The sequence below is a fragment of the Dromiciops gliroides genome, chromosome 1 (genome assembly GCF_019393635.1).
Source record: "Dromiciops gliroides isolate mDroGli1 chromosome 1, mDroGli1.pri, whole genome shotgun sequence".
NCBI lineage: Eukaryota > Metazoa > Chordata > Mammalia > Microbiotheria > Microbiotheriidae > Dromiciops > Dromiciops gliroides.
In genome coordinates, this window is record NC_057861.1 from 542,155,711 (window position 1) to 542,279,573 (window position 123,863).

The window sequence follows — 123,863 nt, forward strand, 5'->3', positions numbered from 1 at the left end:
TGTTAGGTGAAAAGTTATTTAATACAACAATAATGTGCTGTTTATTTTAAACATTATGTTTATTTTTTCCCCATTGGTAGTGATGAATTTGCTGAGAAAACAGCACTTTCTCACCTAGTTATCTTTGCAACGAATGGAATTTACATACAAGAAGACCAAAATAAGAGTCAAAGATGGGCCCATTCAAAAACTGAATGAATGCTCTGATGAAACTGATGATTTACTTTATTAGCTAGGCAACCAAAAGCTGATTTGACTTTTTGTACTTTCTTTTATTTTATTATTTTTTTTGTTTTGTTTTTTGGTGAGGCAATCGGGGTTAAGTGACTTGCCCAGGGTCACACAGCTAGTAAGTGCCAAGTGTTTGAGGCTGCATTTGAACTCAGGTCCTCCTGACTCCAGGGCCATTGCTCTATCCACTGTGCCACCTAGCTGCCCTTCTTTTATTATTTTTTTTTTCAGGGCAATGAGGGTTAAGTGACTTGCCCAAGGTCACACAGCTGGATTTGTCCGAGGCTGGATTTGAACTCAGGTCCTCCTGATTCCAGGGCCAGTGCTTTATCTACTGCACCACCTAGCTGCTCCCTTGACTTCTTAAAAAAAAAAACAAAACTGCTCTTCCCTAAATTCTATATTTTCAGGTTTGGTCTCTCACTATTTCTCTACAACCATGGTGGCAATTTGGAACTTAATATATGTCAAAGAAGCAGTGAAATGGGGTGAAAGAATGCCAGACTGGGATTCTAGAGACCTCAGTTCAAGCAAGTTACTAAACCTCCCCAGGACTGTTTTCTCATTTACAAAATGAGGGAACTGATAGTAAGATCATAGTTATAAAGTTGCAACAGACTTTGGAAGTCAGCTAGTACATTGGTTTTCAAAGTGTGATCTGGGAACAGGAGGCCTCAAGACACTTTCAGGGGGTCATTTACTCCAAAACTATTTTCACAAAAATACCAAGATATTTTCATTTTTTAAAATAATAAACATTTTTGTTTATAGTTTTGAGTTCCAATTTTTATCCCTCCTTCCCTCTCTCTCCTCCCCCCCAGGTGGTAAGCAATCAAATATGGGTTATACACATGAGATTATGTAAAACATTACCATATTGGTCATTTTGTATAAAAAAACTTGAATAAAAGAAAAAAAGAAAAGTGAAAAATAGCATGCTTCAGTCTGTTCCATCAGTATCAGTTCTTTCTTTGGAAGTGTATAGTATGTTTCATCACTAGTCCCTTGGGATTGTCTTGAATCATATTGTTGAGAACAGTTAAGTCACTCACAGTTCTTCATCAAATAATATTGCTGCCTCTGTGTACAATGTTCTCTTGATTCTGTGCACTTCACTATATATCAGTTCATGTAAATCTTTCCAGTTTTTTCTGAAATAATCCTGCTTGTCATTTCTTACAGCACAATAGTATTGCATCATCATCATATACCACAGCTTGTTTAGTCATTCCCCAATTGATGGGCATTCCATTGATTTCCAATTCTTGCTCACCACAAAAAGAGCTGCTATAAATATTTTTGTACAAATAGGTCTTTTTTTCTTTCAGGGAGATATTTTCATTTCTAATATCTTAAATATCAAGAGCTGTAACAAGGGGTGTGCTGGAATCAGTTTGAACCAGAGTTGATTGTTAAATTTTCAGTGCTAGCATTTATACTTTGGAAATTGGCAATCACTACAAATTGGGACCTGATTTATTGTTTTGTTGACTGCTTAGATGTAAGAAAGTTATAAAGAAAACTAAGATTAAACTTTAAAGTGTGTTGAACATACATTCTTTTTTTTGTTTGTTAAACATTTATCATTTATTTAATCTGCTGATTAAACTTTAAAGTGTGTTGGTTCTTTTTGGGGGGTATAACAATTGGAATGACGCCACCTGCTGGAGAGCTACTGTAGGAAAACTCCAACATGAGGAGAAGGCGCCTGAGGGCAAGACATGTGACTTTTCTTTGGTGTCAGGAAGTGACATTTGCTTGTGGGAGGAAGAGGGGGCGAGGCTGGCACTCTTGCTGTCTTTCGTCAGGATTTTCACGGAGAGTGGAGCAGGAGAACTGTAGCTCCCTTTAATAGATAGATGAATCTAGGCCTTTCTCTCTCTCTTCATCAAATTCTTATTCTCCTTAATAAATGCTTAAAAGTCTAACTCTTGCTAAAGCTTATAATTTATTGGCAACCACTCATTAGATATTTTAGACAGACTAGCTAGAATTTTAGCCCCTTATAGGGGGGAGTTGGTTGTTAAACATTTATCAGCATACTCAGAGTTATAACTGATGAAAATAAAATCTCTTTGGGGAGGAGGTCCTCATTTATTTTTAAGAGTGTAAAGGAGTAGATGATGTCTATATTTCCATCTCAGTTTGTGATTCCAAGACATAACTATGTTGAAAATCAAACTAAATTCAATTCCTGCCCAATCTAAAAAAATATCATGGACCTTTCCCTGGTGCTACAATTCTTCTACTTTCCTAGGTTCACAATTTTTGGGGGGGTTGGATCAAGTGAGGGTTTTTTCTTTTATTTAAATTTTTTAAAATTTAAAATATTATTTTTTTCCAAATTACATATAAAAACAATTCTCAAAAAAAAAAAAACAAACAAAAAAAACAATTCTCAGCATCAATTTTTAAAACTTTGTGTTCCAAATTCTCTTCCTCCCTTCCTCCTCCCCCTGGTCCCCTTAAGAATGCCAGCAATTCAATATAAGTTATACATGTATAATCATGCAAAACATTTCCATATTGGTCAGGTTGTGAAAGAAAACAGAACAAAAAAATCTTAAGAAAAAGGAACTAAAAAATATTATGCTTCAATTTGTATTCAGATACCATCACTTCTTTCTCTGGAGATGGATCACATTTTTCATTAGTCCTTCAGAGTTGTCTTGGATCATTGTATTGTTGAAAATGCTAAGTCATTCACAGCTGATCATCTTACAATATTGCTATTACTTTGTATACAGTACATTTCAGTTTTCATCAGCTCATGTAAGTCTTTCCAGGTTTTTCTGGTAGCATCCTGAGCATCATTTCTTATAGCACATTAATGTTCCATCATAATCTCATCCCACAATTTGTTTTGCCATTCCCTAATTAATGGGCATCTCCTCAATTTTGAATTCAACTTTTTGTTTTTTATCTCTTTTTGGATACCAACCTAGTAGTGGTATTACTAGGTCAAAGAGCATGCATGGTTTTATAGCCCTTTGGCCAGTTCCAAATTGCTCTAAAGAATGTTTGAATCAGTTTACAACTTCACCAAGAGTGCATTAATGTCTCATTTTTGCCCCATATCCCCTACAACATTTGTCATTTTCCCCTGCTGTCCTATTATCCAATCCAATAGGTATGAGGTAGTACCCCAGAATTGTTTTGACTTGCATTTCTCCAATCAATAGTGAGTTAGAGGGGCAGCTAGGTGGCACAGTGGATAAAGCACTGGCCCTGGATTCAGGAAGACCTGAGTTCAAATCCGACCTCAGACACTTGACACTTGATAGCTGTGTGACCCTGGGCAAATCACTTAACCCCTGTTGCCCCACAAAAACAAAAACAAAAACAACAATAGTGAGTTAGAGCATTTTCCCTCCTATGGCTATAGATAGCTTTGATTATTTCATCTGAAAACTTCATATCTTTTGATCATCGATCATTTGGGGAATGGCTCTTATCTTAACAAATTTGACTCAGTTCTCTGTGTTTGAGAAATGAGACATGTCAGACAAACTTGCTTCAAATTTTTTTCAGATACTATTGCTAACTGTATTTCTCTCCATCTTATTCCCTCCCCATGACATTTATTTTATTTTCTATCTTCTTTCACCCAGTCCCTCCTCAAAAGTGTTTTGCTTCTGACTGCCCCCTCCCCCAATCTACCTTCCCTTCTATCACTCCCCCCACCCTTATCCCCTTCCCCTCCTACTTTCCTGCAGGGTAAAATAGATTACTATACCCAATTGAGTGTGTATGTTATTCCCTCTTTGAGCCAATTCTGATGAAAGTAAGGTTCACTCACTCTCCAGCACCTCCCCTATCTTCCCCTCCAATAAGTTTTTTCTTGTTTCTTTTATGTGGGCTAAAAATTTTTAAGTAATTTAGGGTTTTTAAAATTTTTTAATTCTTTCTTCTCCTCTCTTTGCCCTCCTCTCTTCCAAAACAATACTAGATCCTGTTGCCTCCACAATCTTTTGGATTAATCCCTTTCCTTTCCTTCAATTTATAAAGCCCCTTTCTTTTCTTTCTTTCTTTTTTTTTTTTTTTTGAGGCAGTTGGGGTTAAGTGACTTGCCCAGGGTCACAGAGCTAGTGAGCTTCAAGTGTCTGAGGCCAGATTTGAACTGAGGTACTCCTGAATCCAGGGCTGACGCTCTATCCACTGTGCCACCTAGCTGCCCCCAAGCCCCTTTCTTTTCTTTTCTTTTTTTTTTTTAATGTATAAGGTATTTTATTTTTTCCGTTACATGTAAAGATAGTTCTCAACTTTTGTTTATACAAGCTTTACAATTTCAGATTTTTCTCCCTCCCTCCCCTCCCTCCCCCCTCCTCTAGACAGCAGGTAATCTGATATAGGTTATATCTGTATATCTATATATCTACATACATATACATATAGATATATAGATATACACACACACACATATATATATATATACACATAATAACATTAATCCTATTTCTGCATTAATCCTGTTACAAGAGAAAAAATCAGAGCAGTGATGCAAAACCTCAAAATAGAAAAAAAAAACAACAGCACCCAAAACAAAAGAAATAGTATGGTTCAATCAGCATCTATACTCCACAGTTTTTTGTTTTTTTTTCTTGGATTTGGAGATCCTCTTCTATCATGAGTTCCTTGGAACTCTTCTGTACCATTGCATTGGTGAGAAGAATATAGTCCATCACAGTAGATCAACACATAATGTTGATGATACTGTGTACAATGTTCTTCTGGTTCTGCTCATCTCACTCATCATCAGCTCACGCAAGACCCTCCAGGTTTCTCTGAACTCCTCCTGCTCATCGTTTCTTACAGCACAATAGTATTCCATTGTATTCATATACCACAACTTGTCCAGCCATTCCCCAATTGATGGGCACCCCCTCAACTTCCAATTCCTTGCTACCACGTAAAGAGCAGCTATAAATATTTTTGTACATGTGGGTCCCTTTCCCCCTTCCATGATTTCTTTGGGCAAAAGACCTAAAAGTGGAATTGCTGGGTCAAAGGGTATGCACAGCTTTATCGCCCTTTGGGCATAATTCCAAATTGCTCTCCAGAATGGTTGGATCAGCTCACAGCTCCACCAACAATGCATTAGTGTTCCAATTTTCCCACAGCTTCTCCAACATTTATTATCTTCCTTTTTTGTCATTTTAGCCAATCTGATAGGTGTCAGGTGGTACCTCAGAGTTGTTTTAATTTGCATCTCTCTAATCATTAGAGATTTAGAGCATTTTTTCATATGGGAATAGATAGCTTTGGTTTCTTCATCAGAAAACTGCCTGTTCATATCCTTTGACCATTTCTCAGTTGGGGAATGACTTGGATTCTTATAAATTTGATTTAGTTCCCTATATATTTTAGAGATGAGTCCTTTATCAGGAGTACTGGCCTCAAAAATTGTTTCCCAGCTTTCTGCCTCCCTTCTAATTTTGGATGCATTGCTTCTGTTTGTACAAAATTTTTTTAATTTAATATAATCAAAATCATCCATTTTGCATTTTATAATATACCCTATCTCTTGTTTGGTCAAAAACTGTTTTCCTTTCCAAAGATCTGATAGGTACACTATTCCTTTCTCTCCTAATTTACCTATGGTATCACCTCTTATGTCTAAATCATGTATCCATTTTGACCTTATTTTAGTATAAGGTGTAAGATGTTGGTCTATGCCTAATTTCTGCCATACTATCTTCCAGTTTTCCCAGCAGTTTTCGTCAAATACTGAGTTCCTATCCCAGAAGCTGGAGTCTTTGGGTTTATCAAACACTACATTACTAGTGTCATTTACTACTGCATTTCCTGAGCCTAGCCTATTCCATTGATCTACCACTCTATTTTTTAGCCAGTACCAGATAGTTTTGATGACTGCCGCTTTATAGTAAAGCTCCAGGTTTGGTACCACTAACCCACCTTCCTGTGAATTTTTTTTCATTATTTCCCTGGATATTCTTGATTTTTTGTTTTTCCAGATGAATTTTGTTATTATTTTTTCTAGCTGTATAAAATAATTTTTAGGTAGTCTGATTGGTATGGCACTGAATAAGTAAATTAATTTAGGCAGTATTGTCATTTTTACTATATTAGCTCTGCCTATCCATGAGCAATTGATATCTTTCCAATTATTTAGATCTGATTTGATTTCTGTGAAGAGTGTTTGGTAGTTGTGTTCATAGAGTTCCTGGGTTTGTCTTGGCAAGTAGACTCCCAAGTATTTTATATTATCTACTGTTACTTTAAATGGAATTTCTCTTTCTATCTCTTGCTGCTGGACTTTGTTGGTCATGTATAGAAATGCTGATGATTTATGTGGATTTATTTTATATCCTGCTACTTTGCTAAAGTTGTTAATTGTTTCAAGTAATTTTTGAGTTGATTCTCTAGGATTCTTTAAAGAGCCCCTTTATTTTCAAAGAAGACAGACAACTTCTATATATATGTCTTTTTAAAAATCTCACAACATTAATCAGAGGTCCTTAAGGGGCAGGCATTTTACATTTCCAGAGAGCCCTTTGACTCATGATTCATATTAGCCAATGACAGTTTATGAGATAACAAAAAAGGTTAAAAAGAAATAGACAAAAGTCTATTCCTATTTCAGGAATCTGTGATTCTAACAATAGTCCAAGTTTCTGGGACCCTTTCAAATGATAAAGTGTCTGTGCCTTTAGAAATAAGATCACTGAAAAGCCGAAAGAAAACTTGCCAAAAAAAAATTTAAATAAAAAGATAGATAGCAGATGTGCAGGCCAGCATTCAGCTTTCCTTTCCTTCTCAACTCTGGGGAGAAGGTATATTCTCAAAGAAAAAAAAAGGAGCCAGTTAATCCCAGAGTTCTTAAATCTTCAGAAAAGAAACCTTAGACTCAAAACAAGAGGGTTACAGTGTTCAACAAGACACTACTAAAAATCATGACTCAGTTTCTTTTTTCTACCTTGGCCTGGAGTCAGGAAGACCCAAGTTCAAATCTAGCCTGAGACATATACTAGCAGTGTGACCCTGGGCAAATTACTCTCTCTTCCTCAGTTTCCTCAATTGTAAAAAAGGGGATAATCCTAGCACCCATTTTTCAGGTTTGTTGTGAGGATCACATGAGATATTTGTAAAGTGATTAGTACAGTGCCTGCCGGGCACACAGGTGCTTAATAAATGCTTGTTCCCTTTCTCCCTATAAAATGGGGGGGGGGGAACTCATACCAGTTCAGGGGTTCTTATCCTGGGATATTGTAAGCTTATTTTATTTTATTTTATTTTGGTGAGGCATTTGGGGTTAAGTGACTTGCCCAGGGTCACACAGCTAGTAAGTGTCAATTGTCTGAGGACATATTTGAACTCAGGTCCTCCTGAATCCAGAGCCAGTGCCCTATCCACTGCGCCACCTAGCTGCCCCTGTAAGCTTATTTTTAAAATATTTTGATAACTATATTTCAGTATAATTTTTTGCTCTGCAATCCTACATTGCTTATTTATTTAAAAATATTACTTTGGTAAAGGCTCCACGGGCTTCACCAGATTGCCAAGGGAATCACAAGACAGAAAAGGTTCAGAACGCCTTTCTGGCCTGGATGATCCAGGTCTTTTCCAGTTCAGAAGTCTATGATTCTTTTTTTTTTTTTTTTGGTGGGACAGTGGGGGTTAAGTGACTTGCCCAGGATCACACAGCTAGTAAGTGTTAAGTGTCTGTGGCTAGATTTGAACTCGGGTCCCTCTGAATCCAGGGCCCGTGCTTTATCCACTACGCCATCTAGCTGCCCCCTATGATTCTCTGAAGCTTCAAAGATGGTCATCCTAAGTGCTACATTCAGTAGTTTTAGTTCTCAGTGAGCCATATAAGGTTCTACTGTTTCTGAGTGTGGTTATTGCCCTCCTACCTCCACTCTCTCCTCCCCCCGCCCCCCATGCATTATTCTGAGTGAGGCAGGGCCACCCATCCTCAAAGCAAAGCTCCGGATATGTGATTAGGAAACACTTGTCAGAGGATCGACGTCTCCTGATGCCGAGGGCGTGGATGCAATATACAGAATATGACATACACTTTTTACACTTGGCCAATGTGGGATTTTGTTTTCCTTGGCTATGTATATTTGTTTCATTACAAGGGTTTTGTTTTTCACGGTTATTTTTTTTTTCTTCTCAGTGGAGGGGGTGGGAGGGAGGAATTGGCATGGAGAGAAAAGAAATACTTAATAGGAAAAAAAAATTTTTTAAAAAGAAAGCAGCACAGTAAATGTAATGAAATCCCCCAAAGGAGTGAACATCAGAGAATGCAATGGGATGGCTTCACTTTTTCTTACCCTTTATTGCTAAGTGAGGAAGCAAGTGGCTCGCCTTCCTCTCCCAGCTCCGGCCCCCTCTCTCCTTCTTTCCAAACTCCGGCCTCCGCTCCCCTCTCCCAGTTCTAGCTTCCTTCCCTCTCCTCTTTTCCAAGCTCTAGCTCCCTCCTCCTTCCCTCACCCTCAGCTCTGGCCCCACCCCCTCTCCCAGTTATAGCCCCTCCCTCTCACCTCTCCCGGTTCTGGTCCCTCCCCCTTTCCCAGCAGTCCCCCCCATTCCCGCCTCTCCCAGTTCTGCCCCGCCCTCTTTCCCGGTCTTCCAGATCTGGCCCCTCCCCCTCTCCTTTTCTGCTCCCCTCCCCCTCCGCTGCTCTCTCACCCCATTCCCTCGCCTTTCTGCTGGGCTCCGTCGTCTCCCTCCCCTCCCAGCCCTCTAGGAGGCGAGGCGCTGGCGTTCCAAATGTGCCTCCTTGACGCAGCATCGGGCTGAGCCAATCGCTTTGCACCTGCGGGCTGAGCAGGAGAGGGGGGGAGGCCAATCCGAGGGCCGCTAGGTCTCCCGCAGCTTCCTCTGGGAGAGGGGTCGGGGCTTTGCGTCGGGTCGGTGGCCACGGGAGGGGAGGGTCCGAGGTCTGCGCTTTGGCGGAGAGCGGAGGGAGGGAGGGGGATCTTGACAGTGCCTGGAGCCGCCCCCACCCCGGACCCTCCTTCGCCTACCACCTCTGCATGGGCCCTTGAGTGCTCGCAGACCCTCCTGAGGTAAATCCCGAGGTAGCACATCTGCTGGGGATGCGGGTGGAGGTGGGGAGGGGCGGCGGGGGGTGGGGGCTCATCACATCTGGAGGGAGGCGGAACTCTCTAGCAGCTCCAGAACCAGGTGTGTTGGTGCCGGGGAAGTCCTGGGAGGTGGCCCAGGTCAGCATCCCAAGCACCGCCAGCACGGGTTTAGATGGAAGGGGTGGGGGGTGGGGGGAGTGGAGCAGGAAACTGAAGACATTCCCGTCTCCTTAGCATCTGGATGACTTTGAAGAGGTAGCCCTGGTACTGGGGGTTGGGGGTGGGGGAGGAGAGGGAGCTGGATGCTTGTGCTTTCTCCCATCTGTTTCAGTGAACTGTGGAATTGGAACCGGTGTAAACACTACCGTTGTTTTGTTTTGTTTTTTTTTCAGAGAGGGCTTTGCTGCGGACTCTGAATTGCCTGCTTGGGGCGGGGGCGGGTGGGAGGAATGCAGAACGAAGAGAAAGATCCCCTCTCCTTTTTTCTATACGTTTGGAGTCGGGGAATAGGATTGCTCTCGTTCACCTCACACCTTGGGATAGTCAGCCAGTATTTATTAAATACCCATCATGTGCCAAACACTATGCTAAGCTCTCGGGTGGGCATCCGTAACCGCAAACCCAGCTTATAAGTGACCCACACAAGTATTTGGACTTGGCACTTTGTGTGCCATCTTGAGAGAATCTGACATTTATTAAAGCATTATGACAATTTGAAGAAATCGAACTCTTCGATAACAGCGTGTTTCCTAGTCAGTCATGAGAAGTGGGTGTCAGGCATACCAGAATAAACCTGTTTGCAATGGGATTTACTATGGGCAGATGGTCAGGGGGCTGGGAGCTTTTCACATATGGTGGTACTCTCTCGGAGTGGCTGCAAACACATGTTTCTAAAGGAGAAAGAAACTTAATTAGAAGCTTGGACTAACTTGCCTGTGATTGGAATAAGAGTTTATTTTAATTTGGCTGGCTGGTGCAGTCCTCAGCATGGAGCAATTTTTACAGAAATAAGGTGAATTTTTTAAAAGAAAATTTGATTCAGCCGTCAGGTTTAGCTTTCATTGTTACTATTAACCTAAGGATTCTTAGTACCTAAAATGTAACTAAGTAATTATGCATGGGCCTTGGACATAGTAGAGTGTAAGTGTTGAATTGAATTCCAAGCAATACCAGGAATTGACTGCGTTGTTCTAGAGTTCCCATGTCATTTTCTGTACTTATAAATTAGGCTGAGTGGTAGATAATCTGTTGACATCATGAAGTGTTTTTTCATGCAACACTGTCCTGAGCAGAATTTAGCAGAAATGAATCCTACAAGTTCAATTTAGCTAATCTTCTCTCCCTACTCCTACCCCACACCCCCATTCCATTTCCTGAGTTTGAAAAATCTTTTGGATTCTGAAAAGATTTGTGGTTACAATGGAAGAAGTTGTAATAGTGCTTATGAGTATATGGCTTTCAAGGTGGCAACCGGTGTACTCTTTTTTTTTTTTTTTGGTGGGGCAATGAGGGTTAAGTGACTTGCCCAGGGTCACACAGCCAGTGTCAAGTGTCTGAGGCTAGATTTGAACTCAGTTACTCCTGAATCCATGGCCGGTGCTTTGTCTACTGTGCAACCTAGCTGCCCCCATCAGTGTACTCTTTTTTTTGTTTTTGTTTTTTGGTGAGGCAGTTGGGGTTAAGTGACTTGCCCAGGGTCACACAGCTAGTAAGTGTTAAGTGTCTGAGGCTGGATTTGAACTCAAGTCCTCCTGAATCCAGGGCTGGTGCCTCTATCCACTGCGCCATATAGCTGCCCCATTTTTGGGGGGGGGGGGAGGCAGTGTACTCTTAATGGAATGATAGAAGGACGAAATGTTTTCCTGGGTAAGTTTTTGGTTGGTTAGATAGGAAACCTGTTCAATATGATATCCTTCTTCTTCTGAGGAAGACTATTCCCTGGGGGCACCAGTTCCTATCCTCTCAAGGTGAAACAGGGAGAAGTAATTATCTCTAAGGTCTACTTTGAGAGGTGAGGGTTGTGGAAGAAAATTCTGCATTCCAAGTTTTAAGCACAAGCCTGCTAGAAACAGTTTTTATTAATTTTTTATTACTCTTATCTAAGCATTTTTTCTACTTAGGAAGAAATAAACCCAAACTAGCAGTCTCTTCTGTCCTTAGAAATCTCTCTAACACTGTGACCCTGGGCAAGTCACTTAACCCTCATTGCCCCACCCCCCAAAAAACCAAAACAAAACAAAAAAAAGAAATCTCTCTAACATAAGCCATTGTGAAGTCAAAGCTTTATGGCATATTGGAACAAAGAAAATTTCACTATTAATACTGAGCAAGGGTCCAGTGTTTAGATAGCAGTTCATTTAACACTTTGCTTCTTCAAACCAAACAATAGTCACTTAAAATATCTGGTACATCTTAAAGAAGTCATGTTGTGGCATTTAAAAAGGCTCAAGAGGTATAATTTCTGGGTAATTTAATAATTTTATCAATAAGGGCAGCACATTTATTAATAAAAGGATGGTTATTTGGTGATCTCTCTTAGACCAAAGACTCCTGGTAGTGGATTCACAGTTTATATGCCCTTGGAAGAGCAGGTGTTACTTAAGATGCCAATCAACACTGCTTAGTTAATAATTAATGAGAAAATGATATTACAATGAGAGGGTGGGCTATATTATGATGAGACTCTTGGGTCACCCAAATTTTGGTCAGAGAGTCATCAATTTCCATATCACCTGTCTGAGCAAGGGAGAATCAGTACTTCCCAGACCTGTCAGAGCAAACACAATGAGCAGGAATGAATTTATTAGCCCAAACTTAGAATTTCTTGTACTGTCTGATTAGATCTTGGTCTGGATAAATCTCTGCCAAAGACTTCCCACACTGGTTGATTTGTGGATGAGGAAGTAGATAAGGGGAAAAACCTTGGTCCTAATACAATAATTAGTTATTAAATACAAAAGAGAAGTAATTTCTCACAATTTCTTAAACCATTCAGTTCATCTGTGGTAGAGACGGACAATGCCGCTATATTAAAGTATTTCCTGTTCTGAGTCTAATTATCACCCTTGATCTATTTTCCAGAATCTTAGAGTTTAATAGTTTCCTAACAGAAAGTGCTTAGGTTTTGGAAAAGGGATTTAGTGGAAGCCATTGTTTTTAGAAGTTCATGTACTTGATACAGGTTTTCTTCTTGATAAGTCTGGAAGGGAACTTTAGACTGCAGAAATATTTGTTTCCTAATATTTTCATTAAGGAAAAAAGAGACCTTAAGGTGATTACGCTGGGTCAAAAATATTATTCTGTTCCAGTTTAGCACAGTGCCTGAAATTCTTCCAGTAGAGAGATTGATTCCTTTTCATCTTTTGAAAGTTTTTTTGATTTTTAAAAAACCTCTATTAAAATAAAAATACCATTGCTTTATATGTTCTCAGCTAATCCCCCAAAGAATGTCTTGTAGGAACTGGGTAATTCTATTTCCCTTCCATTCTTAGCTGAGTTGACAAGGTCTTTCTTTTCCTGCAGACTTTCCTCCTTTCTACTCTTCTCTTGTAGTATTGGGACTCCCCACGACGACTCTAGGGATTTCTCTGTAGTCATCCTAATTATTTCGTTGTTTTTACATGGTAATTACTGCTTATTTATTTCCCTGAATGAGGTTTTATCAAATGCTTGTCAAAATAGAAACGAAATCATAGACTACAGTACTTCTTTACCAAGAAACACATAATTGGCTCTTTGCATAGTTAATAGTGAAGTACTGGAGATATTGAAAGCCTATTTAAATAAAAATAATAGAAAAGGTTATTTCTAGAAAAAACACTCTACAACTAATTTACACATCTGTAATTCTCTGTAATCTGGCTGTTTTCATTCAAATGATACTATCTATTCAGCTATTCCTTAAAAATAGGTTTAGCTATTTTCAGGTTTAGTCTTTTTTTCTGCATTCTCAAATTTATTGTCCACTTACTAAGTGCCAAGTACACCAAGGCTGTGTAGATATAAGGTATAGACAGATGGGGGCTCTTCAGGGAAAATTCTTGCAATCTAGTCAGAGGGACAGGATTCCTTCACTTTATCAGTCCATCTAGCTCTGGTCCCATATGTCTTCTCCCCTTTTCCTTTCCTCCCATTCTTTTAACTTTCTATAATCTCGTTTGGACCTCAGTATTCAACTGAACTCTCTCCAGTTACTGATCTCTTATATACTGAATCTTTGGGGGGGGGGGGGCGGGGCAATGAGGGTTAAGTGACTTGCCCAGGGTCACACAGCTAGTAAGTGTCAAGTGTCTGAGGACGGATTTGAACTCAGGTACTCCTGAATCCAGGGCCGGTGCTCTATCCACTGCGCCACCTAGCCGCCCCCCAACTGCCTCACTTTAAAAAAAAAAAAAAGAACTATAACATTTGGGGCAGCTAGGTGGTGCAGTGGATAGAGCACCGGCCCTGGAGTCAGGAGTACCTGAGTTCAAATCCGGCCTCAGACACTTAATACTTACTAGCTGTGTGTCCCTGGGCAAATCACTTAACCCCAATTGCCTCACTAAAAAAAAACACCACACACACAAAAAGAAAAAAAATGCTTTAGTCTTCACTCTTGAGTCCATCATTTCTCTGTCTGGAGGTGGATCGCATATTTCATCATTAATCTTTTGGAATATTGGTGGGTCTTTGATCAGTTAAGTCTTTCAAAGTTGACTATCTTTATAATATTGCTGCTGTTACTGTGAAGATTGTTCACCTGGTTCTGTTTGCTTCACTTTGCATCACTAGTCTTCCCAGGTTTTACTGAAACTTTCCCCTTCATCATTTCTTTTTGGGTTTTTTTTTTTTTTTTTGCAGGGCAATGGGGTTTAAGTGACTTGCCCAAGGTCACACAGCTAGTAAGTGTCTGAGGCTGGGTTTGAACTCAGGTCCTCCTGAATCCAAGGCTAGTGCCTTATCCATTGCGCCACCTAGCTGCCCCCACCCTTCATCATTTCTTAAACACAGTAGTATTCTATTGCATTCATATACCATCACTTATTCAACCTTTTTTCAATTGATGGATATCCCCTTTGTTTCCAATTCTTTGTCCCCCACAAAAAGAGCTGCTTTAAATATTTTTGCACATATTGATTCTTCTTTCTTTGATCTCCTTGGGGTATAGTCCTTGATACCTCTCTCTCAACCTTTCACGTACACTCTATTGCCAAGTCCTGTCGATTTTACTTTTGTAATATCACACACACACACACACACACACACACACACACGTGCCCCCTTCTCTTTTCTGATACAATTGCCGTCCAGGTGTAGGCCCACCTCACTACACAGCTGAACTATTGCAATAACCTGCTTATTGGTCTCTTGGTCTCCCTGCCTCAAGTCTCTCTCCACTCCAGTCCATTCTTCACTCAAGCATCAGAGTGATCTTCCAAATGCTCAAATCTGACCATGTCTGCCTGCCTGTCTGTCTGTCTCTCACTTTCTCACAACACACACACACAAATAACTAATGGCTCCTTATCACCTCCAGGATGAAATATAAAATCCTCTGTTTGGCACTGAAAGCCCTTCCTCTGCTGATTATTTCCCATTTATCCTGTCTGTAGCTTGTTTATACATAGTTTTTTGTTTTTTTTTTAAATGAGGCAATCGGGGTTAAGTGACTTGCCCAGGGTCACACAGCTAGTAAGTAAGTGTCTGAGGCCTAATTTGAACTCAGGTTCTCCTGACTCCAGGGCTGGTGCTTTATCCACTGAGCCACCTAGCTGTCCCTATACATAGTTATTTTCATACTGTCTCTTCTACTAGACTAAGCTCCTTGAGAGCAGGGACTGCTTTTTTTGTCTTTTAGACAATATTTGTAAAATACTTAACATAGTAATGGAGCATAATGCGTACTGTGTTACTCAACTTAACAGATATGTGTGTATATAAAAGCATTTATCTAGACATAGACATACACATACAATACACATGCCCATACATATACACATAGATAAACCATACAAGGAAGCTTATGCCAGGTCTTAAATAATTGGTACATACAACATATCCCAGCCCAAGGCTCATTGGCCAGTATTTGGTTTCTTAATGGCTTAGAGTGAGGGTAAATGGCAGTTGCTTCTGTTTTGGCCAGAAATTCTTGAGGGCCTCTCTCTCTCTCTCCCTCTCTCTCTCTCTCTTTCCCTCTCCCTCCGTCTCCTCCTCTTTCCCTTTCCCTCTCCCCCTCTCCTTCTCTTCCTCCTTTCCTTCTTTCCTTCCTTACTCTCCATTCATTCATTTATTTGTTTTGACTTGGTAAAGAAGTCCTTTTTTTCTCTTTAAAAACTTTATTTATTTATTTATTTGGTGGGGCAATGGGGGTTAAGTGACTTGCCCAGGGTCACACAGCTAGTAAGTGTCAAGTGTCTGAGGCCAAATTTGAACTCAGGTACTCCTGAATCCAGCGCCAGTGCTTTATCCACTGCGCCATCTAGCTGTCCCAAGAAGTACTTAAAAAAAAAAAAAAGCAAATCTTTTTTATTTAAAGTTTTGAGTTCCAAATTTTATCCCTCCCTCCCTCCCTTTCTTCCTTGCCCCATCCCTGAGGTGGTAAGTAATCAAATATAGGTTGTACATGTGCAGTTATGTAAAACATTACCACAATAGTTGTTTTGTATAAGAAAATGAATAAAAGAAAAAAAGAAAGTGAAAAATATCGTGCTTCAGTCTGTATTCAATCGGTATCAGTTCTTTCTTTGGAGGTGAATAGTATGCTCCATCATTAGTCCTTTAGGATTGTCTTGGATCATTGTATTGCTGAGAATAATTAAATCATTCACTGTTCTTCATTGAACAATATTGCTGTCATTGTAAAGGAAGCCTTTCTTTGCCTCACTTCTTACTTAGTCTTAATCACTGAATGGGCGTTGCCAAAGGCAAACTGAAGCCTTAGCTTAAAAAGGCCAAAGTCTCCCACTGCATCCGGGATGTTTCCAGTTGTCCTGATCTATATCTTGCCACTGGACCCAGATGGCTCTGGAGAAAAGAGTGTGACTGATGACTTTACACAGCCCTCCCTCATTTAAATCCAGTTCACTGCAAATCATAACATCATGAGCCTCTTCATGAATGAAGGACATTTATTTGAGTTTTCTTATACACCTTTAGGAATTTTAAAGACCTTTATTTCATGGAAATATCTCTTTTACAAGCCTCCCAGGTTTTGAAATACCTGAATTCTTGGAGTTTATTGAGTAGGAAGTGGGGGTGACATGGTAAGACTCGAGCATTAGAAAGATTACTTGGACAAGCGAATTGAGAATTGACTGGAGTGGGGAGAGATTTGAGACAGGCTATTGGAATAGTCCCTGTGTAAGGTGAGGAAGGCCTGCATCTGGCTGAGCTATTTAATTCCATAGTGTTTTATAGTTAGTATTAAGCACGTGCAAGTATATACTCAGGCAGAACTGAGGGGGATCTCACCTCGAGGCATTTAGGGTCTGTTTTTTTTGTAGGGTGAGCCTCCAGAAAAAAACGGAAAGCCCAGAGGCCCAGATTCTACTTGACAGAATCACAGCCTCTCCTAGTTGGAAGGAACCTCAGGGGTTATCTAGTCTAATGTGTCCTTGAACAAGAATACCTTCTATAACAGACCCAGCATGTGATCAGTCGCTCCACTTTGGCTGCAGAGTCCCAGTGAGGGGGATCCCAGTCTGTCCCCTTTCCCCCCATAACTCCCCCTCCGTCCCCACCCTATTCCACTTTGGGGTAGTCTCATTCATAGGATCTTAGGAAAGACTTCAGAGGCCATCCAATCCAACTGGCTCTTTTTATAGATGAAGGAACTGAACCTAAGTGATTCATCCAAGGTACCTGCCACAGGTATAGGATCAAAGTAAGCAGCCAAGGCAGGATTTGAGCCCACGTTCTCCAACCCCAGAGCCAGTGTTGTTTTTTCAAATTCCCCAAGTTTTTAGGAAGTTTTTCTTTACATCAAGTCTGAATTTGTTTCCTTGCAACTCCATGGTTTATTCCCAGTTTTGCCACCTGGGGTTAAGCAAAAGGATTCCCTCATCCAGTGACAGCCTTTGAAATACTGAAAGAGAATCTTCTTTTCTCATGGCTGAACATCCCCAGTTCCTTCAACTGAGTCTCATTTGGCATGATTTTATAGCCAGAGCCTAATAGTGCCTGGCATACAGTAGGCACTTAATAAATGCCCATTGAATTAATGGAATCGTCCTGTTTGCCCTCCTGGATACTGTTCTGTTCATCAATACCTTCCCTTGAATGTAGCGTCTGGAACGAAATACTTTATTCTAGATGTAGTTTGGTCAGGGCAGAGTACAGTAGGAATATCCATCATCTTGCTTGCCCTGGATAATAGTCCTTTCTTAATGTGGCCTAAGATTGTATTAGTTTTCTTAGCTGACAGGTCATACCTTTGATTCAGATTGAACTTGCATTCCACCAAAACTTCCAGTTCTTTTTCAGACAAAATGCTGTCTAGCCGTACCTCTCTCAGATTGTATTTGGGAGGTTGATTTTTTTTAACCAAAGCTGAAGACTTTTCATTTATTCAGATATGCAAGTGGTTCTATAATTTCATTGATTTGCAGATTGTGTCTTGGCTGTTCGGTCCTTCTTATTAGACTTGTCCATGTTCTCCCATAAGTATGCCATAGGAGATCTATTCAACATGTGGGAGCCTTCCTCACTTTCATCTGACATCCCAAGTAGACTAGTGGAGGACCCATCCTTTCCATCTATCATCACTTCACATGTGAACAGCCCATCTTCTTTTCCTGCCACACATTAACCCTGTGACGTGTTTTACTTCCTTAAAATTCCTCATTAGTTATATGTTGCAGCCCGTGTACCTTTCCATTGTCCACTGTATGATTTTTCCTTTCATTTTCCCTTTTTCCTTTCCCCATTTCATTTTCCACCGTTCCCTTCTAAAATTTCTATTGGCAACTTTTCAAAACATCACCTTCATTTCCCAATATATTCCTTCCTCATTCCCTTTCCAGAAATACATTTTATACAAAGAATAAAAAAAACCAAAACAATTCAACAAAACCAGCCAGCACAGCCACCATGTCTGATATTATACTTGGTGCTCTGCTATGAATAGAATGAGGCAGATCTTTTTTAAAACTATTTTTATTTATATTTAGCATTTTTTTTCTTTTTAAATTTTGAGTTTCAAATTCTTTCCCTCCCTCCTATTCCATCCCCACCCACTGTAAAGGCAAGCAATATCATATCAATTGTATGTGTGAAATCATGAAAAACATATTTCCATGTTAGCCATATAATTTTTTAAAGCAAGAAAATTATACTTCAGTTTGCATTCAGAGTTTATCAGTTCTCCTTCTGTAGGTGAATAGCATTTTTTCATCATGAGGCCTTTGGAATTATCTTGGATCATTGTGTTGATCAGAGTAGCCAAGTCTTTTACAATTGATCATTACAACATTGCTGTTACTGTGCACAATGATCTCCTGCTTCTTCTCACTTCCCTTGGCATCAGCTAATGTAAGTCTTGCCATGTTTTTTGTTTTTTTGCAGGGCAATGAAGGTTAAGTGACTTGCCTAGGGTCGCACAGCTAGTAATTGTCAAGTGCCTGAGGTCGGATTTGAACTCAGGTTCTTCCTGATTCCAGGGCCAATGCTTTATCGACTGCGCCACCTAGCTGCCCCTGGCATGTTTTTTATGAAACTGTCCCTCTCCACATTTCTTATAGCACACTAGTACTCCATTTCAGTCATATGCCTCAACTTATTCAGCCATTCTCCAATTGATGAGCATCCCATTGATTTCTGATTCTTTGCCACCACAGAAAGAGCTGCTATAAATATTTTTTGTACATTTAGTTTCTGTTTCTTTGATCGCTTTGAGATACAGACCTAGTAATGGTATTGCTGGGTCAAAGGGTTTGCACAGTGTTTTAGCCATAAAACATAAGTGTTTGGGCATAGTTCCAATTTGTTCTCCAGGATGGTCAGACCAGTTTTCTACTCCACTAGCAGTTCATTAGACTACCTATTTTTCCTTCACCACCTCCAGCATTTGCCATTTCTGAGAGGTCTGAGGTAATATCTCAGAATTGTTGTTTTTTTAATTTTTTTTTAATTTATTTTTGCAGGGCAATGGGGGTTGTGACTTGCCCAGGGTCACACAGCTAGTAAGTGTCAAGTGTCTGAGGCCGGATTTGAACTCAGGAACTCCTGAATCCAGGGCCGGTGCTTTATCTACTGCGCCACCTAGCTGCCCATCAGAATTGTTTTAATTTGCATTTCTCTCATCAGATCATTTTTTCATATGACTATGGATAGCTTTGATTTTTTTCTTCTGAAAACTATCTTTTTAAATCCTTTGACTATTTATCAATTGGGGAAAGGCTTTTATTTTTATAAATTTGACTCAGTTCTATTATACTCAGTATATATTTGAGAACTGAGGCCTTTATCAGAGAAACTTAACAGTCAAATTTTTTGTTACTACATCATCTGTGGCACCTTTTAGCATAATGTAGTTTACCTAATTATCTTTTAATTAGGTCTATTTTAAGTACATAAAAATTGGTTTTATTAATATCTTGCTTTTTAAAAATTACCTGTGTCACATTGAAAAAAGTCTGACATAGGGAGTGTTTCACACTCATGATCTTCTGCCTCCACAGTGAAGCAAAAAGTAATAAAAGGAAATATCTTATACACCTAAATATTTGTAACAACACCTTTTGGGGTACATGAAGGACTTTTTCCCTCCCTGGGAAGATTTGATGATGTCCATCAATTGCAGAATAGCTAAACAAGTTGTTTCACCTGAAATTAACTCAATATTGTGGGGCTGTAAGAAATTATGGATATTATTAATAGAGAAAAACTCAGGAATTGATGCAAAGTGAAATCAGCAAATTCAGGAAAATGACATATATGACTGAAACAATATGAATGGGGAAAAACAACAAGCTATTGGAACTGAATACTGTGGAATAGTAACAACCAAGCTTAATCAATGAGAGGTCACCTCCCCTACTATTTTGCAGAGGTTGGGGACTATGGGTGTGGAACTGCCTATAATGTCAGACTTTTTTGATATACTGATTAGTTTTGCATAAACTCCTTTCTCATATTCTTTGTTGTAAGGGAAGGGAGAGGGGAATATACTGGGAAATGTAGGTAAAAATAAAAGATGTCAGTGTACTTTTTTTTTTTTGCAGGGCAATGAGGGTTAAGTGACTTGCCCAGGGTCACACAGCTAGTAAGTGTCAAGTGTCTGAGGCTGAATTTGAACTCAGGTCCTCCTGAATCCAGGGCCGGTGCTTTATCCGCTGCACCACCTAGCTGCCCCCCCCCTGCTGTCAATGTACTTAAAAAAAATAATTCTATGCTTCTCTGTGTTCATCACTGTACTTGACTCATACTACATAGTAATATTCCATTATATTCAGGTTGGTTTAGCTAGTCCCCAATTCATGAGCATCCATTTTGTTTCTGGTTCTTTGCCACTATGAAAATGCTACTCTAAATATTTTAGGTTTATATAAGACCTGTATTTTTCATCTTTGACCTCCTTGGGGTCTATACCTCCTAGAAGTATTTCTAGGCTGAAGAATATAGACATTTTAGTTACTTTCTTAGCATAATTCCATATTGCTTTTCAAATTCATTGGGCCAAGTTATAGTTCAACTAACAATTGTAAAAAAAAAATTATTCGCTAGCTAATCTAATCTTGAAAAATTAATATATATGGACTTATGAAAATTATGATTATATGAAAAATTATAAGCTTAGAGAAATTATAATTGAGCCATAAGTCCTGCCGAGGTTGCCATTCAAATGTAAAAATATTTTGAATGACTGGGGTTAATTTGGACTAATTTGACTGGAGGACTAATCTGGGGTCTTTTGACTAACTGACTATTTGACTGCTGTTAATTTAATGTGGGCCGTTTATAAAGTTCCACCACAGTGCTCCACTCCCAAAATTGATAAGCAAAAGATTAAGAAGCCTTTTAACTAAATAATCAAAGCAGAGTTTATTTATGAGATACTATTTAAAATTAAGAATACAGGGAAATAATATGTACAACCTGACTGCTTTCCAGTGCTTCCTTCCACCTGCTGAGCCTGGAACCTTTTTAATACAATAAGGACCTTAGCGGCCTCTTGCCATAGGGTATGTTCCATTCAGGTCCTTTATTCTAACTTGGAGCAAAGCCCTTTCACTTTGTAAATCCCCCTGCTTCTAACTTTCCTCTCCTTAACTGCCACCACTGAACCCCTATGTTTCTCTCTCACTGACCTCCCCTTCTGTTCTCCTAGTGCTCCAGTCTTTCTAATCTCTTAATTTTGTCAGCCTCCCTCAGTCTTATCTTCCGGTCTCCTAATCTTGTCCTTTGGCCTCTCCCTGTGTACCAATGGACCTTCTTCTAGCTGGAAAGCTCTTTCTCATTTTCTCTAGCATCCTTGTAGCAGCCTCCCTGTCTGTCTTCTCCAACCTTTGCTGTCCCTCTAATCTTGTCAGCCAGCCTCCAGTCTTCCTGTCAGCCCCACTGAGTCTAACTCCCAGGTCTATATATATTTTCCTATCTCCACTCAAATCTCCGGGCTTTTTTTTTTTGCGCCCCGGAAGACCAAGCTAATCCACCAGCCAGGGTTGGGGGGGGGGGCGGGGAACGGGATGCTCGAGCATCATGTGCCTCAGCACAGGCTACGCCAGAGCCCAGGTTCTCTCGATCTGCTCAGGGTGGAGGGAGCTAGCGCTCCCTCCCTCCAGCTGTCTGATCTGTCTTGTACAGCCCATGGGGCTTTTTGGCTCAGCTGAAGTGGAGGGGGAAGGGCACCAGCACCTCCCACACAGAAGAGACCCTGAGGGCCTAAGGCTTTCTAATCTCAGCCTAAAGGTAGGGTCCCCAAATAAAAATAAATTTCTACACAATGTACCTCTCTTTCCATAGCCCTTCCAGTATCAGCTATTCCCATCTCTTGTTGAGTTTTGCAGATTTTCTGGGTGTGAAATGAAACCTCAGAATTGTTTTGATTTGCATTTTTCTTATTATTAATGATTTAGAGTAATCTTTCACATTGTTGTTAATAAGTTTCTTCATTTGGAAATTGCCCATGCCCTTTGACCACTGGGGAATAATTTTTGGGTTTTGTGTTTGTTTTAATTCTATTCATATTTTGGATAGCATACCCATATCAGAAATATTTATTTTGTTACCCCTCACCCCAATTGACCACTTCCTTTTTTTTATTCTGGTTGCATTTCATTTGATTTTTTTTTTTTTACAAAAGCTTTTCAATTTCAGCTCATTGGAATTACCTTTTTCTTCTTCTGTGATCGTCTTCATCTGTTGTTTGGTTAAGAACTCACTCTCTAGTCTTTTTTTTTTTTTTTTTTTTTTTGGTGAGGCAATTGGGGTTAAGTGACTTGCCCAGGGTCACACAGCTAGTAAGTGTTAAGTGTCTGAGGTCGGATTTGAACTCAGGTACTCCTGAATCCAGGGCCAGTGCTCTATCCACTGCACCATCTAGCTGCCCCTTCACTCTCTAGTCTTAACTGTTGAAGATATTTGATCTGCTCCTCATCTGATTTTTTTATGGTGTGGTTTTTGATATCCAGGTCATATATACAGTAGGATCCTGTGTTCTCAATGTCTTTGGGCCAATTGTGAAATGGTAAAGATGCAGTCCCTTGCTGAATATTGCTAGCAAAAGCTTACTTGTTCTCTTTCAGTACTGCCATGGAGGACACCCTTGATTTATGTGTAAATTAGCCGCACAAAATTTTTGTATAGAAGGAAAATAGACATATAGGTTGATAGTAGTTGTTTTCTCATTCAAATTTTTTATAGTAATACAAACTGAGTTGTTTTTCCTATACCTTGAAGTCTCTTCCTTTCGCTATGAATTAGAGTCTTCACCTTTCTGTCACTTTCAGCACAATCTTCTCTGTATAGTCCAAAATCACCTTGACCACTGTCTTTATTTTCTTTAGTAGCATTTCTACCTCCCCTTCTAGTGAGGTTAGAGCTCAAATGTGGTGATTCTACTGTCTTGATGGTAAAAATAGTTTGTTATAGTGATTTTTGCAAATATTTTCCTTTTTTCTTTTTGTTGCTGCTGTTACTGTCTTCCTTCCGGTTTGTTTGTGTTTGTGTTTTCATTTCCTTGAGATGACTTGGCTTAATTGGATATTTTGTCAAGCATTTTGTAAACTGGCTTTATCCTTCACTGCTTATCTCTGCTTTATGAGATTATATTGCTTGAAGTCTTACATTCTCATTTGGGGTAGATTTTAAGCGTAAGTTTATATTCTAAATTAGTATTGCCTTTGTTTAGCTTCTTTTCTCTACTTGACAGAGAGAAGTTGTGCATACTGACTTCCTAGATGCTTTGGTGTTCTTTGGTTAATTGATTTACACCAATTAATCTTATGAAATAAGATTAACAAATTAATAATATGAATTAATAATAATAATAAATTAATATAATTGGTGTCCATGTCATTTCCATTGTTAATTTCTTGGTTTTTGTTATCAATTAGTTATTTAAATAGTTCAAGATTGAGTTGTTTTAATTGTATGCCATGTCTTTTTAAATTATTCATTCTTCCAGCTTTTTACCATTCTGATCTTTTCTCTAATAAATTGGTGGTCTGACTGTACACAGATAACTGATTCAGCTTAGACTTTCACAACAATAATGTATCTTTACTTGTCTACTAAAATATAATCAACTTAATTTTTTGTATGCTATTTATTGCTCACCTACCAGTTCTTTTCTGGAAGAAAGTGTTTGTAATGTAAAAGCATGAGGCTTCTGAGTAGTTTTTGGCCTCTCATTTCTTCTCGAACCATATTTTTTGCTTTCCAATATATTTCTCTTCACCATTCTGTTTCCCCACTTTTGTGCTGAAGTCACCAAATATCATGTTTGTGACACAGCATAGGGATGAATACAGATTCCCAAGGGTACAGTCCACTGAAGACCTTTATTCATTTAATAAGCATATATTAAAAGCCTACCTTATGCCAGGCATTGTCCTAGATGATGGGCATTCAGAAACCAAAAAACAAAGTCTCTATCCTCATAGAGTTTAATCCTCATGGAGCTTTTCAGTAGAGAAGAAAATACTAAATATATGCAAAGTAAATATTTTTTGGGGGAAGGGTAGTAACAGTCAAAGAGATAAGGATATGCTTCATGTAGAGAAAGTACCACTTGAGCTGAGCCTCGAAGGAAGTGAGAGATTAACGAGGCAGAAAGGAGGAATGAATTCTAGACATGGAGGACAGCCTGTTCAAAAGATTAGAAGATGAGAGATACAGAGTCATTTGTGAGGAACAGCACGTAAGCCACTTTGGCTTAAAGTATATGAAGGGAAGTAATATATAATAAGCCTGCAAAGGGAGGCTGGAGCCAAATTGTGAAAGGCTTTATGTACCATACAGAGGGTTTTGTATTTTATCTTAAATGCAATTTCTGGGGGTGGGAGAAGTGTGCACAGGATAGAATACCAGCCCTGAAAGTCAGGAGGACCTGAGTTCAAATGTGGTCTCAGACACTAGCTGTGTGACCGTGGGCGAATCACTTAATCTTTCAACAACAACAACAAAAATACAGTAGAGAGCCACTGGAACTTCTTGAATGAATGAATGGAAAAAACCCCAACATTAACTTTTTACCATGAGCCAGGCACTGTGCTACATATAGAAATACAAATAAAAAAGCAGCGAGGTGATTCAGTGTGTGAAGCACTGGACTTGAGTCAAAAAGAACTGAGATCAGGCAGCTAGATGGCGCAGTGGATAGAGCACTGGCCCTGGATTCAGGAGTACCTGAGTTCAAATCCAGCCTCAGACACTTAACACTTACTAGCTGTGTGACCCTGGGCAAGTCACTTAACCCCAATTGCCCCTCAAAAAAAAAAACAACAAGAAAAAGAACTGAGATCCAGCCCTGCCTTAGACACTAACTGGCTGTGTGACCCTGGGCAAATCACCTAAACTCTGCCTCAGTTTTCTCATCTGTAAAATGGAGATAATAATATACCTCCCTCACAAGGTTGTTTTGAAGATAAAATGAGATAATATTTGTAAAGTACATTTTTTTTTTTGTAAAGTGCTTTGTAGACCTTAAAGCACTGTATAAAAGCTAGTGGTGGTGGTGGTGATGATGATGGTGCCAACAGTCCCTGCCCTCAAGTAGCTTACTAAAACATATAAGGGAGTTGTGGTCAGGGAGTGGTGTTTTGGTCTGGAATGTCAGAGGAATGGGGAGAATAGAGAGCCAAAGGGGAATTAATTGACTTGTTCTTTCCAGAAATGGTAGTGTTGATTAGATTATTGCTCCTAGAGCTAGAGAGGAAATTCATTGGAGAGGATGCCGGAAAGATGTGTACAGTGGCATAGAGGGGAGCAACTTGCTAGGTATGAGTCTGGGCTAGAAAGCAGGAAGAATTGGATTGAAATGTAATGAGTTCGTTGACACTGAAACATTAATCTATCTTCTTTGGGTCTAAATCTGAATTATGGTTTAGTCTATAACTTTCTATCATTTTTACAAAAATTAGTAGTGACTTTGTCAAATGCTTTTCTAAAACCTAAGTAAACTCCGATTATTTTATTCTTCTGGCCTGTCAATCTGGTAATTCTGTCCAGAAAGGAAATAAGGTTATTGTGGAATGACCTGTTCTTCATGAAGCCATGCTCTCTCTTTGTGATCACTATTTCCTGGTCATTAGCCCTCCCTTGAATAATAATGTGTTCTAGAATTTTGCCAGAAATGGAGGTTAGTCTCACTGGTCTTTAGTCACTTTGGACTTGTTCAGCCCACCCCTTTGATGTTTTTTCCTCATTGAAGTTGAATTTGGTAGAAAGAATGTAAGTAATGCCCTCAAAGTTTACTTTATAAGAAGGAATGAGCATCATTTATTATTTATTAAAGCTTGCCACTTGTGAGTTATTCGGGCTTTTTTACATGTCGGAGTTATTTACAAAGGCCTCCTAGCTGGACTCATGATGAGGTGGGGAGGACTCTGTGGAGGCACTGACTGCCTGCTAACTCAGCGTTTCTTTTGCCCAGCTGCTGCCCAACCATGCCAAATTCCTTGCTGTGGGCTGTGGATATTTTTGGGAGAGTGTATACCCTTGCCACAGCTGGCCAGTACTGGGAACTCTGCAAGGATGCCCATCTGGAGTTCAAGCGGGTCAGCGCAGTAAAACAGTGCTGCTGGGGGATCGCCTGTGACAATCAAGTCTATGTGTATGTGTGCTCCAGTGATGTCCCCATCCGGCACCGGGAGGAAACCTACGAGAACCAGGTAGGGACTCCTCAAAGCTCCATCCCCAAGGAGAGCCAAGGGCTGGGTCAAAGTTCACTGGAGGTATTGTATAATGGAAAGATCCCTGGATTCCAAACCAGGAGTAATAGTCATGGTGCTGGGTGAGTCTGGGCAAGTCACTTCATCTTTCTCGGCTTCAGGCTCCTCTTCTGTAAAACGTAGTTGTGTGGGGGGGGGGCCAACCCATTGATCTCAGAGGTCCCTTCTAGTGCTAACAATCTGTTTCTATGAAAAGCAAAATTGAGCAATAGCCCTTACTTTTGGCAGGCAGAGAAAACAGTTCTTTCTTTTCTTTCTTCCTCTCTCCTTCCTTGTCCACTAGAACAAAGCTTGATTTCCTCTTTTATGTCCCAGCCTAAATAAATAAGAATCAAAATCTCAAAGGTGGAGTTTCTTATTTGCCAAGCACTTTCTTAAGTGCCAGGGATACAAAGAAAAGCAACGTAGTTAGATGATGGCTAGTTGGCTTTCTAAGATGTTTGGGGCTGAATTTCAGCATAAATGTAAACGTTTCTTCTACTGGAACATGGCCAGAACCTTTTGTACTGGTAAGGGACAGTCTTCATGGAGCATCAAGTCCCCCGGAGTGCTCAGGTAGTGTTTTCAAGCCTAGGACTAGACAGTTAGGAGACCTGCGTTCTAGTCCCAGCTCTGCCACTAACCAGTTATATGATTCTACACAAGGCCCTTGCTCTCTCATTAGCTCAGAACATTATCAAATGAGAGAAATACCTGGCACACCTGCCTCACTCATAGAACTTTTGTGAGGATAAAGAGTTGCAACTAGGTAGCATAGTGGATAGAGTGCCTGACTTGGCATTGGGAAGATCTGAATACAAATTCTGCTTTAGACACTTAGTAGATGTGTGACCCTGGGCAAGTCACTCTCTCAGTTGAGGAAACAGGCTGTAAATTCAAGAGAATAATAGCACTTACCTCACTGATTATGATTAGGATTCAACGAGCTAACATGTAAAGTATGTTGCTTGCAAATCTTAAAGTGCTATATTAATGTTAACTATTATTATAATATATGTAGAATTATTATGGAAAAATAAAAATGTTTTATAGCTATAACTAGTTATTATCCCAGAGGTTTAGGACATTGTAACTCCCTCCCCCTCCTAGAAAAGTACTCCTCTTTAGGCTCTCAGACTCCTGTAGGCCTCTCTTCCCGCTATCTCAATCCAGAGCCCTAGTTAAACCATGGATTGTCATCATCATCATCATTATTAATAGCTGCCATTTGTATAGGACTTTAAAGCTTATAAACTGTTTCACATCTGTTATCCAACTTAAACCTAGTAAAAAGCTTGTTGTGGTCTAAATACTACAGGTATTTCTGATTTTACAAATCAGAAAACTGAGGCTTAGAAGCTTTAAGTGGGGGCAGCTAGGTGGTGCAGTGGATAGAGCACCGGCCCTGGAGTCAGGAGGACCTGAGTTCAAATCCGGCCTCAGACACTTAACACTTACTAGCTGTGTGACCCTGGGCAAGTCACTTAACCCCAATTGCCTCACTAAAAAAAAAAAAGAAGAAGCTTTAAGTGACTTGTCCATTGTCATACAACTCATAAGTGTGAAAAGGGAGGATTGAAACCAAAATCTCTTTCTGACTCTAAATGCAAGACCCTTTAGCTACATTTTTTTCAAAAGCACAGTTGAAGGCTGTCCCCCCCCCCCCTTTTCTTTCCTGAATAGCGATGGAATCCAGTTGGTGGTTTCTGTGAAAAGCTCATGCCTAGTGACCGCTGGCAGTGGAGCGACGTGAGTGGGCTCAAGCACCAACAGCTGGATAGTTTGGTGCTGCCATCACCACACTGGGAGTGGGAATCTGACTGGTACGTGGATGAAAATTTTGGAGGGGAACCCACCGAGAAAGGGGTAGGTGACTCAAATCCCCACCCACTTAGATTCCCTCTAGGAAGTCTTTGGCCGGGCTCCTCCTCTGAAATGCTGCTGTCCCCTCTGCACCACTTGGAATTAGCATCCCCACCCCTGCCACCGTCCCACCTCCATCCTGGCCACTGCTGTGTGTGCCATCCCTGCTTGCTCTGCTGTGATTGATGTGCTTGTGTGTGATGTTGCTGTCTCTTTCTGGATACTCTGCCCCATCTTCCTTCTGCCCTCCCTATGTCCTGACCACCCACCCCAATGCTTTCTCCACATTCTTCTACCTGAACCTCATAAAGGAAAACTCCCTTGTTGTTTCAGGGATGGACGTATGCCATGGACTTCCCTGCCACCTACACTAGGGACAAGAAATGGAACTCCTGTGTGCGGCGGCGGAAGTGGATCCGCTACAGGAGATACAAATCCCGGGACACATGGGCCAAGGTCTCCCTGTTCCATTTTCTTTTCTTCTTCTTTTTTTTTTGATGCATTACCATGTGGATCAGAAGTAGTTGAATGAAGGTCACAAAAGAAAGCTCTTTGCAATTCAAGCAGCACGATATTAGATATTATATGTGGAAATATAAATATGCCCACATTCTCAACCCAGCCCATTTCTTATACTTCACGTTAGTCCTCCATGCCTCCCCATTGAAGTGCTATCATGCTCACCCGATTGACCCACCAGCTGTAGGATGTGGGCTTTTAAGTCGGTGGGAGGTTTACTTTTTCTCCCCCCCCCTTTAAAAAATGTTTTCCTAGTTACTTTATATTTTTTGTTACAGTCTGTTTATATACACTGGAGAGTCCTGCACCTTAGTAATTTTGTCATTTCATACCCCGGGTCCTTTTTCTCTTCCTGTGTATGCGTGAGGGGGTGTTTCTCATTGGTGGAGCTGGGCTTGAATTAAAACATCCATACTCTCTGAAAACCACTTTCCCCTTTAGGTCACAGAACCATAGATTCAGAGTCCACATAGTTCAGCCTTCTCCTTTTACAGATGAGGAAACTGAGGCCTAACTAAAGTTATATGCGTGTCCAAGATCATGCATAAGGGTCAGAGGTGGGATTTGAACCCGGGTCCTTTTGACTCCAGAGCCAGTACTATTTGAAGTGTAATGTCAAGATGGCAGGACTAGATATGGGTTGCAATCTGTGGTCATAGAATTGAGCAAAACCAGTGGGCCCATGTGGAGAGCAAACTTATATCTTTGGCCTTATGGACACTGTACTTCAGTCGGCCGAACTAACTCGTCATAGTTACCCATGATAAGTTAAGTAAGACCAAAACTCTTAAATGCTGGCCTGCCCTCAATTTATCTGTTTGTTTCTTTCTTTGAGCTCATAGGCCTGTAGCTTCAGGCAGAAGGTCACACTATTTTACCTTGTCCTAACAAGGCCTCAAATGCCAAGTTTACACTTTCCTGCCATTTCCTGTTGCGTCCCCCACACCCCCCGCCAAAAAAGAAAGATTGACATAGGATAAAACTACTTGTCCTCTGTGGTCCAGTGACACAGACAAGCTACTCTACCTTCTGACTGCTTATTCTCACTGTTTTTCCCTTATGCCTGGAATTCTCTCCATCTCCATCTCCTGACTTTCCTGGCCTCCTTCAAGCCCCACCTAAAATCCCACCTTCTACAAGAAGCCTTTTCCAGTCCCCCTTAATGCTAGTGCCTCTCTTCTGAGACAATCTCCAATTTATCATGTACGTATCTTGTTTTTTTACATAGTCGTCTTCAGCTTGTCTCCCACCTTGAGGGGAAGGACTGTCTTTTACTTTTCTTTGTACCCACCATTCTTAGTACAAAGTCGGTGCTTTATAAATTATTGACTGACTGATTTGATCTAAAAGATACTCTGCAGCCACACACACACATACACACACACACACACACACACACACATATACATCTATTGATCTATCTATCTGTCTATACCTCATTCAAACATTTGCCACATGTGGATTGTTCATGTGACCCCCCCCCCTCCCCAAAAGAACCCTGGACTTGTCAGAGGCTCTGAATTCTGCTTCTGACTCCAGCACTGTGGAGCTCTGTGACTTGGGGCAAGCCATCAAACAGATCTAAGTGTAGTGTGATGGGAAGCTCACTGGACTTGGAGCTAGGAAGGCCTGGGTTCAGTTCCTGTTTCAGGTACTTCATAGATGTGTGACCCTGGGCAAGTCATTTGATCTCTGAGGGCTTCAGTTTTCTCATTTGTAAAATGAGGGGGTTAGACATAAAGATCTCTGGGATCCCTTCTGGCTTTACATCTATGATTTATGGCTACTTTTCATTCATTTATTTATTTGTTTGCGGCTATTTTTCTCATCTGAGTCCAACCTCATAGCATGGCTAGGAGATTCAGTGAGGAAAATAGGTGTCAAAATAGTCTGCATACATATTCTTTTTATTATGAATGTAAATAGCTTGTACACAAAGAACTTAATCACCTCCAGACTGTTTCCATACAATTCTCTTATCATCTCTATCTTTATTCAGCACAGGTATAGGTTTTCATACATACTGTTGTAATGGGTGTGTAAATATTTTGCATTCAATCTTTTTTACTTAACAGTCTTTCATACACACATTTCCATGCATCAAGAGAGTTTGCATACTTGTAATTTAAAAATAACTGTATAGTAGGCTATTGTAGCAAGAAGCAGCATGGATGGCAGATAGATGGAGCCACAGATATGGACTAAGGGATTTGGGGCTTTCAGTCTGGCCCATACTGGCTGTGTGACTGTGGACAAACCACTTACCCTCTCAATGTCCCTGGACAGCACTTAGACCAGGTCTTCTTAACCTGAGGTTGGGGAAGGTTTTTTGTTTGTTTGTTTGTTTTTTTAAAGTGAGGCAATTGGGGTTAAGTGACTTGCCCAGGGTCACACAGCTAGTAAGTGTTAAGTGTCTGAGGCTGGATTTGAACTCAGGTACTCCTGACTCCAGGGCCGGTGCTCTATTCACTACACCACCTACCTGCCCCTTTTTAAACATTTTGATAGGGATATTTCATGTAATTGGATTCTTTTATAATTCTATTTATTTTATTTTATGCATTTAAAAACTGCCTTTTGAGAAGGAAACCATAAGTTTCACCAGCCTGCCAAAAGGCTCTATGACACAAAAAAAGCTAAGGACCCCCAGGTCAGACCACCAGTTGCTAATCTGCATCAGTGGAGAGGATTTCCACAGCTAGAGTTCCTAACACTGATCAAATCATAGATCTGGAGCAAAAAAAAGATCTTTTGCCTGTGTGACTCCCCAAAAAAGTCTAAATGGAAGTTGACTGAACTGTTTCCCTTTTGTTATGGGTCAAATAAAAACTCTCTGAAAAAAAGTAAGATGTCCTATACTATTAGACTTGGGTATTACGTTGATTATTCTTGCTAAACTGCTATTTTTTACCCTTTTTAATTTTTTGTTCCAAAGCTGGCTAATGGGGGTTGAGGGTAGGGAAAGAGGGAAGAGGTAAATGGAGGTGATGTAAAAACAAAAGATACCAGTAAAATAAATGTCTTAGAGAAGCTGAGTTATAGAGTAGAGAGAGCTGGTCAGGGAAGCCAGGAAGACCTGAGTTCGTGTCCTGCTTCTGATGCTCACTGGCTCTGTGATGCTGGGCAAGCCCCTTGACCCTCAGTGTTCTGTCCTCTAGGTAGCCTCTAAGAAGAAGAACAGAGAAGGGGCTGACCTGCACTGGTAGAGGAAATATCCTCACTTGGGAGTTCCTTATGTCAATGAAATCACAGATGTAGTCCCTATTTAAAAAAAAAAATTATTATGAATTTAATGAACACCAAAAAAGAGCATTTTAGAATAGAAAGTAGAACAAAAGATTTTATGTGATCTAGTCTCTCTTTCTAGTCCTTGTACCCCATATATATATGTGTGTGTGTGTGTGTGTGTGTGTGTGTATGTGTATATATGTACACACATGTGTATAGTATTATATTTGTCTACAGTGCATTATATATGTGATATATATAGTATTTGTATATAGTACATTATATATCACATATATGTAATGCACTATTTGTTGATGTTGTTCAGTCACGTCTGATTCTTAGGGACCACATTTGGGATTTTCTTGGCAAAGATATTGGATTCGTTTGCCATTTCCTTCTCTACCTCATTTTACAGATGAGGAAACTGATGCAAACAGGAAAATGAATCTTCCTGACTCCAGGCCTTGGTACTCTATCCACTGTGCCATGTAGCTGCCCTTGGAATTCCCTATACACAATATAATACTATATCCTTGCATAATAATGATGGCCAAGTGTTTGTCTTGCAGAATCTTAGGCAAATGTGTCTGCTACATTTTGACTCGCAGGAAATGGATCAGGCTTAGCTAATAGAAGAATGAAAGGTCAAAGAGGGATAGAAATTTTGGACCTTTCAGTAACGATGGTGATAGAGAATTTAATATAAATATTGCATTCTCCTAAAGGGTAGGAAGGAAGATTTTGGAGTATTCATTCTATTTCATGGTCCCATTAGTTGGTTTCCTCTTGGGCTCTTCCTTCTTTGTTTCAGATTCCATCCCACGATGACCCTAAACAGCTTCCTGACCCTTTCAATGATCTCTCCATTGGAGGATGGGAAATCACAGATGAACCTGTAGGTCGACTATCTGTGTGGGCAGTTTCTCTGCAAGGCAAGGTAGTACTATGGTTTTTATTTTTATCCTTTCTCCTAGCCTGGGGTAGGGAATGAGGATAAGGGAAGGAGGTAGGGTATGTCCAGTCAGACTTGTTTTCATTGAGATTCGATGATGGAGTCTATTTCCTCATGTAGATGTAGAAAGGTGATGAAATGTTTTTCTTTTAAATTTCCTAGTAGTTCACTTTGGTGTTGAAGATGCCTAGTACTTTGTCATCAGTGAGCCATTATTTATAGATCACCTACTTTCCATAACTCTGGTCTATAACAAAACTTCCTCTTTAGGAAGCCATAATCCTTCAGAGTACCCTATGCACACACTGTATTATACCAAACTACATTTGTCCTCTGAATCAGGCTGTAGTTCTTACTTTGTGTGGATGGACACCAAGTCTGGCTTTGCCTGTGTGCCCTGCATGTTCCCTTCATCAAATGTAACCCTGAAGTCTCTGGATGTTCCTGCCTTGTCTGTTCATCCTCCTAAATTAGAACACAGATGAAGGCTTGGCCCAGGTGTCTGTAGCAACTAATGTGAAGCCTCATGGTTTAGCTATCACTGTTGATGAGCTTCTGGCTACAAGTACAAGACTTTCACTTGTCCTTTTCTCCATCATAACCATCATTGAGCCCCTCTATCTTTGCATACATACATGTTTCCCTTCAACATAGGGTTTCTGCCCTTCTTTTCCTCTGTCTTCACCCAGTATATCACTGTGTAGTTATAAATGTATATGTATACCATGAAATTAAAGAGATTGAAAAATATTGCACTTATTTTACCTGATTGACCTCCACCCCACCCCAACCAAACCAAAACAAACAAGAAACAAGGTGAAATTTTTGTTTTGTTTTTTCTTTTTTTTGCGAGGCAATGAGAGTTAAGTGACTTGCCTAGGGTCATATAGCTAGCAAGTGTCAAGTGTCTGAGGTCAGATTTGAACTCAGGTCCATCTGAATCCAGGGCCGGTGCTTTATCCACTGTGCCATCTAGCTGCCCCCAACAAGGTGAAAGTCTATCTATTTTTCAAGGCCCAGCTAGATATTGCCTCCTCAGATTATCTCACTCCTTCAAGATTTCCCCTTCTGAAGTCCTGTAGTATTTACTATTTATGCTATTTATTTGAAGCTCAGCAGATACTGCCTAACATTGTTAATTATCTCTCTGTGTGTATTTGATGTCTCCTCAGCTAGACTCACAGGTTCCTTCAGTGTAAGCAGTGTTTTATTCTTTTTTTAAATTCTTTTTTAATGTGGCATCCCCTTTCCCTCTCCCTCCCCTCTCCCCCCAGGCCTAGCACACTATTGAACACAGAGCAGATAACTGATGTTTTTTAAAGGAAAGGAGATTGGGCCCCTTTATTCTGATCAGAGAAGGTGAGACCAATTAGCCAGGAACAGAACAGGGGTATAAGCATGTGTGTGTGGGAATGTATCCCTTAAGTGTATTCAAGCTACCTAGGAATAAATATGCAAGATGACCACTAGCCTTCAGGATCTGCTCTGGTGAAGAAAAGCAGCAACACAGAATATCAAACAAATGGTGTTTGGGGTTTTTTTAAATTTCTGTTTTGGCTTTGTAATGGTTTTGGTAAATTTTCCACACTATTTTGATTGCGCTTTATCCAGAAATCATTTCTATTTAGCCTTAGAATAGCTTGCCTTCCAAATTGTATTTGTCTTAGGCAAATATTAAAATTATGTTTACTTCCCTGTACACATGCTGGTTAATGCCTGGCAGGTGAGATGGGTTGGGGAATGTGGTGGGGAGGAGGGGGGGAAGAGGAGGAAGGAGCCCAAGAACAAATGGCAGAGTTAAGTGGTAGCCTGACTGGGATCAGAAATTTGACAAAATAATTCATGAAATAGTGAAGCCCAAATATGGATAGTGAAAAATTGACTATGTGCATGTGTCTATAGAATTAGTGTTTATTGAATAGTTCATAGGATCATAAATGTAAATCTGGAGGGATCTGAGGCTACCTAGTCCAACCTTCCCATTTATAGATAAGGAAACTGCTCAGGGAATTTAAATGACTTGCCCAGGGTCACACAGGTAATAATTGTCCCAGACAGGATTTGAACCTAGTTCCTGTTTTGTGTCAGATATATACAAGTAGTTCAACATTGCCCCTGACCGCAATAAATAAGGCTTACAATTTAGAGAGGCAAGAAACAAATAATATGCAAGAAACAAACAGTAATATAAAACTGTAATTAAGAACTAAATTAAATCTGCTCAAGTGAAAAAATACATGGGATAGTTCAATGGGTGACCAAGGAGAAAGATCAGTCACAGCCACAGTAGCTGAATCATACATACATTCTTAGAAATGGGAGAAGGCAGAGTCACCGAGCAGACTGTTAACTTTTTTCTCACTTTGCATATCCTTTAGGCCTCTGGGTGGGACCAATAAAACTTGCACATTTGCACATGACAAAGCCCAGACATTTCCTTTACCCTTCTTAGGACCTCCTCTTTTCCACCACCCCATTCCTGGAGCCTTAGGCTGGATTTGTCCCCCTCATCCATCCAGAATGAGTCGTAAAGATCCCAATACCCACGATCCTCATTAACCTTCCTGCTCCTTCTTTGCCTGGCCTCCTTCTGACATCCAACTTCCTCTTTGGACGGGACTTGCTTTTTCATTGTTCAGGGATGCCTTAAGTATAGGCCTCCACTAGGGGGACATGTAGGACAAACTATGTTGCCACTATTTGCAGCCTATTACCTCTCTGCCCCTGAACCATGGGCTATTTAAAAACTGGTGTGTGTGTGTGTGTAGTTTTGGGGCATGTGTGTATATCTGTATGTAGACATTCATGTATGCAATTGAATATACATGTGATTGTGTGTATGTTGCCGCCATATTTAGCAGAGTGCTTAGTCTATCTTCTGCTTAGTATAATAAGCCGACACAGTCAAAGGCCAGGACTTTACACTTTTGAGCTTGAAAGCAGTCATAATGCTTAGGTTGAGATCTGGGGGTTGAAGAGCCACGTTCTGTTTAAAGATTCCAGCACTGCATGTGGGAGGCAGATAGCTATGGAGCCAGAATGACTTCTTTCAGCCCTCCTCCCAAGCTTTGGGAACAGGTTTTCAATCTTCTGGGTTAGACACGTCTACAGAAGGCTAAGTCTCAGTGAAAGTCGGGGAGTTCTTGCTGAGTTTATTTAAAGCTTTGGTGCTTGTATTTAATCCCAACCGGTTCTCTAAATATCAAGGCAAACATAGTGACAACTGTTCTGACCCTGACTTAGGCAGCTTACCTAGTCAAGGTGAACGTAAGAAAATGTTAGTCTTTCTTTGACCCAAAGCAAAGCCACTAGGAACTGTCAGAAACCTACAGCCTCTTACGTAAATAAATACTGTTTAAGGAGTAAAGAGAATAGTCTCTGTTGGAGGGGAAATTCTGTACTGATTCATAGCTATGGATCAGAAAGAGGTCCTTACACCAGCACACAGCATACTTGAAGTTTTCCATTATGCATTTTTCTTTCTTTCTAGGTATGGTACAGAGAAGATGTCTGCCACCCAAACCCTGAGGGCTCTTCTTGGTCACTTGTAGAAACCCCTGGGGAAGCAGTACAAATCAGCTGTGGGCCCTATGATCTCCTCTGGGCTACCCTTTGGGAAGGTCAAGCAATGGTTCGAGAAGGAATTGATAGAAATAACCCTAAAGGTAATGAGCAGATGGTCGCTAACCCAGAGTCTCATGTCCCCTGAAAGCTCAGAGAGCCCTAGAGAACTCTTGCCTGATCTTAGATTTCTTATATTTTTATTTTGGGTGCATATAGGCAGTTCCTGGTCAATAGTGGAACCACCAGTGCCTGAAAATGGGATCATGCACGTCTCTGTTGGTGTCAGCGTGGTCTGGGCAGTCACTAAAGACAGAAAAGTAAGAGTTGGAGGGAATCTGAAGCCTACATTTTGCTCCCTTTTGTGATATTAATATATTATTACTTTTTCATTGATTTTGTGACTCCATTCTTTTTTTTTCCATAAAAGTATTTCATTATTTTCCAGTTACATGTAGAGATAGTTTTCAACATTTGTTTTTATAAGATTTCTAGTTTCGAATTTTTCTTCCTCCTTCCCCTCCCTCCTCCCTCCCTAAGACAGCAAGCAATCTGATATAGGTTATATATCTACAATCACATTAAACATATTTCTGCAGTAGTCATGCTATGAAAGAAGAATCAGAGCAAAAAGGAAATACAAAAAAAAAAGTAGAAACAGTATGGTTCAATCTGCATCTAGATTCCATAGTTCTTTTTTTCTGGATTTGGAGAGCAATTTTCCATCATGAGTCCTTTGGAACTATCTTGGACCATTGTATTGCTGAGAAGAGTATGACTCCATTCTTGACATAGAACAAAGTAGACATTAGCCCCATAACTTGTATCGTCTGTTGAAATTGTCATTTCTGGGTCATGTGATAACTACCCAAAAGTACTGTACAGTCCTCTGAATTGTAGCATGCCTTCTCAACTCTTACTTAGCGTGTTTGACTAGTAGTGGCTGCAGAACCTTTTCCCCATGCCCAGAGATGCCAAGATGAGAAACAGCTCTCGTCAAAGTGATAGAGATCATTTGATTTAATATAACATTGAGCCTTCACTTCTTGGAGATGCCCCGGGGTCAGCCTCCTCTGTTTCTGCATCTAGATTTTCTTCCAGTTTCAGATACTGCAAATTCACGTTTAAAGTCATGACTCTGGAGGCTAGGCACGAACCACAGCCTGGCAGGAAAGATGCCTTATGTTCTCTGTTTGCTACTTCCTGAGAACTGAAGGTAGACTAAGACCTTTTAGAAAGCCTTCCCACAGAAAAGATGAATGCCTTACTCCGCAGCCAACCAGAGAATTAAATTAACCAGAACCCCCAGACATTCTGGCTAATTGAGGTTTTTCTATATTCTTTGTTATGCCTAAGTAGTTGTGAGCTCCAATAGAATTTAAAAGCAGACTTGGTCTCAGCCCTTGGGTTACTCTCTAGATTTGATAGACAGAGGAAACACCATCTAGGGGAGAAGGGCAGCCACTGCCCTGGCTGGTAATGGAGCCAGTGTCCTCCCTCTTTCATGCCTGCTGGTAATGCCTGCTGTGAAAGAGCACAGCTGGCAGTAGGGTGGTTCCTGGCACTGGAGTCAGGCTGGAATACCAGCTGGCATTAGCTCTGAGTCATTGCATGAGGTCTTTAACCTCTGAACCTCAGTGGACCCAATATCTACATCTGTAAGAGGAATGTTGCAAAGGTAAGTGAGATCAGACATCTCACTTCAGGAGGAAAGATCTTATAGCAACAGCATGTGTTTGGGAAGTGCCTACTAAAACTCTCAGCCTCTGTCAGCCTCAGTTTCCTCATCTGTAAAATGGGTGTAATAATAGCACCTACCTCATGGGGTGGTCATGAGGTTCAACAATGAGAGATCTGCACACCTTAAAGTGTTATATTAATGCTGACTGCCATATAAGATGCTAGAGATACGAAGATAAAAATGAAAACATTCCTGTCCTCAAGGAGCTTAAATTCTACTGGAAGAAATTAACCTGTACCCAGATAAATAAACACAAAATAGACAAAGTAATTTTGAGGAAGGATTTGAGATCAAGAAAAACTTCATGGGGCAGCTAGGTGGCAAAGTGGATAAAGCACCAGCCTTGGATTCAGGAGGACCTGAGTTCAAATTCGGCCTCAGACACTTGACTCTTACTAGATGTGACTCTGGGCAAGTCACTTAACCCTCATTGCCCCACAAAAAAACCCAAAACCAAACAAACAAAAGAAAGAAAGGCAGACTTCCCTTGAAGGGAAGAAGGAATTCCAAGAGGAGGAGGTGAATGGGGAAGGCATTCTGGATTTGGGGGTAGGTTGCGAAAGGCAGAGAAAGAAGAGAAGGGAGGTCCTATAGAAGAAAGAGCCAGCAAGTTTAGCTGGAACATAGTATGTGAAGGGGAGTGAGGAAAGACAAATGTGGAAAATAGGATATAACCAGATTGTGGGGAGCTTGAGATGTCAAGCAGAAGTTAACATTTTAGATAATAGGGAGCCACAGAAGTTTCTTGAGCAGGGGAACAACATGGACAGATTGGCACTTTAGGAATATGAACTTGGCACCTGTTTGGAGGGATAGATTAGAGAGGGATGAGGCTGTAGGCAGAGCAACCTATTAGGAAATATAAAAATACATTTTTAAAAAAGAATATAAATTATCAGTAGTGGCTCAATAACCTCTTCTACTGGAGAGTAAGTGTACAAATGTATTTTTAAAAATTTTGAAATGGGGCAGCTAGGTGGTGCAGTGGATAAAGCACTGGTCCTGGATTTAGGAGTACCTGAGTTCAATCTGGCCTCAGACACTTGACACATACTAGCTGTGTGACCCTGGGCAAGTCACTTAACCCTCATTGCCCTGCCCCCCCCCAAAAAAAAAAAATTAGAGACATCTCCACTCCAAATGTTCATGTGGACTATTTGTGCCTGACCTGTGGTAGAGCCTTCCAAGTTCACACTGGTCTGATCAGCCACAGTCAGACACACTGTACCTTGACTCCAATGTAGAGATGTCATTTTGGTCCTCTTTGAGAACAAAGGACAACCACCAACCAGCCAACCAACCAACTGTACAAATATATTTTAAAAAATAGTAAGGATTTATGTTATCAGTAGTGGCTCAGTCAGCCTATCTACTGGAGAGTTAATTTTTCCCCGCTTGCAGAACCTCTAATGATTCTCTGGTCAACAAATGCTCAGCTATTCTAGAAATGGGGTACAGTAATAATAGTTTACATTTGTCTTGCACTGTATGGTAACAAAGCATGTGATAGACATCCTTGTCTGATCTTCACAACAACCCTTTGATGTAGGTAGTGCAAATATTGTCACTCTGGAGAGGCCTTGCCAGCTGTTGTACAGTTAGTAAGTGTTAGGGTGGGGATAGGGATGTCTGCACCTGTGGATGGGAACTCTGCGGTTCAGCCTCTTATCTGAAACTTTAGCCAGAGAGAGTTACCTGGAGAGCACTGAGAAGCTAAGTGACTTGTCCAGGATCGTCCAGTCAGTTTGGGTCAGAGGCAAGACGTGAGTTCAGGTTTTGCTGGCTTCGAGGCCAGCTCTCAATCTACTGTTCCATGCTTTTTTGTCATGCCAGCAAAAGTATTAGGGCTGGTGAAAATTGCAGCCTTTTTTTTAATGACTTCTTGGACCGACTTGTGGTATAACACAATTAGTTTACCTTTCCTATGATTTGGGGGGGGGCGGGGCAATGAGAGTTAAGTGACTTGCCCAGGGTCACACAGCTAGTAAGTGTCAAGTGTCTGAGGCTGGATTTGAACTCAGGTCCTCCTGAATCCAGGGCCAGTGTTTTATCCACTGCATCACCTAGCTGCCCCACCCTGTGACTTTCTAAGGATGTGTTTTTTCTTCCTTGATTTCCCCAGGTCTGGTTCAGAAGAGGTGTCAACTCTCACAATCCCTGTGGCACCAGCTGGATTGAGATGGTTGGAGAAATGATGATGGTAAACGTAGGGTTAAATGACCAGGTAGGACGGCACAATATGTTGGGAACATTTGTTGGGTGTTTGAGCCAGTGTACAGATATTACCATGAGGATGCCTGGGGTAAATAGTACAGTAATGACTACTAGGTGAGGCAGCCTTACCAAAGATCAGGAAGATTGCCAAGATTCCAGGCCACTAGACAGGATTTTTAAGACCTCAGGCCATTGATTTTCCCCCTCCCCTCCTCTGGGAAAAAGTACGCAAGCAGAGTTGGCCTGCCCTCAGGCTCTTGGGCATGTGCCCAATTACCCTCTAGAAGAGGCCACCATGTGGATACTTAGAGATATATAGATGGGTTGGGTTGGTTTTAGCCAGAGGTTGGTACTGGTTTTGTTCATCGTGGAAAGATATTGAATGGATTGTACATTTTTAGTGTAGATTAATAGGGAGGAGGGTGCTTTCCTAGATAATGAAAAGAGATCATTTAAAAGTGCTGAACAGACAGATTTCTTTATATCTGGCTAAATTCTGGCTTCTTGAAAATGTTAGACAGAGTATAGAGACATCTTTATCTTGCATCCTCACTGCTTAGGGTAGAGAAACATTGTTGGAGTTCATGAAAAGTCCAAATTTGAGAATGCATTTTTTTTAAATTATGAAAGTATTTCATTATTTTCCAGTTACATGTAGAGATAGTTTTTAACATTTGTTTTTATAAGATTTCTAGTTTCAAAATTTTCCCTCCCTCCCCCCCAAGACAGCAAGTAATCTGATATAGGTTATATATGTACAATAACATTAAACATACTTCTGTATTAGGCATGTTATGAGAGAAGAATCAGAGCAAAAAGGAAAAACCTCAGAAAAGAAAAACAACAGCACCAAAAACAAAAGAAATAGTATGGGTCAGTCTGCATCCATAGGGAATGCATTTTTTAAAATGCAACTCTATAACTTTCTTAAACATTTGTCATCTTTTGTAGATGTGGCTGTAACACTGCTAACCCACCATTAGCAGGACAGGTGCTGATGGATTTACACTGATTTAGCTACACATTCTCAAACACGGGCTTTCTCCTCATTGTTACCTGTATACTTTTTTCAGGGTTAGGTGTTTAATGCCATGTCTGTGGAATAGAGGTTAAGTCTATAAGCCCATAATAAGTAGAATAGCCACTGACTCAGGCCCATAAAATAAATTCGTCCAATTACTTATGTAATATTTTCTAGCTTCCACTTAGCTAGCTTACTTGAATGAAGAGATGAAACTCATTCATAATTATTCACTGCAACCAAAGAATCCTGGAATCTCAGAGTTGGAATGGACCTCGTCTTTAGTCAATCATCAGTCAACAAGCATTTATTAAGGACCTGACATCCACCGGGCACTATGATAAGCACAGGAGATACAAAGAAAGGCAAAAAATAAAAAAGCAATCCCTGCTTTCAAGTAGCTTAAACTCTAATGGGGCAGACAGCGTGTAAATGGCTCTGTACAAACAGGGTCTGTACAGGGTTAGTTGGAGGGTATCTCAGGGGGAAGGCACTAAGACTAAGGAAGATTGGGAAAGGCTTCTTATAGAAGGGAGAACTTTGGCTGAGATCTGAAGGAAGTCCTGGAGGCTAGAAGGAAGAGGTGAGGTGGGTGAGAGTTCCTGGCTTGGGGAGTGGCCTGTGAAGATGCTAAGAGTGTGGGGCAGCTAGGTGGCGCAGTGGATAAAACATTGGCCCTGGATTCAGGAGGACCTGAGTTCAAATTTGACCTTAGATACTCACTAGCTGTGACTCTGGGCAAGTCACTTAACCCTCATTGCCCTGCAAAAAAAAAAGAAAAAGGAAAATGCTCAGAGTGGGGAGATGGATTGTTGTGCTTGAGGAGCAGCAGGGAGGCCGGTGTCCCTGGATGTTGGGGTCAGCTGACACCAGAAGCATGGATCCCTCTCCTCTTTCCCCAACAAGTGGTTTTCTAGCTTCCTCTTAAGGACCTCCAGTGATGGAGACCACTCTGCCTCCCGAGGCAGTCCATTGCACTGTTGGATAGCTCCACTTGTTAAAAACTTTTCTTGAATTTAAATCTAAACTGGTTTCTCTGCAGTTTCCATTCCTTACTCCTTGTCCTGGGGCCAAAGAGGGACAAATCTAATCCTTCTTTCACCTAAAAAGCTCTTGAAAAACTTGAAAACAGCTCTCCTGTTTCTCTTTCCTTCCTTCATGCCTTCTCTTCCTCCAGCCTACACATCCCCCCATTCATCCTACCAACCTTTGTAAACCACAGTCTCTTGTCCCCTCATCATTTGGTTTGCACTGTCATTTTCCCACCCTTTCCCCTCCCCCCAACATGCTCCAGTTGGTCAGTCTTCCTTCTAAAGCATGATATTACAGCTGAGGTCAGGATGTGGTCTGACCAAGGCAGAATACAGCAGACCATCACTTCCCTAGTTCTGGACATGCTATTTCTCTTAATGAGATAAAGTGTTGTCCAACCGTAACTCCCTCAGTAATTGTACGACTAATTTTTTTTATTCTTAGTGTAGGAATTTACAAACAGTTCACAAAGTCCTAGAGTCCTGGGCAGCAGCCCCTCCTTATGCAATAAGTGTAAGTGTACTGCCCAGACCGTCATCTACTTTTTTTTGGAGAGGGGCAGGGCAATGAGGGTTAAGTGACTTGCCCAGGGTCACACAGCTAGTAAGTGTCAAGTGTCTGAGGCTGGATTTGAACTCAGGTCCTCCTGAATCGAGGGCCAGTGCTTTATACACTGTGCCACCTAGCTGCCCCCCTTCATCTACTTATTAATCAGCATGGAAAATATAGTAGGGCCACAAGAGACTTCCTTCTAGGCTGACAGTAATCACTTACTCACACCAGACCCTGGGTCTGATCATTCCACTTAGGGGGAAGAGTATTAGATTTAGAGTCAGTGGACCTGAGTTCAAATCTTGTCTCTGTTACTTTACTACCTGGATGATCTTGGGCAAGTCTCTTAACTTCTTTGAGCCTTAGTTTCCTTATCTGCAAAATGAGGAGCTAGATTAGATGACCTTAGAGGACCCTTCTTAGCTTCAAATCTGTGGGCCTAAATCATACCTAGCCCATATTTTGAAAAGCAGCATGCAGTGGATATTGTGCTAGACTTACAGTCAAGAAGACTTACTTTAAAATTCTGCCTTAGACACTTACCAGCTGCATTAACCTGGCCAAGTCACTTTACTTGTCACTTGGCTTCAGTTCTTTACCTCTAAAATTGAGGGAGTTGGATTAGATGATTTATAAAGTCCTCTCTGGATCTAAATCTCTGGATCCTATTATCTCCATCCTTTTCTTGTTTGTTTGTTTTTGTGGGGCAATGGGAGTTAAGTGACTTGTCCAGGATCACACAGCTAGTAAGTGTCAAGTGTCTGAGACTGGATTTGAACTCAGGTCTTCCTGAATCCAGGGCCAGTGCTCTATCCACTGCACCACCTAGCTGCCCCAATCCCCATCCTTTCTACAGGCAGTCCATTAATGAAAAGTGTATGCCTGGATTTCAGCAAGTCATTTGACAATGTTTGTGGCATTCCCCTGATCTACCAGTCTAGTAACCCTATCTAAAAAACAAGCTTGGACTACCATCGATTGTTCTTGGGGACTTATAGGAATTCTTGCTTCCCTTTCAAAGAGTTTACAAACCATTCCTTTACTAATGTGCTTATTATTTGGCCAAGAAGTGAAGTCAAACTCCCCTGCCTCTATGGCTTAGAGAATTCACCTTTGCCTTTTAAAAAATGAGAACTTTCGTCTGTTTCTGATACTGTGGCACTTCTCCAGTTCTCTGATTTTTCAGATCAATAACTATTAGCATGCAAGCAATTCATACATTAAGGTTCTTTTTAAAAAATAATAAACATTTTTAAGTTTCAAATTTTATCCCTCCTTTCCTCCCTCCACACCCTCCTCCCTGAGGTGGTGAACAATCAGATATGGGTTATACATGTGCAATTATGTAAAACATTACCATATTAGTAATTTTGTATAAGAAAACTTGAATAAAAGAAAAAAAATGAAAGAAAGTGAAAAATAGCGTGCTTCAATCTATGTTCCATCAATATCAGTTCTTTCTCTGGAGGTGGATAGTACGCTTCATCATTGATCCTTTGGGATTGTCTTGATAATTGTATTGCTGAGAATAGTCAAGTCATTCACAGTTCACTGAACAATATTGCTGTTGCTGTACACAATGTTCTCTTGGTTCTGCTCACTTCACTATACATCAGTTCATACAAATCTTTCCAGACCCATTAAAGTTCTTTTAAAAAACAATTTGTTCTCAAACATGCTACCTCTTGGTTTCCCTGTTCATGGTCTAGCAAATTTCTTCATGGAAAACACTCAACTTTGGTTGAATTATTACCTGTTCCAGATTTAGTTTCATCAGAAGCACTAAGGTCTAAGTGAATTTGGCAAATGAGAAGGGAGTCCACAGTACCAACCAGCTACCTGGATTGATTCGAGATCATTTTACAGCAAGTTGTTATAGTCACTTGGCTTCCCTTCAGAAAAAATAGGAAAATTTAGATGTGACCTGATTGGTTTTCAACATATGAGACCCAGCTCTCCCAGCCCGGGACCTCTCTTCAGCTCTGGCCCCCTAAGAGATCTGCAGCCAGGCCACAGGCCAGTGACTACTCCCAGACTCAGGACAGGAGGGGCAGCAGAGCCCAAGAGCCAATTAAATTGTGCTCTGCCCTGCCCTTTCTACCCTTAATCCTCTCTTCCTCCCCCTCAATATGACAATGACAACAGCAGTGTTTTAGATAAAGTGGTGGTAGGAAGTTCAGCTCCGGGCCAAATTGTAAAGTTGGCTTTTTGCAATTTTTTCCCCCTTTACATTTATGTTCTTCCCCATCATCTGGTGCTCCCAGCATCCCCTTGACCAGGGTTCAGGTATTAATTCTGATGACTACTAGCTGTGTGGCAGTGTGACTTTGGGAAAGTCACTCATCTTCTTGGGGCTGCAGAGTAACTGAGCAGGCGCTGTTCTGTGTTGGTAAAGGGACCAGAAGCATCTTATGCTACTGAAACCACAAGTTTAGTCCCCCAAATACAACATGCTGATGGCCCCTTCTACCATCCCTCTCACTACCAAAGTTCTTCCCTTCTCTTATCTGAATGGAAACCCTCTTGGGTTCACCCCAGTCCACCCTCCACTCAGCTGTCACAATGATCTCCCTAAAGCTCGGGCCTGAAAATGTTGCCTCCCTTTTCAGTAAACTCCAGTGGCTCTGTTACCTCCAGGATCAAATATGAGCCTTCTGTTTGGTTTTTAAAGCCTTTCATAACCTGGCCCCCTCCCAGCCTTTCCATTCTTCTTCCTTCTTCCTTCCAAGACATTCCACTTCCTACTCTGCATTTTTACTGGCTGTCCTGTGTTTGAAACTCTCTCCTTCATCTCCAGCTCCTTTCTTCTTTTAAGTCCTACCTTCTGCAAGAAACCTTTCCAAGTCCCCTTAATGCTAGCACCTTCCCTTTGGGATCATCTCCAGTGTATACTGTATGCATCTTATTAGTACCTAGCTTTTTACATGTTTTCTCCCCCATCAGGCTGTGTACTTCTTTGAGAGCAAGGACTCTTGTTTGCCTTTCTTTGCGGCCCCTGTGTCTAGAACATGTTGTCATTCGGGCATGTCCAACTCTTAGTGACCCTGTGGACCATAGCACACCAATACTGTCTGGGGTTTTGTTGGCAAAGATACTGGAGTGGCTTGCCATTTCCTTCTCCAGTAGATTAAGGCAAACAGAGGTTAAGTGACTTGCTCTGGGTTACAGAGTTAGTAATTGTCCAAGGCCACATTTGAACTCAGGTCTTCCTGATGCAGACCTAGCACTCAATCCACCGAGCTACCCAGTTTATCTATCCCCAGTGCCTGGCATATAGTATGTGTTTAATAAATGCTTATTGACTTGACTCCAGACACCTTGTTTCCTCCCTTTTTTAGGTTTGGGGAATTGGATGTGATGATCGAGCAGTTTATTTTCGACAAGGCATTACACCAAGTGAGCTTAGTGGAAAAACATGGAAGGCCATCATTGCAAACAGAGAGAATGACCGATCTCACACTGGCAGCTCATCCAGCCTTCTTAGGTAGTGTGTTTATGTGTGTGTGTGTGTGTGCGTGCGCGCGCAGTAAGAATGGGCTCGGTAGAATGGCGAGGATGGGATAGATATTTTCCAGTTTAGGAAGAAGGCCTAGTCTTCTTCATCAGAAGGGTGTTAAAGTTCCACTATTTGAAAAGCATTAGATGAGGCCCTTTGGTCTTCAAAGGAAGGAGCTGACAGCAGTCCCATTCTTGGTCCTCTGGCCTCCGGACTCTTCCCCATTCCGGTACATCCCAAGCGTCACTGCCAGTCCAGCCTTCCTAAGACACTTTTACCTTGGCCCTGCCCTGCTTCAGAATTCACAGTGGTTTCCTATTGCCCCTTGTATCGAGTCCAGACTCTTCTGCCTAGTTTCCAGCCTCTCCATAACCTACCCCACCTTATCTATCCAAACTTATTTTTTGCCTGCTCCCTGGCACTCCCTTTGTATTCCACTCAGACAGGTTTCTTTTTTGTTCCCTCAGACAAGTTGTACACATTCGCACATCTCTGCCTTTCTTCATACTGTTTCTCCATAGCTGGAGGGCCTGTCCTTTTGCCTCTCATCCAGATCCCATCCATCCTTCCAGGCCCAGTACAAACACTGCTTCTTCCATGAAGCCCCCAGCTTCTCCAGCATCTGGTCTCCCCCTTCTCTGGAAGCACATAGTGCTATACTTGTTTCATTTCTGCTGGTCCTGTCCCCCCAGATGATAAGCACCTTGTGAGCAAGGCCCCTGTTCTATACATCTTTTATCCCTGACAGCCCTTAGCATAGGCTTGGGGGCAGAGGAGGTGCTTAGTCAGCCCTGGTAGATTGGGGTTAGGTGGCCATAAAAAGAGAAGGATTCGTGGAAGAGCCAAATTTGGAGCAGGGTTTTGAAGGAAGGTGAAAAACGTGGACTGGCAGAAAGATGAGGATGAGTGAGAGCCAGGTGCCAAGAAAGCTGTCATAGAATCAGGCTGCAAGAAATGAAAGGGGCCTTAGTGGTCATGGAGTCCAACCTTGTTGTCTAGAACAAGGCACAGGGTGGTTAGATGACTTATTCAAGGCCACACAGCTGGTATGGGGCAGAGAAGGGACTCTGAGCTCCTAGCTCAGTGACTGACTGAGAGGGTAACACTTGGCATTCCTCTTCTGAGCAGAGCTGCCCTGGTTCCATCAGACTGAGACCCCCTTCCCCCCCCCCCAGAGTGGGGATAAAATGAGTGTCTCTGACTCCTTCAGCTCCTCCAATAGGAATCCCTCCACCTACCGATATCCCAGGACATGGTTGGGGGGGGGGGAGGAGCTGAGCTCTTCAGGTGATTCAATGTGTGTATAAACAGTAGCCTTGCTGTGCTTTTATACCCAGTGCTGGCTGTTTCTTTGGTGATGAAGTGAGAGGCAGTGGTGACTCCTTGGCTCCCAGTGACACCGATACTTCCTCTGAGTCTGAGAGGCATGGGCTGGTGTCTGAGCATGAGCCGTCTCCAGGTAACAACAGACTCCACCCTGAGAGCTCCGATGTGGGTTCAGGGGCTCAGGCGGACCCCGGTGAAGAGGAGGCAGCCTCATCTGGAAACAGAGATGGGAAAGCTCAGGCCACAGCTCCCGCTCCCAGGCCAGACCCTGCTCCAGCTGAGCTCCCTTGGACCAACATTGACCTGAAGGAAACTCGGAAGACCTCTTCCCACTTAGCAGCCTGCTATGCCGAGACCACCAGCCTCTCCTCTCTGGGGCTCTTTCCTATGGGCTTGGAGGAGGGCTATGGAGCTGACGATCACCCACTGTGGGCCTGGGTGTCTGGAGGAGGCTGCACAGTGGACACACACACAGTTCTGAAGTGGTTCACTATTCAGTCAGGTATTTACCTTCTTGGGCTGGGGTAGGGCTGAGACTTGGTGAGATCTGGGGGCAGCTAGGTGGCGCAGTGGATAGAGCACCAGCCCTGGATTCAGGAGGACCTGAGTTCAAATCCAGTTTCAGACACTCAACACTTACTAGCTGTGTGACCCTGGGCAAGTCATTTAACCCTCCTTGCCCCACAAACAAACAAAGAGTTGGTTAGATCTGACCTGACATAGGTACAGAGATAATCACAGAAGAAATAAAGGTTGGGATGAGCTGAGGCAGGTCAGGCTCCATGCATGGGATGAGAGTGATCTCAGAGATAATTAAGTTCAACCCTCTCGTTTTACAGATGAGGAAACTGAGGTCCAGGGAAATGAAGCCACATAGGGTTCATAGATTAGTGGTGCAATGGACTTTAGAGGTCATCAAGGACAGCCTTCTTATTTTACATATGAGATAATTGAGGTCTAGAAGGGTTAAGTGACTTATCCAGAATCACTTAGCTGCTAAGTATCTGAGGCAGGATTTTAACTCACATATTTCTGACTTCAAGTCCAGTGCTCTGTCTGCTTCATCAATCCCGATCATCATCAGGATCCTTTTTTGTATCCAAAATATATAGATTGTTATACCCCTGACTTAGGTTTGGAAGAGAAGCATGAGTCAGTTGACAATATATGTTGGGGGGATGGTTTGGGGAAGGGAAATATGGTATTATCTAAACTGATCTAGTTTTCTGGGTACAACAGGGAATTTCTCCCACCACAGGTAGACAAGAAAGGGACAGACAACTTCAGTTCTAAAAACAGACTAGTGTTTGCTGGCAGGAAAGTAAGGGGTCTTCCAGCTGTACCCCAGAGCTCTGAATGTACTGGTTGAAACATCTGTAGTGTTCACTCACCTTAAGGGCACTCCATTTTCATTTGGTGAACATTTAGAAACCAAGATTTGGGACCTGTTCAGGTGCTTTGTCATGGGATCCTTGGGGGAGCAGCATTAACAGCGGCAGGGGCCTCAGAGCAAACTGCCCGGCCAACCCCAGTTGTCCCCTGCGTTTATCAGACAAGGGGAAAGGCATTTGAGGAGAGTGCCCTAAAATCCTTGAATGGGGTGCCGTTGGCCTATATGCCATATCCCTTTTTGAGACTGGTTAGCTGGATTTTCAGGGCATTGTTTGTATAGAACTCCCCAGAGGGCAATTCTCCCCACCCCCTTTCCTGGCTTTGAAAGGCTAAGAGAGCAGATGCTAAAAAACTTGAGGAGTGAGTGTCCTTTTGGATTCCTCTTCCCCCCAGAGCCAGAAATATGACTTTGTAAACAGGTACTGCATGACAAAACTCTGGGCAGCAAAAAGTGGTGGGCGACCAAGACTGGAGGGGCCAAAAGATGCTCTTTTCTGCCATGATGTTTAGCCATTCTTAGCAATCCCCCTCAAGGAGTCCTCCTACTGGGAGCTTGATTCATTGCAAAGATTACTCTTGTGTCTTTCCTGCTCCCTCCCCTGCTTCTTACTGACTTTTAAAGTAGGATATGAAGATGACCCGCAGATGTCAGAGTCCTGAAGCATTTGCCTAGTGGTAGGGATGGGTTGCACAGAACCATCCAAACTCTTTAGCCCAGGCTCCCTTGTGACCAGCAGCACACACCTGCAAAATGGTAGGCCAAGGTTACAGGTGCAGGCCATGGCCATCAATATGAAACAGTAAACAGGTCATAAATGGTTCATATCAGCATTGCACCTGTGACTTTGGATCTGTTAGCACTCCTCCCTAGTCAACTGTGCTAACTAGCTTTTTATTTAATTTCCTGAGGCTCAAGTGTGTGTGTGGATTTTAGAAACGAGCTTTTAGGTGATGGATTCAAGATGCAGAATTAGACATACATTTTTAGATATGGAGAATTTGGGAATTTGTTTTACTCAACTATGTGTATTTTTGACGACAGTTTGTTTTTCTTTTTTTATTATTGGAGATAGGGTGGGAGGGAGTAAATACTTGTTTACTGAAAAATAAAATAACATGCAAAAAGAACTAGCTCCCACAGTATTGGGTAGCAGAAATCGCTTGAGATCCTTTCCCCTTCTTTACTTCTCTCCCCCAGTTCTTCCCCCCAGCCCTAATCCATTTTCACTCTCCTGATGAGGTTAGCTTATTTTCATCTTAGCTTAAGAGAAAGGCATTAACTGTGACTGCATTCCTTTTAGAGAAAGGACAGTCCACTGGAAAGAGTTCTAGCTCTGGAGTCAGAGGACGTAGATTCAGATCTTACCTCTCATAATTATTACCTATGTGGCCTTAACCTTCTTTGGCCTCAGTGTTTGTATTTTTAAAATGAGCAGGTTGGGGGACAGCTAGGTGGCACAGTAGATAAAGCACCAGCCCTGGATTCAGGAGGACCTGAGTTCAAATTCGGCCTCAGGCACTTGACACTTAACTAGCTGTGTGTGACCTTGGGCAAGTCACTTAACTCATTGCTCCATGCAAAAAAAAAAAAAAAAAGAGTGGGTTGGACTAGGTGACCTCTACAGTCCCTCCCACCTCCAGAGCTATGGTGCTGTGATGGAGTTAGGACTTATCCATTAACTAATGGTTTCTGACAAAGTGAAGAAGAGTGATTTTGTTTGTTCTTCTGTTTTTGTGATTCTTGGGAAAAGCATTTTTAAAAAGGGGGTTGGGGAAATGTTTGCCTTTATTTGGCACCCTCCTTCATAGAGTGATGCTTGCTCACCCTAGACATGGCCAGGACTGTCATGTCTCTCTGGCTTTCAGGTCTCTCCACCTCTATGCAGACATTATCCTTGTCCATCACTCCGGCCCAGACAGCAGCATGGCGAAAGCAGATTTTCCAGCAGCTCACTGAAAGGACCAAGCGAGAACTGGAGAATTTCAGGCACTATGAACAGGCTGTTGAGCAGGTGGGCATGGATACTTCTCAGCCCTTCTCACTAGTTAATGCCATTGTTGCTTTTTCACTGTCAGAAAGACAAAATTTATGCTGGTGTCACTCCACATTGAGCCTTGAACTTTTTTTTAGGGGGCAGGTGGTGAAGCAATTGGGCTTAAGTGACTTGCCCAGGGTCACACAGCTAGTAAGTGTCAAGTGTCTGAAACCAGATTTGAACTCAGGTCCTCCTGATTCCAAGGCCAGTGCTCTATCCACTGTGCCACCTAGGTGCCCCAGCCTTGAACTTTAAGTTGTTGATGGCAGTGTGGAGTCTCTGGGCCAACAAATTCTTCAGTCACTTAGAAGCCTTGTCCTAACTCCAAAACCAGAAATACCTGGGAACCAGCCCCTCATCAGTCAGGGAGCATAATAATGATGAGTAATGATAATTATTTTACACTTTAAGGCATCCATGGGCTAGTGGATGATGTTGTAGTTGAGAAGCTCTGAGTTTTGAGTCCTACCTCTGATCCTTACTGGCTGTGTGATCCCCGACAAGTCTCTAAACCTCTCAATGCTCTAGGCAGCTCTGAAAACGCTGAGTCACAGAATATGGGCCCATTTGCAATGGTAAAGAGAGTCTCCTTACCTAAGAGTTCCCTAGGTTCCCTCCCTGCTCTTTACAACTTACAGAGCATTTTCCTCACAATGCCTTTTCAGTGCAGGTACTGCAATATGCCAAGTCCTGTTTTATAGACAGAGAGGTCAGGGTTTCCATGGTCATCCAGTCAGTAAATAGCAGAACCAGGAGTCAGTCCCTGGTCCTCTGTTCCACTACAGCGTGCTGCATTCTGCTGTCTCTTGAGAGAGCTCTGCCATTTAATGAATGACCCGATCTCCACTGATGACTGAGCACCCCACCTGAGGCCTAATTAGGCCCTCTGTGTCCTGGCCTCTTTCTCTATAAAATGGGCGTTCCAGAGCTTGCTTCTTCCTGTGTCATAGAGATAAAGCAGTAAGAAGTGAGGGATAAGAAAGCCCATGGGCCTCTTGGGTGCCTTTAAAAGGTATCACCTGCCTCTCATTGGTAGGAATAAGCACGTGCTCCAGACGTGGGATGTGGGTCTTTTTCAGAGGGCATAGGTCTAGAGCCGCGTGAGGCTCTTCAGGCCTTTCACGTTTTTTGCCATTCACCCTGCTTTGTATTCACACTCTCTGGGTACCTCTTGAAGTCGGTGTGGGTGAAGACTGGCACACTACAGTGGTGGGCAGACTGGAAGCCCCACAAGTGGATTGATGTCCGGGTGGCGCTGGAGCAGTTCACCGGGAATGATGGAACTCGAGACAGCATCCTTTTCATCTACTACATGTTCCATGAGGAAAAGAAGGTGCTGTAGCTGATGGCGAGGGAGAGGAAGGGATTGGGGACCAGGGTAAGCCCTGGAGGGGACCCCGAGGAAGCCAGGATGGAAATAAGGGACTTGGGTTACCCTCGGCAAAACTATTTGGGGAAGAATGTATCTGAAAGTATCCAGAACCATAGGAATTCCTGAGGGCAAAATTGGTTATCAAAAAGGCTTTTATTAAATTTAACTGTATATGTTTATTTGAGAGGGTAGAGTCATGGAGAATAGTGCTGTCAAACTCAAATAGAAAGTCACTATATTGACTTAGAAAACCACAACATTATCTGTGTTGTATTTTTTATTTATTTTGTTGAACATTTCCCAGTTGCATTTTTAATTTGGTTCCGGCCCTGGAGTTTTGCAGTCTGCTTGTGGCCTTGAGTTTTACACCTCTGATGTAGAGGATAGGGTTGGCCTGGTCATGAAAAAGATTGGGTTCTAGTCCTATTTCTGACACACACTGGCTGTATGAGTCTGGGCAAAATCACTTTACCCTAAAGTGCCCTGGGTTCCTCTCTAAGACTAGATATTGCAAAAGGCTCTGGTCTGCAATGGTAAAGGAAGTTATTTCCTGCTTGCTTCTTACACCAGTGGCATTATAGGTCTGGTTTAAAAAATGTTAAGTTACACGTCTGGTTTTTTAAAATTGCGAACTCTCCTGAGTACAAAGCCTTAGTTCCTGTGTTCTGGGAGCTTCCTGCCTCCCAGCAGACACCTGCTGGCTCTGAGTGATAGGTGTAGGCCCGTTGTCCAGGATACTAATACTGATTAAGAAGCAGAGCACTGATAGCCACTGTAACGATTGGAATGACACCACCTGCTGGAGAATTACTGTAGAAGAGTTCCGCCTATTGAGGGCAAGACCAGGAGTCTTTTCTTTGGCGGCAGGAAGTGACGCGGGCTAGTGGGAAGAGGAAGGAAGAGACTGGCGCTCAGTCTCGGGCTCTTTCCTCTGGACTCTGGTGGAGAGCGGAGCTAGAAATGTGCTCTCCCTTTAATAGATAGGAATCTAGGCCTTTCTCTCTCTTTACCAAATTCTTATTCTCCTTAATAAATGCTTAAAAGTCTAACTCTTGCTAAAGCTTATAATTTATTGGCGACCATTCATTAGATATTTTAGACAGTTTAGCTAGAATTTTAGCCCTTAACACCACATAGTTGGTTCTGAGACCCTGTCCCCACCCTGAGACCTAAGTTTCAGTGGGTGACTTAGATTAGCCAAATATATGGTGTCATTTGTTGCTGTTCTAACAACCTTAGTAGACAAGTTAAGAACGTGAAGAGCACAGGGTCTGTCTGCTTCCCTGGCTTGTCCCTGTCTGAGAAAAGGGTGTTGGTAAGGAAGGGAACACAAGTGAGTAATGAGATCTGAGCCTGCTGCTGAATGAATGAAAAGCAGTTTTTAAGCACTTACTATATGCCAAGCATTGTGCTGAGTGCTTGGGATATGGACACAGAAATGAAACAGTTGCTGCCCTCCTTGAGCTTATGTCCTCATGGGGGAGGTCAGTGGAGTCCTCCGTGGAGGGGAGCTGTGCACAGAGAACGGTGTCCGAGAATTCCTGACCTGACCTTGGTTTCATTCACTAAGATGGTGAATGGAACACTAGAGCAGTGCATTAACACACCCTTTCCAGGGGCCACAAGTGATTTGATTACAATTCTCAGAGAAAGAGGTGGAAGGTGGAAAGGGGAGGAAAAGAAGGGACATGTGGTTGTAGAGAAGAAAATTATTGTGGTGAAGACGGGGACACACAGTCCCAGGGAATACAGAGCCAAGTGACCTAGCTCCTCACGGGCATGACTGTCTGTAGTTAAGAATACTGGGTGAGGCACAGGCAGCATCTGCCCCTAGTCCCCTTGATGTTGACAAAGGGTACAGATTGAACCCAAAGGAAGGAAACATCAATGGAAGCTTATGGTTTTTTCCTACCCTCTTTGAACAGTACATCCACATATTTCTCAATGAAGTGACAGTGCTGGTTCCTGTGCTAAATGAGGCCAAGCATTCGTTTGCCCTCTATACCCCAGAGAAAACCAAACAGAGGTGGCCCATCCGTCTTGCTGCAGCTACTGAGCAAGAAATGTATGATTGGGTGAGTTTTAAACCTCTTGGGCATATGATTTAGCTGAGGTGAATCTTTTGGGGCAAGGCTTTGAATGACCTATTCCCAGATTCACGAATCAGGATTTTTAAAATCCTCTAAATACCAGGCTGCCATTAGGGGCAAAGGCCACTCTTCCTTTCTCCCTCATAAAAATGTACAAGTTACTCCCTCTCACTCCCTGGAAATTGTCCTCTGAGATTCTTCTGAGCTTTCTTGCTCCTCTTCTGGGTCAGTTACTTGCCATCTGTCTCATGTTCGCAGCTCGCTCTACTCAGTACATCCTGCTCCGAGAGCCGAAGGATCCAAGGCCGCCCTTCCCCCCAGGCCATCTGGTCTGTCACTTGCAAAGGAGACATTTTTGTGAGTGAGCCCAGTGTGAACCTGGAGGCATCCATGCATCCCATGCCATGTGACCAAATGTAAGCAATTCCCAGCATGCTCTCTGGTCCATATGTCAGAAGTGTCTGTTGTCCCATCAGCCTGATGTATTTCTTTACCTCCTGGCACCCGAAGGATAAGTACACCTCAAGAGCTTCCCTGCAGAGACCAAACCCCAGAGATTGATTTGTTTACATTTTGATGTGTAAAAGGATGAATTAGAGCTAATTTTCCAAGAAGGAAAGGGTGAAGGGGTGTGGAATTCCTGAGGAAAGAGGTATTTTAAGATCTGGTTATATCCTATGTGAGATCCCTAGGAAGAAATAAATGTTTGACAGGTAAAGCAGTCAGCTCGTCTTTCTTCATTGTCTTTCCACTAATCCTTTGGGACTTTGCCCTGCCTATATCCTTGGTTCTTTTGCTTGTTTTGTTTTGTTTTGGTTTTGGTTTTCCAGTCACCAAGCATTTATCTTCTCTCCCCACTTCCTTTCCTCCCAATTGAAAAAGCAAAAAAGAAAAACAAAAGCCTTGTAAGACGTCTGCGTAGTCAGGGGGCAACTAGGTGGTTCCGTGGATAAAGCACCAGCCCTGGATTCAGGAGGACCTGAGTTCAAATCTGGCCTCAGACACATGATACTAGCTGTGTGACCCTGGGCAAGTCCCTTAACCCCCATTGCTCTGCCCCCCCCCCAAAAAAAAAGAATTTTTTTTTTCTAGTTAACTGTTTCCCATCTTGTCATTGCTTCTTTTAACCTAAAGCCATGTTTTAAAAAGAAAAAAATTTTTGATTTTTTTTTTTCAACTGACAAAAATCCATTTTCTCTCTCTCTCTCTTATCCTCCCCCCCATTTAAAAATGCCTACGTGCTTACAATCCTCTATCCATATGCTGGCACTCAGGGCCCTAGCTTTGTCCCATGACTGGCCAGGACCCCTCTGTGGTGTTGTACTCTCTCTAGTGAAGCTTACTGTATTGGAGGATCATGGCCCTAGAGCCAGAAAGGACCTCAGAGATCATTTAGTCCAACCCTTTCATTTTACAGGGAGGTGAGTGAATAGTCCAATGCCACTCTGGCAGTGCTGAGTAGCAGAGGTGGGATTTGAACTCGGGTCCTAGACTCCAAATCCAGTGCTTTTTCCACTGCACCAGGAGGGACAAAGATAAAGGCGATAAAGATGGTAGTCTCTTTATATATTATCCGTAGTTTTCTGTGTACTTATGTAAACTTATGTGCATGTACACGATGTCATCCCCTCTAGAATGTAAGCCCTTTAAGCACAGGGTCTGTTGGATTTTTGTCTTTGTATTCTTGGTCTAGGTCAGCACCCAGTACATAACATAGTCGGTGTTCAACAAATGCTCATTGTTCAAATCCAGCCTCAGACACTTGACAGTTACTAGCTGTGTGACCCTGGGCAAGTCACTTAACCCTCATTGCCCCTCCAAAAAAAAACAAAAACAAAAAAAAACAACAAATGCTCATTGAGTGATTAGAGAATTGACTAGCCCAGTCGTCCAAAGATGTGGGGTGGGTTTCAGTCTCTGTCCTTGTAGCCAGCCATGGGCCATTTAGGCAAGTTAAAATTAAATTTAAAGGTACAATTAAAATAATATTAGCCATTAGTTAAAATTAAAGTAATAATGATAAAAAATTAAAATAATATTAATCCTTCCTCCTTATAATTAAATTAAAATTCTATCAATTAAAATTTAAATAATATTAATCCTTCCTGCTTAAAACAGGGCACACGATAATTGCCCTGCAATTCTCCCTTCCCCCCATGGTGCTTCTGAGAATCCAATGATTTTGTATATAGGCAGCCATAAACAGCATATAAAATCCAGCATGTAAGATAAAACAGAACTTGATTATTAGGTACTTCAAGTTGGCTCACAAGATTTACAAGAGGCTCACAAGAGGTGGAAGGGACATAGAGGTGATCTAGTTCAACCTCCTCATTTTGCAGATGAGGGAACAGAAGCTCAGAGAGGGGAAGGGGTGGCCCTGAACTTGCCCCCTGGCTCTGGGAAGCTCTCGGAAGCCAAGAGCCCACCTCCCTCATTTTACGCAATGGGAAGCTGAAGCCTGGGGAGACGAAGCGGGCACCCAGGCCTTCTGATGCTGGAGCTGTGGCTTTTTCCCACTGTGCTGTACTTGCTACACAGGCAGGCTTCAAACACAGTCTCTCTGTCTTTATTCCACAGCATTTGTTCCACGGTCCCCTGGTTGCCAAGACATTCCTCCGACTACATATTCCTATTAATGTTCTCTTGAGATTCTATGTCACCCCATTAGGTTGTTGATTAGTTAGTAATAACCTGCTGTAGGTGAGGTCCAGTGGTTAGTGTATGTGTGTGTGTGTGGGGGAGATAATTAGATGCTATCCTGTGCTTATGAAGCTCATGTGATGTGGGAGATCACTGACAGAGATTACTGGCATTTAGTGGAGTGTTTAGTGGAAGAGGTAGGTCTTGCTCTGGGCTCCAAAGGCTCCAAGAGGACTTGAATAGGGAATTCTAGGCAGGGAAACATAATGTTCAAGAGTATGGAGATGGGAATATGCAGTGCATGTTCATGGGCAGAGGAGATATTACTTTGTCCCATAATTTACCCAAGGATAATCTCTGACCTTGCTTGGTAGGACCTCTCAGGATTGGTCATCCCTGGGGCAATGGAATCTGAGACTAGCCATTATTTCCTTCCCTGACTGTCTCTAAACAGTCTTTATATAGCAAGGGTCAGACTCCATTATTCTGGCTAATAGCATTCCTTTAGTGCTCTAAGTTTTGCAGAGCACTGTGTATTGATTCTTACCACAACACTATAAAGTTAGTGTTATTATTATTGTCCCCATTTTACAAATGGGGAAACTGAGGTTGGGAACAGTTAAGTGACTTGCTCAGGGTCACACAGCTAGCAAGTATCTGAGGCTGGATTTGAACTCAAGTCCAGCACCCTTACACACTACCACTTAGTTGGTTAATGCTTTTAGTAAACAAAACACACTTATTTAACATCTACTACTTGCCACTAGGACTGGGGTGTTTCGATGGGTAGAAAAGTAAAAGTCAGAGTACCTGTCCTTTAGGGGCTAGCATTATAGATTCTTTAAATTTCTATTTTACCTTCTGCTTCTAGAATATCAGGGCAATTTTCCCTGACAATTTCTTGGAAGATGATGTCTAAGCTCTTTTTTTGATCATGGTTTTCTGGTAGTGCAATAATTTTCAAATGATCTCTCCTGGATCTATTTTCCAGGTCAGCAGTTTTTCCAACTAGCATTATTGATTTAAGCCTGAAAGGGATCTTAGAGACCATCGGGTCCAATCCTTTCATCTTATAGATGAGAAAATGGAGGTGTAGAGAGGCAGTCAGGTGGCACAGTGGGTAGAGCACCAGGCCTGGATTCAGGAAGACCTTAGTTCAAATCCAGCGTCAGATACTTACTGTCTTCGAGACCCTGAGCATGTCATGTAATCTCTGTGTTAGTTTCCCCAGCTGGAAAATGGGGATAAGAAGAGCACCTACCGGGGCAGCTAGGTGGCACCGTAGATAAAGTACTGGCCCTGGATTTAGGAGGACCTGAGTTCAAATCCAGCCTCAGACACTTGACACTTACTAGCTGTGTGACCCTGGGCAAGTCACTTAACCCCCATTGCCTCACCAAAAAAAAAAAAAAAGAAGAAGAGCACCTACCTCAGAGGGCTGTGGTAAGGATCAAATAAGATGGTATTTGTAAAATGCTCAACACAGTGCCTGGCCCACAGTAAACACCATATAAATGCTTGTTCCCTTCCCTCTTTTTCAGGGTCAGACCTGCTCTAATAGTGAGTTCAGGCCACCTAGTAAACACTAAATTAATTTGAAATACTCTCGAATTGGGAGATTAGGCTTGTCCAGTTCATAGAAGGTAATGGGCATCCCCCCAAGTGTTACTTACCTTGTCCTCATCTCCTTCCTCCAAAGCCATCATGTTGTCACCTCATCTGGCACTTTCTAGAGCCACTTGTACATCCTTTAAGACCAAGGGCGTCAGAATTTACCACTGAGTTCACAGAGCACTTTGAAAACGTAATGCCATTTCATTTCTTAAAAGCTTTGATTCCATGTTTTCTGAAATAATAGGAATCCATCTCATGGTATTTTCATAACAAGAGTTTTGGCCCGTTCATAAATTGGATACTATTGTGTTTGACATTCATGGCCTGGCCATGAATCACCCTTCTAAACTTTACCTTCCAACCACCCCCGTCATGGATTCAAATTGGGCGTCTCTTACTTGATGAGGCTGCTGAGGTCTTGGCTGACAGGTTAAGGATGTTAGAAGGCTAAAATGTCTATCTCGTCACCCCTCCTCTCTTAGGTTTTGGCGTCAGATTGGGGGCCACCTTCGGCTAGTGGAGTGTAATAGCCATGGAGTTGTGTGGGGCATCGGTTATGATCACACAGCCTGGGTGTACACTGGGGGTTATGGTGGAGGCTTTTTTCAAGGTAAGCAAGGACTCATCTCCGGGCTGTTCAGTTTGGGTCACCAAGGTCCTATCTCCTGTTTGCTGATGAAGCCATGCAACTTAATATGTCCTTTTTTAACTGCTCTGCGGTGTGTTTGTTCCCTGGTTTAATCCCCCTTTTGTTTTCCTACCAAATGCCTGAACTCTTGCTGCTGCTGTGGTGTTTACTCTCTAGCAAACAGCTGGTTGACAGGTGACCTTCAGAGATGCCAACCTCCTGGCTGAGAGGAGGGAAGGGAAAGGAAATAGAGTTCCAGTGTTACAGCATTTGCTGCCTGGGGCATCTCAGAGCCTCTCCTCTGTCCCACCAGGGGAGCCCCCTCACCAGCCATTCCAGCACTGCCCCTTCAGTCTGCCTGAGCGGGCATGTTTCTGGAAAGAACTGTGAGGAATGACTTTATTTTCTGTTTCCCAACCAAAAGCATTTGCTTTCAGATACTTTGATATGCTGAGGAAAAGTAAGCTTTGTAGAAACACACAGTTTTAGAGTGGAAAAGGGACTTAGAAATTCTCTAGTCTAACCTTCTCTCTTTCTTTTTCTTTTTTTTAAAATTAATAAAGTATTTTATTTTTTTTCCGTTACATGTAAAGAAAGTTCTCAACTTTTGTTTATACAAGCTTTACAATTTCAGATTTTTCTCCCTCCCTCCCCTCCCTCCCCCTTCCCCTAGACAGCAGGTAATCTGATATAGGTTATATATATATATATATATACACATAATAACATTAAACATATTTCTGCATTAGTCATGTTATAAGAGAAAAAATCAGAGCAATGATGAAAAACCTCAAAATAGAAAAAAACAATAGCATCAAAAACAAAAGAAATAGTATGGTTCATTCAGCATCTATACTCCGCAGTTCTTTTTTTTTTTTTCTTGGATTTGGAGATCCTCTTCCATCACAAGTTAACCTTCTCCTTTTCTAACAAGTGAGGGAGGCACTGAGAGCTCCAGTGATTTGCCTAAGGGTGAACAGCAGGTGGGTGACTGAGCTGGCACCAGAAACCCAGGCCATCATTGTTTCTACTGCTCCACACTACCTTGGTTAGGTGGGCTCAGAACCTGTAGCTATGCACTTGTTAGGTACCAACTGTGTTGCCATGTTCTGGGCTAGATCTAGGGGGCATCCATAGCCATGGAAGGTACAGACCCTTCCTTCCATCTGGGACACACGTAAAACAAAATGCATCGTTTGCAGGTAAGCATGGGCAAGCCTGTAAACCTCTGCTGGCTTTGAAATGAAGAAAGCCGGAGAATAGAACTTTATGTTCTGAGCAGTAGCAGGTTAGGCCTGTTTTCCATTGGCAGCTACCTGTCTTCAGACCTGAAGCTGGGGAGGGGGCAGGGAGTGTTGCTGTAACGCTTGATTCACGGAGGACATTTCCTCTTCAGGCCTGGCCAGCAGTACCAGTAACATCTACATGCAGTCAGATGTCAAATGCGTTTACATCTATGAAAACCAACGCTGGAATCCTGTCACAGGCTATACCAGCAGGTGAGACACAGGGAGCAGCAGTAAGAGAGAACAGTTGCCACAGACTGCAGGCAGGAGCAAAGGTGGGGGCGGGACCATCAGCCAGGAAGGCCAGGGGGGTTTTTCCCCTCTTCTCTGAGAGCCAGGGTTTGTCTTCAGCTTTGCCTATGTTCTAGTATCCTGAACGAGTCTGTGATGTAGTGTAGTAGTGTAGGGGACAGGTAAAAAACTCCCTCCACCAAAGCAGATCTGAACCTTCTCTGCCATATGTGGTCTCAGAGTTGCATAGACCCCTGAGTGCCTAAATGATTTGCCCACAGTCACACCCTTTATAAGATAGACACCGTTAGCCATTGATGTTTGTTCTATCCTCAACACCAGCGTTATAAATGGTTTTTTCTGTAACTTAGATTTTTAAGGCAGTACTTTTTGTTTTGTTTTTTTGCTGGGCAGTGAGGGTTAAGTGACTTTCCCAAGGTCACATAGCTAGTAAGTATCAAGTGTCTGAGGCCGGATTTGAACTCAGGTCCTTCTGAATCCAGGGCCAGTGCTTTATCCACTGCACCACCCAGCTGCCCAAGACAGTACTTTTAAAAAGAGTTTAGTCATAGGTGCTTTTTAAAAAAAATCAAGTTTTACTCTTTTTTCTTCTTCTCATACCCCAGGACATCCCTAAGTGTTTTTTTTAGCCCTCTCTCTCTCTCTCTGTTTAAAAAAAGAAAAGGAAAAACCCTTGTAACATGCATAGTGAAGCACTAGTCATTTCTAAAGATCTGTTTCTTTCTGCATCCTTAGTCTATCACCTTTCTGTTAGCAGAAAGCATTTCTGTATAAATATCAATTAATTCTCATCCCTGAGGAGAAAAGGGACAATTATCATTATTCCCATTTTACAGAGGAAAATACTAAGGCTCAGAGGGGTTAAGTGATGTAAGGTTACATAGCAAGTCAGTAGCAAAATCTGTAAGCAGAGCTTTATCCACTAGCTTCAACACTAGATAATGACAGTATAATTTAACTAGGCAGAGAGCATAAAGCCCTTGTAACAGGGGAGCGTCATGGGGTGGCAGGAAGCCGTAACTCCAGGGAAAGGGATACAGAGCCCAGGGGAGGGAGAGGGAAGAGGTTGGGATGGCCACCTGTTTATTCAGCCCTGGACTGAAGTAGAAGCCTTAGAATCATGGGTACTGGCAGGGATGGTGTTTGACCCTCTCAATCATCTTGTTTACAGAGTCAACAGCATGAGTCTTAAAGGAAAAAAGGACCCTGTGGTTTCTGAGGATTAATTTTGTTTTGTTTTAAATTCACAAGATGCTCTGTTGGCTTGTAAAGTACCTCAGCTCCCTCCAAAGTTATTGTACAGACTGTCCATACATTAGGACCCACCTTAGAGTGTCTTAGATACTGAGTTAGAAAGAGCCAGGAAATTGTGCCTGGGGCTAATAAGTCTTTCCAGTTCAAATGGGAGACAAGGATTGGGACTCTACTTGTTTTAAGAGGTATGCAGTTGGAAAGCTTGTATAAACAAATGTTGAGAACTATCTTTACATGTAACTGGAAAAAATAAAATACTTTTATCAGAAAAAAAAAAAGAGGTATGCAGAAAGTTCTCCAGGAACTGTATTAGCTGTACTCATCATCATCTATCCTGATGGTTTGGTGTGGCGTGATCTAGTAACATCCCTTTCCTCATCTTTCCTCCCTCTGGAGGTGGCTTGAGAAAGGCAGTTACCTAGCTTTCAGGAACAGCCTGGGTCATAACTTAGGTAGGTCTTGTATCCAGATGTGCTTGTGTGGGGACAGTTTGTCTTAGTGTCATCAGACCCATCCCACAGCAGGTGTGTTAACACAGAGAACAGAAAGGGTATGGTGTGATTTTTTTCCCTCTGAAGGTCTCCACTGTGTATCTTATCCCTTCTTATTGCTCCATTGCAGGGGACTGCCTACTGACCGCTACATGTGGAGTGACGTGACAGGGCTGCAAGAATGCACAAAGGCCAACACCAAGCCTCCCTCTCTCCATTGGACGTGGGTGAGTCCTGGGCGCTTCAAATGCTAGCCCAGGGAAGAATTTTTTTTAATTAATACTAATTTTTAAATTAACAAGCAAGTTTTCTCCCCTTCCCACTCACCCTCAATTGAAAAAAATGACAAAATCCTTGTAATGTAACAAATATGCATTGGTAAGCAAAAAAATCCCCCCATTCACCATGTCCAAAAATGTTTATTTTATTGTGCATCTTAAATCCATTACCCCCCAGTCAAGAGCTGGGTAGCATTCTTCATAAATCGTCTTGGATTGTGGTTGGTCATTGCAGTGATCAGAATTAAGTCCTTCAAAATTGTTTATCTTTATAGTGTTATTGTTATTATATAAATTGTCCTGGTTCTGTTCACTGCACTCTGCCTCAGTTTATACAAATACCCCCAGGTTTCTCTGAAACCATCCTTTTCATCATTTCTAATGGCATAGTGATATCCCAGTATATCACATATCATAATTTGTTCAGCCATTCCTCAATTGCTGGACACCCTTTACAGAAAGGACTTGAGGAAAGGAAGGGAAAGCCCTTAACAGCATTCTCTTTCTCTCACTCTAGGTTTCTGACTGGTATATTGATTTCAACATTTCTGGTGGAACTGATCGAGAAGGATGGCAGTATGCAAGTGACTTTCCATCGTGAGCATTCTCCATTTTTGGATACGTATAGCAAAGTGTTATTGGGAAACCATGGATTTATAAGACTGAAAGTGACCTCCAGAAGTCAATGGGTCCTGCCTTCTGTCATCAGGCAGCTGATTGACTAAATGTTCCCATATTAAAAGTCTCTGGGGAGGGAGAGAGGTGGGCTGCAGAGGCTCCATACCTTTGGCCAGATGCCCATCCTAGTTTATTTCCCCTGATTGTCATGAACTTCCTCCTTACATGCAGCCAGAATTTCTCTGGTTTTATTTTAAGCCCATTTCTCCTTGTTCACACTTTCGTGAACATTAAAAACAAAGCAAAATAAAACAAATTGGTCAAGACTCCCTCCCCACCCCCACCCCGGGGCAATGAGGGTTAACTGACTTGCCCAGGGTCACACAGCTAGTAAGTGTCAAGTGTCTGAGGCCAAATTTGAACTCAGGTCCTCCTGAATCCAGGGCTGGTGCTTTATCCACTGCACCACCTAGCTGCCCAAGAGACTTTTAATAACTAGTATTTTATAGCCCTTTAAGGTTTTCAAAGTATTTTATATAAATTATCTCATTTGAGATTTCTCATAAAACCCTTCAAGTAGTTAAATATTGAATCTTTAAGTAATTAAGTCAACACTTCTTCCTCCTCCCCCCTTCCCCCAAAGTCCAGTTGCTCTACCATGTCATCATGGGAGTTGTGATTTCCTAATGTTTAAAGGTATCAGATAGTCACTGTGTGTCTAGTTTTGTCAGAGAGTAGGAGGCATTTCAGGATCATCCATATATTAGTGGCATATATGTTAACGTTTTAAGGGTTTTAAAAAAACCCAACTCATTCTTCAGTCTGGCTCAGACGCTGGAAGCCAAGCCCTCAAAGCAGCAGCTGTGAACAATTACAGTTTGTTAATAAGCTAAAGACTAGGAACAAGAATTGTGCTGCTGTGCTCTCCACCGATTGGTGGACTTAGATTGCTTTTGCAGCAGACTGGGGGACGAAGCCCTATAGCTGCAGCCATTCAGAGTAAGATGGAGAAAGAGGGTCAACCCAGCCTCTATTTATATAGAAACATGCTCAGTCAGACTGTTCTTTGATGTGTGGTAGTATCTCCTAGGGGGTCCTCACATGGGTGACTTGGTAGAGATCTGGCTGAAACTGAAATGAAAAAACTGCACGGGGAAAAAAAAAGAAATGAGTATTAGCTGGAAAGGCCCATGTGAAAGGTGCTGCCTTAGAGAAGACCTGAGCACAGTTCTGAAGGAGCTTCCTAAGGGTGTCATGGCTAGCGAGTAGTCAATATATATCTCCAATAGAAGAAAAACAGGCTGGGAACAGGGCCTGTGCTTTACTTGGTAGAGGGAATGCCCGGGTGAGGAAATTCCCTCTCCCAGTGCACGTCAGCACCTTGAGTGCAACATAAAGGCCTAAAGAGTGGCCTTACTTGCTGAGATTGACTAGGGCCACACATACTGTGTGTGTCAGGGTTAGGAGTTGAACCCAGGTAGGTCTTGATGCCAGTTCTATTGACAATGCTGAAATACTGGTTTGTAATGACACCCCTGACCCACTCTCCATTAGATGTGTTCTTTGATGCATTTCCCCCTCATGGGGCTGACTCATTCCAAATCTTTCACTTTTCACTTAGCCCGTTCCCCCTTATAACCAAGACTGGCTGTCTGGGGATCAGGGATCAGGGCTGCAGTCTGTGGCTGTAGAATCGAATTAAATCGGCAAGTATTATTGAGAATCTGCTCTGTGCAGGCACTGGGCATACAAGTACAAAGGATGAGCCAATCCCAGCTTTCAAGGAACTGACACGCCCATGGGAAAGACTCCATATGCACATATAAATGGAGCACACAGGAATACAAACATATCCAGAACAGTTAAGTTCTAGGTATTTGGGGAGGGGTGGGGAGGGGAGCATTAGCAGTTGGGAAGATCAGGAAGAACCCAGAGGATGCTCAATTGACTACAGAGGGACAAGATGAGATGGAGAAGGGAGAGAGAGGGTGTTCTAAGTGTGGGGACAACCAGGGGCTCAGAGACCAGTGATGGAATTGTGAGTGTGAGAAACCCCAACCATGCCATTCTGCTTGGCTTGCAGTGTGCAGACAGAGAGGCTGGAAAAAGACTGGGGACCTGTCAGGGTAGGGCTTAAAAGCTAAACAGAGTTTCTGTTTTATCCTAGAGGCAATAGGAAGCTGCTGGGGTTGATTGAACTGCTCTCTTTTGGGACTGAACTCAGAACCTTGGTCCCTATTAATATTGTGCATGTACCAACTAAGTGAACTGACCCAGACTATTAGATCTCCCTATTGGATATCCCCCACTCCACCCTCTTAAGAGACTAATTCTCTTCTGAAAAGTATCTAGCCCCTTCAGAGTTCCTGAATTTGGAGATAGGTCAGGTCACAAAGCAAAGAATAACTTTGTATGAAAGAAAGAAAAATAGAAGTCCATTTCTGATTAATAGTCATATTCTATATTGCAGTAACACTTTATGGCTTACAAAGATTTTTCTCAGGGCAGCTAGGTGGTGCAGTGGATAAAGCACCTGCCCTGGATTCAGGAGGACCTGAGTTCAAATCTGGCCCCAGACACTTGACACTTACTAGCTGTGTGACCCTGGGCAAGTCACTTAACCCTCATTGTTCTGCAAAAAAAAAAAAAAAAAGATTTTTCTTACACACAAATCCTATGATAGAGGCATATGTTCTTCTTTGTATACATGTGGTCTCTCTACCGGAATGTCAGCTCTGTCCTTGTATCCTCAGCTCCTAGGACAGTGTAGCATGCAGTAGGAGCTTAATAAGTGATTGTTGATTGAGTCACAATCTACAAATTATGAAATCAAGTCTCAAGAGAGCTTAAGTGACTTGCCGGCAGTGATACAGCTCGGAAGAGTCAGAGTTCAGACTCAAGCCTTCATCTTCTGACTCTGAGTCTAATGCTCTCTTTCCCTCTCTTTGTCCACCTTGCTGTGCTGGCCCACAGACAGACAGTGAATTGAGCTAATTGAATATACAAATGGTAGTAACTTGAGGTCGAGGCTGGCCTGAAGGAATGGTCCTTTGGCTTTTCAAGTGAGCAAGTTGGAGCAGAGAAGGAGCTCATCCATTGGGTCACCAGTTAAGAGAAAAGAAGACCATAGCCACTTTGGCAGCCTCAGAGCCAGAGTTTTCGAGTTCTCTGATGTGATCATACTCTGATAGGAACCTTGGTCAATTCAATTTATTCAGTTATCAAGTGCCTAGTGTGTGCCAATAACATTGTCAGACTCTAGGCATACAAAGATAAAATTAGGACGGCCCCTTCCCTTAACTTTCCTTTAGTCAGAATTCTAAGGATGGATATAAGGATTGCATAATGGTTCTCCTTCCTGAGTTAAAAAGCACCCTTAAAGCTTCCTAGGAAGAAAAAGAGTCACTTCTGATTAGCCTTGTTTTCCACAAATGAAGCTATAGTACTTGAACATTCAGTGTGGACGTTATCATTTTTGTGTTTATGGAAATGTTAGTATTCTCATAGCATTAAATGGGGATTTTCCCTCTGAATGTATACAGTAGAAGCATCTAACAGGCAGGGATCATGTCTTCTACTTTGGGGTCTCCTGTGGGACTTAGAGCAGGGCTCTGAACATAGTGGACACTCAGTAAGTGATTATTAATTAACCAGATAATTGATGGAGGGAAGAAAGAATGCACACTTGTAGGAGCCCCAAGTTGTATTAAAAATTCTCCTTCTGTCCACAGGTCTTATCATGGATACAAAACCATGAAGGATTTTGTCAGACGGAGACGATGGGCAAGGTAATGGTGGGGAACCAAAGAAGGATGGGTAGCATCCCCTATTCCAACTGCTGGGAATTCTTTAGGGAATTCTCTGGCTTCTCTTATACCTTTGGAAGAAACCTGTTGACCAGGAAAGAGCAAATGGGGGGTGGAAATGGAATCAAAGTAAATGTCAAACCAGGAAATGCCCTCAGGTCCTCAGTGCTCCTTGTTTTCATAAGTGCTTATTTTCATGAACAAACAGGAGAAATGTCACTGTCTGGTTGTTCTCTTTGTGGGCAGAGCTGGGGCTCCCGGAGTGTTTGGGAGCTCATTAGAGGCAGGAGCAAACTAGAGAACAATTACAAAGTGTCTGCAGTGACTGATCCCAAGGTCTCCTGAATCAGTCAGTAAGCATTTGCACCTGCTACACATAAGATGGAGGCAGTGAGATGGCTCAGTGGTTAGAATTCTGGGGCCAGGAGTCAGGAAGACCTGGGTTCAAATCTGGCCTCAGACACTCACTAGCTGGGTGACCTTGGGCAAGTCACTTAACCTGTTTGCCTTAATCCACTGGAGAAGGAAATAGCAAAGCACTCCAGTATCTTTGCCAAGAAAACCCTACAGACAGTATTGACCTGCTATGGTCCACAGGGTCACAAAGAGTCCGACATGATTGAACAACAACAATAGTAGCATGTGAGGCACTGGAAATAAAGCTCCTGCTATCTCTTCATTGCTCTGCTTCTATGATATAAAGAGCCAGGAAATCCAATAAAAGTGACAGAGTCCAGTTGGACCAACTTTCCTAGGCATGGCCTATGGCTGAATGACCTCATATTCCTGGTCGTAAGCTTATAGATTCTGGCCAAAGTTGTTTAACAATTAAAAAAAAAACCCAGCCTACATCAGTAGCATTGAGCCCCCCATTATAAGTCATGGTTTTTAGGATAGAGAGCCAACCTGTGATTTCATTGATATAGGTAGAACCCTTTCTACCAATACTCATCAGGACCTTCTCTGCAACTGATCGTCTTAGAGAGTTTTCTAATGTCCTGAGAGGTTGTAACCTACTCAGGATGACATAGCTACTGTGTGTCAAAGGTAGGACTTGAACCCAGGGCTTCCTCAGCCAACTCTATCTGCTACACCATGCTGCCTCTCTCATGGTTCTTATGTTGGGGTTAAAAAGTGAAATAGACCTTTGGAGGTCCCTGTATTTGCAAAACAGGAGACCTGAACCTAATGGTTTGGTTTTTCCTCTAATGCTCAGGAAATGTAAGCTGGTGACCAGTGGGCCCTGGTTGGAAGTTGCCCCCATCTCTCTCTGGGATGTCTCCATCATCCCTGGTTGTGAAGAAGGCAGCAAGGATTCCATTGCCCTTTGGGCCATCAGTGACAAAGGAGACGTTCTCTGTAGGTTGGGTGTATCAGAGCTTAATCCAGCGGTAAGATTCTTTCTCTTCCCTTTGGTTCATTTCTCATAACTGGGCACTGTGCCTCTTAGCGATTCTGATTTGATGTCCAGGGCTTTCTTCTAGGTGTTGAGTCTGGGGACAGTCTTTTCAAATAACACAATAAGATCTATTGAACCAAGTAGATTACAGAAAATGATGGCAGCTCTCCTGCCTAGCCTTTGACTCTGTGTGTGTGTGTGTGTGTGTGTGTGTGTGTATTTATAAAATATCTGAAAGGCACCTTACATATCATCTTTGTTTTGGTTTTGGTTTTGGTTTTTTTGGTGAGGCAATTGGGGTTAAGTGACTTGCCCAGGGTCACACAACTAGCAAGTGTCAAGTGTCTGAGGTTGGATTTGAACTCACGTCCTCCTGGCTCCAGGGCTGGTGCTCTATCCACTGTGCCGCCTAACTGCCCCTTTACATATCATCTTGACCAGTCCTCATTTTGCCATTCCTGAGGTAATAGAAGCCCAGAGAGATGATGGGACTTGGCCAAGTTCACACAGCTAGTTAGGGTCAGGGGTGGGACTAGAATATAGACTTTTCACTCTTGAGCTACAATTCTTTCTACTACCACACACGTGATTAATATATATGGAATCCAGGGGCAGCTAGGTGGCACAGTGGATAAAGCACCAGCCCTGGATTCAGGAGGACCTCAGTTTAAATCTGGCCTCAGACACTCAACACTTACTAGCTGTGTGACCCTGGGCAAGTCACTTAACCCTCATTGCCTCACCATATATATATGTCTATCATTACAAAACTCTCTTATTTACCTACTGAAGGATTCCATATATAGGTAGGTAAATAAGAGAGTTTTGTATATATGAAATCCTTCAGTAGGTAAATAAGAGAGTTTTGTAATGATAGACAATTCTACTTTTAAAAATGACCCAGGGCAGCTAGATGGCGCAGTGGTTAAGCACCGGCCCTGGATTCAGGAGTACCTGAGTTCAAATCCGGCCTCAGACACTTGACACTTACTAACTGTGTGACCGTGGGCAAGTCACTTTACCTCCGTTGCCTGCAAAAAAAAAAAAAAAAATTATAAAAATGACCCAGTAGGGGGCAGCTAGGTGGTGCAGTGGATAGAGCACCGGCCCTGGATTCAGGAGAACCTGAGTTCAAATCCAGCCTTTATACACTTACTAGCTGTGTGACCCTGGGCAAGTCACTTAACCCCATTTGCCTCACCAAAAAAATAAGATCCAGTAGAACAAACAAAAACTTCAACAATACAACAGAAAAAGAGAGCTTGCAATAAAACAGAGATGCTCATGTGTAAATTCTGCCTCAAGGCCTTGTGTTGGAAATGGTAGAGGAGAAAAAGGAACATCAGTCTCGGAGGTCTGAATATAAAATTTCTCCCTGGAAGGAGTATCCCTTCTAAGCCAATCAGAAATAGTTTCCAAGAAAGGATAAGGTCTTAATTTAATAATGTTCCTAGGCCCATACTTGACAGGTCTTGTCCTTCACAGTTGGATAGGCCCTATACTTTTCCAAGTAACAAAAGGAATAACAGTGACTTGTTTAATCCTTGGAAATTCTGCCTTAGTAGACTAGCATTATGCAGGTTTTCCCTACCTCCCTAGGAAAAGCTGTCCCACTGTGGCTGGATATTTCACAGATAAAAGTTCTGCCTCAGCAGCCAGCTGCATGCCTTGGTGATCCCCCATCCCTGTGGGTTAGACTCCCCTTGAGTCTCATCCCTTTCAAAACTGTCTTTTCTCTCTAATTACCCAGGGTTCGTCCTGGCTGCATGTTGGCACGGATCAGCCCTTCATTTCAGTCTCTGTTGGGGCTTTCTACCAGGTCTGGGCAGTGGCCAGAGATGGCTCAGCATTCTACAGGGGCTCTGTGTCCCCCAAGCAGCCAGCTGGTAAGTGCAGGTGTGCCCCATGCAGGGCCAGACTACAAGTAGCCGTCATCTTGTGGCCTCCTCACCACGCAGGAGATGTGCAGGCAAGGTGCTGACATTGCAAAAGGCTCAGAAAGCCTCTTGGAATTGATTCTGTTGTAGCCTAAGGAAAGTCTTTTGTCCCCTCCCCAATTTTATAGATTGATGTTTCCCAGACAGTCTGAAAATTTATCCCAAACTTTGTCCGCTTTCAGTGGTTATATCCTGATGTCGTCTGAAGCAGCATCTTACTCTGACTTCCCGCCAAAGAAAAAAGGCAGAGATCATACCAGCTGGCCATTAGCCTGGTCCCTGATTTGTATTAGTTATGTTTCATTTCGGATTATTTTATAAGGTAGAAAGAGAGAGCAGTGTTTAATAATAATGGCTTGTCATAGAGTGGTTGTTCATTCAGTAGATATTTATCAAGAGTTTACTGGGGATGAGGCACTGTGTGCTAGGACCCCTAAGGGGAATCCAAGGATAAATAAGAGACGATACCACCCCTCAAGGAGCTTACATTCTAGTAAAGAAATATCTATACATAACCAAATACAGTTCAAAACAAAGTGTACTTTATGTATGAGAGAGGGCCAAAGCACTGCATGATTTCAAAGGAGAGAAAATGGACTTTAGCTGAGGGCATTCCAGAGACTTCTTGGGAGCAGGAAGTGGCATTAAGCTGGACTTTCAAAGCAGGATGGCAGTAGGCCTTGTTGGCAGGCAGGGGCATTCTAGGGATAGACAGCAAGAGAAAAAAGGCAGAGATGCATGCCAGTGCAGGATGTTTTCAGAGAATGCAATTCAGTTTGGCTGGAGTGATGGGTATATAAGGGCCTGTTCTGGGTTGGGCCTGACTCAGGCCAGCTCCCCAGTAGTTTATATTTGATATTGGAATGAAATGGGACACTTGAAGGTCATGCAGCAGTTAACAAAAAATATACTTAGCCATAACAGGATATTCAACAAGGCTACGCCTTGATGACACCCAGACAAGATTAAGCTGATCGAAGCTCCCCTGTCTGAGTTGCTCATCATGCTCTAGCAGCCAAGCATCAGGGCATGCCCAGAACTTCTCTCAGCTGTTTTTGTTCTCAGGTGACCAGAAGGTGATGTCAATGGCCTAAGCCTTTAGCCTCCCAAGCCAATCAAGTCTTGAGGATGTTTTCAATACCTTTGAAATAAAAACTAGCTTAACTTGCATTAGGGTGAGGGGAAGGGGAGAAATGGAGGTCACCACAGGGTCATAGTGGGGCTGGAAATGACATTTGGAACCAAAGTGTGGTCTTTGCGGTCTGGCCATCTCTCCAGTTTAGGAAGTAATTGAAAGCCAGTTAAGGGTCTTAAAGAGAAAAGTGCTATGAGAAGTTATCTGTTAAAAAGACTGGTCCGTCACAAATGTGTGTAGGATTGAGTGCCAGTGGAGAGACTAGAAGCAAGTTGATAATCTATTGCAGTCTTCCAAAGGTTAATGAGGGTGTCAAGGTAGTGACAAAGAGAATGGAAAGTACTGTGAAGAGAAAATCTAAAAGGCTTTGGTGACTCATTGGATATTCCAGGGAGTAGGAAGAAGTAAAAAGGATCCTCCTCTGAGGGTTCAAGCATAAGAGAGGGTACCACCTGGAGATAGCATCTTGTTTGTTTGGGTTTTTTTGGTTTTTTGTAGGCAATGGGGGTTAAGTGACTTGCCCAGGGTCACACAGCTAGTAAGTGTCAAGTGTCTAAGGCTGGATTTGAACTCAGGTACTCCTGAATTCAGGGCCGGTGCTTTAACCACTGCGCCACCTAGCTGCCCCAGGAGATAGCATCTTGAAAAGCCACCATCACACTGATATTCAGTTGGTCAGTCAGTAAGCTTTTATTAATCACCTGCGATGTGCTGGGCACTATGTAAGGCCCTAAGCATACAGAGATAAACATAGAAAATTGCTGCCTTCAAGGAGCTTAAACTCTACTGGGCAGATGGACCATGTTTATAGATAAGTAAATGTAGGATATATACAGAATAAAAACACAGTAAATGGGGAAAGCATTATTCCCCCCCAAAACAATTAGGGGAATCACGATAGACTTTTGAACTGGGCCTTGAAGGAGGAGGCAAAAGTGAGCAGGGAGAGCATTTCAGGGATGAGGGACAGTCTGGGCAAAGGCACGAAGGAGAGAGAGGGAATATGTGTCTGGAGAATGGCAAGTAGGCCGGAACATGGGGTGTTCTGTGGGGCCAGATTATGAAGAACTTTCAATGCCAAACAAAGAGGGATTTATTCTTTTATCATAAAAGCAATGGGGAGCCCCTGAAGCTTCTTGAGCTGAGCAATACTATCCATCGGTGACCATGTGGAACTGAAGTTGAAGAAGGGAGAGGCTGAGGCAGAGGGATCAATTAAGTGATGAAGGCCTTATCTTTGGTGGCTGCAGTGTGGGTAGAGGGAAGGGGATGAGTCTGAGGGACATTGTGAGAATGCACTTGATGAGTCCTGGCGACTGATTGGACAATGAGGGATGATGAGGGAAAGTTCTGGTTATAACCTTAAGGCTGATTTATTCTGTAAGCTTTCTTCTTAGTATTATTTCCCTTGCCCTGTGTTAGCAAGTTCCAGCCTCCTTGTCCCCAGCTCGCTGTCACTCAGCACTCCCCTACCTCTCCTTGTATGCGTATTCCTATCTGTCGCAGCCTGTCTCAGTTCCTATCATTGCCCTGCTCTTTTCAGTGTGCTCTCTGGAACCCTGATCCGTTAGATTTTGGTTCTGTTTTCAGATTTTCCCCCTGTATATCCTTCCCCCTACCAGGGATCCCTGAGAGTAGGAGCTGTTTATGTTTTTGTATCGCCTGCACCCAGCTCAGTGCCTGGCCTGTGAGAGGAGCTTAGTTAAGGCTTGCTCAGTGATCTTTGACAACTTCCAGGCTTCCCATCCAATCATAACAATAAATCACTTTGCCTTGCTTTCCTCTTGGCCCTTCCTTGTGGCATACTTACACGTGTACATCCTGTAGCTCCCCAGTTAGACTGTGAGGTCCTCGAGGGTCGGGACTCTTGTGGTTTCTTGTTTTCATCAAGCACACTCTCTTATTTTGTAGGAGGCGCCTAATAAATGTTTGCTGAATTAAATTGGTATCATTAATAGAAATAGGGAAGTCAGGAAGAAGAATAGATTGGAGAAAGACAAGGACTTACATACTCAACACATTGAGGTACAGGGAATACAAGTACAGAGTTTAGGAAAGAGGATGGAGCTGGAGCTGGGGATTTGGGCTCCCTACACTTCGCTGAAACTATGGATGAGTGAATGAGATTACTGAGAAAGAGCACATGAGAATTAAGGAGAGAGCCTTATAGAGGCCTTTATTAAGGAGACAGATAGAAATAGTGAGGTAGCGGAAGAATTAGGAGAGAGCAATGTGATAGAAGCCAATACAAGCCACCATGAGCTAGGAGAATATGGTCTTCAGAGTGAAGGAATAGGGAATCCCCTGAGAGAACAGGTCTGATAGAAGAAATTGATTCAGAAGGGAAACCCAGACCCTGGAATTAATGCCTAATTTGTACCTTTCTTTCCCCCTTTCTATTTTTTCAAGGTCAAGGACAAGAAAACAGCTCTAAGGCATTCTGAACTTTGACAAGGCTACCTTTTTAGTAATTAGTAATTATTAGTAACATCGTTGTGTGGGGAGAGGAATGGGGTAGGAGAGCTGTGTGTCTGTTGTGTTATTTCTCAACTGCAATTTATAAGACAGGTTTTTGGTTTTAGGTGATTGTTGGTACCATATCCCTTCTCCTCCAAAGCAGAAATTAAAGCAGGTGTCAGTGGGACAGACATCAGTATATGCACTAGATGAAAATGGTAAGTTGTTTTTGATTTATCTTAACTGTTCTATTTCACCAAAGTGTGAGGAAATTTAAGAAGAAATATGATCTTTTGTAAAAAACCATAGACTAGAAATTAGGAGACTAATTTCTAGGTCCTACTCTGCCCACACTAGCTGATGACTTGAGTAAGCAATCACTCGAGGGGTATTATTCCCATTTAACAAGTGAGGAAATTGAGGCCTTAATTTCCTTTATTCCTAATTTTCTTAATTTCCTAAAATCCCTTAAATGGGAGTGATACTTCCTGCGTTATCTACCTTATAGGATCAGATGAGATATTAGATGGGAAAGTGCTTTGAAAGAGTTAAAAGCAGACTTCAAATGTATGTTGTTATTACTCTCTGCATACTTGTTGGAAAAAACAATTTTAAAAGTATTTTTCCCCAATTACATGTTAAAATTTTTATACATATTTGTTTAAAAAGTTTTGACTTTCAAATTCTATCCTTGTCCCCTCCTCACACAGCAATCTGATATAGGTTATACATGGACAGTCATGTAAAACATTTCCATATTGGTCATTTTATACAAGAACACTTGAACAAAAAAAAAAAAGAAGAAAAAAGAGTATAAAATAGTGTGCTTCAGCGTGCATTCAGACAATATCCATTCTTTCTCTGGAGGTGGATAGTATGCTTCATCATTAGTCCTTTGGGATTCTCTTGGATCATTGTATTGCTGAGATTAGCTAAGTCATTCACAGTTCTTCATCAAACAATATTGCTGTTACTGTACAGCTTTCTCCTGGTTCTGCTCATTTCACTTTGCATCAGTTCATGTAAGTTTTTCCAGGTTTTTCTGAAACCATCCTGCTCATCATTTCTTATAGCACAATAATATTCCATCACGATCATATACCACAACTTATTCAGGCATTCCCCAGTTGTTGGACATCTTCCCAATTTCCAATTCTTAGCCACCAGGAAAAGAGCTGCTATAAAAAAACAGTTTTTATTGGCTTTTCAGAAATTATGATCATCCATATTGCTGATAGATTAACAGTCAAAAGTACCCCAGACTGACCCTGTGAAAATAAAACTACTCAAGTGATTATGAAACTTTATTTGAGTTGGACTGTAACAAGCTTTTTCTAATAGTCATAATTATAGCAAGTATAATTTCTGTGATGCTGAATGGCTTAGTTACTCCTCACATTTTGGTGAGTGCTCCAGAACACTGCTCCTCAGAGTCACCAAGGGATCAAGTCACTGATAAGATGTGGTGCTAGAAGAAAATCTTAAGAAAGACCCATGTGTTAGTGAGGTGTCACCTAATGACAAATATTGTAACATTTGTACAGTGGCAGATCTTCGAATTCAGTGTAAATGAGAAAAGGCCCAATTTTTAAAAAATACATTTTATTAAACTCCTTTGTCTTTTCATCATAGTCGTTTTTGGTTCCACCTCTCCCTACCCCCCTTCATCAACCATCCCTTATACAAAGAAAAACAATCAAGCAAGATTTTTTGATGATGTAAGCAATACAAATTGTCCCAAAATTCTTAGGGCAACTTTAAGCTTTAAGACTTTTGGGACACCCTGTATTCTATTCTAGTAGTTTCCTTACCTTTTTGTTTTGAGGCAAAAGATATGTTTTGTTATTCCTTCTCTGGGACTGTCTTTTTTACCCCGGGTTACTCAAAGTTTAGCTTCCTCTTAGTGATCTTTTCATTTCCATTGTTGTAGTCATTGTGCATATTATTTTCTTGCATTTGGAAGACTTGAATTCACATCCTACCTTGGTCTCTTTTATATCCTTGGACAGATCTCTTCTTCAAAGGGATTGGACTAGATGGTTTCTAAGGTCCCTTCTGGTTATAAATCTATGATCCTGTGATCAGTTCATAGAGATCTTCCCATATTTCTTTAAATTCCTAGTATTCAGCATTTTCCTGCATAATAATACTTGACATAAAAAAAATAAAATACACACCCATTTTACTGGGTGTGGTACATTACCAGGGAGGTTGGAGCTAATGGATCTCTTGAGCTCAGGAGTTATGAGCAACAGTGGTATATATACTTCTCAGTGGCCTGTCCACTCTAGGTCCAGCATTAGTAAAGAGAGCTGCTGTCCCTCAGTGTAGTGGGCCACCAGATGGCTTTGTGGGGGTTAAACTAGCCCATGTCAGAAACAGTTAAAGCTTCATGCCAATTAGTAGTGGGATCAGGCCCTTGAGTGGCCCCTGAACTTTCATCCTGGATAAGATAGGGAGACGCAGTCTTTTTTTTTTTTTTCATAAAAGTATTTTATTATTTTCTAGTTACTTGTAGAGATAGTTTTTAATATTTGTTTTTATAAGATTTCGAGTTTCAAATTTTTCTCCCTCCCTCCCCCCTCCCCAAGACAGCAAGCAAACTGATATAGGTTATATATGTACAATTACATTAAACATATTTCTGCATTAGTCGTGCTGTGAAAGAAGAATCAGAGCAAAAAGGACAAGCCTCAAAAAAGAAAAAAAAAATAGAAATAGTATGGTTCAATCTGCATCTAGATTCCATAGTTCTTTTTTTCTGGATTTGGAGAGCATTTTCCATCATGAGTCTTTGGAACTATCTTGGACCATTGTATTGCTGAGAAGAGTCAAGTCTATCACAGTTGATCAACACACAATGTTGATGATACTGTGTATAATGTTCTCCTGGTTCTGCTCATCTCACTCAGCACCAGTTCATGTAAGTCCTTCCAGGTTTCTCTGAACTCCTCCTGCTTATCGTTTCTTACAGCACAATAGTATTCCATTACATTCATATACCACAGTTTGTTCAGCCATTCCCCAATTAATGGGCATCCCCTCAAATTTCGAATTCCTTGCCACCACAAAAAGAGCAGCTATAAATATTTTTGTACCTATAGGTCCTTTTCCCTTTTTTATGATCTCTTTGGGAAAAAGACCTAATAGTGGTATTGCTGAGTCAGAGACCTAGTCTTTTTAAAAAAATTGTTTTTAACTTTCACTGATCAATGGACACCTGCTTTGTTTCTAGTTCTTTAATACCACAAAGAATGCCGCTGAGTATATTGGGCCTTTTCCTTTGACTTTTTGGGGATGTATGCTTAGGAGTGAGATTGCTGGGTTAAAGGTATGGGCAATTTAGTTGCTTTTCCTGCATAAATTACAGATTTTTTGGACCACTATAGAATTCACCAATAATGTACCTATCTCCCCATAACCCATCAAAAAATGGACTGTTCTTATATTTTTCATCTTTGCCAATTTGTGTGAAGTGAAGTATGACCTCAGAATTGTTTTCATTTGTATTTTTCTCATTAGTTATTTGGAACATGTTTTCATGTGGCCATTTTTAATTTGTGAATGCTATCTTGACAACTGTTCATATCCCTTGGCACTTTATCAAGTATAATAGTGTCAGTTCCCTATACATTTTGTAAATCAGTTTTTGGAATCAGATATTTTGCCATTCTACTTCTGTCTGCATTGAGTATTCCTGCAAAAGACTTTTATTTAAGTATATGCAGTCAAAATTAACTTTTTGTGATTTATTATATGCCTTGCTTGGCTAAAATTCTCTCCTTAAACTATGCCCAAAGTGCTATAAAGCTGTGCATGCCCTTTGAACTAGCAATATCACTACTAGATCTATATCCCAAAGATATTTTTTTAAAAAGAGGAAAAGAACCTATTTGTACAAAAATATATAAAGCAGCTCTTTTTGTGGTGGCTAAGAATCGGAAATTGAGAGGATGCCCATTAATTGGGGAATAAAGCTGTGGTATATGATTGTGATCTAATATTATTATGTTATATAAGAAATGACAAGCAGGATGATTTCATAAAAATGTAGAAAGACTTACATGAACTGATGCAAAGTGAAGTGAACAGAACCAGAAGAATGTTGTACATACTAATAGCAATACTGCATTATGGACTGTGAATGACTTAGCTATTCCCAGCAATACAATGATCCAAGACAATCCTTAAAAACTTATGATGAAGCATACTATCTTTCTTCAGAGAAAGAAACAATATTGTTTGAATACAGACTGAAGCATACTATTGTTCACTTTCATTCTTTTTCTTTTTTTATTTGAGTCTTCTTGTCCATAGTGATTAATATGGAAATGTTTTATATGATTGTATATGTATAACCTATATCTGATTGCTTACCATCTCAGGAAGGGGATAGGAAAGGGAGGGAGGAATAGAATTTGGAACTCAAAACTTAAAAAAAGAAACACATTAAAATTTGTTTTAACATGTAACTGGGGAAAAAAATAAAATATATCTTAAAAAAAAGAATTCTCCCCTTAACCTTAATTTTGAATTTGTCATGTTCTTTTCCATTTTTCCATGATGTGACCTTTTATATTCAAATCATGTATCCATTTAGAGCTTCTTATGATAAATGGTGTATGATGTTGGTCTAAACCTAAGTGCTGCCAAAGTGCTTTTTAGTTTTTCTAGCAGTTATTTTAAAAGGGGGTCCTCCCCTCTGTAATTTATTTACTTGGGTTAATCAGATATTGGATTATTGTTTTCAGTTACTCTTGTTTTTTGCCTACATCTGTTCTATTGATCTGTTTTTCTGTACGAGTACCAAATCCTTCTGATGGCTACTGCTTTATCCCTTGAGATTCTAGACCGTTAATTCTTCCAAATGAGGTTCATTACTTTGTAACTCTTGGTAATTTGGTTTAGCAGGAAATATGTAAATTAATTTAGAGAGTGTTGCTATTTTTATTATATGAGTATGACCCCATCACTTGCAGTAAATTTCTCTTCAATTATATCTTTTTTTCTTTTTCTTTTCTTTTTTTTTGTGGGGCAACAGGGGTTAAGTGACTTGCCTAGGGTCACACAGCTAGTAAGTGTCAAGTGTCTGAGGCCATATTTGAACCCAGGTCTTCCTGAATCCAGGGCCAGTGCTTTATCCACTGCGCCACCTAGCTGCCCCCTCAATTTTATATATATATATTTAGTGAGGCAATTAGGGTTAAGTGACTTGCCCAGGGTCACACAGCTAGTAAGTGTTGTGTCTGAGGCTGGATTTGAACTCAGGTACTCCAGGGCCAGTGCTCTATCCACTGCGCCACCTAGCTGCCCCTTAATTATATCTTTAAAAAAAAAATTCTGTAGTTGTATGCATTCTAAATTTTGTGTCTACCTTGACAGGTAAACATCCACATAGATTAAGAACTTCACTGTTATTCTCTGTTGTATTCTAAGTATTGTTTTATCTATAGAGGTCATTTTGTATCTTCATTGACAGTGTTTATATCTATGATTTTGTTATCTTGTCTGATAATTGTAGCTGGCATTGCTAGAACTGTGCTAAATAACAGTGGGAAGAAGGAGCATGATTTATACTTCATGATGGTTCAACTTGTAGTCAGAGTTAATTAGGTTCCTGGGTAGGGAAGTAGAAGACAAAGGCAGTTTTCCCTCCAGTCTATCATCTCCATATGAACTAAGATTATTACGGTTTTGCTCTATGATATGTACCAGAATAATGGGGTCAGGAATTAATTATAGGACAATGTATCAGAAGAAGGGCTCTATAGATTCTGCCACAAATCCAATGAAGTGACTCTGAAATACTCCCTGGCACAAAATATGGTAGTGGAAAAAAACAAACACAGTGGACTAGAATTCAATAGATCTAGGGGGCGGCTAGGTGGCACAGTGGATAAAGCACTGGCCCTGGAGTTAGGAGTACCTGAGTTCAAATCCGGCCTCAGACCCTTGACACTTACTAGCTGTGTGACCCTGGGCAAGTCACTTAACCCCCATTGCCCCACAAAAAAAAAGAATTCAATAGATCTAAATCCTAGTTGAGTGTCTTTAGAATTTGTTTGACCTTAGACAGATCACTTAATTTCTTTGTGCCTCAGTTTCTTTACCTGTAAAATCAAGGTAAAAATACTGGGCCAGGTATGTTGGTACACGCCTGGCATCTCTGCTACTGGGAGGGGGTGGAGACTGATAAATCACTTGAGCTTAGGAGATATGAGCTGCTGTAGACCTAAAGCCCTTGGAAGCAGAAGGCCACCCGGCCCAGTTTGGAAAAACAGCAGGTTAAAACTTCTGTGCTGATCGAGGCCCACAAGTGACTGTTGTGCTTCCAGCCTGGGCAACAGAAGGTAAATCAATCCCCCCAAAAGGAAGTATAAGGTGCTATCAAAAAAAAAATACCGGGTTTGATTAAGTCTGTTAAAGCCAAAAGCATAAAGCTGGAAGAAAGGAGCGACTATCCTTCTTGGCCATGAGGAGCCTCAGTGGGTCCAGATGATAAAGAGCAGAGCTTTTTATAAGCAGCGCCTCCCTAATACTAACTGCTTACTTATTCTTCCTAGGCAACTTGTGGTACCGACAGGGAATCACCCCCAGCTACCCACAAGGATCCAGCTGGGACCATGTCTCTAATAATGTCCGCAAAGTTTCTGTTGGCCCGCTGGACCAGGTTGGCATATGTTTTCCCTGATGTAAGGTCATTAAAAGCCCTTCCATTAGACACTAGCTCCTGGGGTGTGTTAGAGAAAGCTAAAACCTGAACCCAGGGACTTGAATCTCTCTTGTGTTGCTTGTGATTTCTCTACTCCTTGATCTCAGCCCTCAGGTATGCCCTCTGAGCCTGTTTACTTCTAGAGCCGATTCCTTTATTTCTAGTTGAGCTGTGCTTCTTCCTTCTGTCTTTTTCTACTCTGAGCAAAGCACCCCTCAGGATAGTTCACTCTTGCCTAGGCTTTTCCAATATAGCTGTCGGTTTCAGTGGAATAGGATGGTCTGCGATTTCATTCTCTCTTGCATTTCAGGTCTGGGTCATTGCCAATAAGGTTCAAGGAAGCCACAGCCTGAGCTGCGGGACTGTGTGTCACCGAACAGGAGTGCAGCCCCGGGAGCCAAAGGGGCAGGGATGGGACTATGGCATTGGGGTGAGTACGGGACCCTTCCTTTGGGGTTAAGGTAGTGGAGCATGCAGCAGCGTCCTTGCAAAACAGCTCCTGCTACTATGTTCATGGTTGGGACTTAGTCTAGTGTCCAGTTATGTCGTCAGACATAGTACCTTTGTGTACTACCCTGTAGAGTTCTACCACATGGAATTAGTGTATATTTGGCTTCTTTGGCTTTGTGTATGATAACACATTTTCCCTGAGCACCTGCCAGAAACTCAAAAACTGAGTTACCCTCTAAAATGTTTACTCCCCATACTTAGCTGGTGAAGAAGGGAGGGGGTGGAGGGCATTCTTGTTGCCAGGTGCCACCTTCCCAGCCAAAACCTTGACAAAACTGATAGAGATGAAGGCTGGGAGGGGTATCTCTCAGAAGACACCTCTTACAACTTGGAACTTGGGAACCACATATTTGGAACCCTCTCCCTTCTCTCCACTCTAAGACACTTGGATGGCAACTTTCCAGTAACACCATAAAGACCCATGTACACACCTGTTCCCCCCAGTCTTAAAATCTGGTGAGTTTGGGGTCATGTGGCATGGCAAACTGCAGTAATCCTTCTCATTTGATAATTTGCCTCTGTACCAGCTATTAGTTAAGAGAAAGAAACTAGAATGCCTGGTGTGGACTAGAAGGAAGTAAGGAGTGAAGAGCCTTTCACTCCTTTTCCAGAGAATCTGGAATTGTTTTATAGTTCCAGTTGTAATTTTGCCTGTGGCCAAACCATCTCCCTTCCACATGTCCCTCACTTTAAGCCCTAGTCACTATATATGGTTCTCGAGAATATGTGGTCATCTGGGCTCAGAACTCCTTCTTACCTCATGTTACTTCATGTGAACTGGGTTAGTTAGCCTAAAGAAGAAAAGACCAAGCCCATAAAGGTTTTAATTTTAGATTAGTTATTATTTTCTATGTCTACAGAGGTCCCAATAAGGAGAAATCAGTGTAAATTAAAGCAGAAGGGATTTAGGCCAAAAAGTCCCTGGGATGCTGAAGTACTAGAGTGGGCTATAGAGAGTGGGTGTGAAGTCAGTAAGAAGACCAGGAGCTAGAGGTTCACCTTTCCTAGAGGTTTGGACACCTTCCCTGAAGGCAGTGGGTTGGGCCAGGTGACTTCTCAGTACCTTCTGGCTCCAGAATCCTTAAGCACTGGGACAATTTTTTAGAAAAAGGAAAGAGCATCATACATTATTTGGAGGTTTTTTGGAACGATCATGTCATGAGTTCCAAGAGCTTACTCCGTAATACATTATCTAATCAGTGCTTGGTAAATGGCAATTGAAGATAAAATTTAAGAAAAGAAGAAAAAAAATGAGCAGTCTGCATTCTAAACCTTTATTCTTTATTGATGTACTTTGTTTTGACTCATTGTTCACTTCCCAGTAAATAGTATCACATTGTAATTGTCCCATAAAAAAAAAACAACAGGTAAACATTGTAAGTAAAAATAGTTTTGAAAGACTTAAGAATGGGGGCAGCTAGGTGGTGCAGTGGATAAAGCACCAACCCTGGATTCAGGAGGACCTGAGTTCAAATCCAGTCTCAGACACTTGACACTTACTAGTTGTGTGACTCTGGGCAAGTCACTTAACCCTCATTGCCCCCCCCCCCCAAAAAAATCTGTTAGAAAAAAAAGGGGCAGCTAGGTGGGACAGTAGATAAAGCACCAACCCTGGATTCAGGAGGACCTGGGTTCAAATCCAGCCTCAGACACTCGACACTTACTAGCTGTGTGACCCTGGGCAAGTCACTTAACCCTCACTGCCCCACAAAAAAAAAAAAAAGAAAAGAAAGAAAGAGATAGAAAGACTTAAGAATGTTGATCAGACCAACCATAACTAGAGAATAGAAATGATAGAACTAGCTCTTTACCCTCTCACAGAGGTAGTAAACTCAAATGCAGAAGGAGACACATTTTTGGATGTGGACAATATATGGGTTTTTTGGTGAATATTTATCATGTTTATTTTTTTAATTGGTGAAAGATGGAGAATATCAGTAATATTCCCCAAGAAAAGAAAGAAGTGACACTGAGGCACTTAAAGGAATGCCTAGAAGGAAGTTGAGAGGCAACACAAACAGGGCAGCATTTGAAAGCAACATAGTTTTTTTTAAAGCATGCTGTAGACTTATAAGTCTTATAGAGACTTGCAGATTAATACATATTTTTCTCTTCTCTCTGGAAATTCTCATTTTTTATTTTAATGTTTAACTGCAGAATAATTTTCCCCCTTTTATCTATCCATCATCTGTCTATCTTTCTTTATATCTATCTATCTAATCTATCTTTCCCATCTATTTGTCTATCTATCTGTCTGTCTGCCTATCTATCTATCACATCTATCATCTATCTATCTATCACCTGTCTATCTATCTATTTTTTGGTCTTAAAATTATTTTTTTTCCAGTTACATGTAAAGATAGTTTTCAACATTTGTTTCTATGAAATTTCTAGTTCCAAATTTTTCTCCCTCCCTCCCTTCCCTCCCCTCTCCCCAGGACAGCAAGCAATCTGATATAAGTTATATATGTACAATCACATTAAACATATTTAGTACAATAATTTTCCATAAAAGCTAAGTAACACCACATAATATAATGATTTTGACTGAGTTCACATAACCTTGAAGTTTTAGTTTTTCATTCCTTGAGAGAAAGGAAATATGTTTTAATCTTACTCAAATAGAACCAATATTGTCCAATTATTCAGTCACAAAGTATTTGTTAAGCACCTGCTATGCATGTGACACTGTGCTGGTCCTTGGGGATACAAGTACAACAAATAACACAATCCCTACTCACAATGAGCTTAGAGTCTATAGTAGAGACATGAAGTACATATATAAATATAGACAGCTTAAATACCAAGTGAATAAGTAAATACAAGTATATGCAGAGGAGTTAAAGCAAGGTAGTTGGGAGGGAGGACACGAGCATTCGAGGGGAAATCTGAAAAGATTTCATGCTGAAGCTGATACTTGAGCTACTGCATCTGAAAGGAAGGGAGGGATGCTGAAGCGGAGGAGAGGAAAGGAGAGCGCTTTTCAGCCATTGGGTATAGCTAGTAAAAAGGCATGCATGGAGCTGGAGTGTGTAAGGAGCTTGCTGAAAGAAGGAAAGTTTAGCTGCTGTACAGTATGTGGTAGAGGAAATAATGTCCAGTGAGGCTGGAAAGATAGGCTGGAGCAAGGTCGTGTAGTATTTTAAAAGCTAAAAGGAAGACCCTGGGCAAGTCACTTAACCCTCATTGCTCCTCAAAAAAAGAAAAAAAAGAAAAGAAAATTACTTCAGCAGGGTGGACTGGAGTGGTAAGAGCCTTGAGTCAGGAAGACCAATCATATAAGTGACTGTTGCGGTGATCTGGGCAAAGGGATGATGAGGGCCTGAATCAAGGTACTAGCTGTGTACGTGGGGAGAAGGGGTAGAAAGTGAAAGATGTGAATATTGAAATAGCAAGATTTGGCAAGCCATTGGATATGGGTGAGGAAGAGTAATGTGAGGGCCAAAATTTGATATACGGAGCGTAATTCGGGTGACTCGCCGTAATATTGGGGTCCCAGAAATATGAGGGACCTTTTAGGTTCTCCCTCCGCTCTGAACTGCCCTTTTAAATATTTCTCCCAGGCCAATAAGAAAGGAGCCTCTAAGCTTTAGTTCACAAAAGGATCAGATTTTATTACTTGGGAATTAATTAAACAACAAAGGTGAAACTAATAAAAGATCAAAGATAAGGAAATAGGAAAATAGAAATACAGAGAAATGCTCTTAACTCTAAACTTAGCCTATTAGGGTTTTCCTTAATTAAACTCACCAAACACCTGAACAGCTCGCCAGTCTAAGGTTGCTCGTGCGCCACCCGGACCACAGTCGCCACACCGAGAGCATGAACACGTGCCGCCAGCGCAAGGGCCCAGAAGGAAAAGACTGAGTTCCGGAAAATGCCTAGCGTTCTGGAAGCAGCCTGCCTCCCTTCAGGGAGCATTCAATCTCTCCTCCCCAAAAAGGGGAAGTCCTTCAAAAGTTGCCTTTCTGAGCTCAGTAGCATACCTAACCTCCGGGTGGGCCAGGTGTGGCCCCTCCCAAATGAGTTAGCTAAAAATGGGAATATTAATCTTTACCACAATAAGGAGCGCTGGCTAATGCCAAGAAACACTGTGGTGCCTTTGACAAAAATAAGGAAGTTTGGAAGAGGGGAAGGTTTAGGGGATGAGATAATGAGTTGATTCTAAGACTACTGAGTTTCAGGTTTCTCTGGAATGTCCAAGAGACCATTGGTAAGGCAGAACTGAAGTTCAGAAGCAATATTGGGGCCGGATAGGTAGATCTGTGCGTCATCCGCATAGAGGTGAGAGTTAAACTCATGGAACCCAGTTAGGGTATGAGAGAATGTAGAGGGAGAAGAGAAGAGGACCTAGGACAGAAGTTTGGGAACACTCACAGTGGCAGGGCATCATGTGGATGGTGATTGAGATACAGCAGTTCTATAGATAGAAGGACCAAGAAAGAGGGGTGTTATGAAAACCCAGAGGAGGAGTATCTAAAGAAGAGGCTGGGTCAGAGACAGCAGAGAGATCTAGAAGGAAAGACTGCAGTTTGGCAATTAAGAGATTGTTGATAGAGAAAAGTTTCAGCTGAGGTAGATGATTTATGGTGCCTTATTGTAGTGTCTTAATTTATCTTCCAGTAATCAGTGTGTATAGTATTTTGCTTCTGCTTTTTTTTTCACTCTGAATAAATTCATGTCTTTCCAAGATTCTCTCAATTCTTCCTGTTTATCATTCCTTATGACACAGTTATATTCCTTACATTCATATACCATACTTTGTTCAACCATTCCCAATTCATTGGACATATGATTTGTTTCTAGCTTCTTGCTATTAAAACTATGTTGCTATGACTATGTGGGTGTATATAGGACCTTTGTTTCTGTCATTGGCCTCTTGGAGGCATAGCAGAGGAGGTGGATGCTCTCGGAGATATGGAGATATGGGATTACACACGATGTCAAAGAAAATCTTTTCTGACACTGTTTTCCACAGTAGTTGGACCAATTGTCACAGTGTGCTTGGCTTCCCATAGCTCCTCCATCATTGATGTTTTTCATCCATGTCAGTGTGATAAATTTGAGTTAGATGATATGTGAGATTTATTTTAATTTGCCTTTATTTTATTGTTCAAATTTGGAGCATTTTTCTTAAGGTTATCAATAGCTTATAGTCCTTTAGAAAACTGTTTATAGCTTTTGATCATTCATCTAATGGAAAATGACTCTTACAGGTTTTTGTTAATTCCTTACATATTTTAGGTCTCAGATTTTTGTCAGAAATGTTTGATACAAAGACTTTCCCGCCTAATATAATATATGTTGTCTTTATAGTCTAACTACATCAGATATTTTTTATTCTATATCTAACAGTCATCCCCCTAATATTTTTGTATAACATGGTAGAACGAAAGCATGTGAATATGTTTTATAAACAATTTGCTTTTAAAAACCTATAGTGGGGGGGCAGCTAGGTGGCGCAGTGGATAAAGCACTGGCCTTGGATTCAGGAGTACCTGAGTTCAAATCCAGCCTCAGACACTTGATACTTACTAGCTGTGTGACCCTGGGCAAGTCACTTAACCCCCATTGCCCCGCAAAAAAAAAAAAAAAACCCAAAAAAACCTATAGTGGGGTGGCTAGGTGGCACAGTGGATAAAGCACTGGCCCTGGATTCAGGAGTACCTGAGTTCAAATCCGGCCTCAGACACTTGACATTTACTAGCTGTGTGACCCTGGGCAAGTCACTTAACCCTCATTGCTGCCTCCCCCCAAAAAAGAAAAAGACAAACCACATAAAACAAACAAGTGTAGTCAAACAAACAAAAAATCCACAAATTTGCTATGTCCAAAATGAACAAAGTGGGAATCTGTTCTGTTTTAGTATGCATATTTCTTTTCTTTCTTTTTTTTTTTTGGTGAGGCAATTGGGGTTAAGTGACTTGCCCAGGGTCACACAGGTAGTAAGTGTTACGTGTCTTGAGATCGGATTTGAACTCAGGTCCTCCTGAATCTAGGGCCGGTGCTCTATCCACTGCGCCACCTAGCTGCCCCTTAGTATGCATATTTCTTTTTTGTTGTGGTGGTTGTTTGGGGTTTGTTTGGTTTTTTTGAGACAGGGTCTCCCTAACTTGCCCAGGTTGAACGTGCAGTGGCCACTCAAAGGCTCTACCCCACTGTGGACCTCCATGGCAGTTTTGGTTTACAACCTCAGCCATCTTGGGCCTCCTCAGGCAGCCTGGAGGCCCTCAGCTCCCAGGGACTCTTCCTATTGGTGCTGGACTTTTGCAGCTCAGAAATCCTGAGCTTAGTTGATCCACCAGCCTTAGCCTCCCTGGGTAACCAGGATTGTAGGTGTGCACCACCACACCCGGCTGCTATTTCTGTTACGAGGGTTTTGTTTTCTCCACTGGAGGGGAGATGAGAGGAAGAGAAAATAGATGATTATAATGATTAAAAATAAGTATTTTTAAATCGGTCTCCTTCTGTACCTTAAGTCTAGCACCCCACTCCCACCCCCCACCCCAGTCAGGAGATTGCTAGCCTGCACTTGATTCCTTTAATTTTTACTAGCTCTTCTCCCTTCACCTGGGAGGGCAGGGGAAGCACACTGGTAATGAAATGAACAAAACCAATTCTCATTCCCTCTCCTGGCACCAGTTGTTGCTGTTCTCCCTGAATGAGTAGCCAGGCTGCTCTCACTCTTCTTTATGTGTTTTCCCTTTGCTTGCAGGGAGGATGGGACCATATTTCAGTCCGGGCCAATGCCACCAAAGCCCTGAAGAGTGTGTCACACGAGACAGTGGAAGACAATTTCTCTAGGACAACAGACCTAGAAGAGGGAGATGGGAGTGGCGAGAGCAGCTTCTTTAACAAGATGATGCTTGTCATGAATACGGTACAAGAGGCAAATGGCAGTGCGGTGACCTGCTAAGGTGTCCAGACAACCTTTGCCCACTGCAGGGAACTTGAAACAGGAGGCTGTTTCAGCAGCAGCAGTTCCCGGTTGCTGGTCGATTTTGTAGGGTCTAGATTTGCTATGTGAGCCTTTTACAGTTAGATTTATTTTATTCTCGTATCGGAATATTACTATTTGTGCAGGAAGAGAAGATCGGCATAGTTCCTGTGCAAGGTTTGAGGGAGGTGGTCATCTTAGAGGCCACCCCACCCACCACCTCAGAAATGTGAATTTTTGTGTCATTGCACTTTTGTCTCAAATCTGCTAAATGTCTTTGATCTTATCTTTCCATGCCTCGTAGAGTGTCCTCCCCATGCTTCCTTGTTCTGGTCTTTTCTTCCCTACCATCCTCTCTACTTAACTATGACCACAAATAGGAACCCAAGTCCTGGTTTGGGAGCCTGTCCTGTCGGTAACAGCAAAGGGGAGGCAGAGCCTTGGTCCTTGAGTAGCTTCCATAATGCAGATGGGCCCAGACGAAGACAAGGGGAAGAGATTCCAGGGTTGTAGGAAAGGACTTTGGAGGCTTCCTCCTTCCCAGAGGGTAAAGGACGGGGAGTTGTTTAGCACTGACCAGTCCATTTATCCCTGTCTCTGGCTGAGTCATTTCTGGGCTGGGAGCCCGAGTCCCTTCCTAGAACTGTCCCCCTACTCCACCAGAAAGCAATGGCATCAGAATGCTTCCGAGATCACGTGGTTCACCTATGCCCCTAGTATTGCTTAGAGCCTCACACTGGACTTTAGTGAGGAAGGAAGGTCAGGATTGTTGTGAGATTGGAGGCAAAGACCAGAAGGCCAGACCTCCCCTCGCTCAGTGTTGTCTTATTTCATTTTTCTTTCCCTTGTTCTTTCTCTTTCACTTAGGCTGTATCTCCATATAAACAGGGATTTCAAAACAAATCCAACAACAATCAGTTAATGAAGTGGTTGTTTAAAAAAAACAACAACAACAAACAGTTGGACTTAATTCAGCCACATCTGTGTGTGGACATAACACTACTGAATTTTCCTCATTTTGTTGCAGTTTATTTGTGTTGCAAGGGAATGTGCTGCCATGTTTAGAAAGAATTACTATGATATGCCATTAGATTAGAAAAAGAGATGAGTTTTAGAAAAGTGTGCTTTGTCTAGAAAACTTGAATTGACATTGTTCGAAGTAGTCTTTAGCTTACGTTAGTGTAACCAAATAACAGTAAGGCCAAGGAAGGAAGACTGTGTAAATGTTAGGACTAGGCACTTTGTGGGGAGAGGGGAGTTGTTTTCCTCTGCTCCTCCCCCTGTGAGCATTCAGTAATACTCGTTTTTGAGTTCTTCAGTGAACTGCCCTTAGTAGAGAAGGCTTGCTGTTCTACCCAGAAACACTGCCCCCGTTCCATCAGCTGAATCAAAATGCACTTTGTTAAACTGATGAATCAGTTAAATCAGTTTATTAAATTGCCCTTGGTTTTGATCTGTTTTACACAGGGGCAATGATGGATAATCCTTCTGTCATTTTATTGCCAGATTTACATCCTGTTGGCAAAATCCTCTCTGGTTTGCCTTTCCAAACTGGGGACCTTTGCATGTGCTGTGAATCAAAACCAGATGCCCATCTCTTATTATTTTAAAATTATTAAATAGAAGCTGATTTATAATTAGCTTTGCCCAGAATAATCATCCTTTTCGTTTGATCTATTTTCTTCTGTTGTTAGGAGAGAGGACAGGCATATATTTATTATATTCCTCTGTATTGTGTTTTATTACACATGAACAGAATTTTGAATGAAAAATTGCTTTGTGACTTCATCTCACGAACCAAATTTGGAGTCCTGAAGTGAATGTCTTTTTTTTTTTGCATGTATTGTGTCTTCTGGCATTTTTTTTTCACACCAAGTTGTACAATTTGGATGTCCCAAATGGAAAACTATTCAATGCGGTTTTGCTTAAAGTAAAAGAAAAAAGAGAGAAGCTTGTTTACTTACAGTGGGTCAATTTCCTATCTTGTTTACATGTTGCATTTCAAGATTTCCTTGTAAATGGGCATTATGTTCTGTTTTTTCCTAAAAATTACTTGCAGGTTATGCTATCAATTTCTATCTGTTCTAAAAACAAACTCCTTTAGGGGTTTTAACTCTGCACTCACTCAAAGGGTAAACTTGTTCTTTTCCCTTCTGAGAATCAAATGTTTACATGTTCAACAGTACCAAATTCTCTCAAATTTCCAGGATTCTTTGAGTCAATAAAATCTATTCCAGAATAAAATGGTTGTGCATTTTATTTTATTCTTCCAGGCCACTTCTTTATTATACATATTATTATATAAAGTATAGAGAGCCCATGTACACTGTGGGGAGCATTAGAATCATTGAAAAACTACCTTTTTCCTCTGTTTATGCTATTATGTCAGATATTTTCAGAAAAGCAGTTTGCTCCATGGATTACTTAATACGGTGTTTTTGCTGGTAAGATTTTCCAGTTTGATTTGAGATGGTACCCTCCAATTATATAGATGCTTATTTGTATGAGGAAGCTTTAGCATCAGAGAAAATGGGTATTTAACCACTTAGGGAATGTGCTTTCATGCCGTAAATCCATGTGAAGTAGCTGACCCACCTACCCAAGGGCCAGTTAGTTATCTGTCTATACAAAAGAAAGAGGTGGTTCAGGTGAGTCACTGAGCTACTTACAGCCTAGGATTTTGTCTCTAACAGGCCGTGGAAGCTAGCTTCAGAAAACATTTGCAGTCCTAAAATATAAACCTGCACCCTACAGACCACAATTTTGTAACTACATAAATTGAAGGAACTGGAAATATTCCGTTTGAGAAGATAGCGTTTGAAGGGGGCCCTCCTGAAAAAAAAAGGGATTATTCTTAATCTTAGCCCCAGAGGGCAGGGCTTCACTGTCTAGAAGTTATAGAGGCAGATTTAGGCATGTTAAAATGATGGGCTTCCTAACAGAGCTATCCCAAAATGAATGGGCTGCCTCAGGAGGTTGTGGGTTCCCTTTTCTTGAGTTGAAGCAAAGGCTGAGTGATCCCTTGTAAGGGATGTTGAAAAGGATATTCTCCATCAGTTGTAGTAGTTTTTGAAGTCCTCTCCAATTCTGAGATAAAGGGATCCTGCCCCCCGCCCCCTATAAAAAGAGGCTTCAAGGATTGTTTTTCTTGTGTATCTGTCTAAGAAATAAGTATTCAGGCCTGAATTCTGGGAAGAGGGAATAGAAAGTCAAAGATTGAAGCTATCCACTGAATTATTTTCAGGACCCCGCCCCCTCCATTGTCATTTATGCTCCCAGTTTGAGTATAGTTAACCCTCCATCAACATTTCATATTTATTGGATTGAAAGTCGTGGATTTGGGGCAGCTAGGTGGAGCAGTGGATAAAAGCACTGGCCCTGGATTCAGGAGTACCTGAGTTCAAATCCAGTCTCAGATACTTGACACTTACTAGCTGTGTGACCCTGGGCAAGTCACTTAACCCTCATTGCCCCACAAAAAACAACAACAACAAAAAAAAAAGTCATGGATTTGGATTTGGCATCTCTTAAAGGCCTAATAATTATCCAGATAAACAGTAGGTGGCCTAGGAAAGATGTCCTGAATGTCTTGTGTTGCAAGGTGGATAGAGTCGACCTCCCTTACTTGTAAATCACCCCTCAGCTTGCAACACATGCACGAAACAGATTTCATGATGATTGAAGTCTCTTTTGCCTAACAAGGAGAAATGGTTTCCAGTGCCATTGGGGGAATTTATTTTTTGCTCAACTGCATATTTGCTACAAGAGTTTTGTTTAGGGGCGGCTAGGTGGCACAGTGGATAAAGCACTAGCCCTGGATTCAGGAGTACCTGAGTTCATATCCAGCCTCAGACACTTGACACTTACTAGCTGTGTGACCCTGGGCAAGTCACTTAACCCCCTTGCCCCGCAAAAAAAAAAAAAAAGTTTTGTTTGAATTTTTTCCCAAGTTGGAGGGTGTTGGAAGTAGAGGATATAAATTTTTGTTCATAGAAAAAAAATTAATTTTCCAGGGGGTGGGGCAATGAGGGTTAAGTGACTTGCCCAGGGTCATACAGCTAGTGTCAAGTGTCTAGTGTCTGAGGCCGGATTTGAACTCAGGTCCTCTTGAATCCAGGGCCGGTGCTTTATCCACTGCACCACCTAGCTGCCCCCCATAGAAAAAAGTTTTTAAAAGAGATAACTTGTAGCTGTGGGCCACCCTCTGAGAATCAAGGGAGTTAAGTTTACCCATCAGAAAGGATGAGAAGAGTTAAGGAGGGGAAGCAACCTGCCTTCTTGTTTTCTGGGGGATGTTTGCATCAAGATAAAGCATGCAAGAGAGAATGTGAGCACAAGGAACTGAATTTATTGCATCCAATACAGAATTTACTACTTATGTAAGCAGTACTTTTCACCATCCATCAGGCCTTTGCGTTTCACAGCAGTGTTGGATTTCAAAGTTCTAGTGCTGGGAACACGCCTTTCTTTCAAAATCCGATACATAATGGTGACACCCACCTTGGAGGATGTCCTTGGCAGGCAGAACAAGGTGGTCCCACTGACCACAAAACGAGTTCACTGGGCAGTCCAACCTTTTCTGGGACTGGCCATGCAAAGTCCCGAATCAGCGTGCTCACCCATCCAAATACATTTTCTTTTCTTTTCTTTTTTTTTTTTTTTGCGGGGCAATGGGGGTTAAGTGACTTGCCCAGGGTCACACAGGTAGTAAGTGTCAAGTGTCTGAGACTGGATTTGAACTCAAGTACTCCTGAATCCAGGGCCGGTGCTTTATCCACTGCGCCACCTAGCTGCCCCCCAAATACATTTTCAAACAGCAACCCAACAGCCCAAAGTGTTCCCTCCAAGTTTCACTCGTCTTAAGATCCCAATTAGATTCTCCTCCTTTCCCATCTCACTCATCACACAACTGGACAAAGACAACAGCAGATTTGTCCAACAGGAGATTTGTTCAATGCTATTTATTGGGAAACTTTAAGAATTGTGACTCAAGGGTTAACTTGAATAAACCACACACAAGATGCAAAGGAAGAAAACCTTGTACATCAGCAGGCAATCTTGCCTTTCATCCGAGGCCCACCAACAGAAATTCAAGACACTTGGGACAAGAAAAGGAACCCTATGGCAGGCCTTCATTTCCATGAGGACAAAGAACTTCATTATCTACCTTACTTTTGTATAACACGCTTAATGATTTTCAAAGTGCTTTCGCATCAACTCTAACTCACTTGGGCCTCACAATCACCCTTGGAGGTAGGTAGAATAAGTATTATTGCTTCCCATCTGAAGGACGAGGAACTAGGCAGAGAGGCAAATTCTCCTGCCTCATGTAACAGCATAGTGTGGTTCAGTGGATAGTATTGGAGTTAGGAAGGCCTAGATTCAGATCCCAATTCAGACACTTTTTAGCTGTGTTACCCAGAGCAGGACACAGCCTCTCTGAACCTCAGTATCCTCATCTGTAAAATGAGAATCCCTTCTAGCTCTAAATCTAAATCTATGCTCCTATGAAGTAATTAATGTCTGTGAGATCTCAGGTGAGTCATTTCATTTCTCAATGCCTCAGGCAACTCTTTTTTTTTTAGTGAGGCAATTGGGGTTAAGTGACTTGCCCAAGGTCACACAGCTAGTAAGTGTTAAGTGTCTGAGGCCGGATTTGAACCCAGGTGCTCCTGAATCCAGGGTCGGTGCTCTATCCACTGCGCCACCTAGCTGCCCCATCAGGCAACTTTCTTAATGGCAGGGCAAGGATGGTTGGCATTGGTGGAGGGAGGTTCCTCACTGGGAGATCACTGTATCAACAAAATGACAGATCTGGTTCATATATATGTATAGGTAGATCTACCTTTATCTCATACAGTAAAAATACAGTGAAACTGGGACCAAAACAATATCTCATGAGCAGGATGCTATGAGAAGGACTTATGAAAAATGGAATCCATCTATAGAGAAAGAACTGGTGGTATCTGAATATAGATTAAAGTATGATTTTATTTGTTAAAAAAAAACAAAAAAACCAAAACCAAAACCATATCTCCTGAACTGCCTGTCCCAGATGATCCTGCTTCTTTTTGACTAAGCTGCATTATTATGGGAATATCTCAAATGCCCACAGATTGCACCTCAGCATTTGGCTTTGTTAGAGATATGAGCTGGGGCAAGGAGGACTGTTACTGCAAGTTCCTGTAAACAGTATTTGATCAGTAAAGTTAAGACTCAAACTCAAAGTCATTATCTGTACCTTGGGGTGCTCTACACTGCTGTTTCATGCCTTTTTAATGTAAACAGGGCTGTTTGCCAAAGCCTTTGATATTTCATAATGCCTCTATTTGCCCTAAGAATTGCCTAAGTCCAAAAAAGCTAGCTGGAACAACAGCAGCTGTCTCTCACTCCTGTGCCCAGCCTTGAAAGGTAAGTTGGGAAAGACTGACTGTGGCACCCTAAGGAAATCTTCACTCTTGGAAACCCTGCCCCAACGGGGGAGTATCCTGGACTTCAGAGGAGTAGCTAGACCGACTCATTCCACCATCATTTTACTATTTCTGTAAACAGTACTTGAAATTGTATCAAAAATATTAACCCAGAGCAGAAAGATCCCGGAGCCTCTACCCCCAGGGACTTTTAAAAGTGGGGAAATGGAATGAAGAGATGAATGTCTTGAGCTGATTGTCTCATTTTTCCTCAACGCTTTTTAAAAATAATATTTGTGCAGTTTATGGAAAAAATATGTTAACATATAATATGACTAAGGACTCAGATAAGAAATTAAAATTCTCCTAGTCACAAGTGTCAAGATTCCTAGTCTTTAAGTGTGGGACTGATCATGGTACTCACCTATCCACAAACTTCAGCAGCTTCCTATTGCCTTTAGATTAAAATATAAACACCTAGGTAAGCTTTGGAAACCCTTCACAACCTAGTTCTAACTCATCTTTCTGGTCTCACTGGACATTCATTCCCTTCCTGTACTCTACAGTCCAACCAAGCTGGCCTTTTAAAAAAAAATGCCTCACACACAACACTCTATCTTCTGTCTCTTTGACTCTGCATTGGTCAGCAAGGACTGTCCTTCATGCCTGAAATTCAGTCCTCATCTCCCACCAAGAATTTTTGCTTCAAGACACAAAAATCATCCATGGTCTACGTGAAACCTTTCCCGACCCTTCTAACTCCTTGTGCCTTTCCTCCCAAATTACCCTTTACATTTATTCTGCATACACTTGTATATGTCCCTGGTATCCCTGTGAGAATGTAAATTACTTGCAAAAAGGGTTTCAATCTTTATATTTTTATCACCAGGGCCTAGCAGACACTTAATTAGCTCAGATTCTATCTATAAAGTTAACACATCCATCTTGGACAAGTCAATTTCTCTGGGCCTCAGTTTCCTTCTCTGTAAAATGAGGTTATTGGACTCTAATTTCTAAAGTAACTTCTTTCTCTAGAGGGTTTTCTTTGTAATAACCCCATGAGGTGGGAAGTGGAGGTATTATTGTCCGTTGAGATTCTTTCAACTGAGTGCTAGCCTTGGGATCAGAGTTTGAATCCTGTCTCAAATGTTAGCCTTGTATCTGAAAGACTGATGTAACAATAGGTGCCTAATTAATGATCGCACTGTGTGGTTGTGAGGAAAGTACTTTGAAAACCTCAAAGGGCCATATAAATATGAGCTGTTCTTTTATAGTAGGCCAACTGAGATTCTGAGAGGCTCTGAATTGCCCTAAGGTCACACAGCTATCTGTGTATCTGAGGCCACATTTGAACTTAGATCCCTAGACTCTAAGCCCCATTCACTTAGTTAAATTTTGCCCCAAGGGTCAGGCCACGGGGAAGAAAGGGAATAGTGAAGAATGGTCTGGTAGAGAGCCAGTAGGATGTGACTAGAAATAGCAACAAAATACCTACTGAGTGTCCAAAAAGAGTTTAATTTGGCACCAGACAAGTTTCTTGAAAATGTGTCAGTACGGAGCAGCTAGGTGGCACAGTGGATAAAAGCACCAGCCCTGGATTCAGGAGGACCTGAGTTCAAATTGGGACTTAAACGCTTGACATGTATTAGCTGTGTGACCCTGAGCAAGTCACTTAACCCTCATTGACCCACCAAAAAAAAAAAAAAAGAAAAGAAAAAAAAAAGAAAATGAGTCAGTACATCCAGGACCTGTGATTTCTGTATGATGTGGGAGGCAGATCTCTCTATAACTGTCTTGAAGAGAGAATTGTCTGAAACTAAGAGATTGTAATTTACTCATGGTCAAGTAGCTATTAGTTTTCAAGGAACTGAGAACAAATGCTTTTAGTAGAGGACTAGATAGAGATTATGTATGGGAGACACCCCGCCGAACACAACCTGTTTCTAGCCCCCTAACTAAAAACATTCTACCCCTAAACACAGCATCGTAAAACAGATTTTTGTTGTTCAATTGTTTCACTTGTAAGCAGCTTTGTGACCCCACTTGGGGTTTTCTTGGCAAAGGGACTTGGAGTGTTTTGCCATTTCCTTCTCTGGTTCATTTTACAGATGAGGAAACTGAGGCAAACATGTTTTTTGTTTTTGTTTTTGCAGGCAATAGGGGTTAAGTGACTTGCCCAGGGTCACACAGCTAGTAAGTGTCAAGTGTCTGAGGTCAGATTTGAACTCAGGTACTCCTGAATCCAGGGCCGGTGCTTTAACCACTGCGCCATCTAGCTGCCCCGGCAAACATGGTTAAGTGACTTGCCCAGGGTTACACAGCTAGTAAATGTCTGAGGCTACATTTGAACTCAGGTGTTCCTGATTCCATGTCTGGTGCTCTATCCATTGCACCACCTAGCTGCACCCCCCCCCCCAAAACAAACAAACAAACAGAACAGATCTAGGGTTGGGTTTTAAGTTTCTAACTTTGGCCAGCAATCTGCAAGAAAGTCCCAACACATTTCCCAGATGATTGCATAGAGCTCAGTGATCATATTACATAATTATACAATAACACAATTAAATAACATTTTAACATTTATCAGCTCCCCTCATGACCAGGAACACTGTAGGCTCCCATAAGCTTTACAATTCTTCTGAAGATCTTCGGAGGAGAAACCCTCCATCTTTCCAAAGGGAATGATTCCAATAATTCTAGCCCTCCCTGAACAAGCATGCAATGTTTGTAGAGTCTACTATGTGCCAAGCAGAAAATACAATCTTACATTATTCTCTCCTAAGCAAGAAATACTATTGTTTTCATTAGGCAAATCGACTGCTGTGCCATCCCTGGTCTCTAAGTTCACCACTCCCCTCTTCTATGAAACACAAGGAAATGTATCTAAGGAATGAACGTTCCCTGTCTGTATGGCCTGATTCTCAGCACCAGAACAGCCCACCAGGACCTCTACAGGTGCCAAGAAAATAAAAAGAGCATTTCCCCTCCTACCTGACTACCCAACTTGACACCCATATGGGGGGGGGGGTGTCAAGGGAAGTGTGCAGCTGCAGATGGGGGAAGTGTACAGCTTCCCCCATCACCCCTCACCTGGAACAATGCACAATGAACACAAACAACTATTCGAAGAATTGTTGGTAGAGTTCATCCCAACCAGAAAAGGGAGCAGAATGGAGCTTGGCAAAACTCTGAGCCCTTGGGAGAACAGGACAATCTGACTACAAGGGAAAGTCAGCATTTCTACTTGAAGAAAAGCAACAGATTTTTCTTCTGCAAGGACGGATGCACATGAAGAAGAAACCTTAAAAAACATTTAAAGTCTACATGCTAACACTTTAGAGTGGCCTGGTGCCCAGGACCTAGAGGATTTTCTCCCCAACCCTGTATAAAGTATGCTTTTTGTACCAAGTACAGAAAGTCCTTTCCAAAGCACTGTCCCATTATTTTTGTGTCTAGATGAGCGCATTGCAAGAATTTCAACACAGACCTCAATAACAGTGTGTTTCACAAACTTGCAGGATTTGGTTCCATCTCTCTTCTTCCAAGAGACAGTCTTTTAGAAAACCACAAGGAGAAAAAAGATATAAAACCCGCCTTCCTAGCAAAACTCCCTCTAGAACAAGAGTTTTTAACCTGGAATTGAAAGATAACCACACCCCTCAAAGGGCCTGTAGATCGATTTCAAGGAGGTCTGTGAATTTGGATGGGGGGTGGGGGGGAATTGCTTCATTTTCCCTACCTTCTAACTAATATTTAGCATTTCCTTCAATTATTTAAAAATATTCTTCTGAGAAGGGGACCATGGGCATCACCAGACTGTGAAAGAGGTCCATGACATTAAAATGGTTAAGAACTGTCATGGAGTTTTAGAGGTTTCCTATTCCATCACTGATCATCTAGAAGCAAAAAAAACCAAATTATAATCCCACCCTGCTGCACTCTTGATAGGTGGGCACTTTACTGGTCTAAGCCTTAAGTTTCTGTATCTGCAAGATAAGAGAGTTAAATTAGGTAACTGTGAAAATCCCTTCCAGCACTCAATTACTATAACACCAATAATCATAAGACGATATATGTTTGAAGTTGGCAGCATGGCCTTGTGGGAAGAGTGTTGGCCTTGGAGTAAAGAAAATGGGTTCAATTTCTCACCTCTGACACATACTAACTGTGTGACTGGTCAAGTCACTAACACTATAAGGTATTGAATTATAGAGTTGCCATTTTGCATTAGTGGAATTCCCTGCATAAATCAAATAAATCACAGTTCCTGACCAAAAAAAAAATGGATTCGTTGCAAAAAGGTAGACTGAGGCTTTGATTTCAGTTGGTGATATTTACGAAAAACAATCTCCTAGGAAGTTATCTGTCAAACGAGAGGGTCAGAAATGTTTTCGTTACAAAGGTCAAAATGTTTATGGGAATAATATTGCACCACTTGGATCACTATAAGCTGCATTGGAACCATTTCCTACTCCTCACGGCATGTTTAAAATGGATTATACCAGAATCAGGCCTCTGACAAGGGTCTGAGGACACCCAGGTATCCAGAGACAAAGGGGAGTCAAGAGTCACACGGTGCCTGAGGCTGAGGGGTGGAAAATGCCCTCTGGGGACTGTAATTGAACAAGGGGCTGTCAGTTCAAGTTTTTCTTTTTAAGATATTTTTTTAGACAGAAGATGAACCACTTTCATCTGCGCATGATAATTTGAAATGTTGGCCAAAATGTAACACAATAAAAATACAGGTGACTAGGTACCATTACACCTTTTCGGAGTCCATTACTCCATGCCTGAAGATGTCATGATGTTGGTCCAGAGAGAGGAGGTCCCTCTAACTCCCTTCCCGAAAACTGTGGATCTGGGTGGAATATTTCTTTAGCTGATCTTCACTTTCCTCATCTCCTCGCTGCTGCTGATAATGCTGGTAGAATTTAGAGTTGTGAGCAGATCCCTCCCCTTCCAGGGGAGGGAGACAACCATTGGACATGTTGAGGATGGTGGAGGTCAGACATTTGATATAGTTTTTAGCCAGGGTGAGGGTCTCGATTTTGGAGAGTTTCTTCTCTGCCCTGACATGGGGAATGACTTCTCGCAAGGCCTGGAAGGCATTGTTGAGTTTGTGCATCCTCTGCCTCTCCCTCTCGTTACTCTCCAGCCTCCTCAGATTGCTTTCCCGGCTGCTTGAGGATGACTTCTTTCTGGCAGTCCCTCCCTTGCTGCCCTCAGTCTTCTCCCCCTTCCGCCTGTCCCTGTTCCTCAAACATTTCTCCAGGTCCTGCTTACTGGATGTTGGCTCACCATGAAATGTCTCTTTGTCCGCCAAAATCCTGCGCTTTGTGGGTTTGTTTTTGGTCTTCATATTTCAGTAGAAGATGGGAAATGGCAACCCAGGCTTATCTCCAATTTTTTTTCCTCCTAAAAATAAAAGGGCTTTTTAAAAATCTTTGGGCACCAATCATGAATGGCTTGTAACAATAAGACACAGACAGTTCACAGTGCTGGACTGAATGACCACCCTTGCCAAGGCGGGCTCAACACCTTTAGAAAGACATAGAGAAGCCATAACTGATCTCTCATTTTTAATGCCTTTTTTCCTAAGTATCTTCTATCTACTCTGCATTTATTGTAATTGTGCTAATATGTGGTCTCTCATAGTGACTTATTGCTTTCTCTTTGTGTATCAAATACTTAGCACAGTGCCTACACATTGTAAGTGCTTAACACACGCATATTGATTGATTGATTATGAAAATTTGGGGATTTATTCAATGAGATCAGCAGGGCTCCCCACTAGTACTTTTGGGTCCCTGACTTGTTCCACAGGACCTCTTTTGGTTCTGTGTGACTTTCACCCTTTTGCTCTCTCAAGACAAGATGCCCTGAGTTCTCACTTTAACAAAAATGTAAATAGTATTTTATTCTTTTTCCAATTATACAAAAAAACAATTTTCAACATTCATTTTTTGTAAGATTTTTGAGTTCCAAATATTTCTCTCTCCCTAATTCCCCTTCACCATCTCCCCAGGACAGCAAGCAATCTGATATAGGTTATACATGTCTCACTTTCTTTAAACCCTGGACATTCATCCCTGAAGGTGTCCCCTCTGAAGTCCATTGGCCACTAACCTCAAAGAGAAGTCACTGTCCTCAAATACTCGGGTGCCCTGGACCCATCTTCCCATGTGAAAGCATATACAAAGGACCCCCTCCCTACCTTTAAGCCCTCTCCTCATAAACATGCCAAACGAAGACCACAGAAATAGAGTGGAGCCCAAGAAGAAGAATACAACAGTAGCTCAGACGGACAGCAGGGTAGCCTCGAAAGTTTTAGACATTAGGGGGCAGAAGTTACAAGGGAGAGGAGTCAAGACATTCAAAGGCTCTGCTGGACAGTCAGTTCCCGGCCCCAGCCTCCCGACTCTACCGAGAGAGAGACCTGTCAAGATGTATTACTGTCCATGACCCCACGCAATAAATCCCTGAAGATCTGGCTCAGCAACATAAACTTCCACGGACAGCTTCTAACGAGTTTGGGGGGGGGACCCCGTTTTTTCCTTCCGCGACCCACAGGGGGATGGGAGTGGGAGCCTTTGCAAGTGCCCCGCCAGGGTCAGCAGTAGGGAGGAGACAGAATAGGGAGAGGTGGCAGTGAGACAACCGCCAACTCAGAAAACACCAGTCACACCACTTCCCTTCTCCCGTGACCCCATCCACGAATGTGAAGACAAGGGCAACCGACCCTCCCACCCACCCAGCCCCACCCGCGCCAAGTTAGTGGTCCTAGCCCTGGGTGACGGCGCGCGACCCCTTCCCCCACCCCTCTACCTGCAGATCAGAGGCGCGGGGCTGGGACAGGTGCTCAGCCGGGACAGGTGCGCGGGGCCAGCGGGCTCGGGCTGCCCACGGGGGACAAGGACACGTCGCTTTAGTTCGGGCCCGGGCGGGGCGGGGCAGGGCTGGGCCAGCGGCTCCGGGATGTAAATGAGCCGGGGGAAGGGGGGGTGGCATGGGAGGGGAAAGGTGGGGGGATGCTGGAGAGAAGTGGAGGGGAGAGGAGGAAGAAGTCTGCTGGGGAGAGGGGAGGGGAGGGGAGGAGGGAGAGGAGGCGGGACAGGAGTGGGGGGGCGGTGTCTGTCCGGTATCTCCCTCCTTCTTAAAAAGGGGGGGGGCTTTGGGCTGGAGGGGGGGGGGGGGGGAGGGAGGGAAGAGACAGAAACTGGCAGGGTGGGAAGGGCTGCTCCCCCACCCCCACCCCCCCAGCCGAGGGAAGGGAGGGACGTCCAGCAGCCTGGAGGCAGGGGGAGGCACAGAGCGAGCATTGTCTGGAGGAGCTTAAGGAGGAAACCTAGTCCCAAGCCGCTACCTGACCGGCTGGGCCGCCTGGGGGGGGGGGGAGGGGCGGGAACTGACGTGACTTCCTTTCTTTAAAAATTTTCAATTTACAAACATTGATTTTCTCTCTCTCCCACCTCTCCCCACCTCCCATGGAAAAACAAAAGTTAGTGCTTGTAACAAATACGTATAACCAAGCAGGGCAGATCCCCGACCTAAAGTGACTGTCCCATTCCGCCCCCGGGATTGATCACCTCCCTGTGAGGAGGTCTTCTGGTCTGTGGCTGGTCATCTCCTTGCTCAAGTCTTTCAGAGTTGGTAGTGTTTCCAACGTGGCTGTTGTAGAAATTGTTCTCTTGGTTCTAGTCGCTTGATTCTGCATCAGTTCATACAACTCCTTCTAGGTTTCTCCGACACCGTCCCTCTCGCTTCATTTCTTACAGCACAATAGTATTCTTTTACAATCATATAAATACATTCACACACAATTTGTTCAGCCAGTTCCCCAATGGTTGCCCTCCCCCACTTAGTTTCCAGTTCTTTGCCACCACAAAAAGAGCAGCTATAAATATTTTTGTACACGTGGGTCCTTCTCTTTCGTTGAACTCTTGTGGGGTGTAGACCTAGTAGGGGTATCCGGAGGAGGCAGTTTCACAACTCGATTCTTTCTCTTCTCTTAGGTATAGGAGAAGACTCTTAACAGAAAAGGGTTAAAAAAAAGGTTGCAGAGTGGAAGAAAAACAGATCGTGTAGTGAGTCTGGTGTGGAAGAATGGACTAAACTCACAGCAGATATGAAGTGTAGAGGCAGAGAGAGGAAAAAAAGGTGAGAGAGAAAAATGTCTTTAGAGGCTATATGTCTTTTTTTTTTTTGGATCTGTGATTACATTGGCATTGAGACCTCGCAAAGAGGAAACTCCCCCTCTCTACAGATATGCTTCTCTTCTGCCATTTATAGGTCTGCCTATTAGAGCTAGAGCTGGAAGGGACTTCAGTGTCACTTTACAGATGAAACTGAAGCCCAGGAAAATTAAGTGACTTGCCCAAGGTTACATAGGTTAGTAAGCATCAAAAGTTGGGACCTGAACCCAGGACCTCTGACTCTAGAACCATTACTCCTTCCTCTCCCAGATCTGCTTCTGACTCTTGGGACTTTGCCAGCATACATCAGCTGCCTTCTCACCCGGGAATAGCCCTTTCTCTCCGAAGCCTCTGTCTCCCATGGGTGAGCTCCTTCCAGGGGCTCCAGTGCTGGCCCATCCAGTGTTCCTCCCTAGCTCTCTTTCTGACACTCCAGAATTCACCACTATGCCCTGGGTAGGTACCCCACCTCCATCTTCAGTTCTCTTTTGTGTATTGTCTTCCTGCATAGCAATGTAATCTACTTGAGAGCTTTGGGGGTTGTTATTTGCTTGTATATAGTGCTTACACACATTAGTGCTTAGCACAGAGCCTGGCATGTGGTAAATGCTTAGTTAATGCTTGCTGACTCCCTGACTTTCCTTTGTTCTGGGGCACAGTGGCTAGAGAGTTGAGCCTGGAGTCAGGAAGACCCGAGTTCAAATCCACCCTCAGACACTTACTAGCTGTGTAACCTTGGGCGAGTCACTTAACCTCTGGTTTCCTCATCTGTAAAATGAAGTTAATAATAGTACCTCCTTTCCAGGGTTATTATGAGGATCAAATGAGATAACAATTGTAAAGTACTTAGCACAGTGCCTGGCACATAGTAAGTACTGTATAAATGTTAGCTGTTATTATCATCCGATGGGACAGGCTCTACTCTTGGGCAGCTGGGTGGTGCAGTGGATAAAGCACTGGGTCTGGAGTCAAAAAGACCAGAGTTCATATCTGACCACAGACACTTACTAGTTGTGTGACCCTGGGCAAGTCACTTAACATCTTCCTGCCTCAATTTCCTCATCTGTAAAATGGGGATAACCCTAGCACTTACCTCCTACAGTTGTGAAGATCAAAAAAGATAATATTTATGAAGCACATAGTAAGTGCTATGTCAATGGTCACTACTATGCTGTACTTGGTGATATGTTAGATAAATTTTGTAACTATAAATTCAAGTTAATGATAAAAACAATAACCTTATGATATGATCAATTATTAGTCATAGTTAATGTTAATAATCATTGTTAAAGGATTTCTAGCTAGAAGGGATGGCTCTGGGGGAAGGGTCCTTAATTTTACAGATGAAGAAATTGAATCCCAGAAAGGTACAGTGAACCTACCCAAGGTGACAGAGTTGGTCACAGAGATGGAACTAGGATCTGAACCCAGCTCTGAATCCAAATCCAGTGCTCTTTTCAGGATGCTATGGTTGTTAAGGAAGGTAGGTGGCGAAGTGTATAGAGCTCTGGACCTGGAGTCTGGAAGACTCATCTTCCTAATTTCAAACCTGGCCTCAGAGATTTCCCAGCTATGTGACTCTGGACAAGTCACTTCACGCTGTTTGCCTCCATTTCCTCACCTGTAAAATCAGTTGGAGAAGGAAATGGCAAACCGCTCCAGTATCTCTGCCAAGGAAACCCCAAGAGAGATCATCGAAGAGTCAGACACGACTGAATAACAAACAGTTGCTGAGGCCATAATCCTCGGCAATGAAAAGGTCGCAGAACTAGTGGAGATGGCCAAGTCAGGATTTGAACTTTAGATCCAGTGATCTTTCCTCCAAACGGAACCCTCCTCTACTATGGTTTTTACAGCAGATAGGGATTGGGAAGAGGGCCATTGACTCCCCTGATTGTCTAAGAAATTCAACTCTTCCAGACTGATGAAGAAGGGACTGGAGAGAAGAGTGGGAACTACCTGGAAGCAATTAATGAGAAGGCAGAATAGAACTGTGGGGCAATCCCTTTCCCTTAGACTAAGATTCTTATGCTTGAGATCTCTGGGTGAATGATTATTGTACATAGCGTGAAGTAGGTATGGAGTATACATAATATGTAAGTGAATATGACAGCACATTTTGCACATTATAGATGGTGTGGTGGATAGAGTGCTGGACCTAGAGTTAGGAAGACCTGAATTCAAATTTGGCTTCAGACACTTCCTAGCTGTGTGACCCTGGGCAAGTCACTTAACCTCAGATGCTTCAGTTTCTTCAACTGCAAAATGGGGGTTATTATAGCACATCTCCTAGGGTTGTTGGGAGGATAAAATGAGATAATATTTGTAAAGCGGAATGCTACATCATCATCAACATCATTGTCGTTTTAATTTAGTGAATGCATAGTAGTCCTCTATGCTATGAACCAGGGAACTGCTAGGTGGAACAATGGGTGGAGTACTAGGCCTGGAGTCAGGAAGATTCATCTTCCTGAATTCAAATCTGGCCTCAGACACTTAGTAGCTATGTGACCCCAGGCAAATCACTTAGTCCTGTTCACCTATTTCCTCATCTGTAAAAGGAGCTGGAGAAGGAGATAGCAAATCACTCCAGTATCTCTTTGGAGAAAACCCCAAATGGGGTCATGAAGAGTCAGACAAGACAGAAATGATAGAACAACAATAATGCCACAAATCTCCATTGGAGAGGTCTCAGTTAAGAAGGTTATTTTGAGGGGGCAGCTAGGTGGCACCGTGGATAAAACACTGGCCCTGGACTCAGGAGGACTTGGGTTCAAATCCAGCCTCAGACACTTCACACTTACTAGCTGTGTGACCCTGAGCAAGTCACTTAACCCTCATTGCCCCTCAAAAAAATAATAATAAAATAAAATCTGCCAGTAAGAAGATTATTTTGAAACATCGTGAATCAGTGTAACATGTATGTGTGGCATATATATGTTTTGTGTGTGTGTATCCAGAACAGGATACCCTGCAAACAACATTTCCTTCCCCTTCTCCAAAGAACATGGAGAAGAAGGGGCAAAGAAGCACTTTGGGCAAATGGGTTTGGGAACCAGGCATGCAAAAGAAAGCTTTGGATTCCCCATTGGAAAGGTCCTTTGGAATGCCAACTCTGGCACTATGGAAACACCCCTTTCTGAGAAAGTGAATTTCTCTCTAAGGCCCACAGTTCTTGTTGGTCAGAGAGCTCAAAGGTAGGACATTACCTGGGATGGAAGAAAAGCTGGTCTGCATGCCACCGATAGGGGAAATTGTTTCAAAACAGCTCATCGTTGGGAAAATGAAGTCTTTGTAAGGCAGCCAAGTTCAGGAAGATCTCCAGTTATCCTCTGAGTATTTCTTTCCTTCTTTCTTTCTTTCTTTCTTTCTTTCTTTCTTTCTTTCTTTCTTTCTTTCTTTCTTTCTTTCTTTCTTTCTTTCTGTGGGGAAATGAGGGTTAAATAAGTCACCTGTGTGCCCAGGGTCACACAGCTAGTAAGTGTCAAGTGGCTGAAGTTGGATTTGAACTCAGGTCCTCCTGAATCCCGGGCTGGTGCTTTATCCACTGCGCCACCTAGCTGCCCCTATCTTCTTAGTATTTCTTGAGTCTGTTATCTTACTTAAACTCAACTCCAGTCAGAGGACTGAAAAGGATACGTGGTCTGTACCCATCAGTTTGCTGTCCATCAAGCTAAGCAGTCTTTAGGGGCACTTGTTATTGATGGCTTAGAATTATGAGTTCCTGGCCCAAATAATTAAACCAACAATGTATTTTGTGGTTTGATCTCTTCCCTTGCTTCCCCTACACAGCGTTCAGTAATGGAACACTTGGATTTTTGAAAGTACTTTCTTTTGACACTCTTCATTGTTATCTGCCAGTCAAACTCCGCCCTTCCTGATCTGCTTCTCTTCTCTTTTTATTTATCTCCCAATCCCCAATCCCAGGATGGGAGTTGAGAACTCAAAAAGATAGATTGGTTAAGAATTACTTTGTTGTTGCTGTTCAATGGCAGAAAGTTTAGTGTTCTAAATGGATCTCCTCAAACTTAAGCCACATCGAGTGCTACTTGAAGAAGAATAACCTGTTTTCCATTAAACATTAAGACACAAAGCAGGTAAAATCCAGGCCTTGGGGAACCAGACTCTCTTCCATCAAAGTGTTTGTACACATCACAATGTCTTTCCCACTTAAGACTTTGAATACACTTATTATTAACTGAAACCCATTTGGGGTTTCAGTTTTAGGAACATTCTGTCTTCATTAACAGCACCAGGGAAGGTTAAACCAAATCCCATTTTGTACTTTAAAATTTTATGTTTTCTGACTGATATGGAAATATGTTTTGCATGATTCCACATGTAGAATGGATGTCATATTGCTTGCTTTCTCAATGGTTGGGAGAAGGACTGGAGGGAGGGGGAGAATATGGAATTCAAAATTAAAATAAAAATACTGTTAAAAATAAATAATATCTTTTTACCATTTTGGTAAAAATAATTTGTTTTCGGGGGCAGCTAAGTGGCACAGTGGATAAAGAACTGACCCTGGATTCAGGAGGACCTGAGTTAAAATCTGGTTTTAGACATTTGACACTTAATAGCTGTGTGACCCTGGGCAAGTCACTTAACCCTCATTGCCCCCCCCAAAAAAAAACCCAGACAAATAACGTTTTCATTATTTTTGTAGTTGCCTTTTAAGAGACCTAAAGCAGCAGTGATTGCTAAAGAATATCATCAAAATTAACCATATTTTTATCTCCCTGGTCCATATAAAAATAATTCAATTTCACTTCATAATAATTCACACTGCCAAGATGATTTTCTCATAGACATCCTGGAAAGTAGGTGGCATAAACATTATTAGATCTATTTCGCAAACAAACTCCAGTATCTGAGAGTGAGATTATAGAGAGATAGGTCAATAGAGGATGAAAAAAAAAAGGAAGAAGGTATAAAAACCTCAGATCAGAGGAGGGGAAAGAGGAAGAGAAGATGGGCAACAGAACAGGAATAGGCCATATTATTTACAGATTACAAGGGTTAGGGAAATGTTCTCTCTCTTTCACTACCTTTTTGTTTGTAAAATAATTTGAAAGATCTTATTTGTAAGTTGGGGATTGGTTAGGAGCAAAGAGAGGAAAAAATACAAGAGGATGGTGGTGGTGGTTGTCAAAGAGGACCAAAATGACATCTCTATGTTAGAGTCAAGTTACATTGGGTCTGATTGTGGCTGATCAGACCAATATGAGCTTGGAATGTCCTATCACAGGTGAGGCACAAATAATCCATGTGAACATTTGCGTTGGATTCTCTAAATTTGTACATCTACTTCAATTCAACTTTGCTCATAGAGCACAGCATCTTTTCTGAGGAGGGCACACCACACTGGGTGGTCCTGTGTCAGTGTCTTCTATGTTATGCAATCAATTCTGAAGTTCCTAAGAGAGACCTTGAGAGTGTCCTTATATTGCTTTTTCTGACCACCATGTGAGTGCTTGCCTTCTGTGAGTTCTCCATTAAATAGTCTTTTAGGCGGGGCAGCTAGGTTGCACAGTGGATAGAGCACTGGCCCTGGATTCAGGAGGACCTGAGTTCAAACCTGGCCTCAGACCCTTGACACTTACTAACTGTGTGACCCTGGGCAAGTCACATAACCCTCATTGCCCGGCAAAAAACAAAAAACAAACAAAAAACAAACACCACCACCATATTTGTGTCATTTTTAAAGGAATTTGATAGAACTATTTGGGGCAGCTAGATGGTGCAGTGGTTAAAGCACTTGCCCTCGAATCAGGAGTACCTGAGTTCAAATCCAGCCTCAGACACTTGACACTTACTAGCTGTGTGACCTTGGGCAAGTCACTTAACCCCCATTGCCTGCAAAAAAAAAAATAGTCTTTTAGGTAAGTGTACATTTGGCATTTGAACAATGTAGCCAGCCCATTGGAGTTGCACTCTCTGCAGTAGAATTTACATGCTTGACAGTTTAGCTTGAGAGAGGACCTCAGTGTCTGGTATCTTATGCTGCCAGGTGATTTTCAGAATCTTCCTAAGACAATTCAAATGGAAGCAATTCAGTTTCCTTGCATGGTGTTAGTAGACTGTCCAGGTTTCACAGGCATACAACAATGAGGTTAGCACAAAGGCTCTGTAGACCTTCAGTTTGGTAGTTAGTCTAATACGTCTTCTCTCCCATACTTTCCTTCAGAACCTCCCAAATGCTGAGCTAGCTCTGGCAATGTGTGCATCAATCTCATTATCAATGTGTACATCCCTGAAAAGTATACTGCCAAGGTAAGTGAACTTATCCACAATATTTGAAAATTCTCCAAGAGGAGAAGTACAAGAGGATAGGATGGAGAGAAATACACAATTAATAATCATAATTGTGAAGATGAATGGAATGAATTCATGCACAATACAGAAGAGGACAGCAGAATGGATTAGAAAACAATCTACAAGAAACACACTTTATATGGAAAGATTCACATAGAGTTAAAATGAGGGACTAAAACAAAATCTATAATGCTTTAGTTGAATTCAAAAAAGCAGGGATAGCATTATGATTTCAGATAAAGCTGTAGTAAATATAGACATGATAAAAAGAGATAAGCAAGAAAACTACATTATGTATAAAAGCACCAAAGAAAATGAATCAATATCAATATTTAACATATACATACCAAATAACAGTATCAACATACTTGAAGGAAAAGTTGGTCAAATTGGAAGAAGAAATAGACAATAAAACTACAATAGTGAGGGACTTCAATGTACCCCTTTCAGACTTAGACAAATCTAACCTAAAGGGAACAAGAAAGAAGTTAAGAACCTGAAAAGAACCTTAGAAGTATTAGAAATGGGGGCAGCTAGGTGGCACAGTATATAGAGCACTGGCCCTGGATTCAGGTGGACCTGAGTTCAAATCTGGCCTCAGACACTTAACACTTACTAGCTGTGTGACCCTGGGCAAATCACTTAACCCTCATTTCCCTGCCCCCCCAAATATATATATATATATATATATATATATATATATATATATATATATCAGAGATGATAGCTATCTGGTGATTTCTGAATGGGAATAGAAAGTAATTTACATATTTTGCAATTGTTGATAGCACCTTTAAAAACATAGATTATGTTTTAGGGCATAAAAACATCATTAAAATATGAAAAAGTAGAAATACTAAACATAAAATAGGAATGCAGAGTTGATTCAAAATAAAGAACATTATAAATATAACAAACCATATTACTAATATGAATAATAAAAACTGCAATTATATCAATAGATCCTTTACAAAGGCTTTTGACAAAATTCAATACTCACTTCTATTAAAAATACTAGAAAGTATAGGAATAAGTAGACCTTTCCTTAATATAACAAATAGTAAAACCAAGAAAAAATATCATATGTAAAGGAGAAATGTTAGAGACCTTCCAATAAGAAAAAGGATAAAGCAAGGATCCCCATTCTTTTCTTTTTTTTAAAAGTATTTTATTATTTTTCCAGTTACATATAAGGATAGTTTTCAACATTTGTTTTCACAAGATTTTTAGTTCCATATTTTTTTTCTCCCTCCTCCCCAAGACGGAAAACAGTCTGATATAGGTTATATATGTACAATGACATTAAACATATTTCTACATTAGTTATCTTGTGAAAGAAGAATCAGAGCACAAGAGAAAAACTTCAGACAAAAAAAACCAGTCCAAAAGTAGAAACAGTTTGGCTCAATATGCATTCATAATTCACAGTTCTTTTTTCTGGATGTTGAGAACATTTTCTATCACGAGTTCTTTGAAACTGTTTTGGATCATTGCACTGCTGAGAAGAGCCAAGTCTATCCCCATTGTTCATCACACAATGTTGCTGTTACTGTGTACAATGTTCTCCCGGTTCTGCTCCTCTCAGTCAGCATCAGTTCATGTAAGTCCTTCCAGGTTTCTCTGAACTCCTCTTGTTCATCATTTCTTACATCACAATAATATTCCATTACATTCATACACCACAACTTGTTTAGCCATTCCTCCATTGATGGGCATTCCCTCGATTTCTAATTCTTTGCCACCACAAAGAGAGCTGCTATAAATATTTTTGTACATATGGGTCCTTTTCCCTTTTTTATGGTCTTTTTGGGATCCCCATTATTTTCTTTCTTTTTTGGCGGGGCAGGGCAATGAGAGTTAAGTGACTTGCCCAAGGTCAAACAGCTAGTAAGTGTTAAGTGTCTCAGGCCAGATTTGAACTCAGGTCCTCCTGACTCCAGGGCCGGTGCTCTATCCACTGTACCACCTAGCTGCCCCCAACACAAAGTAATTTTGAGGGGAGCACAAACTGAGAGAATAGCCAAAAAACTATCCTCAGTAGTTTCCTAACTGAGGTAGACCAAGTAAGATTTGCCATATACCCTTGTTGGTTATATCTCATTTTGGCAAGTAGATCAAATGTTTTCTGGCTGAGGATGGTTTTTTGGCTCTTTGGTCTCCTCATGACCACTGATTTTACATTGGTTAAACTTTCCTAGAAAATGGGGGGGGCGGGGCAGCTAGGTGGTGCAGTGGATAGAGCAACAGCCTTGGATTCAGGAAGACCTGAATTCAAATCCAGACTCAGACACTTGACACTTATTAGCTGTGTGACCATGGGCAAGTCACTTAACCCTCATTGCTCTGCAAAAACCAAACAAAACAAAAATGCTTGTTGGTTTGAATTTCTTTGGCATGAATGATACAACCAATTCCACCAAATTTGTTTTTTGCTATATCATGCTGATTAAATATTTTTAAATTGAATATCCACTTAGTATGCAAAAAACCCTACCAGACTTTGTCTTTTTCTCAGCACTGTGCTCTTCTTTTTTGCCAGATGCTGATCAGAATTCAATTCCTTCTTGAACATCTAGCCATTATAATGGAGTCTGAGGAGTTGTGTGTGTTGTTGGAGATGATGGTAGTCGGAGAGAAAAATAACAATCTTAAGTATAAATTATGAAAAGAGATTTTATTGTTCAGTCATTTTCAGTTATGTCTGACTCTTCATGACCCCATTTGGAGTTTTCTTGGCAAAGATACTAGAGTGGTTTGTTATTGCCTTCTCCAGCTCATTTTACAAATGAGGAAACTGAGGCAAACAGGATTAAATGACTTGCCCAGGGTCACACAGCTAATAAATGTCTGAGGCTGAATTTAAACTCATGAAGATGAGCCTTACTTCAAGATCAAAAGAGATATACTGCAACAAAATTAAGGTATGTCATAGATGGAATCATGGAATCTTAGACCTTAAAGATCAATTAGTCCAGACTCCTTGATGAGGAAATAAGGCCTGAAGAAATAAAATGACTTGTTTAAGGTTACACAATTAGTCAGAAATTAGAAGCTAAATTATCTGATTCACAAGTCAGTGCTTTTTTTTTTTTGGCCTCATTGACTATTCATGTAATCTTCAGGTAGGGAAACAACATACAACAGGAGTCAGATTGAGTAGGAGAACTTGATTATTTTACTCAGAGCTACAACTGGCATGGGTTAAAGGGGACTTTGCCCCAGGGCACTATAATTTATGGGTGCATGCTTCCTACATAGGAAGGCTTACTTCCATGATTCCACCCCAAGGACCGTCATCCCTGGAGGCATGAGACTTGTTTTTTCCTGGTAACTGTTTTCATAGTGGAACTGTCTTCATTCTGGGCTATTGTACAACTTCCACCCTCACCCCCAACCCCAACATGTTGGACTATTTTCTCAGCTTCCATCCCCTTAACTTAATTTTCCCCAGCTTCAATATTTTACAATTCTGATTTTACAAACCTAAAATAATAAGAAGTCAGGAAAACAATTCTCTTCTAAGCCTGACATCTAACAATCCCTGCCATTTTTCTCACTTCTATTCTAGAAATATGAGACTCCTCAAGGAAAAAAACAACAGACAACAGATCTCTCTATCAAAAACAAACATGTCCCAACAATAGATCATTAATGCGACATTGCCAGACACCAGCTCAGCTTAGCAACCTTAACACAGAAAACTTAATTATCCTTCTCTCTGAAAAGTACTAATCACTGCAAAGTAATATAATCTTCAAGATTAATTTTTCTGTTTTGTGATGATAGATGTAGCCACCTCATAAACATGAGCTATCAATCACAAGGGACAATTCTACCAGATAGCGCAGATATCCATCTATGAAGTACCCTACCGCTATTATTGGAAGGGTTGGCACCCCAAAATTTCCTTATTAATAGTAGGTTGCCTTTGTAAGTGAATGATATATTTGCATATAGTATGATGTCATATGGATGCCAATTCTAATGTCTAACAGTGTCCACAAACATTGAATAGCAAACAACATCATCTATGGAAAGACTAATTGATGAAGGAAGAGGAATAATCTCAGTTCTACTATTAAGCTGTAACTCTTTGGAAAAATCACAATTTCTCATTTTTCTCATCTGGAGTAATTTCTACCATCAAAGGACTATTATAAAGATAAAGTGGGAATATCGATTGGACGGTATTTTAGGAAAGTAAAACCTACACATACTGTTTACTTACTTTTCTGTGTGTATCTTTTTTTTTTTTTTTTAGTGAGGCAATTGGGGTTAAGTGACTTGCCCAGGGTCACACAGCTAGTAAGTGTTAAGTGTCTGAGGCTGGATTTGAACTCAGGTACTCCTGACTCCAGGGCCAGTGCTCTATCCGCTGCGCCATCTAGCTGCCCCTTCTGTGTGTATCTTATATCTTCCTAGTAGAACATAAACTGCCTGAAGGCAGGAGCTGTTTCATTTTTGATTGTTCATTCCCAGCATTTTAGTCCAGTGCCTGGCATGGGCGGCATTGTGTATGCCTGAAAAGATTTTTATAACAAGCTATTTTCACCATCAAGGACAATAAAGCCACTGAACCTGGGCCTTTAATTTTGAATTCTTGGATATACTGATAAAGGAGACAGAAAAAGGCACTAAAGGGACCAAAGATGAAAAAAGCACCTGGATTGGCTCAAGTGTACATAAAATAGGTCTGTGTTGGGGGTGACCCAGTTGTATGGGTGTTAAGGGAGCAAGTCACAAGGAAACTAATGGAGCTGAAGATTCCAATAGTGTGGGAACAAAAAAAAAAAAATCTCTGCTGATGTTAATAAAGAAAAAAAGGTGACCAAGAAAACATCAACAACTACCAGCCTATGAATCCTACTTGTCAGTCAATCAATACTTACTAAGTGCCTGCTATTTGCAAGGCACTGGGCTATGCTTTAGAGATACAAAGAGAGGCCAAAGACAGCCCTTGCTCTCAACTTACAGTCTAATGGGGGGAGACAACATGCAAACAACTGTGCATAAACAAGATATACACAGGATAAATTAGAAGGCACTAGCATTAAATGGGATTGTAAAAGAAGCCAGAAAACCCATGAGGCAAATATGAGGAGGGAAAGAATTCCAGACGTGGGGGACAGCCTGAGAAAATGCGAGAAGTCAGGAGATGGAATGTCTTGTCTGAGGAACAGCAAAGAGGTCAGTATCACTGGATCATAGTGTGTGAGGGAGATGGTGGAAGGTGGAAGAAGACTAGAAAGTGTGTGTGTGTGTGTGTGTGTGTGTAGGGCTGGGTTATAAAGGGCTTTAAAGGCCAAACATGATTTTTTTTTTGGTGAGGCAATGAGGGTTAAGTGACTTGCCCAGGGTCACACAGCTATTAAGTGTCAAGTGTCTAAAACCAGATTTGAACTCAGGTCCTCCTGAATCCAGGGCTGGTGCTTTATCCACTGTGCCACCTAGCTGCCCCCCAAACATGATTTTATATTTGGTCTTAGAGGCGATGGGGAGCCAGTGGAGTTTACTGAGTAGGGGTGTGTGTGTGTGTGTGTGTGTGTGTGTGTGTGTGTGTGTGTGTGTGTGTGTGTGTGTGTGTGTATGGCTGGACCTAAACTTTAGGAAGATCACTTTGACAGATGAATGGAGGATGAACTAGAGTGGGGAGAGACGTGTAATGCTCAGTTTTCTCAACTGCAAAATGGGCAGCACCTACTTCTAGGGCTATTGTGAGAATCAAATGAGATAATCTTCGACAGGCATGTACTAAGAGCTATATAAATATATGCTTATTTCCTTCCTTTCTCCTTTTCTCCAAGCGATTCTTTCTCAGGGTTGTTTTTTTTTTTTCTGGGGAAATTTACTTGCTTTAAGTTCTGGAGTAGCTTGATAGTTAAGATCCTACCCCTAGTGTTTATCAGGCTCCTTCAGCCTAGCTGAACAATCTCCAGTTGCAATATAGTCTTTATTTGAAAGACTTTAAGCAATTAGTTTAAAGCCTAAGACTGATTTAAATTAAAACCTACAATTAAGATTTAACTGATTGATCAAGACTTCTCACTTCATTAAGTTATTAGGGCATCTTATCACTTACTTTAAATAGTGTGCTGACTGATTGATGTACTCAATTAACCACACCCTTATATTAGGAAGATACAAACAACATCCATTACCTGGATAAGTGGGCAGCTAGGTGGTGTAGGGGAGAGAGCACTGGGCCTGGAAACAGGAAGACTCATCTTCCTGATTTCAAATCTGACCTCAGACACTTATTAACTGTGTGACTTTGGGCTAGTCACTTAATTCTCCCAAACAATGGGAGTATACATGGGAAGGTAGATGCTGGGTATGAACAGAAATCCCAAAATAAAGGAAGAATGGAGTAAAAATTGTCATCAGGGAAGAGCATGATAGAAAAAGGATGGGCTGGCCATGTGTTGGGGTTAAGGGATGACTATGGACATGCTGAGTGCAATGGGAAAGCAAGGGAGGCCTCTAATATATTGGACGACTGACTTATGAGAAAACAAGGGGAGGAGCTGCAGAGGAGGGGTGGGCATGGCTGGGTTATGGTCTGTGTTTTTGGAAGGAACATCCATGGATGTGGATGTTCACAGAGATCATGGATTCATTTAAGAATCTCCTGCACTTTGAGTTCAAATCTGGCCTCAGACACTTGACACTTACTAGCTGTGTGACCCTGGGCAAGTCACTTAACCTTCATTGCCCTGCAAAAAAAAAAAATCTCCCGCACTTAGTCCAATGCCTGGCATACATAGTAATTGGCACTTGGTAAACGTTTATTGAATTGTATTTAGTACATAGATTAGGTTGATCTTAGAAAGTTTACTTCCTAGTTTTAGATAGCATTATCCCTTCCAATGAGATTTACCTATATGGTGTTTTTCCCCCCTCTTTTTGGGGGGTGGGGGTGGGGCAATGAGGGTTAAATGACTTGCCCAAGGTCACACAGCTAGTGAGCATGAAGTGTCTGAGACTGGGTTTGAACTCGGGTCCTCCTGAATCCTCCACACTCCTGTGTGTGTGTGTGTGTGTGTGTGTGTGTGTGTGTGTGTGTGCATGTATATGTATGTAGGTAACCCCTCCTCTCCCTCCTAGCTCTTGCCCATGTAGGTACACACACTTAATAACATGAAATTAGGATAAATCATGAATTAAGGTTAGAATGAATGTGCCCTATGTAGGAGACAAGGTTTTGTTTTGGATAGTAGAAAATATTGTTGAAATAGGTGGGATCCTTAGGGAGAAGAGGCAAATCTCTGATCAAATAAGTTTGCTACTTTATTGTAATTTGGGTGAAAAGTTTTGGAGTAGTTAATGATCTTTTGTTTCTTTTTCTTTTTCTTTTCTTTTTTTTTTTTTTTGCGGGGCAATGGGGGTTAAGTGAATTGCCCAGGGTCACACAGCTAGTAAGTATCAAGTGTCTGAGGCCGAATTTGAACTCAGGTACTCCTGAATCCAGGGCCGGTGCTTTATCCACTGCGCCACCTAGCTGCCCCTTGTTTCTTTTTCAAAGATAACTTTTATTGATATCCTTCATTTTAACATCACTTAAATTTCCCTTCATATTCCTCTTCCTTCTCTCAAAATTCTTATAACAAAGAATTTTGGGTTGGTGATGTTTCAGTTGATCAAATATTCACTAGCATAGTGCCTGGTACATGGTAGGCACTTAATAAATGCTTACTGTTTACTGACTTTTTTTTTTTTGCAGGGCAATGAGGGTTAAGTGACTTGCCCAGGGTCACACAGCTAGTTAAGTGTCAAGTATCTGAGGTCGAATTTGAACTCAGGTCCTCCTAAATCCAGGGCCAACGTTTTTTGCACTGTGCCACCTAGCTGTCCCCTGCTCTTTACTGACCAACAAAAATTTATACAATGATCTGTGTGAGGTTAAGCAGAAGGAGGAGGAGGAAAGAGTTGTGAAAAAGAAATTCAGAGAAAAGAAAGGTCATCAAGGATTAAAAGAGTCAGGGAAGGCTTAAGGAAGGAGATGGACTTTGAGTTGTGCTTTTTTTTTGTTTTTGGAGGGGCAATGAGGGTGAAGTGACTTGCCTAGGGTCACACAGCTAGTAAGTGTCAAGTGTCTGAGGTCGGATTTGAACTCAGGTCCTCCTGAATCCAGGGCCAGTGCTTTATCCACTGTGCCACCTAGCTGTCCCCCTGTGCTTTTTTTTTCTTTTTCTTTTTTTTCTTTTTTTGGTGAGGCAATTGGGGTTAAGTGACTTGCCCAGGGTCACACAGCCAGTAAGTGTTAAGTGTCTGAGGCCAGATTTGAACTCAGGTACTCCTGACTCCAGGGCCGGTGCTCTGTCCACAGCGCCACCTAGCTGCCCCCCCACCAGCTGTGCTTTAAAAAAAACAAACAATATCCCCGGGGCAGCTAGGTGGTGCTGTGGACAGAGCACCGGCCCTGGAGTCAGGAGTACCTGAGTTCAAATCTGGCCTCAGACACTTAACACTTACTGGCTGTGTGACCCTGGGCAAGTCACTTAACCCCAATTGCCTCACACACACACAAAAAAAAACAACAAAAGCCAATACCCCCCCCATTACATGCTAAAACAATTTTAAACATTCTTAAAAAAATTTTGAGTTCTAAATCCTATTCCTCCCTTTTTCCTTTTCCTCTGCTATCATATAAAATGATCCCTTATTAGTTGTTTTGTATAAGAAGACTCAAATTTTTAAAAAGGAGAAAGAAAGGAAAGGAGGGAAGGAAGGAAAGAAGAAAAAAAGAAAAGGAAGGAAGGAAAGAAGGAAGGAAGAAAAAGAGAGTGAAAATAGCATGCTTCAGTCTGTATTCAAACAGTATCAATTCTTTCTCTGAAGTCAGATAGTATGCTTCATCTTGAGTCTTTTGGGATTGTCTTGGATCACTGTATTGCTGGAAATAGTTAAGTCATTTACAATTCTTCATCTACAATATTGCTGTCACTGTCTACAATATTTTCTGGGTTCCACTCACTTCACTATGCATCAGTTTATACAAGTCTTTCCAGGCCTTTCCGAAATCATCCTGCTTGTCATTTCTCATAGCACAATAATATTCCATCACCATCATATGCCACAGCCTTTTTAGCCATCCCCAACTGATGGGCATCCTCTCAATTTCCAGTTCTTTCCCACAGCAAAAAAGAGTTGCTATTATTGTTTTTGTACAAATAGGTCCTTTTCTCTTTTTGAGTTGTGCTTTTAAGGATGGTTAGGGTTTGGAAAGAATGACAAGGGTAAGATGATCAAAGGTACAGAGGAGAGATGAGGAAAGTACAAGAACCATGGGATAGTGAATATCTCAGTCTGACTGGAGCAAATGACTGGAACAATGGAAATACTAGTCAAAGGACCTGGGTTCAAATCCTGCTTCCATCAATTACTACCTGTGTAACTTTGGGCAAGTCTCTGTGGGCTTTGTTTCCTCATCCGTAAAATGTACAGGTTGGACTTGATGGCCTCTTAGGTCTTTCTAGCTTAAAATCTATGATCTTTTAGAAGTGAAGTGCCCCAGTCCAGTAATGGCGGGGGGCATTGGGCTGCAAAGCTAGATTCAGGACCAGGGAAGGAGGTTTGGAGGTCCACCTCAAGGCAAAGGAGTCTTTCCAAAAGTTTTGGGGGAATTACATGAAAATGATTTTTTTTTTTGGTGAGGTAATTGGGGTTGTGACTTGCCCAGGGTCACACAGCTAGTAAGTGTTAAGTGTCTAAGGCTGGATTTGAACTCAGGTCCTCCTGAATCCAGGGCCAGTGCTCTCTATCCACTGGTCCACCTAGCTGCCCCAAAAATGATATTTTAAAGAGACTAATTTGCTAGACCATGTGAAGGATAGATTTATTTTTGCAGGAGGGGATAAGGAGGGGAGTAAGAGATTGGTTTAAGCTCCAGCACTGAGCCAATAAGGATGTGGAAATTGAAAGTAGGGAATGTACTGGACAGTTATATCAAATGAAGAATCAATATCGATAGATAATCAATAGAATTCATTTGCTCAAAGCAACTATGGCCCCTCAAACTGGGAACTTATAAATGAGTCACATTCATAATTTGGTTTCCTCTAATAGGTGAAATTGCCTTTCCAGAAGGGCCTAACTAGGTAAGAACCCGAAGCTAAGAATCAGAAGGGAATATTTCATGGAAAAACTTGTCTGTTGTATTAACATTATCTTAGGCAAACAGAGGCACAGGCTAAAGCCTAATTTATTCCATTGTCCAATATAACCAAAGATGTTTGCTTTTTGATTAAAAGGAAAAATTGAGTACATTTCCAGTCTTTAAACTTCACAGTATTTTCAAGTCTGGTGGAAAGACTTTAGGACAATGAAAACTAATTGCTTTCAGTTTATTCTGTGTGCTGAAGTCACCACCTATCTAAAACAAAAAAAGACTTGGACACAGTGGCCAAATTTGTTGTTGCATGGCAACAGATTATACCAAACTGAAGACAATCTTTGTACCTCCCTGTGCACAGGTTGCCAGAAAATATTCATTTAACTTTTTCCACCCTGAAGTTTTAAAAGATCCATTTGCTGCAGATTTCCTACATCTATGTACAAAGTGTCTATGAAGCTCAAAGGAGACAGAAGTAAAACCAGTGGCCTCAAATATGTATACGTAAATCTCTAGGTCACCTAATGGAAGGAAACAAGTGAGGTATCTATGAGACTTACTGGAGCGTAACCCATTTGACTGAACTATAGCTCTGCTTCAGAATACATTATTCAAAAGAAATAAGTCAGGTCTTGGGGGGTGGGTGGGATGTAGTGGCATGATATATTAAGAAGGTATAAGGGGCAGCTAGGTAACACAGTGGATAGAGCACCGGCCCTGGATTCAGGAGTACCTGAGTTCAAATCTGGCCTCAGACACTTAACACTTACTGGCTGTGTGACCCTGGGCAAGTCACTTAACCCCAATTGCCCTGCAAAAAAATAAAACAAAACAAAACAAAGCAAACAAACAAAAAAGAAGGTATAGTCATGTGAGAAAATCCAAGAACCAGAGAGGGGAAAGCGTGCTGGAGAGCATTTGGGTAAAAATCAATGGAGGGAGAAGTCATTGTCATCAGAGCATACAAACCAGCTGGTCAGAAAGACATAGATGAGAAGCTTGGGAGACATCGATCACAAGCATTGAAGATGATGTAATAGTAATGACAGCCTAGTGATTTAGACATCTGTAGGGCTCTTTTCCTGTCAAAAGCAGAGTGGCTAATAACTTCTTGATTTGTTTTCGTTGTAATTTCATCAGTCAAAAGTTAAGAGGAACCAACAAGGGAAAATATTGGCTCTGATTTTCAGTAACAGGGTTGTTGGGGGTGGAAATAATTAGAACTTCTGGGAAAATGACTACTCTTTCCTAAAGTTCTTTTGCAGAGAAAAAAGGAAAGCTAGGTAATGTCAGGCATCTACCCTAAATTTTGGGAAAACAGATTTCAAAGGATTCAGAAGATTAGGCAGCATCCTATGGACTAAGATTCCCTATGGGAAGTCCACCTAGAAGGGAAATTTAAAAAACAAATCCTTCAACAGATATCCACCTAGTTTAGCAAAACAAATTCCCACATTAGCAATGTCTGAACATGCATGGGTTTTTGGTCTTTTTTTTTTCTTTTCATTTTAAGTTTATCACCTTTTTGTCAAGAGGCGAGTGGCCCATTTCACGTTCATTCTTTGGACTTTTGACATATCATTGTCGAACTTAGATTAAAAAAAAAGAAATATAAAAGGAATATAAGAGTGGGTGATGGAGGATGAACCTGAGAATATTGTATTGTGTCCGGAGTTCTAAAACTCAGACTGTACTGAGGCTAACAAGGCAAGCTAAGGAAACCATGATTTTGTTTTTATGTTTTGTTTTGTTTTGGTTTTGTGGGGCAACAGGGGTTAAGTGACTTGCCCAGGGTCACACAGCTAGTAAGTGTCAAGTGTCTGAGACCAGATTTGAACTCATGTCCTCCTGAATTCAAGGTGGTGCTTTATCCACTGCGCCACCCAGCTGCCCCATACTAACAAATTCTTGAGACCACAGACAACCTTTTAGGGCAGGGTTCTTAAACTGGGGTCTATAAATTGCTTTTTGGAGGGGGGAGTGAAATGAGGGTTAAGTGACTTGTCCAGGATCACACAGCTAATAAGTGTCAAGTGTCTGCATCCAGATTTGAACTCAGGTCCTCCTGAATCCAGGGCTGGTGCTTTATCCACTGCGCCACCTAGCTGCCCCCTGTTGTGTTTTTTTAAAAGTGATGTTGGGGAGGATGCCCAAGGAAGGGATGATTGCTGCTTGGGGTAAGTGGGATGATACAAGATGATACACATTTATTAAGTACCTACTATAGGTCAGACTCTGTGCTGGGGATACATATAAGAAAAAGAGATAGTCCCAAACCTCAAGAAGCTTATAATCCAATGGGGAAAGACAATACACAAAAAAGGGAGGGGGTGCTGGAGGGTAACCTTCTGGAGAGCATGATGATGATGTTGGGGTCTAAACCAAGCACAGCATCCAGTGGCAAATGAAGAAATGCCTGGGATTTTGAGTCCCCTATAAAGGGAGTCTTCAGGAGGAGTTTTTGGCTCCGTCATTCAGCTCACCAGTCAGAGGGGCAATAGCTAGTGAGGGTACTGATGAGTTGTGAATACCAAAGCTGAAGCAATCTCCATAATGATGAGTTTCCTGGTGATGACCTTATCTTGCAGGATGTGGGGAAGGGAAGAATGACTGATAACCAACCACTGAGAGAATGCAGAGCTGCTCCTTCCTTATTTTCTTTAGACTTCTATGTCAAGGAGAATAACCTTTGCACAGAAAACAATGAAACAAAAATGTCCGACAAGGAGTTTGATACCCAAGATGGGTAAGTAGATAATAAGAGAGCTCCTAATTGTACTTGATGCATTCAAGTCACTTGGCACAGATGGACTATATCTTTGGTAGGAAAATCACTTGGCAGCTCTGTGGAGGATTGATTGGAGTGAGTAGAGACAAAGGTGGAAAATCAGTTAGAAGGACACTGCCATAATACAAGTAAGGGCTGATGAGGGATTGAACTGAGACAGTGATTATGTGAATGGAGAGAAGATAGCAAAGATATTAGAGAAATAGAAATGACAAGGTTTGGAAATTGGCTGAATATCGAGGTAGGGGAAGTGAGGAATCAAGGATTATGGTGCTTGCGAAATTATTAGAAGTGTGGAAGAGGGATTTTTTTTTTTGGGGGGGGGAATGAGTTCTGTTTTGGACAGGTTGTGTTTGAGATGCCTATGGGAGATCCAGTTTGAAATGTCCAAAAGGTAATTGTGCATTAGACTGAACCCCTAGGAAGAAGTGGGGCTTTTTTTGAAGGTTTTTTGTTTTGTTGCTGTCTTTTTTCATATCCCTAGTGCTTGGCATATAGTAGTCACTAAATGCTAGTTGATTGACTGATTGGTATGAGTTTGGAGTTTAAGGAGAGAATAGAACTAGATATATAGATCTGGGAGTCATCTGCATGACAAAAACTGATGAGGTCACCCAGTGAGAGTGTAAAGAGAAAAAGAGAAGAGTTCAGGACAGAACTTAGGGAATTACATGGCTGTTAATCCAGTGAAAACAACTGAGGTGGTATGGTCCATCAGATAAGATAACCAGGAAAGAGCAGCATCATAAAAACTGAAGAGAGTAGAAGTAGAGGGTGGCCAAGTGTCTCATGCTTCATAGAAGTCAAGAAGGATGAAGAATTAGAAAAGGTCACTTAGATTTGGTCACATGATGAGAAGACAGGGACTCATTGGAAAAGACTGATGCTGGAAAAGATCAAGAAAAAGGAATGGCAAAGGATGAGATGGATAGAAAGTGTCATGGAAACAATGAACATGAACTTGGACAGACTTCAAGAGATAGAGGATTGAAGGGCCTGGCATGGTACAGTACATGGGATCACAAAGAGTTGGACGCTACTAAACAACAACATGTTG

General features: G+C 41.8%; 2 protein-coding genes across 4 annotated transcripts; one reads left to right on the top strand and one right to left on the bottom strand.

Moving 5' to 3' along the window:
- The first annotated feature begins 8,886 nt into the window (after positions 1-8,886).
- TECPR1 (tectonin beta-propeller repeat containing 1) lies at positions 8,887-91,231 on the top strand. Of its 3 annotated transcripts, XM_043984210.1 has the most exons (25): positions 8,887-9,266; positions 26,359-26,596; positions 28,319-28,501; positions 28,832-28,954; positions 33,057-33,182; positions 36,688-36,862; positions 36,978-37,078; positions 40,622-40,723; positions 46,657-46,802; positions 48,152-48,642; positions 51,399-51,544; positions 52,746-52,901; positions 54,866-55,015; positions 55,289-55,446; positions 59,770-59,897; positions 61,312-61,414; positions 63,329-63,425; positions 63,994-64,073; positions 67,826-67,882; positions 69,117-69,291; positions 71,050-71,185; positions 74,954-75,046; positions 81,392-81,498; positions 81,851-81,970; positions 88,766-91,231. In XM_043984210.1, the coding sequence occupies exons 2-25, from the start codon at positions 26,372-26,374 to the stop codon at positions 88,964-88,966; spliced, it is 3,579 nt and encodes a 1,192-aa protein (XP_043840145.1). In that variant the 5' UTR covers positions 8,887-9,266; positions 26,359-26,371; the 3' UTR covers positions 88,967-91,231. The 3 variants fall into 3 exon arrangements, with proteins under 3 accessions (XP_043840145.1, XP_043840151.1, XP_043840158.1); XM_043984216.1 differs by lacking the exon at positions 28,319-28,501; XM_043984223.1 differs by lacking the exons at positions 8,887-9,266; positions 26,359-26,596 and having other exon boundaries at positions 28,320-28,458.
- An 8,997-nt stretch (positions 91,232-100,228) lies between these two features.
- On the bottom strand, positions 100,229-100,756 carry BHLHA15 (basic helix-loop-helix family member a15). Its single transcript, XM_043977075.1, has one exon. The coding sequence runs from the start codon at positions 100,754-100,756 to the stop codon at positions 100,229-100,231; it is 528 nt and encodes a 175-aa protein (XP_043833010.1).
- Positions 100,757-123,863: the final 23,107 nt, after the last annotated feature.

Bases quoted from the DNA above. Each gene is read 5' to 3' on its own strand.
- BHLHA15 (XM_043977075.1), bottom strand. From the start codon at position 100,756: ATGAAGACCAAAAACAAACCCACAAAGCGCAGGATTTTGGCGGACAAA.
- TECPR1 (XM_043984210.1), top strand. From the start codon at position 26,372: ATGCCAAATTCCTTGCTGTGGGCTGTGGATATTTTTGGGAGAGTGTAT. The intron at 71,186-74,953 runs GTAAGTGCAGGT...TTTTGGTTTTAG, and splicing joins GTCCCCCAAGCAGCCAGCTG to GTGATTGTTGGTACCATATC. The intron at 81,499-81,850 runs GTTGGCATATGT...CTTGCATTTCAG, and splicing joins CTGTTGGCCCGCTGGACCAG to GTCTGGGTCATTGCCAATAA.